The sequence below is a fragment of the Rattus norvegicus genome, chromosome 16, assembly GCF_036323735.1.
Source record: "Rattus norvegicus strain BN/NHsdMcwi chromosome 16, GRCr8, whole genome shotgun sequence".
Lineage (NCBI taxonomy): Eukaryota > Metazoa > Chordata > Mammalia > Rodentia > Muridae > Rattus > Rattus norvegicus.
In genome coordinates this window covers 1,391,540-1,534,229 of record NC_086034.1, presented here as the reverse complement: position 1 = coordinate 1,534,229, position 142,690 = coordinate 1,391,540, and the positions used below count along the sequence as shown (strand labels likewise).

Genomic DNA, 142,690 nt, shown 5'->3' with positions numbered 1-142,690 from the left:
ATGATAATTCACTATTAGCTATTTACCTAGAAAGTCAACCTTTAAAGGGAGAATGAGTAAAAGATGGAGATAGTGTTTTTTATTTGGGTAGTTTTTTGATTTGTGTTTTTTTTTTTAATATTCATTCAATCATTCATTCATTTTGAAACAGAGTTTTTCTCTTTGTGTAGCCCTAACTGTCCTGGAACTCACTCTGTAGACCGGGTTGGCCTCAAATTTACAGAGATCCTCCTGCCTGTGCCTCCCCAGTACTAGGAGTAAAGGTATGTACCAGCACTGACTGACAGGGAAAAAAAAATGTTTTTCTGTATTTTTTTTTTTTTTTTTTTTTTTTTTTTGGAGCTGGGGACGGAACCCAGGGCCTTGCTCTTGCTAGGCAAGCGCTCCACCACTGAGCTAAATCCCCAACCCCAAAAAAACGTTTTTAACTGAGCAAGTTAACGACAGGAGTCCAAGCAAAGGATCAAGGTCAGACTGGAGTTCATAGGTTCTGGCTCGATTCCAGGATAGATTATGTTCAGTAGTCATAATGAAGCAGAGGTTCAAGGACATACATGTGGACAAATGAAGTCCTGGGCAGCCCCGCTCACGAGCTATGGCTGGAGTGGCCCTACACTGTCTGCTTGAGGACCTCAACCATTCTGGGGTAATACCATGTTCTCTAGGGTAAGAGTGATGCTTGAAGGGGTTGGGGATTTAGCTCAGTGGTAGAGCGATTACTTAGCAAGCGCAAGGCCCTGGGTTCGGTCCCCAGCTCCGGAAAAAAAGAAAGAAAAAAAAAAAAAAAGTGATGCTTGAAATTCACTGAGCAAGCAAAACAAGCCAAAGGAAGCACCTGGGAAAAACCTCCTCTGCCTTGTTCTCGGGTTGCTGCCTGTTTGCGGCATCGGTGTCCTCGTCCAGTGAGAGCACAGGCTTTGATTGGCTCTCACAGCTTTATCTCCAGTCTCTGCAAACATTAGTTCTTTTTAACCCACTGGCAGGCCCACCACATCAGATAAGGCCCCCGACACCCCGCCAGTCCTCTAGATCACCACCAAAAGCTTACAGGAGAGAAGGCAGAACTGGAAGAGAGTTGTCCGGGGCGGGGGGTGGGGGTGGGGTGTTTGGAGACGTCCCAGCTGGCATAGATGAAAGGGATGAGGCCAAGAAATAGAAACCCACAATAACCAGACAGTAAGAAAGAAAAAGCTAAAAGTAAAGTGGGGGAGGGGCTGGAGAAGTGACTCTGTGGATAGAGTACTTGTGTAAGATGAGCAAAGCCACGGGTTCAATCCCCAGCACCACCAGAAAGTGGATGTGTGTGTGTGGGGGGGGGGGGGGCACAGCGGTATTTCCAGCACTCAGGGAATGAGAGCAAGAAGATCAAGGTCAACAGGAACTACAGAAAGTAAGACTGCTCAAAAAGCAAAAGAAAAAGAAGATGGTCAATCTAGCCCTCTCCACCTCCACCCCAGCTTTCCATCTTGGAGCCAATGGTTGATCACCTTGGCCCATGCATGATCACCAATGAGTTTAACTCTCCACGATGTGCAAAGCACGCTCCCACCCTAGGCAACCAAAATGCATGAACTTGTAGTAAAGGCGGAAAGTAACACAAGTCGCTTGCTTCTCTACTTTCTTTTGAGCTAGAAAGTGTATGTACCATGCCTGGTTCAGGCCTTCAGACCTTGGGTCAGGCCAGTCCTAGACACTGGGCTCTACATCATCTTTAAGGACTGTTTGGTGAGTATTTGGAACAGTGTATCTGACAACAAGGATTTGTTGCTTCATTTTGGTTTTGTTGTTTGTTTTTTCTGACAGTGAGACCTGTACCACAGCGAGTCTTGACTGTCATCAAGACTAAATCAACGGGCCCAAAAAAGACGCAGTGCATATAGCTGGTGGATTTGGCAGACTTGGTGGTTTGGCAGAATGGCGTTCTTCTAAGATGTATTTTATTTGTACTATGTCTGTGTGTCTGTGGGTGGATACACAAGTCAGTACAGGTACGCTCCAAGGCCAGAGCTATCAGATCGTCTGTGGCTGGTTGTGAGACTACTGACTGGGTGCTGGGAGTCAGACCCAGGTCCCCTGTAAGAGCATTTGATTCTCACTACTGAGCCTGCTCTGTGGCCCCAGATGCTCCCCCAGCCCCCCAGAGTTTGGCAAGAACATTTTATGTCAATTGCCCATTGAGTCTGTGATTTCTCTAAAATAAATTTTAGCCATGTGCTTCTTTCTCACGCAGTACAGTCATGTAAGTACAGAACAGCAAGGGTGCAGCTCATGCTGCCTGACTTTTCATTCCCCAAGCAGGTTTTAAAAAAAACAAATGTCCTCTAGGCCAACATTCTTTACCACGTTTGGCAACTTGTTTGTGCAAGACCTTGGGTTCAATTTCCCAAACAAATTTGAATTAAAAAAAAAAATCCCCCACAAAACCTAATTATCATAACTGATCATTATTCAGATTTGAAGGGTTTGTTTTCCTCACCACACCTAGCTCCACACCCTGTGGATTTCTCTGGTCTTTCATTAATCAAGTGGCCCCAGGATGCTTCTGTTCACAATTCCTGAAACACAGCCTTCCATTATTATGCAAAATGGGGGCTGGAAGTGAAGCTCAAAGTGTGGTAGCCTAGCTTGTAGGAAGCCCTCAGTTTGATCTTTGTTCCCTAATGCCACATAAGGGCACAGAGTAGCTGGTGGCTTGTACCTGCAATCCCAGCACCCAGGTAGAAATGAGAGAACTAGAAGTTCAAGGTCATCCTCAGATTATGTTGTGAATTTAAGACCACCCTGGGCAACGTGAACTCCAGCCCCCCACTCCCACCCCAAAGGCATAAAATAGAGCTAGGGATGGTAACTCATAGCTGTAATCCCAGCACTTGGGAACCTGAGGCAGGAGGATTACTGTAAACTCCATGGCACTCGCCCTTGAATGCAAAAGAATATAAAATGGGTACTTCTCTTCTAGGATACCACAATCCTGTCTCTAACAAACTCCTAGAATCCTAATAAGACTAACTGGAGAACCTGACTAGGCCTGTCTTGTTCACAGGTGCTGGTACTACACCTTACATTGAATGGCTCCTATTCCAAAATAACAAGGACTACGCCAGCCTCGTGCTAGCCTCTACTCCTTCCCGTCCGTCAGTTTCCTTTAACCTCACCCAGTGCACCCCACACAATTTTTTTTAAAAGATCTATTATTTTATTTTAATTGTGTGTATATGTTGGGAGGTGCTGGGGACAACATACGATGACAGGAACTGCCAGCAGCAGGCCAGGATGGAGACATCTCGGAAGCCTGCAGCAGCTCCTTGTAAAGTAGGGTAGCCTCTGGGACACTGAGAAGCAGGAGACACATCCCTCCAGGGGACCCGCCATCTGAAATAAGAGGCTGCCTGCAGTAGGCCGGGATGGAGACATCTCAGTAGCCCGCAGCAGCTTTGTAAAAACTGGTTGTTCCCATTTCACCTACCCTTAGCCCTGGACAACGGCTGCATAGATTTCATTTCTGTGTGGCTGCCTTTCAGACGGCCTTGGTGTGCATAATTATTCTATTATATCTGACTTTCCTATTTCTTTCTCCTTCTGCTCTGGTGGATTCTGAGAAACTAGATGTTCCTTGATGTAATGATTCTTAAACAATTGGAAATTGAGGCACAGGGGCACAGCACAGCACAGCCCTAATGGCCCAGGTGCATGCTGTGTGCTCTCATCTTGGAAACAATGTAATGACTGCACAATAATAGTTCCAGAATAATGCTTGACTTGCAAAGAAAGTTTAAAGAAATTATTAGAAAATGAATTAGAGCCAACGTTGGGACCCTAAGAAAGGAAAAAGTTATTGAAGTTAGGAAATAAGTTTTATATAACATTTGAGAGTGGTTCCTGGATCAGGAAGTATAGAATATATAAAATTGTATACTAGTAAACTAAGTCAAAATACTGGGACTCTTACGAGAGTCAATGTGTGCAAGGAACAGAACGCTAGCAGAACTACTGAGTTCAGGGTTAACTTGATTCTTTCTGGCCATTGCCTGGCAGCTTTGCCTATGTCATTTATCATTAGAGCTTCCCAGGGGAATGTAAGCAGCTGACCTCGGAGCTTTGAGGTGAAAAAGTTAAAAGTTAAAGTTTAAATAATGATAAGATTACAATTATTATTATTTTGGCCACGGCCCTGGGAATAGGGGAAACTTGAAGCTTTGAAGAACAATTGTAATTCATTTATTATATACAAGTACACTGTAGCTGTCTTCAGACACACCAGAAGAGGGCATCAGATCTCATTACAGATGGTTGTAAGCCACCATGTGGTTGCTGGGAATTGAACTCAGGACCTCTGGAAGAGCAGTCAGTGCTCTTAACCACTGAGCCATCTCTCTGGTCCACAATTGTAATTCTTAGTTCTTTGCGGGATGTGGTTATTTTTTTGAATTTGATTTGGCAATGATTATACAATGTTTTCTTTCTACTTGCTTTTGGATTATCAATAAAAGACTGGGGCAAGAGAAAGGCTGGAGAGCATGAGAGAGAATGTGGAGAGTGAATGAGAGAGGGTATGAGGGAGTGAATGAGAGAGTAAATGAGAAAGCAAATGTGAGAGCATGTAAAGCGTGAGTGAAGAGATTGTGAGGTGTGTATGCAGATTGTGTGTGTGTGTGAGAGAGAGATATGTGTGAGGTGTGTATGAAGAGTGTGTGAGAATGAAAGGGTAATGAAGAGAGGTGTGCATGAGTGTGGGAGTTCAAGAAAAGAAAACCACAATAAAAAAAAGCAGGGTGCACAAAAGAATGCAGAGTGTGTGCAGCCTCAAGCTGTGTGTGTGTGTGTGTGTGTGTGTGTGTGTGTGTGTGTGTGAGCAGGGAGGGGGACTGTGAGCTTGAATGCAGATACCCATGGATGCCAGAGGTGTCAGACTCTGCAGCTGGAGTTACAGGCAGTAATGAGCTGTCCAATGTGGGTTCTGGAAATCGAACTCAGGTCCTCTGCAAAAGCAGCAAGTGCTCTTAACTGCTGAGCTACCTCTCCAGCCCTGTCTACAGCACACATTTTTAATCCCCAGTGAAAATTTAAAAAACAGACAAACACACCATCAATAACTCACCTCAACTAAGGGACCCAAAAGCCCCCAGTCTACTATCAACCCCATTCTTGGTCAAGGTCCTCTTAGTGGAGTGGGAATCAAAAACAGAACACCAAGAGAAGAGTTTGCACACAGAACCCAGGTTCTTCACAGGGCGAGCTCAGGTTCTCTGGATAAACCACACCTGTATCCATTGAAGGCTCTGCAGTTCCATTTGAATTTCATCGTTGTGGAGATTTGGCCTGCTACAGAGGGAGAGCCCAAATCATCTTGGGTCATTTTTACTCATTAGCAGCCATTTACATTGAGTGTGGTGTTGCATGGCATCCTGGAGGTCGCAGCAGGTGCGTGACTGCGAGTTCAAAGTCAGCCAAGCCTATGTAGTAAGACACTGTCTCAAAACAAAACAAACAAACAAACAAAAAAAATCATTGTAGCCACTTAGTACTGACTCCAGACCTGACCTAATACCTATTTGGTGTAAGACTTCCAGAATGCATTTTTAAAAAATGTTCTTTAGATTTATTTCTAGTGCTTTGCCTGAGTGTGTGTCTGCACACCATAAACATGTCTGGTGCCCTCCAAGACCAGAAGAGGCAACTGGAAGTCCTGGATCTGAAATTGCAGATGGTCGTAAGCTGTCCTAATGTTGCAAATGGAGCCAGGATCCTCTGGAAGAGTGCTGAGTGCTCTTGGCCGCTGAAGCATTTCTCTAGCACCTACCCACAATGTCATGTTAAACTTAACAGACATCTAGGTTCTATGAACCCTAGAGCTAAGTCATAATATCTGAAACCCAAAGGAGAGGTTTCCCTGAACAAAAAGAAGAAATAGAAAGGAAAGGATATGACTGCTCCTAGGTAGGGCAGATAAGAAAATTTATTATAGATGAAAAGGTATAACCAGAGGCAGACTTCTGGGAGAGTCCAGAGAGGCCATGACCAGACTGTGCTGGGCCATGTAGGGAGATGGGAGGCAGAGTGGAGAGAGGAGAACCAGATGCAGCAGCCAGGAGGCCAAAGGTACAAAAGAGAACAGGTAACCAAAATGTCTCAATTATATATGAAAGAGCAGCCCAGTCTCTGGGCCAGGTTGTTCAGGGTAGAGGGCTGGGTATGCCAGCCCTACCCTACCATAACAGGTAGGGACTAAGGGATATGGGGAGAACCTGGAGCCTGGGTCCACTTTGATGTGTTTAAGTAGGCACCTCAATTGCCCAGGTTAAAATTTAACATTCCCTACCTTCCTGTTGCAACCTTCCTTCCTGATGTCCCCACCAATATATTGGGTAAGTATGTTGATTTGCGAGTTTCTTTTGTTCTGTGACTATAAAACCACACATCTCCCTTGCTGGAACATGATATTCATGGTAGCCTAAATCTGTGCTCTCAGGTTGTGATCATTCCTATTTGGCTCTTGTTTCCTTTGTCCCTCCTGTAAAATATAAGTCATTATGGTTCATTTTTAGCATGGGGTATGCTTGGAGAGAGAGCTCATGAAAGAGTCACAGATCAGCAAGAGGCAGGAGGCCCCTCCCCTCCCCTAGCAGGAAGCCAGTGAGAGTTCATTTTCTCAGAACTTTGGAAGTTAGAACATTGTAGGGAGTCAGCTAACTGTGCACCATCAAAAACAAATGTCCTTAGCTGGACAGTGGTGGTGCAGCATTTAATCCCAGCACTTGGGAGGCAGAGGCAGTCAGGCCAGTGAGTTCGAAGCCAGCCTGGTCTACAGAGAGAGTTCTAGAACAGCCAGAGCTACACAGAGAAACACGGCTTCACCGGGAGCAGGGCTTTCCTGAATTAATAGGAGGGGGACTTGGGAAGGAAGCTTGTGGGACATAAAACCTTGTCAGGACGTTTGGTAAGGCAGAGCAGGCTGAGACCCGGAGACCCAGATGGGCACACACCTAAGGCTTAGGTGACTCCCAGCTCCCTGCCAGACTCCTGACTTGGAACATGCGCAATGTTTCTCACATAAAAGAAACATAACCTGTTGTCACAGGCTCAAGACTCCATGCTAATGAGTTACTTAGCCCTGAGGGCTTAGCCCGTAAGCTTCCCTCCAGACATTCCTCCCTGCGAAAGATACTAATCTCAGGCCCACCCTGAAAGGGGGTATGGTTTTAAGCATGTACTTTCCATCATGACAATAAACTGTTTAGAACCATAGACCATCTCTTCATTGAGATCTGCCATGGGGAGCCAAAGGAGGCCTTCGCCTGGAGCCGCTGCCTAATCTCCCATAGAAGGCCTCTCTGTGCTCCCAGCCACAACTACCAGCAAGCCTGCATCCACCAAGCCAAGGACTATCCCCACTGGGACAAGCTGGAGCCCTCCTTTCCCCCACTGGCACGGGACTAAACAGTCCCCAGCCCAAGGGCCCTGACTCTGTTCTCTGCTCTTCAACTCCTAGCGGAGCCTAGATGTCCAAGAGCCTGAGAATCCCACAGCCCCAGCCTTGTTGCAGGCTGGGGGACCCTAAGCCAGTTCCTGAGTCTCAGACTGTGCTTTCCCACCTCTGGGGTGGTGTCTCGGTGTTTTCCTAGGGCCCAGCACCTGCCCCTACGGGGAGTGGAACAAGAACAGTCAAACTCCCCGCATCCTGCTGTCGGCGCCAGCACCAACCTGGTACCAAGAATTGGGAGAAAGCCTGCGGGATGAAAGAAGCACACACACGGGTTATTCGTGTCAAGCCAGGAGAGGAAGCCAGAGAGAGCCCCTCCAGTAGCTTTATTCACCACTTATATACCCAAGTTCCCCAGGTAGAAAATATCTGGGAAGCACAGTGGGAAACCCTGGCTCGTGACTTCAGTAACAAAAGACTGACTAGGAGACCTGAATTAATTAGGGAGAAATCCCAGAAGACCAGCCTAAATCTCAAGGATAAAGGGTGAGGAAGCAAAAGGCAGAAATAAATTGACCACCACCCAGGTGTGGTCCAGGTGTGTCAGTTCCACATGCATCAGCCCGGCTCAGCAGAGGTCATGCAGTGGAGACACGGAGTGTTTACTACTTGGTCTTGGTCTTTTCTTCCTGTGCCGTAAATACATGGGAGAAGCTCTCCTGGAGTATGTGTGGCCAAGAGTCACGTAGCCACTTTGAGCTATCCAGGCCCAAATCCAATATGGCTCACTACATCTACCCCATTATTTATTTATAAAAGACCATTAGGTGGAAGTAGTGGTCTGAGAGAGATCAGACATGCCTCACAGAGTGCCCAGCTCGGCCATGGCGAGCCACTCTTGCAGTTAGGACTGCACCCCAATGGCTAAGAATGAATGCTGTAACACACCGTTCTGGGCTATACGTGTGTGTTTATTGGGGGAGAAACTGGGCAGAGGAGCATTTGACCGACCCGCACGTTTAAACAGGGGTGTAGCCACTTCTGTCTTAGGATCGACCTCTCAAACCCTAGCCTTATCCGTCATAGGATTACCTTGTCGCCCTCAAGGCTCCATGTCTAGATTGGTCAAGGGTCAGAGGAAGTTGCCCGTCACTGAATATGACTACTTCAGGTCATCTTCTCATTCCTCTTATTTGAGCCCAGAGGCGAAAGAGTAGAAACCAGATGGCATTAATTTAAGAGACTGTGGAAGTTGAGCCTCTCCCAATAAGTAGTGGGCACCTCATCTGGTTCTCCTCAGCTGCTACGGCCATACCACCAAGGGCCGTAGTCAAGCCGCTCCTGTAATAAAATTTAGAATTCCCAATTGTTAGCAACTACTCCAGAAAGTTCACCCACTGTGCTTGCCTAACAATAGGTTGGGGGAGGATAACTCCAGACACTGCAGACACAATGGCTGCAGCAGTAATGGCTGCTACAACAGCAGCAAAAATGCCAAGGTCTTTCCCAGGACAGTTCAGGATCACTGGAACAATCAGCCGGACAATGGAACCATGTCTGAGATCTGCAGAACCAGGGCAGAGTTCCCCAGTCCACAGCAGCTTCACGCAGATGGCATTCCTGTGAAGCTACAGACTGCAAAATGACAACACCAGTTAAGGGAGCAAGAGTCACCAGGGGAATGAGGGGGGCAGGGGTAACAGCTGGAGTCCAGTCTTCTCCAGCAAGCAGCAGTGCACAGAGGGTTGGAGCGCAGGCTGCAGTGGGATGGGACACACGCAGTGGTAACACTGTAGCAAAACACTGACTGTAGCAACGCCAAAATCTGTGATGACAAAAGATGAGGGGGAATCCTCTATCTTCCTCTAAGGGCACAGGAATGACTCCAGGGACCCGAACCAGGAGAGCTGAATCTTGTTGTCAGAAGGCAGGGCAGCTGCTTTTTCTGGCGTCCTATTGGTGGACATCGCTGCTGACTGGAGTGTGCTCCTTATTCCCACTGGTATCAGGATCACGGTCTCCATCGGTACCGGATTCCGTGGAGACAGGACGAACAACGTTCAGGAATCCAAATGGGTGCTTCAGCATCGCTAGGAAAAACACAAGCAGAACCCCTAACCCTAAAAGACAGGGTCAGGTCCCTTCCATACTCCTGAGGCCAAATCTTTCCAACGGACCATACCTTCCTTATGTCTTTTTCCTTTCCAAGTCTATCTGCTGCTGGAAGTTATTCTTATCTACTAACAAAAAATTTAAAATATAGGTAATAAAGACAAGTTTAGCAGGTGGGGAATTCTGGTCCAGTGTTTTAGTTTTTTCAAGATAATTCTTAAGTGTCAAGTGAGTTCTTTCTACTATAGCTTGTCCTTGAGGATTATAAGGAATGCCAGTCTTATGTACAATATCATAATCCTCACAAAATTTTCTAAAAGGCCCACTAGTATATGCTGGACCATTATCAGTTTTTAATTGTCGTGGGACTCCCATAAAGGCAAAGGCCTGTAAGCAGTGACTTTTAACATCTTTAATTTTCTCTCCACTATGAGCAGAGGCAAAGAGCAGGCCAGAATAGGTATCAATAGACACATGGACAAACCGTAGCTTCCCAAACGAAGAAATATGGGTAACATCCATTTGCCAAATATCATTAGGTTGTAACCCTCTTGGGTTAACTCCCAAATTGGGAGAGGAAATAAATGGGGCACACTGGGGACATTGACTGACTATTTGAGCTGCTTGTTCTTTAGTTAGTCCATTGTGAAACCTCAAAGAACTAGCATTAAGATGAAATTTTCTGTGCATTTGTAAAGCTTTATCATAGGCAGTACCATTCATTAACACATAGCAACACGAGGATCGAGTATAAGAATCAGCCAATTCATTGCCTTGTGCCAAGGGGCCAGGTAACATGGAATGACCTCTTATGTGGGCCACAAAAATAGGTTCCGGACACTGCCACAGCAAGGTCTGTACTTGTAATAAGCAGGCACAAATGGATGAAACAGGAGCAAGGAAGGCAGTGGTCTCAAGGGGTGAAACAATCTGAGACACATATACACTATCAGTGTATATACACATATACACTATCTGTATATGTTACAAGGTTCATCAGGAAACATAACCAAAGCTAATTGTAAGGCTTTCAATTTGGCTAACTGTGCAGAACAATTAGGAATTTTTTTAAAAATTTTTTTTAAAGATGTATTTATTTATTATATATGAGTACACTGTAGCTGTCTTCAGACACACCAGAAGAGGGCATCAGATCTTATTACAGATGGTTGTGAGCCACCATGTGGTTGCTGGGAATTGAACTCAGGACCTCTGGAAGAGCAGTCAGTGCTCTTAACCACTGAGCCATCTCTCCAGTCCACAATTAGGAATTTTTATAACCTCTACCTTCCCTCCAGACACTACCGCAGCACTACCATTGGAGGAACCATCAGTAAATACTAAACGAGCCTTTTGTAAAGGAGAACTAACAATGATTCATGGAAAAATTACCGGATGCATTTTGAAAAATTGACAAATCTTACTATCAAGATAATGGTTATCAAATTGACTAACAATTGTGCACATTAAAATAGCCCAATCTGTAAGTCCCTGGGCTAAATGTTGTAGCTGTTCTTTGATATAAGGAGTAATAATAAGATCTGGTTCTTTACCAAAAGTCTGTAAGCTAGTTCTTTGAGCCTTAAACAGTAGTTGAGCAACAGCCTGAGGATAAGCCATCACTATTTTCACAGGTGAAGCTTGTAAATAAACCCACATTAAAGGTCCATCTTGCCAAAAAAGTCCCGTTTCCCGGAAGGTTTAAAGGCTGCCCTTCAACATCTTCCTTAGATCTATACTCACTTCTCCAGTGATGGCCTTTACAGCACCGAGGGCATAATCCAGAGTCTCCTATCTTTTTGTTCTGAGGGCACCCTCTTTTAAAATGACCAGGTTATCCACACCCGAAACAAGTCGTGGTTCCTCCGTTTCCCTTCCGCATGGCTGCAGCGATGACCTGTCCCATTACATAATTCCCATCTATTTCTTTACACAACTTAATATAGTCAATCAGACTCTTATTCTTGTGGGATCTAATAACCTCCTTGCACCATTTATTAGAATTCTCATATGCCAATTGTTTCACTAAAGGCATAGCAGTATCAATGTCTCCAAACAGCCTCCCAGCCAACTGTAATAATCTATCCGCAAATTCCTGGAAAGGTTCCGAGGGTCCTTGTACGACCTTCGATAATTGTTCCCCGGCTGCCTTATTGGGCAGGGCCTTCCAAGCTCTAACTGCCGCTGTGGAAATTTGAGCATAAACGGCAGGATCATATTGAATCTGGGCTGGAAGGGCCGCATATTGTCCTGTTCCTGTCAACATTTCTACATTTCTCTGGGGAAACCCTGCTTGCGCATTAAGTCTAGCTAGTTGCGCACACTGTTCTTGAAATTCTCCCCTCCATAACAGAAAGTCTCCCCCACTCAATGCTGCCCTACAAAACTGTTGCCAATCTCCAGGAGTCAAAGTGGATGCAACATAGGACTCAAAAATGGCAGAAGTAAAGGGAGCGAGGGGACCATAGGCAGAGACTGCCTCTTTCAGGTTTTTCAACTCCTTAAAACTCAGAGGAGCATGCTGTCTGATGGATTGATCCACATTGCTGGGGTCCAGGACCTCAGCAATAGGAAATGCCACCCCCTGTCCAAGGGGAGGCTCAGAGAAAATTACCCCTCTCCTTGTAGCCTTGTCTTCACAACACCACTCCAAGGAGGAATAGGGTTCATAGGCAGGAGGAGCAGTAGCTCCCTCTCCTTTAAAGAAGGGATTTACACTAGGGGGACGAGATCCTGATCTTTCAGTGGCCCTGTGCTTATTAATCTTTCTCTTAGGCACCTCTAAATTCCTCGACTGAGGTCTCTCCTTTTTCCTCCTCTGAGCTAGAATCCTGATCTGGATCAGAGGTTTGTAAGGACCTACGAGAAGCATCATCTTGTGCTGCTCCAAATGTTCTTTCTATCTCTGACCTCCGTCCCCTTATTTTCAAGAGAGCATCCTTGACCAATCTCCACAAAGAAAGTGTGGCGGCAGGAATGCTCTCAGGGCCATATTTCCGCAGCCTTCTTTGCAAATCTCTCATAACCTGTTCCCAATCAGGAATATTAAGTTCTCCTGAATGGGCAAGCCAAGGACTAGTTTTTTTCTAAGGTTTTAATAAATTCTTCAACTGTTTCTTCCTTTACACCAATTCCCTGATGCTCAAGCAAAGTAACTATCTGATCAGCTAGCTGTGAAGTAGAACTCGCAGTTCCCATGGCGCGAAAATTTTCCTTTTCGCTATCTACTCACCCAATCCGTCCCTTCTATGCCGGCCGGGCTCCGGGGACGTCCCGTAGGTACCCCTTTCTTCTCCGATCTCGGTGGAACCTCCAATTGTCAATCGCCAGCACCCGCGAAAGCCTGCGGGATGAAAGAAGCACACACACAGGTTATTCGTGTCAAGCCAGGAGAGGAAGCCAGAGAGAGCCCCTCCAGTAGCTTTATTCACCACTTATATACCCAAGTTCCCCAGGTAGAAAGTATCGGAAGCACAGTGGGAAACCCTGGCTCGTGACTTCAGTAACAAAAGACTGACTAGGAGACCTGAATTAATTAGGGAGAAATCCCAGAAGACCAGCCTAAATCTCAAGGATAAAGGGTGAGGAAGCAAAAGGCAGAAATAAATTGACCACCACCCAGGTGTGGTCCAGGTGTGTCAGTTCCACATGCATCAGCCGGGCTCAGCAGAGGTCATGCAGTGGAGACACGGAGTGTTTACTACTTGGTCTTGGTCTTTTCTTCCTGTGCCGTAAATACATGGGAGAAGCTCTCCTGGAGTATGTGTGGCCAAGAGTCACGTAGCCACTTTGAGCTATCCAGGCCCAAATCCAATATGGCTCACTACATCCTGCCTCCCCAAGCATCTGTGTCTGGTGATGGAGTGGCTGTGATGAAACTGGCCTACAACCCTACTGGGGCTACGCTTCTAACTCAAAGATAGTACCCTCAATGGTATGACAGCCTGTGGGAAAGAGACAGCAGGAATTTCTCACAAGCAGGAACTTAATTTACTTGGTTTGAGGTATATGGGTGTTTTTACCTGCGTGTAAGAATGTGCACCAAAGTACATACCTTGTGCTGAGGCCAGAAGAGGACTTCTGATTGCTTATTTGCCATCATGTGGGTTCTGGGAATTGAATCCAAGTCGTCTGGAAAGCTCTTTCCCACTGAGCCATCTCTCCTGTCCTTGTATTTAGAAATTAAAAAAAAAAAAATTAAAAGGAAAAAGAAAAGAAAAGAAAAGAAAAGAAAAGAACCTTCTGTCTTTAGCCAAATCAGCGTGCCAGCCATTTTTGCCTTGTTTCTGTGTTGGCATCCCCTCCGAGGGTCAACCTGCTAAAAACTGCTTCTCACTGACCAATTCTTAAACTTATTACAACATGAGGGGCTTGTTTCTATGCACCTAGCCGGAACAAGCTGGAAGGGCCCTTGCGGATCATTTAGGAAAGAGGTTCCCAAAAGCTTAGAGCAAGTTATAGATTACCTAGGAGGAAAAGCTGTTCAGAAGGGGAGAAGGCATCCTCACGTGAGTGGTGCTCAGGAGTTCTGACCACACAGGCTCTTATACTTCCCATGTTACAGGCGGCTTCTGCTCTTCCCCTGGGTGATTTTGGTGTCCTAAGGAAGTTCATCTCACAGTCATGCCATGGGTTGCATGGTCCTTAGGGTAGCGTGGGGAACATTATTTCTGAAAACAAGGTTTAAGTAACTAAAGCTTTTAAAAACAATTTATTTGCGGGCTCAGGTATGGAAGGGAATGGGGGACACCTCGTTTTTACAGGCTACTGCAGGGGAGAAGCCTCTGCTTCTCAGTCTGCTGAATGGAAGAAGGCTACATCTGACCATTCCAGCTGCCCCTGTGCTATGCCAATTCCACTGTCCTACCAGGTATCCGTACTCCTGTGGGACGATAGAGGGGAGCTCCATGCCCTATTGATGAAGCCCTGTTTGTGTATTTGGGTTTGGGAGTAGAGTTCCAGATGTTTGCTTTGTTCCTATCCCATCCCAGGAGGTAACTAATTATCCCAAAGTCATCTGATGGCCCGCCCACCCTCCCACCCATCTCATTCCCTCTCTAATCTGAAGTGTTTCCTTCACCGTGGGGTCAAGGCTTGAATACACACAGGTCTATGTCTGGAGTAATTGTTTTCCCATGACCTTTTGGCATGTCAAATACTAAAGGTATTATCTTGGTTTGGGTTTGTGAGGTAAAGTTCACTATATAGCTCAGGGTGACTAAAAATTCCCTTCGTTCCTGTCTTGGCCTCGAGAGAGCAGGTGCTACTGTTCCCAGCTGCCTGTAGATTATTTTTGCTTTATTTGCAGATATTAAGGGGTCCTTACCCTTGGCAATCTGTTCATTTTTCTATCCCAGTCAAATTGTCTGAGGATGCTCAGTGCATGACCTCTGCTCTTTTTCCCACTATGACCATTGAAGACTTCCTTGAAGTCTTTTACTTTATGATTGTCATAAGAATGGATTTTTTTGTTGTTGTTGTTGTTCAAGTGTGGGGAGATCTCTTTTTAAATGTCTATTTATTGTGAACTAAGTAAATGAGGTCAAACTCATTGAGAATTAGTTCACTGCTTCCACTGTATGGCTTTCAGATTTGATATGGCAGCAAGCACCTAGCCTTCTTGATGACCTCCCCCAGGTCGTTTCATTTTGTTTTATCTTGTTTTGTTTTGTTTAGGAGGTGAGTAAGTATTTTGTTTTTCCAAGGCAGGGTTTCTATGAAGCTCTGGCTGTCCTGGAACTCATTCTCTTGACCAGGCTGGCCTCAGAATCAGAGATCCTCCTGCCTCCCCAAGTGCTAGGATTAAAGGTGTGCACCACCACAGCCTGGCTCCTGCACTAGGTTTTTTGAAACAATGGTCATATAACCCAAGCTAGCCCCAAATTTGCTACATAGCTAAGAATGACCTTGAACTCCCGACCCTCACACTTCCACCCCCTAAGCCCTGAGATTATACAATGTGCCACTGTACCTAAAAGTGAATGAAAGTGAGGGCATGACCGCTCCCAATACTGTTGAGAAGGATTTTATTGTAGATATGATATGAGAGTTTAGCCAGCAGCATCTGCCAAGAGTCCAGACTGAACTGAGCCATGAAAAGAGGGGAAGGGGGAGCAGCCAGAGAGGAAGAGAAGAGTAGGGGTGGTACAGGGAGGGAGGGAGCTAAGGACAAAGAGAGCACCTGGCCACTGCAAATTTATATAGGAGGGAGAAGCTGGGAGAAGAGAAGTGAAGCCCCCCTACCCTGACCCTTCCGCAGGCAAGAAAGATTTAGGGGCTGGGTAAGTGCTGGGAGGAGCTACAGGTATGGAGTGAACCTTGTCTCTGGTTTCTTTGAGACCTGACACACTGAGTATGATGTTTTAAATTCTGCTCACTTTATTTTGATCTATGCTGCCCTTTGTTTGTTTTGGGTTTTTGAGACAAGGTTTCTCTGTGTAGCCTTGGCTATCCTGGAACTCTCTCTCTGGAGACCAGGCTGGCCTTGAACTCACAGAGGTCCTCCTGCCTCTGTCTCCCCAGAGCTAGGATCAAAGGCGTGAGCCACTATGTCAGGGTTCCTATGTTGCTTTTTAATATTTGCTAAGAGCTTGTCTTCCTTCCAAGGACTGTGAATCACTCTACTTCCCTGATCAGTTTCCAAGTGCTGGTCATTACCACAACAAAAAAGGAGGAAGTATCCAGGTGTGAGACCCCTGCCAACCTAGAGAAACCAGCAGGCCTTCTCATCAACCAAGTGACTGGATTCTCTGGATGTCCTGTATGTGAAGGCTGTCTCATTCAGATTTCTCCAGCTGTAATAACGACCAAAAGCAACTCAGGGAGGAAAGGATTTATTTCAGATTACAACTTTCAGCCACACACTCCATCACTGAGAAAGCAGACGTCAGAAGTCATGGGGAAATCCGCTTATTAGCCTGCTTCTGGTTTGCTCAGTTTTCTTATACACCCCAGGACCACCTACCCAGGGGTGGGTGGCGTTGCCCACAACTGGCTCAGCTCTCCCGCCTCAGTCACCAGGCAAGAAAATGCCCTACAAAATTGCCAGTCCCACAGAGGCATTTTCTTAAGATTTCGTCTTCTCAGATGACCTTACCTTGTGTGACATTGGCATAAGACTAGCCAGCAACTACCAGATCCTTGGGCTGGGGGCTGTAACCACTCATCCCTCCATGGTCAGGGGTGGGGTTGGGAAACACCAAGCAATTTACCAGGTTGGGGGTTTGGTGAAAGAAGGCATTGAGTTCAAACACTCGGTCCCTAGGTGATAGATAGCTCTGTGCTGGGGAGGTTGTAGAACTGTTAGAATATGTCAGGTAGAGCTTTTAGTGGGAGGGGTGGGGGTGGGGCTATGGAAGTTTAAATATAGCCTGTGGTGATTTGAATAGGAATGACCCCCACAGACTCATGCTTTCGTGCTTGGGCCATAAGGAACGGCACTGCCAGGAGGTGTGGTCTTGTTGGAGAAAGTGGGTTACTTAGGGTGGAGGAGGGCAGGTTTTGAGGTCTCCTATACTCAAGCTATGCCAGTGTGGAACACAATCTTTTTCTGCTGCCTGAAGATCAAGATGTAGAACCCTCAGCTCCTCCAGTGCCACGTCTGGCCACACGCTGCCATGTTTCGCACCACGAAGATAAACTGAACCTCTGAACTGTAAGCCAGCCCCAATTAAGTTTTTCTTCATAAGAGTTGTCATGGTCATGGTGTCTGTTCACAGCAGGAAAACCCTAACACATCCGACTTCTATTTCCAACTCTCTACTTCATATGCTGGAGAAAATTGGCGGCTTCCTGTTCTATGCCTTCCTTGCCATCATGGACTTCCCACATAGAGATGCAAACAGAACGAACTCTTCTTTCCATGCGTGTTGTTATTTTCAAACTGGGTTGTTGTTGCTCTCTTGGTTTTTTAAAACTTTTTTAGACTTACCGTTTTGCCTGTGTCTGTGTGCTACAAACACGCCTGGTGCCTAAAGAGGTCAGAAGAGGGTATCATATCCCCTGGTACAAGAGTTACAGGCAGTTGTGAACCCTCATGGGGGTGCTGGGAATCAAGACCCAGTCCTTGACAAGAGCAACAAGTGCTCTTAACCACTGAGCCAACTCCCTGCCTTGGTCACAGTTTTTATCATAACACAAAAGTAACTAATTCACATGAGTTCCAGGGGCCAAAGTCAGGCTGTTAGACTTTTACTCACCGAGACATCTTCAAAGCTCCAAATATGTATGTGTATGTCTGTCTGTGGGTGCCTATGGTCCAGGGGAGGGTGTCAGATCAGAGTGAACTACATGCATTTGAGCTCCAGGCCTCCTGACTGCACGGCAAGTCCTCTGAACCCCTGAGCCATCTCTCCACCCCCTAGAAACATTAGTTTGGTTTTTGTTTTTGAGACGAGGTTTCTTTGTGTAGCCCTGGCTGTCCTGGAACTCCCTCTGTAGACCACCAGAAGGATCTCAAACTCACTGAGATCCACCTGCCTCTGCCTCCTGAGAGCTGGAATTCCACCCCTGCCCGGCTAGGATATTTGATTTTAAATTGCTGCTCAAATTGCTGACTTGGCTTTCCTTTTACAGACTGTTTAATGGCTTTTGGCTTGAGGTTAGGACAAAGTTCCCAACAGTCTCCGAAATGGCTCTAAACATACTTCTGCCAATCCAGATCACATACAAAGAATACAATGCATGCTTCTCAGCACTGGCTATTATAAAATTAAAATATGGACCAGCTCTGAAAAACATTGAAAACAGTCTCTGTCCTGCAGCACCAAAGACTCAGCCAAGATTCGAGTCAATTTCTAAATAATAATCATTCACTCTATGCATGGTACCTGCCATGTTGCATCCACCGTGTGGGTTTTGAGGATCAAACTTGGCTCACAACACTTAAGAGAAAGCCACCAAGCCATCTTGACAGCCCAGGATTTCTTTATGTAAGTGAATGTGCACATCTATTAGCTGGTACATACATTCGGAAATGCCCTTGGTAAAATGTTAAAATTAGATATATAGCAAAAACTATTGACCTACTTTATGACTTCTTGTCTGTAGTGTTTTGAAGGTTTGTAGGTATATTTTCTATGTCCGTATATACTGGGGGTGGGGGGGAGGGGGACCTACAAACTTCTCAAGTGAAAGACATCGTGAGCAGATGATGTTTAAGCAGTTCTGCCCTAGAGCTGAGTTGATGTGGGGGAAAACAAACGGATCCAAGGTTGGAGGAGAGGGCCATTAACATCAAGAGGGTAAGCTCTTCTCTTGATTTACTCTCTGAGCCATATTCCCAGTCCCTCGGAGGCACTATTATTTTGGCTGGGCTGGGTCTTACCATTCGGTCCACCAAGGGCCCAACCTCATAGCACTCCTCCTCTGCCCTCTGAGTTCTGGGATTACAAACATGGGCTGCCATCAGGTTATTTTAATCCATTGTTTTTAAGTCCCAAGCAAAACTTGCCTTTCTCCAAAGATGCTTAATTAAAAACAGTTAGGTACCCTCTGTCTCCCGCTACATGAGATGTTACTAAGCATGGAGAGGGAGCGAGGGCTAATGCATACACTGCCTAAATTATAATGTTTAACCAGGAAGTAGAGTTAATAGTAACCACTGATAATTAGTAAGTAGTATAGGTTAGAAACTTAATGCTTTCTTTTTTTTTAATTTATTTATTATATTGTATAAGTACACTGTAGCTGTCTTCAGACACACCAGAAGAGGGCATCAGGTCTCATTACAGATGGTTGTGAGCCACCATGTGGTTTCTGGGATTTGAACTCAGAACCTCTGGAAGAGCAGTCAGTGCTCTTAACCACTGGGCCATCTCTCCAGGCCCCATTAATGCTTTCTTTTTAGATAAACCCAAAACCTCGAGCTAGGCTAACACATGGCAGTTTTTTATGGATAGAGTGAAACACACATGGGCTAAGAAACCACAATAAGCTTACAAAAAGCAAGAGCCTGATTCTGTAAGCCATAGCTGTGTATGGCTCCACCCAAATGAGGTGAGGTAGGGACCGCCTCACTCCGTAGGCTAGCGCTGTGAATGGCTCCACCCAAATGGGGTGAGCAAATGGGGCGCAATGCTGCTCACCACGCTCAACTCATTGAAATGGCTCGGAAACTTGACTCGCCGTTATCAAGGAGGCAAGAGAGCGGCTACTATAACTGAAATTGAGAGGTGCCTCCTGCACCGGGAGTACGGAGACTCGGTCCCCAGGTCACTGCAGCCAAAACCTTCCGGGTCTGGTGCACAGGAAGCCGCTCGCCCCTCCCCGGCCACCTTCCACTGGGTGCAAGAGACGGTCCGCTGGGGTCGCTGCAGCGATGGGGACGGCCACAGGCGCTAGCTACTTCCAGAGGGGCAGCTTGTTCTGGTTCACAGTCATCGCCGTCTCCTTCAGCTACTACACGGTAATGCCCGCGAACCGCAGGCAGGCGCCGCGCAAGCGCACTGGCCAGTCAGGGCTAAGCCTGGGGAACCGGCTCGTCAGGCTCTTCCTGCGTGGACCGGGGCGGGAAGCGATTCTGGCCCAACGATTCAGTGTTTAGGTCTCTCGAGATGGTGTTGGCGAAGTCGGAAGCCCGTAGGGACCCCACTGCATACTTCCGTGCAGCCAGACCCTGGCCCTCGCTGATCACCGTCCTGGGGCTGGGCTACTTCGCGGTAGGAGTAGGGGGAGTGCTGGCAGTTCTGGTCCTAGTTTGAGCTGGGGCAACTGGGGCGGGGGGGGGGGGGGAGGCGGGGGGGGGTGGGGGGGACGACACAATTCTGCGCACGCGCACGGCGGTTGTCTAGGTTACTTATGTACACGGAAGTTCGTGGGCTCGGAGGGATTTCTTTTTTTTTTTTTTTTTTTTTTCTATTCTTTTTTTTCGGAGCTGGGGATCGAACCCAGGGCCTTGCGCTTGCTAGGCAAGCGCTCTACCACTGAGCTAAATCCCCAGCCCTCGGAGGGATTTCTAGTTGATAGTTTTCCTGTCCTGGCGTCCTTGGTCATTGAGAGTTAACCAAGTTTTATCCTATAGTGAAGAGAGAAGTGAAATTACTGTATTGCGGTAGATGTAACAACTCAGGATAAGATTAGAAGCAGAGTGCTTGAATAAGTTTGAGTTGCTTGCAAAATGTTAGAGTTTATATTGGTAAGAAGGAAGAAAACAGATACACAGAGGAAGATTTTGTTTAAAGAATAATGGGAAAGATGCTGGGAAATACATTGGGCTCAGCTGGAATAGTTGTGGAGAAACGCTATTTAGATTTTGCAGGACACCCTGGGATTGTCATGTCCACAGTGTTTATTGGAGTCAAGGGTCATCACCCCTATCCTAATTTCACCATATGCAGAGGTATGAATTGAGAATTTTCAAGGCTGCATTTTTGTTCTAAGGTCCCATGTCTCTGATTAGTAGCATATAGAAGGGAGGAAGTTTTTGCTAGTTCAGAGAGATACTGAGGGGGTGACAGGTGAAACCCTTTAGTTCCACGGGTTGGGAAAAAAGCAGTCACAATATAAGCTTCATTAGAACTTTATGAAACATCAGGAGACAGGTACTGCTGCCCTTGACAAAAATGGACAGGCCCAGAAAAGTGTTGGCATGAAATAATTCTCAAGACATGCCAAGCTTGCAGAAACTACAAGACAGAGACCGAGAGGATGCTAATCCAGGTACGGAAACCTTGCGCAAACAAGCGGTTGCGATCAAAACTGCAGAAGGGTGCTTTTCTTCGTTTCCCATGCCTATGCCGAAGGCATCCCCAGTTTTAGGGGTACAAAACGTGGAAGAGAAGCGGTTCTAAATTAAATAGGAGACTGGCTCAAGCTGTAATTTCTGTAGTCTCGCCGAGGCATATACATTCTTTTTTTTTTTAAGATTTATTTATTTAACGTATATGACACTGTCACTATCTTCGGACAACCAGAAGAGGGCATCAGATCTCATTGCAGATGGCTATGAGCTACCATGTGGTTGCTGGGAATTGAACTCAGGACCTCTGGAAGAGCAGTCAGTGCTCTTAACTGCTGAGCCATCTCTCCAGCCCCAGCATATACATTCTTGAAAAGCTAGTTAATAACCTCTATAAAATAACGTTTGTTTAAGAAAAACAGTCACCTCGGACAGTGATTCTGGTATTTCCTCTGCATAAGTCTCACAGTTAAGTTGGCTTGAGAACACAGTTGTTGGGAAAGGGGGGGACTGGATGACTTGTTGAGTTTCTTTGGTGTGTAGTTTCTGTACAGTCAGTATTGTTTCACAGATCCTTTAGAAAAGCAACCATTTGCTGGAACTGTTCTGTGCTTTTGGTTCTCTTGCAGTGGGTTGTCTTCTGGCCTCAGAGTATCCCCTATCAGAGCCTTGGGCCCCTGGGTCCCTTCACAAAGTACTTGGTGGACCACTATCACACGCTCCTGAGGAATGGGTAAGGAAAGCTCGATGCTGGGCAGACACTTCAGCTCCAGGATCTTGGTACCAGGAAGGCTTGCAGTTCTCTTTAGGTAGTGAACAGTAATGCCAGTTTGCCATCGGATGCCTTTCTCTTTAAAGTTTCTGTGACAGAATTGATTAGCAAATAATTATCACCTTAAACTTTAAAAAAAAAAAGTTTTTTCTTTCTTTTTCTGGTTTCAGGTACTGGCTTGCGTGGCTAGTTCATGTGGGAGAGTCCTTGTATGCCTTGGTATTGTGCAGGTAAGCCTTTGTAATAGGAACTTGCCACTTTAATCTTGGTATTGGGTGTAGGTCGTGAGTAGCCATCTCTAAATAATTCATACACCTTCAGGCTGAGAGCATGCTCTATTGCAGCCTGAGTCCCTATACGTAATTCTGAGCCCGGAACAGACTATTCGATATATATTTGATGGGTGAGTGCAGTTTCCTGTGTTGCTAGCTAATGATCTGGTTATTTACCTGGGATTCTGCCTAACCAAGAGGAACAAATGGATAGGAGTCTATCTTCTAGTCGGCAGAAGAGCTGAGCTACTCCTCTAGGCTGGTGATTTTCAATCCAGTTTCAAAAATGGAGTCACATGAGGAGCTGTTTCAAAAACACACAAGCCAGGTTTCCAGACCCAAAGACTGTGATCTGACAGGCTCTGCTTCGGAAATGGGTATATGTCCTTCCTTAAAGTCCTCAAACAATTCCTTGGGTCAATGTAAATTAAAAGCCCCAAATGAGATCCTCATAGATTGGACCTCGGAATTATACAGAGAACTAAAGTAGAAGACAATTGTTCCCTGGAACCAACATTAAAATTCTGTTGTTTACATTTGCTCTCTTTCAGGCGTAAAGGAATCACAGACAGCCAGGCCCAGCTCCTCTGGTTCCTACAGACTTTTCTGTTTGGTGTAGCCTCTCTCTCCATCCTGTTTGCTTACAGACCAAAGCACCAAAAACATAATTAAAGGAGAAAGCGGGGTTTCCTTTCCACTTCTTCAAGCCCTCCTTCAGTGGGTCCTGGTTTCCAGGATGATCTCTCTGTCTTCTAGGTAGTGTTGTCATAGAAACCTGTCTGAGACCCTCTAGTTACTATGATTTTGGTGCTCTGACCAACCTTGGTTAGACCTATTGTTGTCTAACAAAGAAATAAGCAAGGCCCTGCCCTTCCAGCTCTGCAGGCTTCTGGCCTGAAGAAGGCCTCAGGCCACTTTCCTGAGGTCCTTAGCTGAGCCATTTCCCACCCTTTGACTGAGACAAGTAAACTAGATTTGTCTGTGGGTCCACCTTTGCTCCGTGTAGTGTTTTGAATATGCTTGGCCCATGGGAAGTGGCACTATTAGGAGGTGTGGTGTTACTGTGGAGGCCAGGCTTTGAGGTCTCATATATTAGCTCAAGTCTGACCAGTGTGAAACGGTCTCCTCTTGGCTGCCTCAAGATCAAGATGTAGAACTCTCAGCTTTTTTCCCAGCACCATGTCTGCCTGGACACTGCCATGCTTCTCGCCATAATGGACTGAGCCTCTGAAACTGTAAACCAGCCCCATTAAATGTTGTCCTTTGTTAAGAGTTGCCTTGGTCATGTCTCTTTACAACGATGAAACCCTAACTAAGACACTCCCCGTTCTCACTAGCGCCCCCTCCTCTCCTCCCCACCGATATCTTAGCTTCTAACCCCCAATTTTTCCTGGTTCTGGACTAAGATAAATTAAAGCTTCCACATAACATCGGTTCCACATGCATTTATTAGGTACCTCAAGGCAGGAGCTTATCCACCCACACCTAACCCCTCACTTCCATTTCTCCAGCTACAGAGAAAGACAATGAAAACAAGCAAGGACTTGGCATAAAAACCTGAAAGACCTGCTAAGCCCAAGAGGGTAACATGAGGGGTGTTACCTGATGCTGCCAGCCAGAGGTGGTGACCCAGTCCCACTGTGGTCTTGTATTCAGGGAGCCAGTCCCTCTGTTGGGTTGCTCCTTCAGCCCAAGCCATTTCTGCCTTTGTTTCATCTTGGCACTCTGGCTCCAGCTGCACCCCCATCGTGGTAATCCTTCAGGGGTGCTGACCGAAGCTGAAAAGCCCGTCACCTTGTTCCATATGAAACCTTCTCCTGCTCCGTGGGAAAACTGTTGAGCTCCATGGGAAAACTATTGAACCTGTTTCCCGCACCCAGCAACAGAAAAGCACAAGACCACTTATGTCTTCTGTTGGCAGCATCCCCGCTGCGTGGGTCCCCCCTGAGAAACCTGCCTCACACATGCCTGCTCCATCATTCTCTGTCCAGCCCTGGCTTAGTGACACCACCGCTCCTGATCTGGTTATATTAACCCACAGGTTATCCAGCCTGCTACTAGTACCTCCCCATTTACTGTGTATACCTGATTAGTACTCAGTGACGGGGAAGGCTCACTACTCTCTCCCCTAACCCTGGCAGAATGTCCCTGTCGATTCTAGGATTTGACAACCCTTATTAAAAGTAAGTTTAAAAAAAAACAAAAACAAAAAACAAAAACAAATCTAAGCCTACAGGCTGGTCTACGTGGTGAGCTCCAAGACAGCCTTTCTATGTAATAGACCTTCTGGTGGAGGAGTGAGAGGGGGAGGGGAAGAGGAGGAGGAAAAGGAAGAGGAAGAGGAGGAAGAAGAGGAAGAGGAGGAGGAAGAGGAGGAAAAATGCAGGGATTCCTAAAACTAAGGCAGAAATTGGAATTCTTCACCACCTCCCTACTCTGAAGACTTCTAGAACTGGGGACAGATCACTAAAGCATGGAAAACCCAAGCAGAAAAACTTATATAGTACTTTCTAGTCTCCTTCCCTCAAGTTGCCTTAGGATATGATCGTTGTGTCACCCTTTAAACACAGTACAATGGTGTATAACATACTGTTCAAATCATTTAGTCAACAGAACTGAGAAGAAAAGTGGGGTTTTTTTTCTTTGTTTTGTTTGTTTAATCTTTTGAGACAGGGTCTATGTAGCCCTGGCTGTCCTGGGATTCAATATGTAGAACAACCTGACTTTGAACTCACAGACATCCTCCTGCCTCTGCCTCCCTAGTGCTGGGATTAAAGGTGCTTAGCCAGGAAAAGCTCCTTTACAACTCCTGAATCAACAGAGATTTGTAATTCCAGAACACTGCCACGGGGTTCTTCCCCTTGTGGCTCCAATGGAAAACTCTGGTTTCCACATCACTCCGTGAACCCCCTAACTCCATTCAACTTTAGAAGTGTGCTGTGTCCAGTTAGTGCCCCTGCAAACTGCAGCTGCCTTTGCAATCTTCTCGCTTGCATCTGAGTTCTTTTGGTTTCTCCTGAAAGTGCTATTGGTATTGGGGGAGAAGGGTGAGTTCGTTTACTAACTGGAATTGCCTGTTAGGTCTTCTCTCACCTTCCTCTTTCTATAGTGTACCCTTGATATCCATAATGCTGATAAAGCCCCAAAGGTGAAACTACATCAGAAGGTGTACTCAGAGAAATCCAACTTCCCTCCCTACCCCTCTCAGCTCATTCCCACCCCACCCCCATAGTTAAGGGCTCAGCTAAAATGTGTGCAACAGACAGTACCTAAGGAGATGGAAAAGACAAAAGGAAGGCCACTTTTCATAGACAAAGATGGACAGAGGCTGTGTCATAAAACACCCTAGGTGGTGGTGGTGGTGGTGGTGGTGGTGTCCTTCATTGGGAGAATAAAGAATCCCATACACGTTTTCTGTAGAGATGGCTGGTCAAAGTACTGAAGTAAATGACTGTGGAGTGCCTGTCCTTGAATGGGACATCTATATGAACCTCCAAAGCTTGGGGAAAATTAAGGCAGAGGGGACAGAGAGAATGAAAGGGCCATGGATGTGAGGGCAATCTGGTTTTGACATCTCTCACCCCATTGATTGCCAGGGTTTATTCAGCTTTCTATTTCAACACCCATCTATGTCATCACCTCCAACCTTCTGGAATACTAAGCTCCCAGATTAAATGTTGTCTTCTATAAGTTGCCCTGGTCATGGTGTCTTCACAGCAATAGAAAAGAAGCAAAGACCACCGTTGTCCATCAGTCTTCAGTCAAAGGCTACATGAGTAGCCATGTTCCCCTGCTAGAAACTAAACAGTCTGTCAAGACTAGAACATCCAGACTATGGAGAGGATTGTTGTGCAGCACTGTCCCGAGCACATGACATAGCATTGCACTCTCGACTTCATGCCAGCTGCAGTGACCTATACAAGATTGGACCCATCACCTATTTCACCATGCGCCTGGGAGGGGCAAATGATGTTCCACACTCCCCATCTTAATGGAAAGCTAATGAATGCTGTAGAGGGGGCAGCATCTCCTTCAGTGATGTAACCACCCATAACACCTGTATTGAAGCAAATACACCCTCATTGACCCTCCATAACTTGAGTTGCCATAATGCTCAATGGGTCCCACCCTCCCACCCACACTTACAAAGAGGTGGAAATAGGAGATTGCTTAGAAGACAGTTTTCAGTGAGAGGAGGGAGAGACCTAATAAAAGGCTGAATCCAACCAAATATCCATCATGTACATGTGTGAAATTCTCAAATATTTTAATATTTTTGCTAATTCTTTTTTTTTTTTGGTTCTTTTTTTTTTTTTTTTTCCGGAGCTGGGGACCGAACCCAGGGCCTTGCGCTTCCTAGGTAAGTGCTCTACCACTGAGCTAAATCCCCAGCCCCATTTTTGCTAATTCTTTGAGAGTTGTATCTCGAACGCATCCATTCCCTTTCCCCCATGTCTACCCATAACCACCACCTTCACCCTCCCATTCCTTCCCACCCAACTTTGAGTTTTCTTCTCCTCCAACTCCCATCGAACCCCTTTGTTTTGTGCAACATGGTTGTTCAGCCTGCCCTGAAGTGTGTGATCTACCCTCTAGGGGTCATACCAGTAAAGGACACTGCTTCTCCCCGCAGCTACCAAATACCTATCAGCTATCAGCTCCTCATCTGATGGTGGGATTGTGTGCCCACCTAAGCCCCTTTGTGCTGGGGTTCTGTTTTGCTTGAGCTTGTACAGGTGTTGCCCACTGTCACTGTCACCCTGAGTTCATTTGTGGAGATGCCCTTCTGAATCCAACACCTCAAGCTCTGACAACCTCTTCCACCCCTCTTCTAGGAGATTCCCTGAGCCTGGGGGAAGGGGAGCGTGTGTGTGTGTGTGTGTGTGTGTGTGTGTGTGTGTGTGTGTGTGTGTGTGTGATGTGTAAGAGATTAAGAGATGAACACTCCATAGTCTCTTACTTGCTCTTTGTTGACCATTTATTTAAGGGGTTTGAATGAATATGTTTAGATTTTTGTTTTGTTTAAGACAGGGTTTCTCTGTGTGGCCCTGGCTGTCCTGGAGCTCTGTAGTCCAGGCTGGCCTCAAACTCAGAGATCCTCCTTTCTCCACTCCCTAGTGCTGTGGTTAAAGGAATGTGCCACCGCTGCTTGGCTCTGACAATATTTTAAAAGAACCGTATCTTCAAGAACTTCCTGCTTGAACTCCTGAGAGTCCAATACCATTTCATCGGGCCCGGGATCATTTACACCAAGATTATCACAATTCATTTCCTTTCCTTTTGATACTACTGGGACTAAGATGAGCCAATCACAAAGAGGCAGAGCCCATCCCTTCTCCCCCAAAAGGAAGACAGCCACGCATGTGTACTTCCAAGGACAAGGCAGCACACAACAACCCTCTGAGATTCACAGGACACCTTTTTTGTTTAATTCAGTTTTCAGGTTAGCATGCAATGTAATGGCACTTCATACATACGTGTCGTTACACAACGAAACCTAGCTCAGTCTTTTATTACTGCTGCTGTTCTCTCCTGTGAGCAGAAGGCAGTGACTCTGGGTTTACACCTTCAAGTGACAGCTCTGTTCAATTACTCTCCACTTAAGAGTTCTGTCACCCAGGGAGAATTACATCATCTCTTTGTGTCTTCCTACCTTTGTTTTTTCTTTTATCCCCATTCCCTGCTGTCTTCAATCCTGGGCTACAATTCCTATGTGTTAGAGCTGACTGTCATGTAGACATGCATTGTTAGTGTGTGTGTGTGTGTGTGTGTGTGTGTGTGTGTGTGTGTTTAATTGAATTTAAATAAACAGCAATGTGTTTGTAATGGAGAGGCCCTGTTATGTTACAACATGTCAGACACTACTTAGGTTTGCCAACTTAGGAAAGGCTCTTGAGTACTTGTCTGACTTTCATTTAATTCTTGACAGTTTGCCAAGAATAGCTGAGTTGTTCACATCTCTTGCTGCTCCCTTAGGGAGGGGACAATCTGTCTTGAAGACAGCGCAAGAGGCAACTAAGAACTACTTGTGAGGGCTACACAGAAAAACTCTGCTGAGGGGGCAGGGGGAAGGGCCCAAGCTGAGTCATACAGTTCATCATGGAATCAGACACCTCCAAAGTTCATTTTATTTTGAACAATTTAGCTAGAATGGCATCAAACTACATAGTTGAGGGGGTTGGGGAGACTGCTCAGCTCTTGCCACCAAGCCTAATGACCTGAATGTAAGCCCAGAACCCACATGGTGGAAGGAGAACCAACTCCTGCGGGTTGTCCACTGACACTACCTCCACCCCCTACTCCCCACCCCCAACTCCATCCCCCCATCTCCACTCCACCCCACCCCTACCCCCCACCCTCACCCCCACCCCCTAACCCCCAACTCCACCCCCACCCCCTAACCCCCACCTCCACCACCTACCCCCCACCTCCATCCCCACCCCTACCCTTACCCCCCCCACCTCCATCCCCATCCCTACCCCCCACCTCCACCTCCACCTCCACCCCCTACCCTCCACCCCCACCCCCAACCCCACAAAATCCATGGTGCATGCTCCACTCAACATTTCCCCAAGCTGCCTGTCTTTTTTTTTTTTTTTTTTTCGGAGCTGGGGACCGAACCCAGGGCCTTGCGCTTGCTAGGCAAGCACTCTACCACTGAGCTAAATCCCCAACCCAGCTGCCTGTCTTGAATGTGGAGTGAACCATCCAAAGTCATGTTCTCAGCAGTCTGCCTCATGTCCCAAATATTTTGTAAAGAATTTTCCAAGAAAAATACACTGAGAGAATGGTCCCTGTCATTAGCTGCCTTAAATCCCTGCATCCTGTTCATGTTACTGTCACCCGCCTTTGTGTGTATCCATAGCAATGCACAAATAGTGAGAGCCCTCGGCAGGCCCCAGGGTTTAGGAAGCTTTGACATCTGCACAGCCAGCGCTCACAGGCTTATGCTCCAAGTATTAGCCTATTTCCTAGGAAACTGAACATAAACACATCATGACATTTCAGTGATTTATGTGTCACCACTGTTACCGTGGCAGCTTGTCAGGTCTGCATTGAGACATACTATAGGACCCTCCTGGGGTCCCCTACAGTGTTTGACCCCTGCTGAAGCCCTGCTGAAGTTCCTAACAAAGGAACACCCTGGCCCTGAGGCAACACACCTGGGCGTACACCTGGGAGATAATCAGTTCCTGTTTTTTGTTCCTTTGTTCCTGAGGGCATAAGCCGGTTTTCCCCCTGTGCTTCCTGAATTTTCCACCCAGTGTACTTGGGGTATATATTCGGTGAGTAAAGCAAAAGATTTGGCATTTTTGTGACACGAATGACCCGAGTATGTGTTTCTTCATAAACCCACAGACTTATGCCCAGCTCTCCGAACCACGTCAGTGTGGGCACCAACAAATGGAGGTCCCACTGAGATCGGAAAAGTGAGGAAAATTCCTGATGGGAAGCTGGCTGGTGAAGAAAGAGGGACATATTTGTAATTAAGAAAAAAATCAAACGGGTAGAGATTGTTACAGGATTTACAAAGGGTTGATGAGGCTATGGGACTTGTGAGAGCATTACAGCCTGTTTGCTTACTCCAACTGCCATTTCAAGATAGATTTAGAGGATTGGTGCTTTTTTTTTTTTTTTTTAACTTGAGTATTTCTTATTTACATTTCAATTGTTATTCCCTTTCCCGGTTTCCGGGCCAACATCCCCCTAACCCTTCCCCCTTCCCTTCTCTATGGGTGTTCCCCTCCCCATCCTCCCCCCATTACCGCCAACAATCACGTTCACTGGGGGTTCAGTCTTGGCAGGACCAAGGGCTTCCCCTTCCACTGGTGCCCTTACTAGGCTATTCATTGCTACCTATGAGGTTGGAGTCCAGGGTCAGTCCATGTATAGTCTTTGGGTAGTGGCTTAGTCCCTGGAAGCTCTGGTTGGTTGGCATTGTTATTCATATGGGGTCTCGAGCCCCTTCAAGCTCTTCCAGTTCTTTTTCTTTTTTTTTTTTTTTTGGGTTCTTTTTTTTTTTTTTCGGAGCTGGGGACCGAACCCAGGGCCTTGCGCTTCCTAGGCAAGTGCTCTACCACTGAGCTAAATCCCCAACCCCAAATATACTTTTTTTTTGGGGGGGGGTTCTTTTTTTCGGAGCTGGGGACCGAACCCAGGGCCTTGCGCTTCCTAGGCAAGTGCTCTACCACTGAGCTAAATCCCCAACCCCTCAGTTCTTTTTCTGATTCCTTCAACGGGGGTCCTGTTCTCAGTTCAGTGGTTTGCTGCTGGCATTCGCCTCTGTATTTGCTGTATTCTGGCTGTGTCTCTCAGGAGAGATCTATATCCGGCTCCTGTCGGCGTGCACTTCTTTGCTTCATCCATCTTGTCTAATTGGGTGACTATATATGTATGGGCCACATGTGGGGCAGGCTCTGAATGGGTGTTCCTTCAGTCTCTGTTTTAATCTTTGCCTCTCTATTCCCTGCCAAGGGTATTCTTGTTCCCCTTTTAAAGAAGGAGTGAAGCATTTGCATTTTGATCATCCGTCTTGAGTTTCATGTGTTCTGTGCATCTAGGGTAATTCAAGCATTTGGGCTAATAGTGAAGGATTAAAAATTAATAATAAGCCGCCTAGCTACCCAAAAAGAAGAGGTAGGGTCTGTGAGAACATGAACTTTTCGCCCCTCCCTTGCTGTGCAATGGTTCCCGGAACATTCTTGCATGAAAGGTTTCCTGGAACAGCCACAATGACCCATAGCCTCCGGCCACAATGGTCCAATGGCCCTGTAAAATGTCACTACCCCTAATCACAATGTCACAAAGTCCTAAATTGTATGGGCAGTTTATGGTTTTGGAATTCCCCTCCTCCCTCCCTCTTGATCCTCCTGGTTTGTGGTTTTTTCCTTTATAAGCTCTGTGAAAATTCAGGTCGGGGTCGAACTCCTCTACTCCCTGTGTGGTGTATGAGTCTCGACCCCAGCATGCTGGCCTGAGCTCTCGTTTCATCTCGCTCACAATAAATCTTCCTCGTGTGATTACAGCAGGTCGGTGTCTGTGTCCTACTGGGTGCGCGTCTTTCCCGAGACTTGAGTGGGGGGCTCCCTTCGGGGGTCTTTCATTTGGGGGCTCGTCCGGGATCTGCGCGACCACCCAGGGGTCCTAGACCCACTTGGAGGTAAGATTCTCTGTTTTATCTCAGCGCTGTGTCTGGGTCTGTGTCTATGTTCTGTCTGGGAATCTGGTGCGATCGCTGTTTCGGTTTTGCGGACGCTCAGTGAGACCGCGCTCCAGGAAGGAGAGCGGGGTGGATAGGGATAGACGTGTCCAGGTACCCACCGTCCGTTCGCCCTGGGAGACGTCCCAGGAGGACAAGGGGGGACCAGGGACGCCTGGTGAACCCCATCTGATAGGTCCAGAGGAGACTTTACTCCTTGACGACCGGTTTGTTAGGCAAGGTCTGCGACCTGCCGATCAGTTTCAGTGCCTCTGGTCGACACGAAGTCGACGTCGGTTTTTTTTTTTTTTTTTTTTCTCTTTTGTTTGTGCTCGTGTGTGTGAGTGTGTGTGAATTAAGTCCTGTAGTCTGTGTTTTTCGGTACCGGTTTAAGGTCTTAGTGCACTGTCTGGGCAGATGAAGGATTCCTGCCCTGTGCACGAGAGTCTTAGTGCACTGTCTGGGCAGAAGAAGGTTTCCTGCCCTGTGCACGGGTGGAAGAAGGTTCCCCACCCCGAAATGGCGCCTGTGAGTAGATGAAGGATTCCTACTCCGAATAGTCTTTTTCTTTCTTTTTTTTCCTTTTTAGAAAGCGCACCGGGGGCCGCCCCAATCGCGCAGGCTCTGGGACTCGTGAGAGACGTTCCACGAGTCAGCCTTTGTTGGGTCCTGGCTCTGGGACGCGTGAGAAACGTTCCTCGAGCCGAATTTTGTCGGGAGGACCCGGCAACGGACAGTCAAAAAGATCTGACTGTGACTTTGGAGGTCGAGTTCGGCTGCCTATTTAAGTATAGGCACGGACAAGTGTGCTTAGATGTGTTAGTGTTTGTTGTCTGTATTCTGTTTCTGTGTTTGGTATCCCAGAAGCAGCTAAGGTTAAGCTGCAGTTTGGGCCAGGTACTGAAGGTACCAGGCATCTGTGGAAATTGGTTATAGGATGCTTTGTCTTGGTCTTGTTTGTCTGGATTGTTTTCTGTGGTATTGTCCAGTGTTTTTTTGACTTTTGTTTCGTGTTTGAATTTGGACTGACGACCGTGTTTAAAATCTTGGACTGACGACTGTGTTTGAAATCATGAAACTGTTTGCTTTGTTCGTCGAAGAGTTTTACTTGGTCCCCTTAATGCTTAGTAAGAAACTTAATCTTATGGACCCCGCTCTAGTGGCGGTGTGTTGGTTGATAGCCAAAGTTAATTTTTAAAATAGTGTTTTATCTGTGCTTGTGCTCACAGCACACAGTAGAGGGAAGCGAAATTAGCTGCGGAGCTGCTGCAGCGAGCATGGGAACTTCTCAAGTCTCACCCAATTTTTCTGGCTCTTCAGGAGCTGTTTAAAAGGAAAAGGCTTAAGGTAAAAAGAAACACTATAGAGAGATTTCTTAGTGAATTACTACACCTTGGTTCGCGATCTTTGGGAATCTCATGGTGGACAGCTGAGATAAGCTGGAAAAGGATTTAAATTTTGCTTGGGAGCAAAGAATCTTAAAGGTGGAGTTTCAGCCGGTATGACACTTAGTGCGTAGCTGCCTAAAAGATCAGAAATGCTGTTAATAGGCTATAAAAAAAGGGACAGGCTGTGTTAGAAATGCTACAGAAGAATAATCTAAAAAGGCTGAGAGCTAGGTGGGGCTATAAGGAAAACAAGAACAGGAAAGGAATTTCTGACATTTGCTCACAGAAGGAGAGTGCTCATTTAGAGAAGTTCTTTAAGGAAGCCTGCCTTATCTGCTGTCTTTATTCCAAGGGAGGAGTCAGTCTCCAGCACTAAATTACTTGGAGGTAGCCAAGGTCAGGATTAATGTTTTCTTTTCCTTGGCCCCTTTAAACCCAGTGAGACAGTTTGGTAAAGGGCTACTACTGAGGTCCTGATAGCCCCAGGTGAACTGGTTACAATTCTTTTATCAGCCCCCTGGCATCTAGCACCCAGGTTCTAACCATCTCTCCATCCTTTTGTTATTAGTTGTTACTAGAAGCCTAGTGTCATTTGGAGGCTGGTTCTCTTGAGAGGCAAAGCCATGGAGCTGACACTGACAATGGCCTTTTTGTTCCAAGAAAGGCCTCCTGGTTTAGCTGTGTGACTAAATGCTGTTTGCCCTCTTCGGTAGACTCTATTCTCAAGATTCTCTTGTTTTCTCACCATCCCATTTGATATGCTTGTTAGTAACTGTTACAGGTCTTCTTTACCACCGATGAAAGACGGAATCCTACTGGAGACCAGAAAAAAAAGGGTTCCAACACGCATAGAAGGCCCTCACTTCTGCCTGCTCTCTTCATACCCCTGAAGGTAGGGAGTGCTCCAGGTCTGCCCCCAGGCTCCAAGGGTGGGTCTCCTAGGGGCTGGAAAATGCCCCACCAATCTGGCTAAGATAAGGAAAAGATATGAAGAGAAAGTTACAGAAACTTGAAGGGTTAAGCTAAGTCGCTGAGAGAGTTATTGTAAGTTGATGCATGGTTCAGGGTCTGTGCAGAAAAGTGGACAGCACCTAATAGCTGTAGAAGAAGATGCAGAGAGACTGAAAAAAAAGAAAGAAAGAAAGAAGGTAAAAAGAGCAGGAAGCTAGGGAAGAAAAGAGACTAAAAGAAGAGGAAGCTAGAGAGCTAAAGAGAGATAAAAGACAAGAGAGGAACATATACTGGCCACAGTAGTTAGGGAACCTAGGAAGACAGTACCTGGCAACAGAAGAGAATTCCTGGCTAAAGATCAGTGTGCCTAATGCAAAGAAAAAAAAGACACTGGGTCAGGGACTGCCCCAGAAAGAACAAGAGGGGACACTGGAGAGCCTCTTGGTCCTAGAGTGCTGGCTATGTACAGAGATAGAAGGGAAGTGTGGATGCAGGGACCCAATGCTCTGTGCTCCTATGCCCCCCTCCAGTGGGCCAGTATCCAAAGACCTTGGGTACAGGGGCCTACTGGCAACAAACAATACTTATGGACTGCCCGAAGAACAGTGGACCTTGGCGTGGGCCGGGTAACCCACTAGTTCATAGTCATCCCTGACTGCCCCTATCCCTTGCTCATGAGAAAATTGCTCTCCAAAATGGCTTGCGTGGGCTGAAATGGCTGGGTGAGGCCATGTGTATGCATACCTACAGACTGTGTATGCGGAGCTTAAGACCTGTCTCAGTGCACCAGTACCTGATGCTGGGAGACGAATGGCTTAGCGCTGTTCTACTTGGAACATATCACTCCTGCCAGCCGGGCACTAACAATTATCACCCAACCCAGGACTTAAACTGTGATAGAGTGGCTGATGTTCTGCCTTTGAATAGAGTGTCCCAAAAGATGGGACCACTGGTCAGCTGCCATGGACTAGATTCTCCACCGGTTGGGGACAATCTGGTCACCTTGCTGCCCAATCCGGACCTGGAGCCACCACAGCACGAGTGTCAAGTACTGGCAGAAGCCCATGGGTGGAGGAAAGACCTCTGCGACTGGCTGATTGACCCCTGCTGAAAGCCGAGGACCTTGTCCACAGACGGGAACAGTTCTCTTCATGAATGAAGGTCAGAGACAAGTGGGTGCTGCCATGGTGGACAACACAATGTCATCTGGGATGGCTGAACCTCTACCCCCCCAGTACATCAGCACTGCAGATGCCTTTACCATCTCTTGGATGCCCTGGTGAAGCCAACAACTGTGAGTACTATTCATTGCTCAGGATATCAGGAGGGAAGAGATTCAGTGACATGGGGCAATAACGAAGCAGATAAAGTGGCTCGAAAAATGGTTATGCAGGAGCCCATCCTGGTTGCAGGCCTGCAAGAGACAGCCACTGGGAACTGGGATCGGACTAAGGGATGGCCTCACTTAGAAAAGGCCCAAATTGCTTAAAAGATAAAGGACAATGGCACATTGAGGGGAAAGCTATACTTCCCAGAGAACAAAGAAAAGACTCACTTTGCCAAATACAGAAATGGACTCAATTAGGAGATAAAAAGTTTGTCCAAGTAGTTAAGTGTATGTAATAGACTTTAAGATTTTAGCCAGAGAGACAGTAGAAAGTATAAGGTATGTCAATAAGTGAATGCTTAGCAAGCAAACAGGGCAAAGAGATCTAGAGAGTTTGGTGAAAAGTCGAAGTGAACTTCACTGAGATAAAACCAGAAAAATATAATCACAAGTATCTCCTAGTGCTTGTAGATACTTTTTCAGGAATAGATAGAAGCTTTCCTCACCAAACAAGAGACGGCCTCTGCAATCATCAAGAAGATACTGGAAGAAATCTTCCTCCGATTTGGAATGCCCAAGGTAATCTGGTCAGACAACGGCCCTACTTTCGTTGCCAAGGTAAGCCGGGGTGTGGCCAAGTATTTAGAGGTCAATTGGAAATTACATTGTATTTACAGACCTCAAAGTTCAGGACAGGTAGGGTAAATAAATAGAACTCTAAAAGAGACCCTGACCAAATTAACCATGGAGACTGGCACAGACTGGGTGACACTCCTTCCCTCTTGCTCTCTTCAGAGCAAGAAATACCCCTTCCAGATTCAGCCTTACCCCCTTTGCGATCTTATATGGGGCCTCAGCCCCCCTGACTGTATTAGATGATGTTACTGAACCAACATGTCATAGTGCCATAGTAATAATGATTTGTGTGCCAGGCTAAAAGACCTACAGGTGATACAGAAAGAAATCTGCTCACAGCTGAAAGCAGCCTATGCCCCGGAGACCCCTGAGACATCCCATCAGTTCCAGGTTGCAGCTACACTGAGCCCAGACACTCGAGCCTCGCTGGAAAGGACCGTACCTGGTGCTGCTGACCACCCTGACAGCTGTCAATTCTCAGCCCTCACCAGCCGTGTACTAGCTGTTGGGGCTGAGAGCTGGGACCTAGAGGGAAATTCAGTCATGTTTGTCCTGGGTTCTATCAAGATAGGTGTGGGATAGGCTTGATTTCCATTACAAATGATGTAACATTGCATATGTTAGTACTCTTAACACTTCTTGGGACTGTGCCTCAGGGATCACAGTCCGTATAAGCTTAGAAGTTCTAAAAGCTAGTCATGACCTTGGTGGATAGGCTTGGATAGTGTCCAGGTTAGAATCCTCATGTTAAGACTACAATACCAAGCTGTTATGCTAGATGAAGCTGAGTTCTCCATGAAGTTCTAGGATTAGAACTATTAACAAAAAGAAGAAGTGGGGAATGAAGGATTAAAAATTAATAATAAGCCGCCTAGCTACCCAAAAAGAAGAGGTAGGGTCTGTGAGAACATGAACTTTTCGCCCCTCCCTTGCTGTGCAATGGTTCCCGGAACATTCTTGCATGAAAGGTTTCCTGGAACAGCCACAATGACCCATAGCCTCCGGCCACAATGGTCCAATGGCCCTGTAAAATGTCACTACCCCTAATCACAATGTCACAAAGTCCTAAATTGTATGGGCAGTTTATGGTTTTGGAATTCCCCTCCTCCCTCCCTCTTGATCCTCCTGGTTTGTGGTTTTTTCCTTTATAAGCTCTGTGAAAATTCAGGTCGGGGTCGAACTCCTCTACTCCCTGTGTGGTGTATGAGTCTCGACCCCAGCATGCTGGCCTGAGCTCTCGTTTCATCTCGCTCACAATAAATCTTCCTCGTGTGATTACAGCAGGTCGGTGTCTGTGTCCTACTGGGTGCGCGTCTTTCCCGAGACTTGAGTGGGGGGCTCCCTTCGGGGGTCTTTCAATAGCCACTTATCAATGAGTGCATACCATGTGTGTTTTTCTGTGATTGGGTTACCTCACTCAGGATGATATTTTCCAGTTCCATCCATTTGCCTAGAATTTCATAAAGTCATTGTAGAGGATTGTTCTTATGCTGTTGCTTTACATCCTGGTGATTGTGAAAGGTTTTCATTTAGTGAGCTTGCTTATAATTTTACAGAGCCCATGAAGTGACATCATTGAAAAGTTTTAAAAAAAAAAAAATGGCTAACATTATGTAATTTTGTCGCTGATTCAATACAAGAAGTTAGTATTTTGAATCCTTCAATATATATTATTCATTATATAGGCATTTTATTAGCTGACCCTTCTGGAAGAATTTTACTACAAGCCTTTGCTCTTACAACGTGCTTTAAATTTTGGGGAGTAGCTGTTGCTCCAGAAAAGATTCAATATTCCTTTTCAATATTTGAGACATCGGTTATATCCTAAACAAAACAGAAAATTCAAGATAGTTTACTTTAAATAATCTTTAAAAGATTTTTAGGTTTGTTAATTGGCTAAGACCTCACCTTAAGTTCACCACAGGAGGAGTTAAGCCTTCGTTTGATATCCCCAAGGAAGATGCAAATTCTATTCCCCTAGACAGTTAACTGAGGAGTGACTGAATAGCTTTACAGAAAGTAAAGAGAGCTAGATGCAGAATTGTAAGATTGAGTCATGGAAGTATTTTAAAAAAGAACCTGATGAAACATACCTTATTCCAAACAGCAATTAAATTGGTTATCTAATGAAAAGGCAACACGTGTAATTGGATCACGTTCATTCTCTTGACTTTCCCCCCTGCTTCAGCGCAGATTATTGGATTATGTGTTGTAGCTGCTGTTTTTAAAATGTTAAAAAAATCAAATTTCCAATTCGTATACTGATAACCAATGATAGCTTATGATTTGCAATTGATTATTATTTGTGCAAATACAACTGATTTAAGAGAATGTACTATTCCTTTATAGGCCATTTAAGATACCAGGTAAATTATAGGCCTTACATAGGAACAATTAGCCAAACGATCTCATTCTTTATATCATCAAAATAGTTAGAGACAATAATTTGGTATACAAGTCAAATTGTAAATACAAGTCCTCAGTGTCCTCAGTTTCTTCCTGTATCACATAATGGTGATAATCCTCGAGGACGTATACCTTATAAGTTATGGCAAATAGATGTTACCCATATTATTGAGATTCCTTATAATTCTCAAAGACAAGATATTGTAAAACATATATTATAAAACCTAAAACAATATCTTAATAAATAAAAAAGGGGGAATTATTTCCCTGTATGTCATACAATTATTTAAATAATGCTCTTTTTATTTTAAATTTTAAATTTTGGATGCCAAGGAACTCTGCTGAGTGTTTATGGCACCCTACAACTAGGCATACTTCAGTGAAATGGAAGGATCTACTTACTGGCATATAGCATGATCCACGAGACATGCTGATGCTGGGACAAAGGATGATGCTGACCTGTGTGTGAGCTTGCTGAGGGCCCTGACAATGGTGACAGGAAAGCTGTTTTGGGCGTATGTTTCTGACCCATCTTTACTTGCCTATAACCCCGATTGGACAAGCTGCCTTGCCTCAAGCTTTTAGACCTTGTGGGACAGAGAACATGGGGACTATAGAAAATGCCTTCAGAAAATCAAAGAGAAGTTATGACTTTTCTCTTTCCCTTAATGTGACAAGTTATTCTGACTCAATCATAGACTGGTCAACCCAATATTGGAAAGAACAGTTTTCATTTGGAAGATTGATTCTGGACATTTTCAGAGACATTTAAAAGTTCACAACAATTGTCTTGTATGGAGTCACATTGGCAGTGGAAAAAATTGATACAGGATCTAGATTTTAAACAAATGTTAGTACATGTGCTAAAACTCCTAATCTTTTATTTATTGGTCATGTTAAAGTTACTTTTGTTTCTTCTACAATATTTAATGCAAGTTATATTGATTGTACACTCTCTAATGTTGTTACTGTATTGAAATCTGTCATATACCAGCCTTTGTTTTATTTCTTGTGAGTATTATAGGACCTTGATATTCTAAAAGGCTTACAAATATTGGAAGAAGTGAGTCAGGCTTTAAACAGAAGCAATAAGTAAGATAGTGGGTTTGGTTATTTTTGGTTATTGCTGGTATAGTGGTATAGCTATTTAATTAATAACACTATTGCTTCGACCCAAGAAGTTAAGACAGTTACTTTTGTTGATCATTTAGCAAAAACATTAATGTTTTGAGTATTCAAGAAGATTTATACGTTTCGAACAATGGATTGATGGTCTTGGTATTATCCGAATGGTGCTGATGCTGGAGATTCTTTGCAGGAATGCCATCTTTGTGAGGCTGCTGGGGACCAGAGAGCTCTGCTCTGGTTATGCAGATCTCAGGCAAGGTTCTTTTGCCTGTTGGTCATTCTGGAGAGAAAACCAGTTGATGCTGAACCATCATGGGAAAGACTTTGACATCTTTGATGCTATTGTAGCAGCCATTGCTGCTGCAGCCACTGTGGCTGCAGTGTCTGGGATTGCCCTCCCCCAATCCGATGTTAAGGCAAGCACAGTAGTTAAACTCTCAGGAGAAGTTGCTGACAATTCAGAATTCTAAATTTAAATCAACAGTTAGTGCTCTTTTACAGCTTGACAATGGCCGGTGGGGTTATGGCCCTCAGGCGCCCGGGTAGTTGGCCTTGTGCTTCTTATCACATGTGCAAACAGCGCTCCCAGTCACAGGCAGTGACTAAGCAGGTGTTGCTCTCCTTGGCAGGAGACAATCCCTCTGCCCAAATCTGGCTCAGCCTTTACAAGAATTAGCCGAAGACCAACTCTTTGAGAACCAATCCTCACCTAAGACAGAGGGCTCTGAGACTGGCAGAGTTTCTCAGAGATAGGCAAGAGGTTGCACCCCAAAGTGTCCTAAGACAGGTGCTTCTTGATAAAAAAATAAAACTCGTTGGACCCCTGCTGAAGCCCTGCTGATGCATGTAGAAGCCTTTTGTTCCTAAGAAAGGAATGCCCTGGCCCTGAAGCAACATACCTGGGTGTTATACCTAGTTGATAATCAATTCCTGTCTTTTATTCCTCTTTCCTTTGTTCCGGAGGGCATAAGCCATTTTCTCACTGTGCTTCCTGAATTTTCCACCCAGTGTACTTGGGGTATATATTCGGTGACTAAAGCAAAAGATTTTGCATTCTCATGACATAAATGACCCGAGTATGTGTTTTTTCTTAAACCTCAAAGGCCTCCGTCCAGCTCTCAGTACCATGTCAGCTTGGGCACTGACAACATACCTTCCCCAGCGGAGGGCTTCTTATGGGATCCCATCTTGTCTTTGGACTCAGCAGAATCCCACAGAATGGCTTCTATGTTAGTAAGAGCAAATTTGATTGGACACTCACTGTGTGCCAGGTATTGTGCCAGCAACTGTGCCTTCCTCTCGTATGATGAGAATTTGATCCCTAGACATACCCACATCCCTGATGTCTTTATATTTCACCAAGATACCTGTGAGAAATGGTGAATGTTTTGCAAATACTAGATAGGAAACATTACTACTAGCTCAGTTTTTCCAACTTGAAACACTCCAGCACTGGGGAACTAAGAAATAAGAGGATCATAAGATCTGTGGTGGTTTGAATGAAGATGGCCCCCATAGTTCCATAGGAAGTGGCACTATTAGGAGGTGTGGCCTTTTTGGAGAAGTATGTCACTGAGGGGTGGACCTTAAAGGTTTCAGGTGCTCAAGCCAGGCCCAGTGTCTCTTCCTACTACCTACCAATCTAAATGTAAAACCCTCAGCTGCCTCTCCAGCACCATGTCTGGCCACATTCCCCTATGCTTCCTAACATGGATGGTAATAGACTAAACCTTTGAACTGTAAGTCAGCTGCAATGAAATGCTTCCTTATAAGAGTCATTGTGTGTCGTTCACAGCAATAGAAACCCTAAGAGATTATATTAGTGTGGGCTACACATCGAGTTCTGACTAGCCTGGGCTACATAGTTTGAGACCCTTTCTCAAGAAATCAAAACAAAAGCAAGGAAGGCATCAGGAGCTGAATGAATTTGTAGCTTATTTACTATCAGAACCAGCAAGTCAGGAAACCAGGAATCAAGCCTAGACCCTGTGGCTCCACAGCCTAGGTCTGTCACAAGTGTGTCAGGCTGATCACCTGGTAACCATGGCAGCGTCATCCCCAGTGTCCATATATCCACAGTGAAGTGCATTTTCCTGTGGAAGTCATATCTGAAATAGACTCCACTATCCAATTCCTTTTATGAAAATTATTCCATCTCTTAGAATAAAGTGTGGTTCTCCCGGTGCTCATGGACATCAGCTGATCTGATCCAATCCATGCAGGCAAAGGGAGTAGAGATGGGTTGGGGGAGTGAGGGGGTGAGGCGTGAGTATGTATGGTGAGTGACCACACCCAGATGAGTTGGTCAGGAGGTAGACCAACTTTACTTAGGATGATTCAAGGCTTATACAGTTTTGGGGGACTGAGGGTAGAAACATTCAGGAAGGGCAAATGTCATTGGCTGAGGGCTTAAGGTACTAAAGTGACTCATTAGCATGGGGATGTATTTCAGCAATCTCAGGTGCTAGCTGAACAGGTTCTAATCAGGATAAAGGAAATAGATCCTGTAATCTAATTGAGACCATGTGGCATTCATTCCTCTGGTAAAGGCATATGTGCAAGAGTTTTTTTGTTTTGTTTTTTGTTTTTTTTTCTGAGCTGGGGACCGAACCCAGGGCCTTGCCAGGGCCTTGAGCTTGCTAGGCAAGTGCTCTACCACTGAGCTAAATCCCCAACCAAGAGTTTTTTAATTCTCCAGACAAGGTCAGAGAATGAGAAACCCTGCTAATGAAGGGACTCTCCCATTACTTGCCAAGCCACAGACTGCTATCCAATCAATGGTAGACTTTGAACTTAATTAATAGTTTTCCCACAGCAAAGGGCCCTTTGAGATGCCTCTTTGAAATGGGATCCAGCAGGAAAGTAAGTACCTAGCTGACTTGAGTACTGAGTGACCACCGTTCAGTGTCTGCTGGGACCTTGAAGGGGATTCCAATGATGCCTCTGTTTTCTCACATCAGGAGTTAAATCTTCAGGATGAGGAAGAGAGGCTAGGTCAGACATGCAGTTTGCGGTGACTAGGTTGATGTTACTGAGTCTCAGACATCACAAGTTCATGTTAGTAGCTCTGAGACTCCTGGGGTGGAAGTAAGGATGCTCAGGCCTCTCCTCTGGACGATGAACAATATTCTGAACTTCCAGTCCTCACTGTGAGGAGGATGGCCCCAAACAATTCATCTGTAGCTAGCCGCCAGGTACCTTCTGCTGTAAAGGTATCCAGACTAAAAGGAACAGACCAGGAATGCCCACTGCCCTCCAAGGACTGTCAACAGGAGATGACCCATCCTCAATAGGGTCAAGGTGGACAACAAGAGTCCACTTAGCAGGGTTAGGGAGAAGCTGGCTGGAGAGAAATGGCTCGGCGTCACCCAAATTTGGTTACCAGCATCCACATCGGTAGCTTACAGCCCTCTTAACCCCATCTCCATTCTCAACTCTTCCTGGTAATTTTGCTACCAATCATGACACTTGAAGGGATTCTCCCTTTCCCCCTTCCTCCCCCTGGCCCACAAGTTCCAAGGCACGATGTGACTCTAATTCCAGAATCAGTCAGACCTCGGCCAGAAGCCTCAGAACAAGGCCGGAAACTGTTACTGCCATAGATAAATTCCAGCAGAAGGTGAGTTTATTTGGCAGAAGTTGCAGGCTACACAGCCTTCCTTAGAGGAGACTGTAAAAACTAATCAACTTGAGTACTTCAGAAATACCCAAAGGTAGACTCTTTATAAGTCTATCTGGAGAAATCACCATGGTGTGTACCACTGAGAAATGTCAGGAAGAGTCTCTAACATCCTGGGTTTCCTTTCTTTAAAAAAAAAAAAAAGATTCCTTATTTTTATTATTCATATGTATATGTGTGTACCTGTGTGAATTTGTGTCACGGCATGTAGATACCCACCCCCCAGAGACCAGAAAGCATAATATCCCTTGGGATTGGAGCTACAGGCTGTTGTGAGGCTCCTGATAGAACAGGATGTGGATGATAGGAACCACGTTTCTTGCAAGACCAGTAAGTACTCTCTAACTCCTGAGCAATCACTCCAGCCCCACTGGGTTTTCCTGGGAGAGTCAGAAACCTTTCAATGAGACACAAAGATGGGGCTAAAGAGGAAAAGCTGTTCTGTTCTGTTTCTATGGTGCTATTGTTTTAATCACAGGAAGGTTTATGCAGTATATCTACAGCATGTAATGTATAAAACGTGCCCAAATTCCCACTGACATCAGAATAGATAACGGATCATCTATCTTAATTAACAACGTTGTAGACAAAAAGACAAAGAAACTTTCACCAGAATGATGTGTTGTTTAATTTCTATGCTCTGTCATTGGTTCTGGGTATTGTTAAAATGTATGCATACTGTGTTTCCAAACTTAAAAAAAAAAAGCAAACAAACAAACAAATTTCCTGACTCCAAAGCTCTTGTTATTTTAACTCAGTTGTTTCAACATCAGCAGAGTAGAGAAAGGCTAATCTCTAACCTCTGACCTCTGCCTAGCCCCACCCCATCCTTCTCCTCTAGAGTTAAACATTGTATACATCTGATGTTGACCTTCCCAGTTTAGGACTCTTCAACCCACCCTAGGGAGGATGAATTCTTTCACTCTCTCCCAAGTGGAAGGATACAAGAGTGAGGCATGACTTGCCCAGAGCTCCACTGTCCAGGGGGGAAGAAAGTAGAAAGAGCTATTGGAAGTTAACATCACCTAGTGACCATTCAGTTACTGCCTTGCTAGGATTGTCAACCACATAAGGCAGAAAGTTAAACTTACCTGACTGACAGTCCCCTTATTTGTAAACTATCAGCTGCCATTCCATGCACTGGTTAAAAAATAAAAGACTTCTGATTTGGTTTGGTTGGCTGGCTGGCTGGCTGGCTGGTTGGCTGGTTTTTGAGACAGGGTTTCTCTGTGTAACAGCCCTGGCTGTCCTGGAACTCCTTTTGGAGACCAGGTTGGTCTTGAACTCACAGAGATATGCCTGCCTCTGTCTCCCAAGTGCTGGGATTAAAGGTGTGCCCCACCAAGCCCTGCTTGGGCCCCCCCCCCCCCAGCTGGGGACCGAACCCAGGACCTTGCGCTTGCTAGGCAAGCGCTCTACCACTGAGCTAAATCCCCAACACCCCCTGCTTGGTTTTTGACTTGAGAGTTTTGCTAGCTATCCCAGACTGGCCATGAACTTGTGGTCCTGTCCCTTGTGCTTCTCCTGGGTGCTGGTGAGACAGACAAGCATAGGAGACCGTTGAATAATCTTGGATTCCATTTGGTTTGGGGTTATGCACACTCTCCCTTCTCATAATCAGGTACTTGGAAGCTCAGTACCCTCACCACACTGTGGGTGCACACACGCTCTTCAAATCTTCTAAAAAAGTAACTTAAAAACCTGGAAGAGCCTGGTGTGACTATATCTATAGCCCCAGCTATAAGAAAGGCTGTAGCAGAGTGTTCTCTTGAGTGTGTGTGTGTGTGTGTGTGTGTGTGTGTGTGTGTGTGGTCTTAAACTCCCTTTGTAGATAAAGATAATTTTGACCTCCTCCTAAATGCAGAGAGTCCAATATTTTGAGGCCAGCTTAGACAACACAATGGGTCCTCATCTCAAAATCAAAATGTAGACAAAGGAGTTTGCACTGGACATAAGTGCAAACACCTGTAGTCCCAGAACTGGGAGTTGGAGGCAGGAGGATCAAGGTCATAACTGGTTTCAGAGCAAGTTCAAGGCTGGCCTGGGCTTGAAGAGATCCTATCTCAAAACAAACAAAACAAACAGAAAACAAAGGATTGTGAAAGTTCTCGTGGGAAAGAAATGATAAATGTTTTTGCTTAGCTTGCCTGGACTTGAACATTACCCAAAGTCTGCGCACAAACTGATGGCCTGTAAATGTGTGCTGTTGTGTGTTGGCTGGGCGAGCAGACTACATAAGGCTATGGTTCCAGAAGTGTTTGCTGTGACGATGTCCTGGGTCAGTTAAACCCTGCCACACCTCCACTGCCATCACTTTCCATGCCACTTTGCCACTTTGAATGTCCAGGAGATCTGACACTGCTCACACCTTTGTACCCTGAGGAATGTTGAAATTATCAAGGGCCTGACTGAACAGCTGCAGGCTGGGAAAAGCCTGGAAAACAGCTCAGAGAAAAGCAAAGGAATTCTGCTGTGTTTTGAATGTAGCCCAGGCTGGCCTTGAACTGTCAATCCTCCTGTTTCTCCCTAGAGGTCTGGGAACACAAGGAGGTGCCACCACACCCTGTTTTACTTGAGATGTTTTTACTATCTCATTTTCTTTTAGGGTGGATATTGAAGATGCAGGGTTGGGGGTGGAGGCACTGCCTAAGACTACGCTGCCAGTAAACACAATCCCGGGATTTGAACCAACTCCTTGCCTCCATTACTAACAGAAACTAACTCTGAGATTCTTCAAATGGCTATCCCGGCATTGTCTGCAGACAATTTTTATGACAACACCCACCTCCAGGAATCAAAACGAGATAATCTCTCTAGAGACTGAAGCGGAGAACATTCTCTAAGGGCTGGGGGTAGGGATGCCGGCTGCCTCCCGTCTCTACAGGGGATCCTAGAGCATTTAGGAAACTCCATGTTTGTATTGATCAGCTGGATTCAGCTCTGTGAACACACTGTGAGCATCCCTTGTGAACTCCCCAGAGCTCAGCCTGCAGGTACCACACTACTGTTAGCATTCACCCTTTCCCTCACTGTACACTTCTTGTCTCCCGAGATGAACACACGTTTCATCTTCCTTTACCTCCTACCCCTACCCCCCACCCCCCGTAGAATGTTTGGGACCCAGAAACAGCCAGACTGTAGCTCAATAAGTAGAGCCCTTGCTCAGCATTTACAAAATCATGCATCCAACGCCCCCCCCCCCCCCCCCCCGCCCAGCACCAGGCATGTGGAGCACTTCCATAATCCCAGAACCGAATGCAGGAGGATCAGACGTTCCAGATCATTCTTGGCTACATGAGTTCAAGGCCAGCCTGGGCTACATGAAACCCTGTCTCAATAAAGTAAAATAATAAATAAATACTCGTCTTTCTAAAAGCACCAAGTCTCAGTCAGGCATGGTGACACACACACCCTTAACCCCGAGCTTAGGAGGCAGAGACAGGCAGATTGAGATGCCAAATCTCTTAAATTCAGACTCCATTTAGACCTAAGTTTGAACTCAGACAAACTCCCAAGTTTTCCCCCAACAAGACCCAAGCCTAGCTCCAGTCTCTAGGTTAATCCCCAACAAGACCAGCGTTTCCAGGTTACACCCTCAATAAGAGGAGTGACTCCAGGTTATTCCCCCAACAAACCTGCACCCCCAGGTTAAAGCCCACCAATGCAGAGGGGAGTAGAAGTTAAGTTTATGATATGACTCCCAGCACCAGCCAATCATGTTAAAGGCCACGGTAGCTTTCCAATTAGATGCTTGCATAATAATCCCTGCTTGCTGCTTCCTCTAGAGCCTTTCCCTGATGGACATTTGGGCTCCCCCACAACCAAAACTGTCCTACATAACAGTGGTGCATTGGGGGAAAGGGGGGCTAAGCTAGCTTGAATAAAGACCCTGCTGTGAGTTGCATCAGATTGGCTCCTGTTTTTGTTTTTTGTTTTTTGTTTTTTTGGGTTTTTTTTGGGGGGGGGGTCACTAACATTTCCCTGGCACAACGAGATCTCTGTGAGTTTGAGGCCAGTCTGGTCTCCAGAGCTAGTTCCAGGACAGCCAGTCTGAAACCGTGTCTCAAACCAAAACAGCATAATTAACAACAACAGCAACAACACTAACTCTCAACATTTCAAGACTTCTGCCTCACTTCCCAAACCACTGCAGAAGTCCGTGCCAACCTAGGGACACCTTTTCTAAGTGTTAATTCTGTGTGCTTTGGCCAGCAACTGCCATCCTTTTGTGCATAGAGAAGCTAGCTGGACGTGTTCATTCCACCAAGGAGGCTCCTCTAGCCCAGGCCTCCCTGTGGCTTTGGAAGTCCTTGCTTGGTACCAAAAGCCGAGGACAAGAAGGCTTTGTGCATTCCAGACACATACGTCCCCCCACCCCCAACAGCCATCCACTCTCTTCCAGTTGGATAGACCCGGCCACTATGCCCAGAGGTTCAGCCAGCCTCTATTTCCTGCTTCCCTTGGCCCCTTGCCTTTGGCCATGAGCAAGGAGAGCAAGCCCCTGCCAGATTCCCAGACATGTATCCTTCAGCAGCACAGGCTGAGGAGACCCAAAAACAGGCTGTAGCATGCACACGTCCTGAGGTGACACTGGAGCAAACTGCTGGCGTCCCTAGAGGTCCTCTGAGCCCCACATTCCACTCACTCTCTGTGGCTTTCTGCAGCAAGGAAATGGGAGCATCGCAGGATGGGGTAGCTCTCCGAGAAAGAACACTTCCCTCTGTGGGTGGCCATGAGTACCCAGACCGTTCAATACATTTTATCAAATATCAAAACAGGGCTGCAGATCCTACCTGGTTGCTTCACTGTGCTAAGACCTATGTATGCAGCCTTAGCTGAGCACTAGGTTCAGAGAAGAGATTTAGAAAATGACAGCGTAAGAGTGGACATCGTCGGCACTTACTCCCACTGCGTCCAGCCGGTTTGCGCATGCCCGTGATGCCTGGCCGATGCCTGGCCTAACCATCCCTCTAGTTCCTCCCATTGATGCCCACCTCCGAATTCAATGTCAGTGCTCCTTTCTGGGGAGTGCTATAGGAGGCCCTTGAGGTGGGCAGTTGCTATTGTTTTGTAAGCATTCCTTTGAATGTTTGGGGTGACTTCTGCGGTGAGAGAATGTCAACACTGCTGTTCTGCCAGCTTAATGGAGTGATTCCTGACATTCTAGTTCTGCTGGATTTTGTAAGAAAACAAGCACCTCTTCTACCACTAGCAATATTTTGTCTCTTGCCTCTTGTTGGGGCCAGGGGAGATGGCTCGATGATTAGGAGCACGCACTGTTCTTGCAGAAGACTTGGGTCCTAGCATCCACATGTAGTTCCAGGGAATATAATACCCTCTTCTAACCTTCAGGGCCATTGCATGCACAGGCAGTTACACACACACACACACACACACACACACACACACACACACACGTATTATACGATATATATTAATTTAAAGAAATTTGGGCTGAAGAGATAGCTCAGCAGTTAGGAACATACAGTGCTCTTCCAGAGAACCCCGACTCCGCTCCCAGCACCACATACATCATGCTGCTCACAGACACCTACAACTCCCGCTGCAGGGCGATCTGACAGCTCTGCCTCTGAAGGAACCTGCACTCATCTCCACATCTCCAAACACTGACACGTAATTAAAAATAATTTTAAGAATTAAAAATATAATAATAATAAAAAAATGTAAAGAAATTGAAGTTAAAGACCATGCAAGAGTGAGAGAAAAGGTAGGTAGCACACAGAGAAGCATTAGCATACTATCAAGAAGTGTGAAAAGTGGGCTGGAGAGATGGCTCAGCGGTTAGGAGCACTGACTGCTCTCCCAGAGGTCCTGAGTTCAAATCCCAGCAACCACACGGTGGCTCACAACCATCTGTAATGGGATCTGATTCCCTCTTCTGGCCTGCAGGTGTACATATAGATAGAGTTCTCATATACATAAAATAAAATAAATCATAAAAAAGAGAAAAAAAGAAATGTGAAGAAGAAAAGAGAAGTAGGAAAAGGTATTTGAATAGAACAGGATGCTCAGCTATTAGTAAACAGTGTAAATAAAACCCATAGCAGGGTATAATACTCCATCGTCAAACCAGTGCTGGAGAACGCCCCTGGCTGGCCTCAGGGCCCTCCTAAACTGAAGGCTTGTACTGCTGCACCATCCCTACAGAGAGACAAAATGACAGCAACCTACCTCAGTGACAGCTCTTTAAACAACAGCAAACAGGCATAGGGTGGCACACGCCTTTTAGCCGGGCACTTGGGAGGCAGAGGCAGGCGGATCTCTGAGTTCCAGGCCACCTGGAGCTACATAAGTGAGTTCCTGGTCTACATAGAGAGTCCCAGGCCATACTGACAGTATCTCTAAACAAACAAACAAAACGTCTCTGCTCAGACATAACGTATCTGTGAAATATGTATAACACACACACACACACACATACACATCTCTGTCTTGAGAGACTTCAATAGAACAAGGGGGCAAGAAGTTGGTGAGAAGGAAAATGTATGGACATCAGGGCTCAGACAAAACCTACACATCCAACCACTGAAGCAAATGCCTATAAAACCGCTGGAAAGAGCTCCCCCTCTAGTGGAAGGCAAAGAAACTGCTCTTCCTTACTGGCCCGGTACAGTGGTGTCTCTGAGATCTTCTGACATCCGTCAACCTTACAAACGCAGCATACACTCACTCAAAAGTCTCCTACATATAAATAAAAATACACATATACTTTCAAAAATTGGATTTTGTAGTGCGGAAAGCCAATCACTACCTGTCTACAGTTTTGGACTTATTAGTCCATCCGAGATAAACAGTGATGTATCCATGCCTGGGAACTCTGCAACACTTTCTTTACAGTTTTGTTTGTTTGTTTGTGGTTAGTTTAATTTTATTTTCCATGCATGGGTGTTTGGCCTGCACGGGTGCCTATCGCCATGTGCACAGTAACCCCGAGAAGCCATAAGAGGGCATTCCTTGGAAGTAGAGTTACAGACTCTACAGAGCTGTCATGTATACTGGGAATCCAACATCACTGTGGTTAAGCAACTAATCCATCCCTCCTCCTTCTGCTCAGAAGCAGCATCAGACGAATGTAGTTATACTCATTTCTGTGGACTTTTCAAGTTATTAATGGCCTTCTTCCATGATCGGTAGCTATAACTGAGATAAACATAAATGTACAAAGTATCTGTCATTTTAGGTATGTCTGAATAGATATTAAATAGATACAGAGTCTGTGGACAGAGACTAGGGAGAAGGCACCAAGCTTCAGACACTGGGCTAGAGTGATGGAGCCGGGGCAGAGGGGGTTTACACTATATACTTCATCACTTTGCTCTTCATAATCAATTTCTTTGAGACTGAATCTCATTGCGTAGCTCTGGCAGGCTTGCAGCTTGTTATACAGACCGGGCTCACATCGAACTCACAGAGATCCCCCTGCCTCGGCCTTCCAAGTGCTAAGATTATGGGTGTGTGACACCTCACTCACCAAATTGATTTTTTTTTTAAAAAAGATTTATTATTTTTATTTATATGAGTACACTGTAACTGTCTTCAGACACACCAGAAGAGGGCATCAGATCCCATTACAGATGGTTGTGAGCCACCATGCGGTTGCTGGGAATTAAACTCAGGACCTCTGGAAGAGCAGCCAGTGCTCTTAACCACTGAGCCATCTCTCCAGCCCAAATTGATTTATTTTTAATTTAATTACCTTTATTCCTGTAATTTAATTATGTGCATGCATGTGTGTATTCCTCTGTGTGTGTGTGTGTGTGTGTGTGTGTACTACATGGTGCTTATGAAGGGCAAAGCTGTTCCCAACATGGATGCAAACGCAGGTCAGCAGGCATTTTTACCCACTGAGGGTGGGCCATACTTTGTGATTGTTCACTGAAGAATACCCCATTGCACATGTTGCTCATTTTCCTTACTTTATTTAGAGTCAGGATCGCATTATGGAATTAGGTCTGATCCTGATAACTTCCTGCCTATACCTTTTGAGTTCTGGATGACAAATATGTGCCAGCAATGCCAGATTTTGCGTTTTCTTATTTTAAATTCAAGTAATTAAGTCGCTCACTGGCTCTGAGCTGCAAAAATCCTTGTGGGTTTAGGTTTCATTTTGTTCTACAATCTCACGCCCAGCTAAGCTAAATCAGAATGCCCTATCAAGTATAGCCAATTCTTGGCATTACCGAGATAAATCCTTCCCACAAAACCAGCTCATCTGGGCATCCTAATCCTCAAGGGGAGAGGGTGCTTTTTAAGAATTAGATCCAAGTCTTGGTGGCAGACCTGATGGCTCCTAGTTTGAATTTCTGCATCACAGCCTACAGGAGAGGGGGAGATGAAAAGGAAAGACGGCTGGTTAATGCAGGGACTGTGGTGTGTAACAGCCTTTCGGCTGACACAGCATGCTGGTACTGCAGAGACTGGGGAAATGCACTAGCATGCGAGAGGGCTCACTGCATGCTGGAGAGATGGTTCAGTGGTTAAGAGCGCTCACTGCTCTTGTAGAGCACCCAGGTTTGATTTCTAGCACCCGCCTCAAGGGTGATCACAACTGCCTGTACCTTCTTGGTCTTCGAATGGGTCTGAGGATAGGCCCCTTGTGGGATTACCCCTGGGGGTCAGAGGGTATGGCAGATGAGATCCCTGGCTTGGCTCCGGTTTATAGCATAATGACTGCTGGGACTGTGAACTCCTTAACGGTAGACAGCTACACGAATATGTGGTTATTTCCGTTTTCGCCTCTCCTAGAGACTACCAAATGTTAAGTCTCAAACCCTGCGACAAATGTCTGAGGCGCCTATCTAATATCAAACAGGACCTGGCCCCCAGGCTCCCCCAGCATCCCTCAGTCCCTACCTACTACAGGGCGTGGCTGGCATACCCTATCTTCTACCCCCAGCCCCTGATCTCCATCCCGGCTTCCGGCTGCCCTTCCTCCAAAGGCTCTTTTCTATAATCCAGCCATGTCGGTTACTCTTCCCTTTTTGCCTTTTGCCCTCCTGGCTGCTATAACTAGCTTCCTTCCTTCCCCTTTTCCTTCCTTCCCCCACTCCTCAAATGGTTCAGGGTCATGTCCTCTCTCTATTCTCCCAAATGTCTCTGCTTTTGCCTGTTCTCTCTTCTAGCTACAATAGACCCTCACCCCCACTGTTCCTAGGAGTAGTCACAACCTTCCTTTTAATTTTTTTTTTTTTTAACTTACCGAGCACTGGCCAGTGCAGGGCTAGCATATTTGCTAACTTATGCTCTGACTTCCGTTTACTTTTGTCTCTGGGCCATTACTTGCTTTTTTTTTTTTTTTAATTGTTTTGTTTGTTTCATTTTGTTTTGAGACAGGGTCTCCACTGTGTAGCCCTGGCTGTCTGTCCTGGAAGTCAATGTGTAGATCAGCTTGGCCTCAAACTCATAGAGATCCTCCTGCCTCTGCCTTCCAAGTGCTGGGTGTAGAGGCCTGCTCTGTCTCCACCTGGCTACTGTCCCTTGCTTTTAAACTGCTTTGAAGTCGTAACTTGTAAGAAATGGATAAAGGTGCAAGATAACTCTTCTCTCTAGATTTGAAAATTCTGCCTGTGCTAAGTTCACTTACTGCTGGTTTCACTGCTTACTGTTGTGTGGGGAAAGCCAGGTGCCTCCGAAGCCAGGAGCACCAAATGCACAAGCAGGTCGATATCCCAAGTCTAGGCAGCTGCTTGGACAGCGTGTAGCATCTCCCACCTTTGCTCTTTAGGAAGGAGTTAAATGAGTTTTATCGGCGGGTTTCTGCAGAGGGCAGACATTAAGCCCTCCATCCGTTCTCACTAGCCTTCAAAGAACATTTCCAAGATCCTAGGAGTCCGGGACTCAGAACTTGTGCCAGCCTGTGAGGGACACAGAGGAAGGTCTTCAATCTGAGACTCAATTTGACTGACTGTGAAATGGGCTCAGAAGCAGAGCCTGGGGCCTCCATCTCCACTTCGGTGCCTGATCCCCAAGGGCAGGGGTAGGGTGGGAAGCTGGACGGGATGCTCTGATGGAGAGGTTGCCTTTGAGATGGGATCCCGGACTGCGCCTTCTTTCAGGGTATGGTGGGGCTTCTAGAGGGGGCGGGCAGGTTCTCTGGAGCCAGAACCCGGAGCCGCCCAGGAATTTTGGCTCGGACTGCATTTCCTCGGGCCGGGCGGGCGCGATCCCCAGGAGGCGACTACGGACAAACGGCTGCACTCGGTGGCTCCCTACCATGCAGCCGCTGCTCTGCGCGCTGGCCGGGCTCGCCCTGCTCCGTGCCGGGGCGGGCGAATGGAGCCAGGGTCCCAGGGACATCCCCGGACGACGAGGTAGGAATGAGAGAGGAACTGGAGACAGACACCGGGAAAAGCAGAGGGAGGGAACGGAGATGGTGAAAGAAACAGAGATCGAAGGACAGAAAAGGGAGGAGATCAAGGAAAAAGATGAGTAAGAGAGGAGAGTCTGGGAACGAAAGAGGCTTTGGAAATGTATGTGGGTGAGGAGAGCAAGAGACGGGAGTTTGAGAAAAACACAAACAAGAAGGAAAGAAATAGGAATGGCAGGAACAAACGTGGAAAGAAAGATTTGGGGAAAGGAATGTGGCAACCGGATGTCAAGAGAGTTGGAGAAGACTAGCCGGCATGGGCGGAGGTCCAGCTGCAGGGTGTGGCCGCCCTCGGGCCAGAGCATCCAGGGGAAAGTTCCGAAGAGCATCCTGTTGGAAGGGGAGTCTGAAAGGGTCAATGGCCCAGGCAGGGCCAGTACCATCACTGGGGAGACGGATAGAAAAAAAAAAAGGTACAGTCTCACCTGCCTGGAGGCCTGAGGGATCTGTAGTGAGCTGAGGAGGCCATCCTTGAGGTGCCCAGAACGTTCTAAGAACTCTGGCTCATCCTAGCTGTCTAGAGGAGGAGTGAGCTCAGGCTGTGTTAAGGCAGATCCAGCACCAAATCCCAGGCCTCTGGCACCCTCGGTTGTTGTTCAGACAGGCAGAGATGCCCGGCACCGAAACTGAAGCTCTGGTTGCTTTTCAGGGCCCACAGAGAAACGGGAGACTAACCCAGATCATTAAAGGAGTCCCTGTGGGGTGAATCGCTTTTCTTCTCACAGGCTGACTTCAAGGAGTGTAAGAAAGGTCGCGCCCACCAGTGAACACGTAACACTAGCTCTCTCAGATCATCAACGCCTCTAGCCTCAGTTTCCCTATCTATTAAGGAGTGACTGGCAATCTGTCTAGCACAAGGCACCGACCTCCCCTTTCCTTCCCCTTTAGATCCTCTAAGTTCTTCTTGGACTACAGAGGTGGGGACCGGAGCTCAGCTGGAGCCTTCTGGAAGAAGGCGCTGTCAAGTAGTCATGCCCTCCCTGCACCCATTTGTTTGATCCAAGCAAGGTTGCATGCCTGGTTAAATTTGACTGACATGTCTACTGTCTCTTTAAATGTGCAATCTCTCTTCACTCTTCCTTTTTTTCCCCCTCCCGCTTGAAATCAATTGTTGAGAAAAGTTTTGCGGGTGGGCGGTGGTGCTTGCCTTTAATTCTAGCATTTGGGAAAAAGAAGCAGGCAGATCTCTGAGTTTGAGGCCAGCCTGTTGTATAGAGAGAGTTCCAGGACAGACAGGGCTACATAAACTCTGTCTTGAAAAATCAACACGCAAACGCACACGCACATGTACACAGGCACACGGGCACTCACGCACACGTACAAAGTGTGTGTGTGTGTGTGTGTGTGTGTGTGTGTGTGAGAGAGAGAGAGAGAGAGAGAGAGAGAGAGAGAGAGAGATATTGAATTTCTGGGTGTCATTCAACTATTCTCCCTCTGTGTTGTCTATAAAATTGAAGGCTATTTATAGAAGCTTGATCTAATTCCAGTTAGATTTTTCTTTTCGAAGAAACTACTTTCTACATGGTATTTACATATTTGGTATATATTTGGTTTTTCGAAACAGAGTCTCTCAGTGTAGCCTGGCTGTCTTGGAATTCACTGAGCTCTCTGCCTCCCAAATGTCAGGGCCATGCCTGGCTATTTTTAATATATATTTTTTGTAAAGAACAAGGTCTCTTGTAGCACAAGCTGGTGCTAAGCTTACCCTAGTGACTTTGAACTTCTGCTCCTCCTGCCTCTACCTTCCAAGTGTTAGAGAGGTATACTACCGTTTCTGTTTAGGTTGTGCTGAGGGGTAAACCTGGGGCCTCAGAATGTCAAGGCAAGCATTCTACCAACTGAGTCACATCCCCAGGTCATCTTTTATTTTAACGGAATGTCTCTGATTCCTGCTAAGGATAGACTCTTTTCTTCAAGGATGTAGTGGTCCTGCCTGTGACTCTTGTAGACTGTTAAGTCAGTAATTTGTTCAGTATTGTGCGTGGGGTTGCACAGTGTAAGTGAGGAAGTCAGAGGGCAGCTCTGTGGAGTCGGATCTCTCTTTCCACCTTTATGTGTGTTCTGAGGATAAAATTCTGGTCTCTGGGCGGAAGTTGTTACCCATGAATGGTCTTAGCAGCTCCCTTATAGAGACCTTTTCAGAGGCCAACCTCAGCTCAGTTGCTGTTTTGATTGTCAGAAGATTTCTCCATGTCTTCTTCTTCCTTTCTTCGCTCACTCACTCACTCACTTGTGTTTTTTGAGACAGGGTTTCTCTGTGTAGCTTTGGCTTCCTGGAACTGGCTCTGTAGACCAGGTTGGCCTAGAACTCACAAGGATCCACCTGCCTCTGCCTTCCCAGTGCTGTGACCAAAGGTGTGCACCATTACTGTCTGGCTCTTTTACTTTCTATAATTAGAAAATTGTATGTATGTATGCATGTATGTATGCATGTATGTATGCATGTATGTATGCATGCATATATGAATGCATGTATGTATGTATGCATGTATGTATGCATTATGTATGCATGCATGTATGTATGTATGCATGTATGCCTGTGTGAGTTCGTGTGCACCAGGGATTATAGATTATACAGTTATAGATTACTATAATGTAATTATACTATAATTATTAATTCTTAAGTAGTCTCGTTTCATTTATAATTTCACCTCTGCTGTCACCCCTGAATTATTTTAAAGGAAATTCCAAACACTTTATTTTTTTAAGTTCTTATTGTTTAGCTGTCTCATACAAAAAGCAGGTGTTCTTAGAGGCCAGAGGGCATAACATCTCCTGGAACTGGAGATATATTGCTGGGTCCTTCAGAAGACCAATAAAGTTAACAGGTGAGCCTTCTCTTCAGCCCTGTGTCTCTCTTTCATTTCTTAACTTTATTTGATCTACATGGGTGTTTTGCTTGCACGTATGTCTGTGTACCATATACATGCCTGGTGGCCAGAAGAAGACACCTTAGAATTGGAGTCACAGATGGGTGTGAGCCACCATGAGGTGCTCGGTATTGAACCCAGGTCCTCTAGAAGATCCAGAGCTCTTAACCCTTGATCTACCTCTCTCACAAGAGCTGTATCTCTTCTTGCAAGCAGGTATAATCATCCTCACCAACACCTCTGGATTATAGCATTTTTTTTTTACTATGCACACAGCCCCCTTACACACACACACACACACACACACACACACACACACACACACACACACACACACACACACCATGGTTGTGACCAAACCACGAGGACCGAACCAACATAGAAGACAGAGACAGAAACAGAAAGGTATCTTGTTGCCCTCTGTGTTTACCCCCATTTTACAGATGGTATAAGAAAAAGTGCCCCTCACCTCATGGTAAGAGAACTAGGGATGCAGAGAACCAATATCAAGGTAGATTATTTTGATCTTGCAAAGTCAGGTGTCAGGCTACAGAAAAGACAAAAATGGTCGACACGTCAATTTGGCACAAAATAGTGTTTTTGTATGTTCCTAACCACATTTTCCTGCCCATGAATCCCTCATCAGCTAAGTTCTTTAGGGATGTACAGTCTTCCTGGTATCTAATATTACTGCCTCCAAATTCCCCATCCCATTCTTTCAGAATGCAAAGCCTAGCCTTCTCTGATGTTCATAGATAAACCTGGAGTTCAAGATGCCCTCCTTTGCACGGGCTCAGTCACATAACCTATTCTCTGAAACTTTTCAACTCTAAAATAAACTGAAAATCACCCAGGAGGCAGGCACTAGCTGCTAGCTAGGAAAAACAGGGTCATGTGTGTGGGGTGTGTGTGTGTGTGTGTGTGTGTGTGTGTAAGAATGAGGGAGACAGACAGACATAAAGTAAGGGAGAAAGAGAGTGAAAGGCAAGGAGAGAAAGACAAGGAGATACAAAGAGAGGGAAAAGAAAGAGAGAGGAGAGAGGCAGAGAGAGTCTCACTATTGTAGCCCTGGTTGGTCTGAAACGCACTACATAGACTAGGCCGACTTTAAACTCTCAGAGATCTACATGCCTCTGCCTCTCAAGTGCTGGCGTGTGTGTGTGTGTGTGTGTGTGTGTGTGTGTGTGTGTGTTCCATCTAAATTGTGTTTGAATTCTAAATGGCCTGAAAATGAAATATAATGATTTATTTCTTACAAGGGGAAACAGTGGGGACCCCAAGATACAAGAACTTAATTACACAGCCACAATCCTGTCACCTTCCAATCCTGTCACCACCACCTTCTGGCTATGTAATCTTACGTGTATCACTTAAACTTTTGATTTCATAAAACAACAATAATAATAATTTGGGTTTTTGTTATGTTTTTGAAACAACCTGTTTTTTGATTTCTTATTTATCTACCCAACACAGGATTGCTCTGTGTAGCCCTGGCCATCCTGGAACTCGTTATATAGACCAGGCTGGTCTTGAACTCTCAGAGATCCGCCTGCCTCTGCCTCCTGCGTGCTGGGAATAAAGGTGTGTGCCACCATCTCCTGGCTGAGACAAATTCTTGCTGTGTATCCCAGGCTGGCCTTGCACTTGCTATTCCCCTGCCTCTGGTGATGGGGTTACAGGAATGACTCATACTTAGTGTAAAAAGAAAACCTCTTTTTTTTTTTTTTTTTTTGGTTCTTTTTTTCCGGAGCTGGGGACCGAACCCAGGGCCTTGCGCTTCCTAGGCAAGCGATCTACCACTGAGCTAAATCCCCAACCCCTCAAGAAAACCTCTTTTAAGGTAGAGGAATATATAATGCCACACTTGGAAGGCTGAGGCATCAGAGGATTGAGAAGGAAAGGAAAGGAAAGGAAGGAAAGGCGTGACTTCATTTATTTACATGGTCAGCCCTGACAACATACATAGAAATAACGCTGTACAGACTGAGCAGGCTACATTTAGGAGTGTATAAGGATATGCATATATGCATGTAATAAAATTAATGGAAAAAGGCCACGCATTTAAAGGAGATCAAAGAGAAATTTGTGAGAAGGTTTGGAGGGAGGAAAGGGGAAGAAAGTAAAACAGAAAAAGAACTAGAATTCAATGACTGGCACATAGCCACATTCAGCAAGAAACTCATCGAGATAATGGACCTCAAAGCAATAGAACTTAGAAGGCAGACGTAACAAAAGCCAGGACCCAAGAAACGGAATTGGCTTGTAGCAGATAATCCAGTCAGGTCAGGGCTGCCCCAGCATCCTTGCTGAAGAAGTCCCTCTGTAATGTGGCACCTTCTGACTTCCTGCATAGATTTGATCCTAGAGAGATGTCCTTCTATCCTGAGACCTGATCCAAATGATCTCACTGAACTATAGATTCCACGGGAGAGGCAGAGCAAGGGGTTCCCTGACCTACTGGCTCCATCATTCTGAGCCTTTATCTGCTCAATGCCCAATACTTTGTGTCTGTCACTGCAATTTGGGAGGGAAAACCTTTCTTCTTCTTCTTCTTCTTCTTCTTCTTCTTCTTCTTCTTCTTCTTCTTCTTCTTCTTCTTCTTCTTCTTCTTCTTCTTCTTCTTCTTCTTCTTCTTCTTCCTCTCCTCCTCCTCCTCTTCCTTCTCCTCCTCCTCTTCCTCCTCCTCCTTCTCCTCCTCCTCCTCCTTCCAGTTCTTTAAGGGAAGCCAGGATAGGAGTTCAAGGCAGGTACCTGGGGGCAGTAACTGAGGCAGAGGCTGTGAAGAACTACTGTTTACTGGCTTGTTCTCCATGGCTTACTTAGAATTCTCTCTCTCTCTCTCTCTCTCTCTCTCTCTCTCTCTCTCTCTCTCTCCCCTCCCTCCCTTTCTTTTTTTTAAGATTTTATTTATTTGTTTTATGTATGTGAGTACACTATAGTTGTCTTCAGACACATCAGAAGAGGGCATCAGATCCCATTACAGGTGGTTGTGAGCCACCATGTGGTTGCTGGGATTGAACTCAGGACCTCTGGAAGAGCAGTCAGTGCTCTTAACCGCTGAGCCATCTCTCCAGCCCCTAGGATGCTTTCTTATACAACCCAGGACCACCTGCCCAGGGGTGGCACTGCCCATAGAGGGCCAAGCCCTCTCATATTGAGTTCTTAGTCAAGAAAATGTCAGTGGACCTTGCCCACAGGCTGTTCTGAAAGACTCAGTTCCTCAGAAGTTCCTTCTCTTCAGGTGACTAGTTGACAGAGACTAACCACCCTAGCTGCTTTGTGGCATCCACCCTGCAGTTCATAGACAACTCTGGGAGCAGGATCATGGCAGCCCTGCAAAGGAGACAGGGCAGGGCAGACGAATCTCTCAGTCAGCATGAGGAAGTTGAGTGAGAGGCAAAGAACGTCTCATAGATGCCTCTGACTTCAAGTGTATGCTGGTGAGGTTTACCTCGGTGGGTTTGAGGCCTCAACATCCTAGGGTTTGGGAAGGATTAGTTTATTATAACTAGTGGTTTAAAAAAATATGGAGTAGCAAGACAGAACCTGGACTCTAGTCTCAGAGCTGCCTACAGCCTGACCATCGGTCAGTCTAGCTTTCAATGGAGACATGAGAGGGAAATAGACAGGGTGTGGTGATCGATAGAGGCTCTTCCTCATAGCAGCTTAACTTGTATCCTAAGGAAACACTAACTCAACCAAAAGGGGAATCACAGGAAGGACACTTGATACGTTTCTCAGTGGCCCATTAAGATTCTGAACAAGAGCAGGAGATAGACCATGCCTCCTCCCAGCAAAAACAAACACAACCAAAGTTTCTTGGAATGTAGCTCTCTCTTAAAGGCCTCCCGGGCCCTTGGCCAGTTTCAGTCAGAGCAGCATAGTTACTCACACAATCCTTTAAAAATGTGATTCTGCTTCTCTTTAAGAAGACTCAAAATCCTCTGATGGTTTTGAACACATCACAAATATTCATACAAGAACTAGATGTGGTAAAGTTTGTTATTCTATTACATTGAATGTGGTCAAATATCATTAACCCCAAGTGGCTGGGGTTGCTGGTAAAATAGAGTATGGCTTTGATGATTACTTGGGATACTTTCTCACTGTGTGAGTCCCAAGTACATTGGGTTGTCTTGGAAGGTCTGTGAGTGGGCAGGCCACCTAGAGGACAGATTGGTGGCCAAACCTCTTTAGTTAGGTCAGCCAGTCCAGCACCTCTCCTTGTCACTGGACCACCCCATCACAGGATGCTGTTTCACCCAGGGCCACCATCCAGGGTACAAACAAGGTTTCAAGCAGGAGCTCCCATGCCCTAGGAAACCCATTTCCAACTGGCAGAATAGGAAGACCAGAGGGAGGAGTGCCTACAGCCTAGGCTCAAGGTCCTGTGAGTTAACACAGCAATCTTTCGACCTTCCACCCATACTTGATTGATGAGTTTCCCTAGAGCCAGAGTGGGGTGTGTGTATGTGTGCGTGTGTGTGAGTGTGTGTGTGTGTGTGTGAGAGAGAGAGAGAGAGAGACAGAGACAGAGACAGAGACAGAGACAGAGAGACAGAGAGACAGAGGCCAGACAGAAAGACAGTGAGACGGAGACAGCTCAGTTTTTTACTTCTCTGAGGGTTTGTTTGTTTGCATCAAAAGAGACTTGTTGGGGTTGGGGATTTAGCTCAGTGGTAGAGCACTTGCCTAGCAAGCGCAAGGCCCTGGGTTCGGTCCCCAGCTCCAAAAAAAAAAGAAAAGAGAGAGAGAGAGAGAGAGAGAGAGAGAGAGAGAGAGAGAGAGAGAGAGAGACTTGTCTGTTACTATCCCAGTTTTGTCTTCTGAGGCCTCAAGCAAGCCAGTTCTGAAAGACATTTGTACTCCTAAGTGCTATCCTTCTGGGATGCAGACCCTCAGGCTAGCCCCACCCGGTTTGATAGTGTGGGCTACAGAGGCCAGAAAGTTAGCAGTTGAGGGCAGAGGCTGAGGAGGGTCTTCTAGACAGAGCGATGCTGGGATTCTCTGCAATGGGGGAGCTGGGCCTGGAGGACAGTTGTTAGGGTTGTGCTCCAAGCTTTCTGTCAGATGAGTCCTCAGGAGGCCTGGATGAGCTCAGAGCACAGCTCCATCCAGATGTGAGGGATTAGTGTTGATCGAGGGGAGTGAGCTCACCCCAGCCTCTTTCCTGGAGGGCTTCTGGAGCCAAGTTAGATCTCCTCACAGACTCTGGAGAACAGTGGAAGAAGAGCAAAGGCGTGTTGCTCAAGACACCCACAGCTGCTGGCTTCTCCTGGGTAAGGGGACTCAGCAGGGGCAGGTGATCCTCTTAGATCAGTGCTTCCCAACCTTCCTAATGGAGCGGTCTTTTCATACAGTTCCTCATGTTGTGGTGACCCCTGCCATGAAATTATTTCTTTGCTACTTTGTAACTGTAATTTTGCTACTGTTACAAATTGATGTAAATTGCTGATATGCATGGTATCTGGTGTGACCCCCAAAGAACCCACAGGTTGAGAACCACTGTCCTAGAGTAACCTGGCTGAAGGCCTCTAGGCTGGGTATACAGGGAGTGTGTGTTTGCAGACTCCCACCAGGACGCCTTCGTCTTCCCCAAACAGCCCACCCTGGACTAAGAAGAGCTCTTCTTGCCTCCCACAACTCTCCTGGCTGAGCGCCCAGCTTAAGCTGAAACAAATGTGGAGTCCCCTCACCGAGGCTAGTCTGGATCTCTGTCTCTCACAGGCATCTCGGATCACCGAGCACAGCCTTCCAGCAGGAAGGCCTGAGCTGAAGGTCTTTTCTTCATCGTCCTTGGCATTGTGAATCTTCTCACTTAGCCCAATCACGGCTTCTGCTTTTAGCTAACAGTTCCACCAGGCAGAGGACATGGCAGTAGTGAACAGTGTGTACCACTCTTATGAAGGACCCCGCTTCAGTTCCTAGCCCCTACATTGGGTGGCTCACAACTGCCTGTAACTGCAGCTACAGAGGGTCTGGGGCCCTCTTCTGGGCTCTGTGGGCACTTGCACTCACATGCACAAATGCAGACACTATAGAGTTTAAAATAAGTGTCTGGGTGGGAGAGATGGCTCAGCAGTAAAGAGCACTTGCTGCTCATGAAGAAGTCCTGGGTTCAGGTCTCAGCTCCCACAAGGAAACTCACAACCATCCTGTCTGTAACTCCAGTTCCAGAAAAGTTGATGCTCTGTTCTGACCTTCTCAGACCCTGCATGGAAGTACATTCCTTCACGTCTGTTCCCTTTCTGTCCCTATGAGCATGGCTGTGTTTTCCAAAGTCCAGGAAAACACCCAGGACAATAGTACACAATTCTCTGGCCATGGCGAACTGATCTCCCTCCCTCCCTCCCTCCCTCCCTCCCTCCCTCCCTCCTTCCCTCCCTCCCTTCCTCCCTTCCTCTTCTTTCCTTCCTTCCTTCCTCCCTCCCACCCTCCCTCCCTCCCTTCCTTCCTTCCTCCCTCCCTCCCTCCCTCCCTTCCTTTTTTTCCCTCCCTCCCTCCTTCCCTCCCTCCTTCCCTCCCTCCCTTCCTCCCTCTTCCTTCCTCCCTCCCTCCTTCCCTCCCTCCCACCCTCCCTCCCTCCCTTCCTTCCTTCCCTCCCTCCTTCCCTCCCTCCCTCCCTTCCTTTTTTTCCCTCCCTCCCTCCTTCCCTCCCTCCCTTCCTTTTTTTCCCTCCCTCCCTCCTTCCCTCCCTCCCTTCTTCCCTCCCTCTTCTTTCCTCCCTTCCTCCCTCTTCTTTCCTCCCTTCCTTCCCTCCCTCCCTCCTTCCCTCCCTCCTTCCCTCCCTCCCTCTCTCCCTCCTTCCCTCCCTTCCTCCCTCCCTCCCTCCTTCCCTCCCTTCCTCCCTCCCTCCCTCCTTTCCTCCCTCCCTCCGTCCTTCCCTCCCTCCCTCCCTCCCTCCTTCCCTCCCTCCCTTCCTCCCTCCCTCTTCTTTCCTTCCTTCCTTCCTCCCTCCCACCCCCCTCCCTCCCTTCCTCCCTCCCACCCTCCCTCCCTCCCTTCCTTCCTTCCCTCCCTCCCTTCCTTCCTTCCCTCCCTCCCTCCCTCCCTCCCTCCTTCCCTCCCTCCTTCCCTCCCTCCCTTCCTCTTCTTTCCTCCCTTCCTTCCTCCCTCCCTCCCTCCTTCCCTCCCTCCTTCCCTCCCTCCCTCCCTCCCTCCCTCCCTCCCTCCCTCCCTCCCTTCCTTCCAAGCTTCCTGAAGAAATATCTGAGGTTCCAGCTTCTGACCTTTCCTTCCCTTCCTGCACACTATGCACATCCCATAGGGGACCGAGCTAACATTGAGCAGGGACATTCCTGTCTCTCTTTTCCAGTGTTAACCCTTCCTGCCACTTTAGGCTCCTCGCCCTCTCTACAGTCTGAATAATCTCCTCGTCTTCTCACTCCCAGTACAGCACCTGCTTCCAGGAGACAGGCATTTCCTAAGGTCTCGGGCACATCTAATGCCTCAGATAGACCCACTGCAGCCCAAGTTCAGAACCAGGACGCTGGCACTTCTGTGTCAGAGTTGGTGGTGCCAGGTCTAACCTCAGTGAATGAGGAGAATCATGAGTCAAGAGTCGAGGAGGTGTACTAGTTAGGGTTCTCCAGAAGGTGATAGGGACACATGACTAAGAATGAATTGATTGATCTATAGAAGGTGGATTCCTGAGGAGGCTCACAGGCTGTGGTCCAGCTAATCTGACAATGGATGCCTTCCAACAAAAGGTCCAAAACCCAGTAGATGCTTCGTCCATGAATCTGGAATATCCAGCTGGTCTTCAGTTTTTCTGGAATCCCAAAGAAGTAGGCTCTTATGTTGGTGACGGAAAGGGTTTGCCAGTAAGAGCAAGAAAGCGAAGAGAGCAAACTCCTTCCTTTGTCCTTATCTTGTTTTGTTTTGTTTTGTTTTGTTTTGTTTTGTTTTTTGCTGTGTAGCCCTGGCTGTCCTGGAATGCTCTCTGTAGACCAGGCTGACCTCAAACTCAGAGGTCCAACTGACTGCCTCTGCCTCCTAAGCACTGGGATTTAAGGCATGCTCCATCACTGCCTGGCCTTCCATGTCTGCCAACGGAAGGTAGAGCTTGTATTAAAGACAGATTTCCCCACCTTAAAAATCTGTACTAATAAGTAATTAATCCAAATAATTAAGATAAAACCCTCGAAGGTGTGCCCAGCATCTTGGGTCTTAGATAATTCCAGATTTAGTCAAGCAGACCACCAAGGACAGTCAGCATAGTCGGTTTAACTATGATCTCACTAGCAGTGTGGCTCTGGGCGTGGGGAGCGGCAGCTCAGACTAGCTGGTTCCCAGTGCTGCTCAGTTTCCTCCCTGGGTTCTACCCGATACTCTCTGGCTGGTCATTTCTAGCTTAGATTACTGCCGACACTGTCTCCCTCCAAAGTCGCATTCCTCCACATTCTCCAGGTCCCTGGGTCCAAGTGCTGTCCTTGGCTTTGATCCTGAGACCCCTTTCTAGTTGAGACCCATTACTCTGCAGGCGTTCCAACTCCCTGGACAGTTTGTCCAAGGAAGTCATGCTTCTCTCCATGTCTTTGCAAGCAGTCAAAACCTTTCCTGTCTTGGTGCTACACAGCCTAGACACTACCTCCTTGAGAGTGCCCTCCTAGGTCTGGAGACAGGGGAGTATTAGGGTGGTGCCTCATGTCTTCATCCCCTGCATGACCTCATGTCTCATTTCAGAATCCCGCTCCCCTAAGCCTGGTATTTTGCAGAGCCCTCTAGTACCTCAAGGGAACCACTGCCTCCACGGTGACAACACTTGTCTTCCTTACAGCTGCTGAGTCCCCCAGTGGCCCTGGAGAAGATCTAGCTTGGAGCCCAGGCTGTGACAGACACATGGCTGTCCAAGGCCGGTTGAACATTGTGGAAGAGGTAAGGAGGGTATGGGAGGAAGGGATCGTGAAGCTTCACGGCCATCTGCCAGGCTGGAAGCTTTGTGGAGTACAAATGTTCGAAAACCCAGGCTGGTCCCATTCCTCAGAGGCCAGGTTAACAACTCCATGCTCTAACTGGGATGTTCAGTTGGGTAATGTCTTATACACCCTTCCTCCTAGTCCTAGGAGGTATTGCTTGCACACAGCCTGCGATTTTTCCCCTAGTGGGAAGTACTGGTTGGTTTTGTGCATCGATTTGATGTGAGCTGGAGTCATCAGAGAGGAAGGAGCCTCAGTGGAGAAAATGCCTCCATAAGATCCAGCTGTAAGGCATTTCTTTCTTAAGTATCGAGTAATGGGGGAGGGCCCAGCCCACTGTGGGTGGTCCCATTCTTGGGCTGATGGTCCTGGGTTCTATAAGAAAGCAGGCTAAGCAAACCATGAGGAGCAAGCCAGTAAGCAGCACCCCTCCATGGCCTCTGCATCAGCTCCTGCCTCCAGGTTCCTGCTGTGGTTGAGTTCCTGCCCTGACTTCTTTTTGGTGATGAACAGCAGTGTGGAAGTGTAAAAGAATAAACCCTTTCCTCCCCAACTTGCTCTTTTGGTTTCGGTGTTGCAGCAATAGAAACCCTGACCAAGACACCAGGGAAGGGGGGGAGATTCAACCATCAAGTTTTGTGGGGAATCATAACTTAGGGTCCATTGCTGAAAACATCTTTGCTTTGTTTTTGTTTTTGCTTTTTGAGACAGGGATGTTCTGGAACTCACTCTGTAGATCAGGCTGCCCTTGAACTCAGAGAAATCCACCTGCCTCTAACTTCTCGGTGCTGGGATTAAAAGCATGGGCCACCACACTCTTTGTTGCTGTTGGGTTTTATTGGCTTGTTTGCTTTTTGCACAGGGTCTCTCTCCTGCCTCTTGAGTGCTAGGACCACAGGCATGGACAACCCCTACACACACACACACACACACACACACACACACGCACGCAGAGAGAGAGAGAGAGAGAGAGAGAGAGAGAGAGAGAGAGAGAACTTCAGCATGTCATTTACATCTGGTCAAGATGGCAGCAGTCCCTGGGCCCGGTGTTAGATTATGTTATTTAGCAAGTTTAACTACCATTTAATTATATATACTGGTGTATCAACATTTTAATTTGGGGAGCCAAGGAAATAGCTCAGTCTCTAAAATGCTTATCCTGTAAGCATAAGGAGCCAGGTTCCATCCCCAGAGCTCACAAAACAGGCACTGTGGCGTCCTGGCACTGAAGAGGAAGAGACAGGAGGATCCCTGAGGTCACAGCAGTCAGCCTGGCCTAACCATGCAACAGTAAGAGAGCCTGGCTCACAAGCAAGACGAGTCCAGTGAGATGGCTTACCTACTGGGTATCTACGTTCAAGCTTAATGAGTTTGATCCCAGGGACTTACTCCCCCCCCCCCCAGCCCCCTTCTCTCCTTTCTTTCTTTGTTCCCCTTAGACGGGGTTTCTCTGTGTACCTAGCTGTCCTGAACCTCAAGGATCCTCTTCCCTCGGCCTCCCAGGGCTGGGATTAAGGTGTAGACCACCACTGCCAAGCCCCCAGGGCTTTCAAAGTGGGAAGAGAGAAGTGACTCCTGCAGAGGTTCTCTGACCTCTCCACACACACTCCCAGTGGTGTGAGTGTGCATGCCCCGCCCCCACCCTGGACACACACACACACACACACACACACACACACACACACACACACACACGGGCAGCTCCTAAGATTGACTTTTGCCCTTTCTGCCACTTACCCTCAAGACAATTAATAATAATGTAGCTGGTTTTCTTATTTTTCTTTTTTTTTTTTTCCCGGAGCTGGGGACCGAACCCAGGGCCTTGCGCTTCCTAGGTAAGCGCTCTACCACTGAGCTAAATCCCCAGCCCCCTTATTTTTCTATTTTAAGCATGAACGCACTGTTCTGACATGAGGCCTATTGGCTTTATTAGGTTGCCAGGAGCTGTAGCAACACACATCGGTTTCTTTAAAGCAAACCCCTAGAACAAACTTTAAAATCCCAAACCTGTCATTCGATGAATGGGCCACAAGGGGGCGGTGCAGCAAAAGGAATGTGCACTCTTATAGGCTCCTCCCAAACAAAAAGGTGCTTAGTGTCCCTGTGCAAAGCCATGCTGGCACATTTGAGTGTCAGACAGGAGGATCCTTAAAAGGACAAAGGGAGAATGCGGCCTGTGATGTTCTTACCTAGGGAAACTGAGCAGAGATTGGGTGACAGCCAGGACTGGACAGCACCCAGTTCCTTCTCCACGAGCTAAGGTAAAGTTGGCCAACTTCTGTGCTTGACTTTGCCCCACCCTCCCACTCCAGACGGTGGAGAAGACCGTGGAGCACCTGGAGGCAGAAGTGACAGGTCTGCTGGGCCTGCTGGAGGAACTGGCTTCAAACCTACCCCCAGGACCCTTCAGCCCCAAACCTGACCTGCTTGGAGATGGTGAGTGGCTCAGATGTCTGCTGGACCTGACATCTAGGGTCCCTGGCTGCAGGAGGCACGGGGTATGTTATGCAGTCCAGGGCAGAGCACCTCATTCCAAGTATTCCCACTCCTGTGCCCTTCCACCTATTCTCCCCAACCCCTGGGATCCCTGGAAGGGTCCTGTTTCTTTTGTTTTCCACTGCTGTCCCAAGGGACCAGAAAGCTGGAAAGAGGCAGTCACAGTCGATAGGCACAGCAAGGGCAAGGGCATCCTTCAGCCTCCTCTGCTGCTCACTTAGGGCACCCCTTTTCTTGCAGACGGCTTCTGACTACCAGGCATGGTGGAGCCTATCAGCTGAAGTCATCACTCTGAGAACCAAGCTAGGTTTTCCTGCCTTCCTGCCCCACCATGGTGTGAAATAAAAGCTACTATCTGGGACCCCGTTTGCTAGCCGTGACCTCCATTACCACAGCTCCAGCTCCTTCTTATGCCCTGAACCCCACACTGCTGTTCTAACTCTCAGGCCTGGGTAGCCTGTGCAACGGGTCTTCCAACTTTCTTAGAGACAAACCCTGGAAACTGATTCACAGGATGTGAGACACCAGAGGCCTAGAGGGGTAACCGTGCACAGTAGGCCCGTTATGCAGCCTTGCCGCTCAGACCACAAGACAGCCATTGCCACTCAGGAGACTGTCAGGAACACAAGATCCAACTCACCCCCATCAGAATCTCTGCCTTCATGTGATTCCCCACCCTGCCATCCTGGTGGTGAGGAATTGTCCGTACCTCAAGAATCCTGTTCCCTGGTTGTGAATCCAGAGATGAACTTCTTTTATATATATATCACATGTGATATTTCATATATATCAATAATTATATATTATACATGTTGAATTATGAGATAGATTGATATGATTTCAGTAGACAAAGTTCTTACATAAAATTCACTTAGGGGAATGATGCGGCATGTAGACCAATTTAAAGGTATACACCCAGCAAAAATTACCATTTTAACTTAGACAAATTCTGTGGCTTCTCGTGTGTCTGAAGAGTAATCACCATTAATGACGTCCAGGACATTTTCAATACCCCAGAAAGAACTTTGGACCTATACAGGAGTCACTTCCCTTCCACCTCCTCCCATGCTAACACTCTAGCAATCGTGCATTTCCTGGACCTGCCTATTGAGGGCAGCTTCTGTGAATGGAGCCAAGAGTCCTTTTGTATCAGGCTTTTACCGGACAAATTCTCAAAGTTCATCCATGATACAGCGTATCATTCCTTCATCTATGGCAACATATGTTCTATTGTATCACCGCACCCACCTGTTAATGGCTCTTGGGGTCTGTGAACAATATGGCTGCCAGTGTCATCCACAACAGTGGTGTTTAGCGCACAGTTGCTTTATTACTCCTGAGAGTCACCTACCCTACCACTGTTGGGGAAACATGAGGCTGCAGCTCAGCTGAGGCCTCTCTGGGGTTCTGGACTGGACGCAGAGGCTAGAGATAACTTGCTTTTCTAGCATGTCATTATCTCAAGCTATCGCAGGAGAAGTGATGGGAGACCTCCAGCCAGCAAGCCGAGCTCTATGCTCCTGGACATGACAATGAATGCTAGACACTGTCCCTGCAGTTTCCCTCTCCAGACACCAAGGATCAGGGATCCTGCGGGGCTGGAGCGAAGACTGCCCTTCTGATGAGATATCCCAAGGTAGCTGGCTGCTGGAGCACCCCCCGCCCCCCGGTTGTTCCCATCCTCCTGACTAGTCTCCCTGAGAGGCCACCCAAGAAACCACAGGTCCTTTCCCAGGACCTAGGAGACCTCACTCAGGGAACTCTATCACTCTGCATCGGGTCCAGGTCCTGTGCCTCGTCACTACCTGGCCCCCATGTGAATCTGGAGAGCACCCTTTGTATATCCTTAACACACAATCCCTGCCAGGTTAACTTGTGCTTGGGACTGGATTTCCACAGTGTATGATGCATGTTTCTAGTTCGGCAGATCCATTTTCCACTGGCTAACAGGGCCGGGATCTCTGAGTCATAAAGCGGAAGAAAACACGCTGGCAGCAGAAAGACATTTCCAGAATGTTCCAGAATTGGCTGACTTTAATTTGGAAACAGCTTTTGGCTACAGACATTCAGGTTTAAGGCACATTCCAAACTACAAGGATCCCTGCCACTGGCACGGGGCCTGGCTTTAATTCTTGCATGGTTTTACATGGAAAGTGGAACAAATGATTTTCTGGCCTCTTCTAAAAAAGAGTGTGAGTTTGGCAAAAACAAAACTCATGACACATTCTCACCAGACACCACAGTACCGTTACAAGACCTCCCTTTTGTCCTAGGCAAAGACGGGTGGCCCGCTCACCTACCATTCTCTCCAGAAACATGTATACAGTAAGCATGCTTGTATGCGTCTGTCTGGCAGCGATGGTTAAAAAAAGTTTTCAAATAAAAATACAAAAATCACACGTCTATAACAAAGCTAAGAGTCTTAGCCACAAGCAGCGAGGAATGAGTGTAGGAACCAGGAGAGATAAACATCAATTCTGCACAGCAAGGGGCTGTGAGGGCCAGGGAGATGGTCACCTGAGAACCTGGCCCACCTGGGCCCTTCGGCACAATACGTGGATGAGGGGGGACCAGAAGGAAAAGGTCATGGCTTTGGGGATGGGTGGATGGCTGGGGGGTGCACTTGTGGGTACTAGATAGATTGGGGGAAACTGGTGTGCTCTTCGGGACGTTTCCTGGCCACTGCCAGCAGGGGGCCAGCAGGGGGCACAGGTGAGCCACTGCCACCGCTCAGTCGTTGCCACCACAGATCTTCAGCAGGATCTTCCGATAATCCCCAGAAGTGTCTCCCTGGTTGCAGAAACAAGAGCAAGGGTTAAGAGAGGCAAGGCCTCAAGTGTCCTTGTGGGAGGCAGGCCCGCCAGAAGCAAGAGTTCCCATTCAGAGCATGCAGTTCGGACCTCCCTTGTACGAGAGCTGTCCAGCAGCAGCCCCCGGATTCTATGCAAAACAAGAGCCAAGATCCAGGCTGGATGGCATGTGTTTGTAACCCAGCTCTGGGAAGGTGAAGCCAGGCAGATCCCTGGGGCTGAGTCTAGCCTAATCAGTAAGCCTTAGGTCCCAGTGAGAGACTCTTAAAAATCAACATGGATAGCTTCTGAGGAATGATACTCAATGTTGACGCTGGCCTGCACAGGCAGGCGTATGCATACATACATATGTACGTACATACATACATAATACATAATACATAATACATACATACATACATAGTACACACACAGTACACACACATATAATACATACATACTGCATACATACATGACGCATACATACACAATACAGTAGAAGAACCCCCCCACCCAGGCTGACCACCACTACCCTTTACACTGGGTTCTACTGGAAAGCGATGTTGTGTTTTTCCTTGATCGCATCATCTTTGTGGCCACCCATGGAGGACACCATTGCCCCTGCAGTCTTCACTTCTCCACAGATCAATCTGTCTGACACCCCTGTGCTTTCTCGGGGACGACTGCTCAGGCTTAGCTAATTTCAGATCATTTTTCTGACATCCTAAGCTTTTTGGAAGCTCTCTGAAGACAAGATCTGTGGCAGCTTTAGCTGTTACAGAATACTAGTGACCTAGGCCAAACTCTGACAGTAAAGACAGATTCTCTGCCTCATTTTCATGACTTCTCTTCTAAGATGAGCCTGACAATATCAAATGTCAGCTCTGAAATCAGGCCCTGCAGAGCTTGCTGGTGACCTAGTGACAACTTCCTCCAGCCCAGCTCTGGGCACACGGCGTTTCCTCCGGCATTCGAGAAGACCGCCACCACACCTGTGGGGGAACGACTGACTCTCTTCAGAGATGCCGACCAGAGCTTCGGAGGTTTGTGGGACACTGTTCAAGGGTCATGAGGTTACCAAGCAGAAAAACCAGGATCAGACTCCCAGGCTGTGACCCAAGGCTGAGCTGTGGATGCGGTCTCCACTAGAAAGTGAATGTAGAAGCTGGAACTCAGGAAGCAAGAGCCGAGCTCCACAGACCCTGGGGACTCTGAAGGTTAGGGACTCCACAGGGGAAGGTCTGAGAGTTCTTTATACCATTCATTGGAAGACATCCCTGTTAAGTTACAAAGCACTGGGATCCTAGAAGTTAGCAACGTAGGGTCACAGGGTTGTAACCTGCTCCTCAGGATCTTGTGATCAGTTTGGAGGTGAGCAGATGAAGAAGCCCACGTGGTCAAACACAGGGCTATTCTAGAGAGGGAAGGGAGCCGGGGAGGGCCTGGAGGTGTTGGGATGAGGAGAAGGCCTTACTGACCCCTAATCCCTTACCGTGATATCGTGGTACAGTGACTTGCCGTACATCCGCTTATACTCTGCTCGGATATCCAGCAGGTCAAGCTCGCTTCGAGACACCATGATGCGAATCAGGGTCCGGTCTTTTGTTCCTGCTCCCTAAAGAGTCATCCAAAGTCAGTGCATGGGGCTTCCCACCAGCTCCAACCCTCCCCTGCCTTCTATATTCAGCCCACAGTGGACCCCTTAGACACAGGAGGCTTTAAGATGAAATTAAGGAATTAACCCCACTGCACACAAGGACTTCGTACCCTCATAGCCTTGTTGAGCCTTTCGGCAAAGAAGGCAGGGGTGTTCTTGAGGCATTTCACTGCAAGAGAAAAACACAGCATAACGTCTGCAGGACACAGGAGGGCACACACTACCTAAATGTCCTCCTAGGAAGCCTGGACATCAAATCTGCCACCAGCCATCTCCTTCTGCTGCTGACTGTGACGCCATGAATGTGGCTCCGCACACAGTAGGACCACCATCCCAACCATCACTGAGCAAAAAAACCCACCAGGGTTGTGCATAGCTGGAGGTGGGGGTGGGCACGAAGAGGCACCAATTTCATGGGACCCTAGGCATGAGGGATTAAACAGAAAAACCCTCATGGAGAAAAGGTCAAGGGGGTGCAGTACTATTCTCGGGGCAGGCAAGGAAATCTATTACCTGTTCTAGCCAGAAAAATCTACAAAAAAAAACCCCGATAAGAAATGGGCAAACAGTCCCTCAGCAAGTACAAAGGGAGGGGGCAGGGACGCAGGGCAAGAACCAGCTCCATATCAGGAGGAGTTCCTAGAGCTGCCAAGACTTGCTGCAGAAGGCACACTCCCCATGCTGGAAGTTCAGCCAGCGCTCTCTAGAATGGGCCTGTTTTGCTGTTGCAAGTAAAAATCCCTCCATGTGTTTCCATCACAGACAGCTGACAATTGCCCACAGGGATGTATTTTTAGAGGAAATTTGGCAGGATGTGAGTCACCTTCCTTTAGGAGAGAAGCTGGACGGGCTCCCACTAACGCCCAGATCCCAGCTCCTTTCTGCAGAGCTGCTCTGCAGACACACAGCACAGGAGCCACGGAGCCCACCAGCCAGATGGTCCAGATTAGCAAGCCCAGACCCTGTGGTTCTCTCACTACAGCACCTTCAACCGCAGGACACTGAGCACCCAGCTTGCAACCCACACTGCCCAGTGGGTGGGCAGGCAGGCAAGGCGAGCCCCAGTCAGACGCCTACCCACAGCCAGCATGCCCTGCTCCAGGTCCCCAGACATCTCCCGGCAGATGCTCTTCTCGATGTCTCGGCCTGTCATCCTCTGATACTCGTTGAAAACTAGCAAGAAAATAGAAGGGGCACAGGTCATAGCCTTAATCGTGTTCTCGCAAATCTCCACGGTGTAGTCCTGACCTCCAGCAACTTGGAATATGTATTACAATAATGCCACAATGGTGGGTCCTGAGCCAGCAAGCTAACCGGTGACACCTACAGTCAGGAGGTCAGGACACATGTGTGCGGACGGACAAATCTTGGCCTGCAATGGGTGGCTGTAGGGTCTTTTGTCTTGCTTTTCACACACAAGCACAGCTCTTTCCTAAGCCCCACTATGTATTCAGCACTTTATATCAGCAGGGCCCTCCTGTTTGTCAGGGTTGAGTCTCTAAGTCACACTGGGCTGAACTAGGCAGAATAAATGCATCTTGTTTTGTTCCTTCTGGCATGTAATGGCGACACATCCTCCAACCCTCTAGCTTCCATGGACCACAGCCTCTCATGCAGCCAGACTGCAGGTGTGTGTCATTCCCTAGATTTAAGTGTATTTCTGACTTAATTCTGGCAAGCTTATGAGTGTCCAAAACTCTTAAGAAAACACATTCCTGCTGCGTAAGCCCAGCCCACGAGAGGAGACACACCCCAAGAGTACCAACTCTTCTCCACTCTGCCCTGCACAGCCTGAGAGCTCTCATGAAGGTCACGGCTCTCTGCTCTGAGTCCCGTGTGCTGCCCGCTGGCCTGCAGTCAGATGATCCCTTTATCAGAGCAGTCTGCTGACTGATCTCAGCCCACACTCCACAGTGTCCTCACATCTCCACACTCCCAGCCCTCGTCCCTCTTATTTCACGCAGCAGGCTAGTCTTGCTCTACCCCACTCTGAGCCACGTGAGCTCTAACCCACTCAGACACAACCCACCCTGTTCCGCTGTGCTGAAAGCTTTTAATTATAAACCCAGGAGCTGCCGAGTGTTGCAGAACGAGCTGTTGGCTCTTATGAGAAGGAACCATGCTAGAGTCCAGGAACCTGAGGCTAGTGCTACCATCAACATCGAGTTCTCTTCCTATCCCTGCCTCATTTTCAACCAATCATTTCCAGATTGGTGTTCTCTTCATACCAGAGCTATGGTGTCTGCTTATCTGATGTTTTCTGAAATTCTCTTCATTTTTCTCCCATGTCATAACACTCTGAAACCTGACAGTGACCCAATGATCTATACTCATTAAACAGACAAAGATTAATCCACATCACAAGTGCACAGCATGTGTTGACTATGAGACTGTCGTGCTCAGTCCTTGGGGGGGGGGGTAATCTGTATCATACCCCTCCTCCCCAGTCTCGGGGATCACTTCAGGAAAGAAGGCAGAAGAGCTGTAAGAGCCAACATGGTGGATGACTGCAGCGAATATTACCAGGTACAACAGGGCCACTGTACAGACAAACTCACAGTGGCTGTGCCTGCATGCACAAGGTCAAGCCAAAAAGCCTAGCACAGACAGAGAGGACAGAGAGGGGCTCATGAAACCCCACCCCTAGGGAGGAGCCATTAGCAAGTGATGGATGGATGCTAGAGGCCGCTTTCTTTAAGAACGTGGTCCCTGAGAATCCACTCATGTTTCAGTAGCTGGCACTACATCAGTGTATGTACTGGTAACAATAAGTGGATCCAGTCATTGGTGAGGGAGGGGGAGGGGAAGGGAGAGGGGAAGAGAGAGAAGGGGGAGAGAGAGAGAGACAGACAGACAGACAGCTGGATATGATAGCATATGCCTTTAATCTCAGTCCACAAGAAGTAGAGGCAGGCAGAGTTTGAGGCTAGCCTGTTCTACATAGCCAGTTATAGCACAAAAGTTACCTAGTAGGACCCTGTCTCAAAAGGCAAACATATAAAACAACAACAAAAAAGGACATTTATTTGGGGAAAAAAAGTGGAGAGTATGGGGATGGGTGGATGAAGGGGGTCAACTAGACATGAAATTCTCAAACAGTAAAAAAAAAAAAATGACGTTTTTTAACCTCTTGACTGCTGGGACAGAATGCACATGCCCTGGGGAACTCCCTCGCCTCACTCCTACCCTGTTGCGCCCCAAGCTGTCTACACTGTTCTGGTCTCTCCCGTCTGCCTACATGGCCTTCGGACACAGGTGGCCATGGCTTCTTGTTCTCTGGGCCCTCCCATCTAACTGTCTGCTCTGTGTGTTCCTACAGTAGTTCAGGGTCCCACCTTCAAACTGCTGCTCTCTTTCTGGTCCCCTCGCAGACCTCTTACAGTCTGAAGACCTCAGATACCTGATCCCTCACAGCTCCCAACCTGACAAACCCCAAATCTCTCGGACACCCCACCCACCCACCCCCGCCCCACCTGGGCTCGCCAGCACAGTTACCGTTCCGATGCCCTCTGCTCCTGATGTCCAGTCCATCCAAAGCTCCTAAGCTCAGTTGAGAGCCACTGCTTTTCCACACCCTTGGCTGATGGAACTCCTCCTAGGCCTTCTCACCCCAGCTTCTCAGCAAGCAGACAAGATTCTGGTCCCTTTTCCTCAGCTCCCCCTAGGTCACTGCATGGCTTTCTGCCTGATCAACTCAACCTTGGCCTCCCAGCATCACACCCGGGGCCCAGGTGCCCTGGGGAATCTGGGCGTCGTGTTGCTCTGCAAGCTGAAGGAAAGAGGTCTACCCCACTGAGGGCCCTCCTGCCGCTTCTGACTTCTCTCTCGGGATGGACACCTAACTCCCTCCACTGCAGGCCCCACCTCTGACCCCATCCCTTGCTGCCGCATCTCTATCTGCTCCAGATACCCACATCCCCATGGCTACGCCTGGGCTATGCTGGAAGTCCAGCAGGGCCTTTGCACCTGCCCTTTTAGGGCTTTCGATCACACAGCCTTCACCACACGACTGCCCCCAGCCCCTCCCGCAACTCAGTTCCATCACCTTCTACTCATTTTCCAGTCCATTCTACACATTCACCACCAGCTCCAGATGGTCCTGAGTAGCCATCTCCTGACATGAAACTGAACCCCATGAAAACAGATCACACCTCGCCACCCTCTAACAGACAGAAACCCACGCTCATGTATTCAATATTTGTTGTTACTGGGCATGCCACGTGTGTGGCGGTCAGGGGCTGACTGTGTTTTTGCCTGCTGGGCCATTGCTCCCCAATCCATTTCCTTGCCTTTCCCTTTAAGACACCACCAGGGGGCGCTCGAGGAAGTGAAGGGCCATGCAGAGAACATCAGTCAAATATTCTGCAGGCCTGTCTGCTCTCATCTAACCCACCCAGGACAGTCTCACCTGCCACGAGGTGGGCCCGGCTCCGGGAGCACAGAATTGCGTTGAACTTGGATTCATCTGTTCCCAGGCGGTTCTCCCCAGCTGCGTACAGCTCCTAGATGAGGAAGAAGACGATTGTGTCCAGAAAGCATCATCCAGGTCCCAGGCTCAGATCACCCAGGCAGCATCTAGCTCTGTAAAGCCCCCGGGGGAGGAGCAGGGCCCTGGCAGTGCCAGTTTGCTGGACCCTGTCGGCCCTGCTGACAGCAGACTCAGACCCCAGCAATCCACGTCCCCTCATCTGTCTGTGCATAGCACAGAGTATTCAGCCAGCATCCAGCACCACAGAGGAGGAAAGAGAAGCCCAGTTCAGGTCCTGGCTCTGAAGCAGCTTGTGGTGGGATGCTGGGCAGGGTTCTTGCTCCTGAACCTCAATCTCCTCATATAAAAACAAATATAAGGATTAGATCTGACTTGATATCAGGGGCAGTGCTTCTCAGTGACGGGACAGAGGAACACAGGTCCTCGGCTGACAGACCCACATCTCGATTGCGGGACTGAAGCCAGCTGCCAGATCCCTATGTGACATTTCCTGATCACGGAAAGCAGCTTCACTGTCTGTAAGAAGCATGTGTGACAAGGACTGTGGCACTTAATCAGTTATGGGGACAAAGCGATGACTGGGCACCAGGCTCACACACGGTTCACAGACATGCACACAGGCAAAACACTCAGACGCATAAAATAAAAACAAAACTTGAAAAAGCTGATAGGCATAATGGCTTGTTAAAACCTAGGAAGGTTTGCCAATCTGCAACCTTGCCCCGACCTCTAAGATGACTCCTGGGTCTCAGAGAGTCATAGAAATTAAGGGTTACTAGGACACTCTCAGGTTGAGATTCCTCAGGTCGAGGTGAGGCGGAGCAGGTCAGGAAGGGAAGAGGGGACAGAGCCAAAATCTGCCTTTCCTGGAAGACTTGCTGTGTGTGTGTTTGTGTGTGTGTGTGTGTGTGTGTGTGTGTGTGTGTGTGTGTGTGTGTGTGGCCATCACACTAAGAAGGTAGGACAGGCTCAACTAGCCAGCAGGCAACACAAACTTAGACAGCTAGTTCAGATGCGGATTCCCTCCCTCTCTGCAGTTCATAGGGTGACAAGGGCAGAAACTTTAGGATGCAGGGCTAAGGACGGCTCATTTCTAGGCCCACAACTCAGAAGCTGGATAGACAGGTACCTTCGTGGGAAAGCACCAAGTCACATGAAGTCCCATGTCCTCGAGATCTTTAACAGCTGCAGCATTAATTACCCAAGTCCCTCTCACAGGTGGGAAACCCAGAAAACTAGGATCCCTGCTCAATGTCAAGTCCCCGGGCACCTCAGAAACCCGCAGCACCCGGAACCCACCAGTATCCACCGCTCATTCCATTCCCAGGCACCTGGCCACGAAGCAGGAAGTGTGAGCCCGCACTGGTTCAGCTAGCCCAGACTGGCACCTCGCCAGCCACCAGACTCACCTGGACATCTCTCTGGACAAGGGACATGTCCACGTTTGTGCTTTCATCACGGTTTCCCTGAAAGGAAGCGGGATGCTGAGGCCAAGACACTCTTTGGTAGACTGTCCCCTCCCCCTCCTCACACATTTGCCAGTGCTTGGCTTTCCCTGCCCCTGCCCAGCTCCCACTCTGATATCCTGTGCTGAAGAAGGTACCTGAGAGAGAGAGATGAGGAGTCTCTGGAAGTGTCCTGATGTGTCACTTCGAATGGCCTCCTCCAAAGTCTTTTTGAACTCTGAGAAGACAGACACCAGGTCTATCCTACAAGCCTGCTACCTCTAAAGACATAGTTCGTAGGGGGCATTGGCATGACAAGGGTCCTGGGGACTGAGACTGGAGGTGACAGGTGACCCATCTAACCTTCCGGGCTCATACAAGCTGTGACTTCAGGGTGACCTGACCTATGGTCAGACCTGGCCCAAATCCACTCAAGATTCTCTCAGCTCCTTCCAACCACAGGCACCTGCCCTGTGTGTAAACAGCAGGCAGGGCTGGGCCTTGGGTCAAAGCCCTGAGAGTTGGGCATGACAGGAAACAGGGGACAAGGAGGCCAAGGACAAGAGGGTGCTGCCAGGGAGCCTCAGACCTGTTTTGTAGGCTCTGTTTAGCTCCCGGATGTGCTCGTTACTTCGGGAAGCCAGGATCTCAATCAGGCAGGCTTCATCAGTACCAGCCCCCTGTGAGAGCAGAGGAAGAACACAGTGGCCTCATGCTGGTGACCAGGCTCTCACTGGAGCCCAGAAAGGCCAGCAGGTGCCACACACACACACACACACACACACACACACACACACACACACACACATACACACCCCTCACTCATGCCTCAAAAGCCGGCTCCTCTCCTAGTCCCAGACAATGAGATAAGGACAAGGATAATGAGTGGGTATCACATGAGGGTTACACCACAGACAGGAAACTGAATGTGGTATGTCGTGTGGTGTGTGGTGTGCGTGTGCTTGTATGTGCAGTGACTGTCTAATGGCCTCAGCATGCTGGGTCAGGCTGAGGTGCAGTCTGTTTCTTCCATGTCCACGTTCTCAGTGAGATAACAAAAACGTGGGCAGTGGGAAAGTCCAAAAGCTCAATCATAACTGATATAAAAAGGAAGAGTCCCAAGTGAACTGTCTGAAGATATCTAGGAAGAGAACAACGGAGTGGCTGTGCCTGGGACAGCAGGAAGGTAGAAAGCAGGGCCAGAGGCCTGGCTTTTATATCAGTCTGCATCTTGGCTCTGCAGCTTACTGTGTGACCTCAGGCCAAGTTCCTTGGCTATAAAGGGAATGAATGCATACCTACTTCCTAAGGAGTCCTCGATGGGACTAAGTGGGCTAATTTGTGCAGACCGTCTAGCTGACACGGCATTTTCATGCTTACCACTGCCTGCATGCTACTGGCGGCTCACTGGGACTTACAAGGATGTGCATGTTAGCAGCCTCCCCGAAACTCCCTGCATGTCCTGAAAGAACACTCACTCCTCACTCACTCTTAGTCCCGTACAGGACAGCCCCTTGCCTGATTGAGCATTCCACCAACCTCTCATAACGGTACTGGAGGTGGGTGCGACCCACTCCTGGGCTAGGTCATTGCCACCTCACCCCCACCCCCTCACCACCCTCAGACTCTAACAGCAGCTGGGTCTCAGCCAGTCTCCTTTCCCTTCCAGACCACGCACAAAACTCTCGGCCTCCAGTGGAGGTAGAATCTGTGCCCAGCGAGCCTGAGTGAGCAGTTCTTTCGGGTGCCTGCCTAGAGAGGGACCCTCTACTCACAGGACACACACAGCCGCATGGCTGTAGAGCCCAGACAGGACTTGCCTCGTGGTCGAAACCAACTAGACCTAGGAAGAGAGGGAGCCCTAGCTAAGCTTCGGGATTTGGCCCTGTGTGGAATTCAGTTCTTCCAGAGCTGGGGTGTACACAGAAGTGGGGCAGACATCTCTAGATAGTGTAGGACAGACACGGCAGACAGGACTGAGGTGAGTACTCAGGAACTGGTAAGGCTTCACTGTCTTCGTTTTAGACCTACCTCCTCCCACCCTTGCCTGGGTTCCTGCCTCTGCTGCTTGGGCTCCTCAGACATGTTGCTATTCACTAATGGGGGTCCTGCAACAGCCTGGGGCCCCTTCTCGTTATCACCAATGTCCTCCACAACCTATCTCGAGATAGAGACAGAGATATTTCCTGTGAGGAAATGGCATGTTACTTGCATCTTGGAAAAAGTACCAGTTGCTCCTTCTAACACTCATGGGCTGTAGCCAGGAAGACACGGAAGTCAGGCTAGGTAACAACTGGTGAGTAGGTAACACGTGCCCCAGCCCTCTCCCGCCTGGGCTGTGGCTATGCATCTATGTGAAGGCAGGCTCTCACACAAGCACAATGACACACCTTGATAGCTTCCTTTATCTCATAGACATCAAACAGGACCGGGGTCTTCATCAGGGCCAGGATAGTCTTCTCGAAGTTTCCTGACAGCTCTGACTTTAGGTCTTTGATCAGATCCTGATTGGATAGTTAAACAAACAAACTCGGTTTGAAAGTCCAGAGGCGAAGAGTGCTGCAGATAGAGCTGGTGGCATCAAGAGGAGCCATGGGGAGGAGCCATGGGAGAAGCCATGGGGAGGAGCCATGGGGAGGAGCCGTGGGAGGAGCCATGGGGAGGAGCAGAGCCAGAGCACTAACATATCCCATATTTATGGACACTTTACCTAAGATTCAAACCCGGAGGCTCAAAGCAGAGTCCCCTTAAGCCTTTCCCACGAAAGCACTACATCAACTAAAACTCCCAGGATCGATAGAATGCGAACCAAGTCTAACTGAGCTCCTGTCCATCCTGGAGATCCAGCCTTATGAGGTCCCAGTTTATAGAAAAGCAGGGAATGGTCTCCCTACCTTCCCTCTCTGCACCTCACCTTGCCATAGGCCGTCTTGAAGGACAGCAGGATCTGCTGCCGCTGCTTGTTGGACCGGCTCCCTAGGCAGTCGATAATGGCCTGTTCATCCGTTCCTAGGGAAGAGGAAGGCGTAGGTGCACCGTGGGTTACAAGGATGCTCTGTGGCTTTGGACTCTCCCCGCCTAGGGCCTCCCATTCATTCTCCCCGGGCATCTAACACAGCTCCTCCTCCATCTCCCCAGGGCCAGGCTTGCTGCCCCTTCTACACAGTGAGCTGCACAGGGAAGTAGGGGCAAGGGTGGGATTGGAGTCAGTCTGCTCTCTTACCGAAGCCCTTCATAGCCTTCCGCAGGACCTCAGCATCTCGCAAGGGGTCAAATCCAGAAGCATCGGTGATGGTGCCTCTGTTTCCAAACTACTCAGACAAAAAGCCACAGACAGGTAAGATGACCCACCCATGCCGCCCTAAGGGGTAGGACTCTCCCACCTCCTCCTATCCCCCAAATACCTACAGCTCTAAAGGAGCTGGACACGCACAGCCTCACGCTCATGTGCTAATGGTGGTGTTTAGGAAGTAGCCTCTGAAGAGATATTAGGTCACTAGAGGCAGAGCAGGTCCTTGAGGGGGATATCGGGGTCCATGCCACCCCCCGTTATTTGTTTCCTGTCTGCTATACAGTAGACAGCTTTGGTCCACCAAGGCTCCCTGTCACAAAGTCCTGCCCTACCACAGGCCCAGTCATGAGACCAAGAACCATCCATAGAAACCATGAGCCCTAATCAACCTTCCTCCCTTCTAAGGTGCGTTCCCCTTAGGTGTTTACAAGCAGGCTTACTGTAGCCTAGTGGGTGACCTTTCTAGCGTTGGTTATCAGGGCATTAAGGAGCATACTCAGAGAGGAGATGGGCAGCCACTCAGGGCGGGGAAGAGCGGGTAGCAGGGCAGGGGGATGAAACCAAGGAGGTGATGGACCTTCTGCTATAGTCTAAACGTAGCCAGCCAGCGAATACCTAGCCTAGTGCTTGGCAGGTTCGGCTGTGTAACCATGACAATGAATGCTAGGCATTGCAAACATGAACCAAACTCCAGAATGAGCCAAAAATAAACCCTGGAGGAGCTGCCACTTTCCCTATCCAGAGAGGATTCTGAGAATCCTTTACGTTTGTCTAGGAAGGCACATAAGGGGCCTACTGGGCATGCGGCCATGTGAAAAGCAGATACCAGGCCAGGACAGTGCTACCAGACCTTTTGGAGTATGACCTAGGTTGGGGCACACAAGAGAAATCAGAGCCTTTTTGCTACAACAGTATGTTGTAGCTGGAGGCCTGAGTCCTCCCTGTTCCCTCAATCCCCTAAGGCCTTGTTGGTCGGGTCAGAGGCCTGTCTTTGAATGCAGTTTGGACTAGCACTCACCTGAGCTGGAGGCACAGCCGGGGTGATGGTACTGGATCCTGAGTATCCTGGGTAACTTGGCACTGGCTGCTGCCCAGGGGGTGGCATTGGTGACTGCCCAGGATAGGTCATTGGAGGCTGTCCAGGATAGGCTCCTGGGGGCTGCTGCCCAGGGGGTGGCATAGGCTGGCCTGGCACCGGGGCCCCTGGGTATGCTGGGTATGAGGGCATCCCAGGAGGTGGGTTTCCTCCTGGCGGTGGATACATTCCATAAGGAGGGACAGGCTGCTGGGCAGGAGGGGGCTGCCCAAAGCCACCAGGAGGGACTGGAGGATAGCCACCTCCAGGAGCCCCAGGATACATGTTTGGCACGTTGGCTCCTCCGAATGTTCCAGACATGTTGGCTGCCTGCCAAGTACACAAAGCGTGGCCTGAGACACATAGGCCCAGAAAGACCAGCACCCTGTCTGTCTACCCTCCCCTTGTGGAGTTCTGCAATGGCTTTAGGTAAGGAGCCTCCTGCAGAACCACTCCCCTACCCTCAGTACTAAGTATGCAGGTACCCCATGCTAGGCTCAGCACCCCAATGCTAGGTCAGCACCCCAATGCTAGGCTCAGCACTGCCTCCACCCCACTACAGGACAAGCAGGAGAATCTGACCATGGATGAGGGAACACTTGCTCAGGGTGAGCAGGGCAGCTGGGCTCTGACACGGGCTCTGTATGTGAACCTCTATTTATCCCTTCTGCAAGAAGCATGGAAACCTGAAAGAGGAGGCTACTTCCTCCAACCAAGACCTGCTAACCAGGTAGAGCTAACCACTCAAAGACCCAGAAAGTGCAGGGGTTCCTTCTGCAGATATGAGGTGGCTTGTCGCACAAGTCCGCTGACAAGTCAGTTGAAGTAGGTGAGGCCCCGGCGGGGTTTGCACATGCCCAGAACAAAAACCTGAATCCTCACCTCAGCTTCTTACGCCCAATGAGAAATGGGTCCTAATATCTGTATCTTCCCTCACTTCCCCACTTCAACCACCAAGGCCTCCTTACTGTCCCCAAGGTCATCAGGCCCACAGGCACTTTAAGGACTGGCTGTCCCTAGAAATTTGCACAGCACATTTCTCTACTGTGTCAGATCTTTGTTTAAGCCCTCCCCCTCCTCCTCCATGACTTTCTGTGATGAGACAGGGTTTCTCTGTGTAGCCCTGGCTGTTCTGAAACTTGCTCTGTAGACCAGGCTGCCCTTGAACTCCCAAGTGCTAGAATTAAAAGGTGTGCACCACTACCGCCTGGCTCAGGGTCCCTTTCTAATCCCCACCTTAAGGTTCTCAGTCTACATCGCCCCACCAGCACCTCTGAACCTTCCTGTGTTACTGCGATCCAGTCCATCCCCTCCGCCCTGTGCTGGGGCTTGAGTGTATGGCCTTACACTCTAGGCAAGCATTCTACTACTGACCAGAACATCCCGCTCTCTTTCTGCTTCCTTCTTTCCTTTCCTTTTCTACTCCTTATTTTGAGACAATGTCTAAGTTGCCCAGGCAGACCCTGAACCCACATCATAGCCCAAATAGGTCATGAACCTGGCATCCTCTTGCTCGGATTTCCAAGAAGCCATGGTCAGAGGCCTATGCCACCAGGGCCATGTATCTACTTTCCAATCTTCTTGCTCTCCTCTCCCTCTCTCATCCACCCCTGCCCTTCCTTTGATTCTTCTGTTTTCACCTGTCTCTCTATGCTGCCCAGTCTGAGCTGGAATTCTTCAGTCCTCATGAACTCATCTACCAAACGCTAGTTTGCCTCAGTGCCCAGAAGTGCCTGCCCCTGTTCCACATTGCCATCTGGTAGCTTCCACTATTTCCTGTCTCCTTGCTGCAGATGCTAAGTGTGCCTGGACTGAGATGTGTGTGTGTGTGTGTGTGTGTGCGTGTGCGCGCGCGCGCGCAGATACACATGGAGGCAGAAGTCCACCTCTGTGGGCACAGCATGTGTCACTGGCCCTGGGATCCCATGTAGGCTAGATTGGCTAGTCAGCAAGTCCAATGGATCTGCCAGTCTCTGCCTCCCTAGCACTAGATTACAAGGAGCACATCCGGCACTGTATGCATGGGTCCTGGGAACTGCACTCTGGGCCTAATGCTGGCTTTACAAGCACTTTAGCCCCTGGGCTATCTCTCCAGCCCAGAGGTTTTGCTTACTGCATTCACATATTTCAGGCACCTAGAACGGAACACTGGCATAAGTTTGGGCCTCTACTAGTTGATTGCAGTGTTCCCCTAAACACATATTTGCTTTCAGATTACAAGATAACATCCTTTTAAAAAGCGAAACAACAAATAAAACCAAGTACACCCTAACCTACCTGCTACAGGCCACCAAGTACCAACCAGAACAGCTTTGTTCACCCCAACAGCCCTCCACCCATACACTCACCTCCTTGCAGGTTTCGCGCTCAGCTCATGAGAAATTCTCAATAAATTCTCAATAAATTCCCTGCAGGTACCAGCCTAACCCAATCCCCTCGGGCTACAAGGACCTAAGAGACCATCATTGACAAGAATCTCTACCCCTAATATAGATGGGGACAGGAGGGCCCAGAGCAGGGTGGGTGTTAAGTGACGACCCTCATATTCTAAGTTGCTGCTCAGGATTCTATGCCACAGAAACAGGTGTGAGGTCTCGCTGGGGGCTTGGGATAAGCAGCCTTGATCCCTAGAGCTTTGCAGCTACCAGCCCAGGGGTACCAGGGCTGACTTACCATGCCCGAGAGGTAGTCCTGGTTGAACTGCCCTGCATAGTTGGCCACGTTATCCAGCCCGATAGGGGGCATGCTGGGAGGAGGGTAGCTAGCACCTCCCCAGGGAGCACCACCTGAAAGCAACACCAAGCCATCCTCAGCTCTGCATTCCCGCCCCAGTGACAGGGCAGAAGGGCAGAAAAGAGGGCTGCAGAGGGGCTGCCTCGAAAACCAAGCAGAGCATCAAACCAATGTTATAAAGACCCAGAAAGACTTGAAGAAGAGGGTCAGGGGAAGCAGCAGAGGCTTTCCCTTATTCCGGGGAAGGAGGCAGCTTCCTCCCTGGTGGGGATTCAGCCATGCTTTGTCCTCACAAACCCAGCATCAAGGGCTGAGAGAACAGATCCATCCTTAGGCTCTGTGCTGAGCTGAGCACATGAGCTATGCACTCCATGTGCTAAGGATTCTCAGATGGAGGGAAATGGAGCCATATCAGAGGACGGGGACACCATAAAGGACAGTACCAAGGAGCAACCACATGGCTGGCTGCGTGTCCTGGGGCAAGGCTCTCTCTAAACTACTTTCACTCATGTCTGCAGAAGTGTGACCTCAAGCTGTGAAGGTAAGGGCTGAGGAGGAGTCTGTGACATGGTGTCACAGACACAGAGTTTCTGCTGGAGAGGGGACTGATGTCACTGCGGCCAGATCGGAGAAAGGTCCAGCTTGGCTCGATGTACCCTGTGACAATGGCTGAGGTACTTAACTTCCCTGCTCCGTTTGGTCATTTCTGCTGAGTTCTCTCAACAGTAACTATCCTTGCAGCAGCCCTTGTCTCCTTACCCAGAAGCCTTCACGGTTCCCTCACTACTGTGGAAGCCAAATGTTTTCAGGAAACATTTCAGGGCAGGGCAGGGCAGGGCAGGGCAGGGCAGGGCAGGGGAGTCTTCAGAAGGAAGATTAGCTGAGCCACTGCCTCAGATGGGTGGTCTCACCCTATGACCAGGGGATCCTGGAAGCCATAGGGAAGAGGTTACAGAAAAGAATAGCAACCCTTGGTATTGGCCTCAGTGGGAGACCCTGATGCTGCAAAAGTCAAAATCTTATTCCTTGAAACAGTGCGCTAGTAGCAATACTTTGGAAGACACTTCCTGTAGGTTGTCACTCCCTGTCTCTCCCCCTGGGAATAGCCAGGGGAGGGAAAGAATCTTGAAGCTTTTTTGCCAATGAGAAAGAGTCTTAGAGTATAGCAGGCCTTTGCCCACTTGTAGGTTACTAAAGGCCCTCCCAGAGTCAGCCAAATCTAGGCCTCTCCAGCCCCCAGTCCTTTTACACAAAGGGTCTCCCTGGGTCCCCTTACCTGGTGCACCTGGAGGGTAGCCACCAGCAGGTGGTGGGTAGCCTGGGTAGCTCATGGGTAAAGCTGGAAAAGAAGAGAGAGTGCATTCAGATTATGTTGAGGGAGCTTCCGACCAGGTCCACTGACGTCTGCTTCTTGGGATCAGAGTCCAAGGCTAGGCCCCTACAGAAGGGATTAGTCCCCCCCCTCCCCAGTCCACACCTCCCTGCTGGGCCTCCAGGTAGGTCAGGCCCACCCCAAGGCTACAGGAGGGTGCAATACCACAAGCCAGCTAGCTGCCCGATTCCTTGATATCTGCTTCCCCAGGCCTGGTTTCTGTCTCCACCGACAAGAGTGCAAAGTGGCTGGGGTCTGGTCTGCTCTCTGACATCATATTCTAGGTAGAGCATCACCCAAGACTCAGAGTCTACTTGGGCTTTATCCTGCCAAGGACCATGTTAGGACCCTGTTTCCCTGCATCCCACCCACAACCCTCAAGCTTGCCAGAATGCTATCCCACGTCCCCTCAGGTCAGACCCAAGCTGCAAGCATAGACTAGCTGTCACAGTCTTAAACGGCAGGTCTGTGTCTCTCCTGGGCACTCCCCTGACATAAAATAACATGATTATTGTGGGAGTCATCATTCTTAGAAACAAGAGATGCCGTCAGAAGGGCCTGGCTGCTATAGAGCCCTGAATCAGGGCAGGTACCAAAGCCTGAAGAAAGGAAGAGTTACCTGGAAATGGGGCTGTAAGGGAGAGAAATAGCCTAGGGAGGCAGATAGGACACCTGCTCTCACCGTACTCTGTACACAACTCTTCAACAATGTCCTATGTCAATTAAAATGCCCCAGAAGAACAAAGACCAGTCACTGCCCTGCAACCCACCTGCTCGCGCCACATAACAGCTGAGGCTGCTGCCGCCACTGCAATAAGCACAAAGGTTCAGGCCATGACGAGAAATGCATGGTCTCAACAGTCATGCCCACAGGTTCTAGAACAGCCACTCTGTTTCATACGTGGGCATTACTTATACCAGGGGACTGTTAAAACATCAAGGGCTCCACCTTTGTTTGGTTGCTATTCTGAACAAGTTCCCAGGTGACGGTATTGGGTGTGGGGGTCCCCATTTTAATAACTACTGTCTAGACAGTATCCATTTAAATATTCTAGTAGCCCATCGTGTTAACCCTGAAGAACTGAGAATGCTGTCCTTAGGAAGCTGCAGAATTTCCTTAAGGTATCACTGGACCCACAAAGGGGACCTGACTTTCACCCTACTTTTTGTCCCCCAAGTCCAGAGAGGACAGTGAGCAATACAATAGGAATTGGAGAGAGGGAGATCTGGTAGCGTACAGACCCTTTACACAGCTGTCTTCCAGAACTCCTAAGAATGTGTAGTTCCTAACGTGTATATCCATTCACAACTCCCGGTAACTCCGGCTCCAGAGGGATCCTGACACCTTTCGGTCTCTGTGGACACATGCATGCACACTCACACACAAATAAAAACAAATCTCTCCTGTTTTTAAAGAAAGAAGGCAGAAACACACAAATTAAGAGGTGTTATACACATGCGCAGACCACCCTTGGCATTGTGCACAAGTTACTGGGTAACACCAGTTGCCTCTGGAAGGAAAACAGGGTGGAGTGAAGCTCACTTTCCATGCACAGACACGACATGTTCCGTGACTGTCTAGTAAAAGCAATTTTAAGAAAAGGTCCAATTCAGACAGGCACTTGTAACCACACACGAAGCTACCCCTTTCCATCCCACACAGCTTTGGTGGACCTTCCAAAATAAAAATAACACACACAGGGCTCATTCAACTCAGACAGCCAGGACACTGAGGATAGTCCTCCCTCCTGGTAGAGCTGTGGTGGAGTTTCCTGGCTAAAGTAGCTTCTAGCCCCTGGAAAGAGCCAAGGCCACTCCGCTTCTGGCTCATCCTGCAGTGACCTTGGGTCCTTCCTCCCACTAGACTCTGCTTCCAGTCTCACTCTCTCATTCATTTTCACACTAATATCCACCTGGAATTGTTGGGAGTCTGTTCCCTCTTCTCCTTCCCTTTGAGGCCTGTCAGGACCCAAAGCATACAGAGGCTAGCCCAGAGATCACAGGCCAGGATGGTCACTTCTCTCCTCCCTCAAATGGAGCTTCCTCCTCCACTGCATGGGAACTTGGTTTTCTGGGTGATGGAGCGGACTGGATACGGACTCTTGTAAAATCTCTCTTGTAGGTGTGACTGCCCAATTTTCCATCCCTCCTCAGTCTCTGGCTGTGGTGCCTCACTGGGACCCTCTTAGCTCTCTCAGCTGTTCCACAACCATCAATTTGGGATTGATGTTCTTCTTCCAAGTAGCTGATATGAATCAGAATTGTCCCCTTCATAATTTGAACACCTGTTCTCAAGACAGGGTGACATTCTAGAAGGCTGCAGACTCGGGAGGCTGAAGGTTGTAAGCCAATAGGAGTGACCCTTAGAAGGTTTGCTCCATGAAGGCTCGCCCTTTCCTGCTTTTTCCACTACCTAGCCATAGGGATGTGAAGACTCTCAGCATCCGATGCCAATATTGCCATGCCTTCTCCACTGTGAAAGCCTACACATCCCCTCTCTTAAATCCTCTGTCAGATATTGTACTCACTGGGATCCAGAAGTAATTAACCCACATGTGCAATACCCTGCAGCAAACCACCTACAACTCTCAGGGCAAGAATCACCAGCTGAGCATTCAGACCTTTGGGTTCTTGTCAGCTCCCAAGGGGACTGAAGGAGAACATCTAGGGACCTTCCCAGTTCTCGAATTCCATGCGTGACGAATGGGACAATGTACTGAGCTACTACCCAATAGACCCACTTGCTACCTTCTACCTGACCAAAACCTTTCTTCTACTTTATCCTTCAACAGAGAAGAAAGGTACATGGGTGAGAGATACTTCCCAGGCTAATGTGATTCGGACAGCCAGCGTATCCTGTCCCACATGCCTCCTTCTTGAATTCAAACATGGAACCTCATGGGGAGTCCACCTGCACAGGACAGACATCTGGCTCTAATTCTGATAACCCTACCTCTAGAGAACTTCTAGCTTCTGGCACTGACTCTCTTAGGAATACTATAGCACAAACATCACCCTTGGTTCCTCACTGGGACCATGCAAACGCCACTGTACAGATTCAAACAGCTGCGGCTCTCTCCAGCTTAACTATATGTATCTTAGGGTTCCTAATGCTGTAACAAAACATGACCAAAAGCAACTTGGGGAGGAAAGGAGTTTATTTCAGCTTACACTTCTGTATCACACACAATCCATCATCAAAGGACAGGGACTCAGGTAGGGCAGGCACCTGGAGGCAGGAGCTGATGCAGAAGCTGTGGAGGGGTGCTGCTTACTGGCTTGCTTCTCATGGCTTGCTCAGCCTGCTTTCTTGGAGAACCCAGGACCACAAGCCCAGGACAGCACCACCCACAATGGATTAAGCCTTCCCACATCAGTCCCACAGGCTTGCCTACAGTTCAGTCTTATGGAAGCATTTCTCAACTGAGGTTCCCTCCTCTCTGATGATTCTAGCTTGTGTCAAGCTGAAGTAAAACTAGTCAGGACAAAGTGCTTCTATAAAAGTCCCCTGTGGAGAATGTTAAAACCCAGGCGCTGTGCCTTGATGAGTGTGAGACTGCTCCTCCATTGAGAGCACCACATGGAGACCATGAATCCTGGTATCCCAGCATCCTTTAGAACTAAGCCTCAGGGTATCCAGTCCATACAGAACCCACCTGGGGGGCTTCTTTTGGAATATGAAAGGGCTTGTGTTGTCAGGGACTTTGGGGAGTCTCCGGGGTTCAATAATAAAGACACAGGACATCTGCATATTAAGACTGTTAGCCTGTTGCAGGGGCAGTCTCTTCAGGGTCCCTAGAAATGGGAGGGTGTGAACAGACTAATTTTGCTGCAGGCTGGAGACCATCTCCACCTCTTCCTACTAGGGTGGAAGCACAAGGCTTTTGACAGGTAGGGGATGGCTGAGTCTGGGGAGAGGAATTCTATTCTGGAAGCTTTTCCCCTTGTTTGATCTCTAGATTTCTGCCAATGTGGTAGGAACCCTTGAAATTTAAGGTTCACTGGGTTTTAGGGAACAAGCCCGTTGGGGTAACCTACCCCATACATTGTATCAACTGACTATGAAAGTCTGTGACCCTGTATTCTCAATTGAATCTGTACTGAACTTTTTTTTTTTTTTTTTTTTTTTTGAGACAGGGTTTCTCTGTGTAGCCCTGGTTGTCCTGGACCTCTGCCTCCCAAGTGCAGGAACTGAAGGGGTGTGGCACCGAGCCCTGCCCAGCCTCATCCCTGTTTCCTTAATTGTTAATTGCTTAATTGCTAAGGGCAACGCCAGGTGCGGTACAGTATGTAAATGTTTGTCACTTCCTCACCTGCCCAAAGAGAGGATTCTCTGTGATCATCATGTTAATAAGTAAGCTGCCATTCCCGATGCTGATTGGCTCAGAGTGAGTAAACTATAGAACCTCACCCATTTCGCAGGGTTCATTTGGTTTTTGTTTTTGTTTGTTTGTTTGTTTGTTTGTTTGGTGTGAGAAAGGATCTTGACCTTTGATAGTTGAAGAGCTGACAGCTGGCTCTGGGGAAGAACAACCTGGCCTTTCTGCAAAGGGAAGGAAGCTGGGAGGAGCTAGATGGGTGGCTGACGTACCAGGTCTGAAGTACAGGTTCAAAAGGAGCCTCACCCGGCTAGTGCTGACCGGCAGAGAGAACCACTCCAGGGCCCGAAGCCGCTTGGCCCTCAAGCCAACAAATCAGGCCTTCAGTTTTTCATGGGAGGTCTACCACTCTGCTTTCCCAGGCTGCTGGCCATAAAGTGTCACTTGCTCTCATCCAACACATATACCACACAGCGCTGACAATCCTTGCTGATATACTTTTCTTCCTAAGTAAATGAAAGAAAGCCAGCCATGGTGATATATCATGCAATTTCAACTGTCAGGAAGCTGAGGCAGGAGGATGGATCCCTTATGGCTAAGAATTTGAGGCCCAGCCTACGCAAAATAACAAGAGCTCGTTTCAAAATAAACCCACAAGACTACACAATGGCTGGATGCATTCCTAAAGATAGATCTGATAGAGTGATAAAGAGACTCACAGGATATAGGAGAGAGACTGGAGAAGGCTGCTCACTGGAGGGTAAGCAGATATGATGGGACATGGAGAGGCCCCTGTTATCAACAAGAACAGAGTGCACAGCTATGAGAATGTCCATGCCCAGAACAGAGACCCAGCGAATACTGGGGGTGTGGACAACACGGCTATATGTGACGCTGAATGTCACAACACTTTGGGAAGAGATTTTTTTGCACTTTCTCACAAAACTAAACCTATTTTATGAAACCAGCAACCAGCATGATCTTGGTATTGGGTCAAGTGAGAGAAAAACTTATAGGATGACTGTGTGAGTCAGCCTTTTGTCACTGTAACAAAATGCCGGAGATAAACAACTTGGAAGGAAGAAAGGTTCATTTTAAGACATGGTTTCAGAAGTTCCAATAGGGAGGTGGAGAGGGAGAAAAGGAAGGGTTAGAATCCCAATACAGTCCTCAAGGGCAACCTCCCAGTATAGACTCCATCCACGTCCTACAAACAAGCCTTTGGGGTTGTAGCTCAGATCCAAATGTAGCAAATGTAGCAGTGTTACAACTGCCCACCAGCGGATGATGGGTAAACTACAGTTGCATCTCTAGGAAACTAAGTATTATTTGACAGCAAACCAGCAGTGCTTCTAGTGACTCAGTGATGCCCTGGGCTGGATCCTCAGCCCTGCACAAATTGGGCACGCTGGCGCACACCAGTAATCCCACCACTTGGCAAAAGTAGGGATGTTGTGGGAGGAGGACCATGAGTTTAAGGCCAACCTGGACTAAACAGGAAGAAGCTGTTTTTTAAAAATAAAAAATCCATAGAAACTCAAAGTAGACAGACAGAAGGACAGTATCCCCTCTTTGAGAGGCAACCACTAAGCCTTCAAACCTATAATTTAACACACATGCATGCATATATTTACAAAGTATTTGCGTATATAAAAACATACACAGATGTATTTGGTTCACTGTTTTTGAAAACAGGTAAGTTTTTTCTTTCATACTCTCTCTCTGTCACACACACACACACACACACACACACACACACACACACACACGCAGTGTTGATATGCAGCCCAGATTGGTTTTGAACATTTTCCCTTTCTTTCTTTTTTAGTTGTGTGTGTGTTTGTTTGTTTACTAATTTGTGTGTATGTGTCTACCCTGGAACTTATTTATCTGTCCTAGGTCACTAGGCAAGATGGAGGCACTGGTTTGGAGACTTTTCTAGCTTCTACTGCCCTTGGTTTTGTGACTAGAGCATATCAGATCACCAAGGAGCCAGGATGTGGTAGATCGTGATCTGGGTAGTAATGAGAAAAGCTGCCCTCTTCCCAAACAGGACTGAGTCCCCACACGGGTAACAACCACTGGGCTCATTTGTCAGATGGCCCCAGGAGGCTTTGCTATTAGTGACCAGCTTTAAGGCCCTCCTTCCAAGGACAGGAGAGACCGTATAGGGAACAGGCTTTGAACTGAAGATTCCTGGAACTTTTAGTTCCGAAACCACAGAACTTCCTTCCCTCTATGGATTCCAGCTATGATCAAAGATGTTGGCTTTGAAGAAGCTGGCAGCCAGACCCGCCTAGTCCCTACCATTCGCACACTCAGTCATCAGAGCTGGCCTCACACACCACATAGGCAGCAGTGGCTTGCAGTTCCACGGAATGACTCATGTGATAGAGGCTCCGATGAGCAATGCTTGACACGCAGACTGTATATAAGCAGAATAGGGCAATAGATGCTCAACCTTCAGGGATCACTAAGGGTGGCTTAGCGGTTAAGAGCACCAATTGCTCTTCCAGAGGCCCTGGGTTCAATTCCCAGCATCTACATGGCAACTCACGACTGTCTATAAGTAACTACAGTCCAGGGCTTCTGACACCCTCACACAGATAGACATACAAGCAAAACACCAATGTACATAAGATATATTAAAAGAACTAAAGTTAAAAAAAAACAAACAAAAAACATTGCTTCAAGGCCATTATCTTGATTCATCTAGACCAGTGGTTCTCAACCTGTGGGTCATGACCCCTTTGGGTGCATATCAGATGTTTAGATTATGATTTATAACAGTAGTAAAATTATAGTTACGAAGTAGTAACAAAAATGATTTTATAGTTGGGAGGTCACTACAACATGAGGAACTGTATCAAAGGGTCGCAGCATTGGGATGGTTGAGAACCATGCTCTGGACCCTATCTATTGCCCTGCTTGTTTAAGAAAACTCCAAGCACTGTAAACTATTTCCTGGGTAATTTCTCATGTCTCTAAGTACTATCAACTTTAGAGGGTATGTATTCTCCCCCATCTCCCTCTCAATCTGCGTGTTAATCCTGAGCTCCTATGCCAGTCAACACACAGGACTCAGGTGCTGGATCATCCTATGGGAAGTGGGAGTACGGAACACTTGAAGGTGCCTGTCCGGACGAGGGGACCAGAGCCCCAACCTACCAAGGACCAGGACCAGGAAGTCTAGCAAGCCTCAATGGTCCCAGCCATCTGTGATGACTATTCCCCATGGCTCTGGTCTAACACGAAGGCCAGCAACCTTGTCCCCATGATCAACGTAAACACAGCTTGACTGAGTGAAAAGAAAGAAGGCTTGGGGCCAGGTCTCTGCCTTGCTGGTTAGTAGCTGAGTGAGGTTGGCCATGTCACTTCATGTCATTAACTCTTTTAAACATTCACCTCTCACTTGGTCTGACAACCATTTTACAGCACCTCTCAACCTGTGGGTGACAACCATTGGAAAACACAGATTTCTGATGGTCTTAGGAACCTTCAACCACACATTTATTTTCGTTGCTATTTCATAACTGTAGTTCTGCTACTGAGCAGTGTCTCAGTTCCTAAGACCATCGGAAATAGGTATTTTCCCAATCGATAGTCTTGACCCACAGTTGGAAAACTGCTGACCCATAGGAGCAAGTGATGTTTGGCCTGCACATAGTAGGTGAGGGCCAGTCCTGGCTCCTGGGAGAACAATAAGGCCCCAGCTATGTATTTTTTCATACCACATTATATAGCAGGACACCCATCACCTCTGGGGGCAGCCACACACAGTCATAGGAAGCTAGAAAAACATGGGATCCAAGTCTCCCTCACAAGAACCAGCCTGTCCAATTTCACTATTGTCTCTACTCTTGGGTGTCTGTCCTCCACTGTCCCCTACAGTCCTAGTTAGGCTTAACCTGAACCCCAACATGGCTGGGGTCACCAGGCAGAAGCAAGCAGCACAATGTACACACAGTTCAGTGCTGCCTGCACTGTGGTCACCAACTCCCAACGGCACTGTACACACTGCCAAGGTAGTCAGAGAGAGAACAGAGAGACATCTACAATTTTTTTTTTTTGTTCTTTTTTTCGGAGCTGGGGACCGAACCCAAGGCCTTGTGCTTCCTAGGCAAGCGCTCTACCACTGAGCTAAATCCCCAACCCCGACATCTACAAATCTTACAAAATAGGACATATGGTTAAGTGTTCTCTCTGATGTCTCCCAGCTCAGGAAAGCACAGAAAAGCCATGTCACAAAGAAGCCCTTGTTTAACTCTACCCTCAAATCAACTCTACTTATTGGGCCAAGCTAACCGTCACCATTTATCAACAACAACCCTAACACAAGCCTAAAACCAACAGCCTTTGAACAGCATGAGACATGAGGTAGGTGCAGCAGTGAACGGTGGAGGCGGGACTCAAACCCTGGCCTTCTGGCTTGGAATCCCAGGACTTTCGTCACAACACCATACTTCTAGGCAGAACCTACTGACTTGGTAACAGTATCTCAGAGGCTGAGCTTCACATGGTCCTGTGACAGAATAGCACGGAGTCAGGAATTGGCACACACCTCTGGTTTCTACATCCAGCGAACACCAAGCAAGCTCCTTCTTCCTTTTTTGTCTTGGTTTATAGGTTTTTTGTTTTGTTTTGTTTTGAAATATGAGTACACTGTAGCTGTCTTCAAACACACCAGAAGAGGGCATCAGATCCCATTACAGATGGTTGTGAGCCACCATGTGGTTGCTGGGAATTGAACTCAGGACCTCTGGAAGAGCAGTCAGTGCTCTTAACCCTGAGCCATCTCTCCTGCCTCTTCCTTTTTTGTTTTGTTTTTTCAAGATAGGGTTTCTCTGTGTAGCCCTAGCTGTCCTGAAATTCACTTTGTAGACCAGCCAGGCTGGCCTCAAACTCCCAGAGATCCACCTGCCTCTGCCTCCCAAATGCTGGGACTGAAAGCATGGGCCACCACACCCAGCTAAGCTCCATTTTCTTAATGGCAACGTAGGACAGCAGGATGAACACAAACTTGGAAGGCAGACTGCTCAAGTTCAAATCCAAGCGGGGTTTGTTCCTACTCCCTGGGTGGTCCCAGACAGGTTATTTAACCTTTCTGTGCCTCAGTTTCCCACCTCTATTAAACAGTATGCTCTCATCATATCATTTTACCCTTCATTTGTTGGGTTGTCCCAATATAAAACAGCAAACTGAGTCGGGGAGGTCCCAGAGGACCCTGGGGCATTTGGTAAATGAGACCTGAGGGGGCTGGGAGGAACCAGTCAGAGAATGGCCTGACAAGGCAAAGGGGTAGGGGTGAGGTTGGGATAGTGTGAAAGAGAGACTAGCAAGGGCAGTGCTATCTATGGGTCTAAAAGGCTCTCAAAGGCCCGTGCTGTTGGAGGCTGAGTCCCAAGCCCCTGGGGCATTACTGGTAGGCAGTGGAACCTTTGGGGATGGGGGTCAGCTTGCAGGTCCTAGGCCACCAGATAAACGTCCATGAAGGAGACACTAGGAAGTGAGCCTTTCCTCTTTGCACCTTGGCTACCATGGGGTAAGCAAGCTGCAACCACACAGGGCAGTGCACTGTGATGAGCAACCTAACCACAAGCACAAAACGGCAGCCCATGCAGGAGCCTCTGAAGCCATCCTTCCGGTCTTTTTAGCTGACTGCCTCAGGCAGCAGCAGAATGCACCTGTCTCCCAGATGGACCCCATTATAATCCCAAGCCCCAGTGAGAACAGTTAGAAGGCAGGGCACTGCGGTGGCTGCGTCACAGTAGTAGAGCTCTCATGAACAGAAAGAAACCACTACATAAGCATACAGTGAGAAGTGGCTACAATGCCAGAACTGGCCCCTTAGCAGACACTGACACCTGATGTGTGCCTTCCAGCTTCTAGAACTGTGAGCAACACACTTCTGCTGTCTAAGCCTCTCCCGTTCATAAGGTTCCATTACAACTGTTCAAACAGACCGAGGCAATCTTACAGAGACACATATGTGAGGCTGGAAGGACAGCTCAAGCAGTTAAGAGCACTGGAACCAGCTAGTTAGAGCTCCAGCAGGTAGGTCTGACACTAGCCTCTGGCCTTACCAAGAGAGAAAGAGAGGGAAAGGGAGAGGGAGAGGGAGAGGGACAGGGACAGGGACGGGGGAGAGGGAGAGATTAGGTTGTGGTTTTGAGTACAATCATGGGAGTGCAGGTCTGTTCTTTTGTGTCACCATTCTCCAAGTCTGAAACAGTGTCTACTAGGACCATCTACAGAGCACAGTCAAAGGGTCATGGGCTCAGCATTGTGGACCAACAGCAATATCTAAAAGCCCCTCAACATGTCTGGTCTCTCCAGCCCTGGTATGGCCCAACTGGGTTTTTCCCAATTCCCTTTGGGCTTGAGATGCTCTAAGTCCTGCCATGCCCACTTACTGCCTCTGTGCCATGTCATCCTTCCAATAACTCAAGAGAGACAGAACTAAGGGGAGCTGTGTTTGACCCCTTGCTCCAGTGGGAGCCAAGCTGAATAGGCTAAGACCACCAACTCCCTTAGTCCAAGTAGCCACAGAAGACAGGCTATGACAGACAGACAAGGAGTAAAAGGATTAAAATTCTTGAGCTCATCAAACTTGTGTGTGCACCTGATTACCAAGAGCTGACCCATATGGTGGTGAGAGGGCTGATTGGCCATCAGGGATCAAAGGACATTAGAACACCATCGGTCAATCAAAGGAGTGGGAGAAAAGGGTACTCCAAAGACTGAGACAAGGTAGTTATCCAAAGCTATCCTAGATACAGTCTTCAGCTCCAATGCTCCAGAGCCCGAGAATGTTGCCTCCTATGGCAAAGAGCCAGTCCAATGTGACAAACACTACACGAACATGGTGTGATTCTGGATTACCCACGTGAGACCAATCCAACTGCAGGCACCCTTGAAAGTGAAAACTCTTTCCCTCTGTGGAAAAGTAAAATCGCCAGTGAAGGAAACAGTGTCTCCACCCACAGAGAAATGGGCCACAGAGACTGGGAGGGCCGCCAGCACCAGAGACACCAAGCAAACAGATCACCTCCCCCCCCCCCCCCAGCCCCAGTTAAGGCACAGCCCTGTAAACACCTTGGGAGTTCCTCCTTGACAGTTATAAGACTAGACTGTGAAATTAAACTGCTAGACAAGCTATGAGGTGATAAGGCCAGCTACTGTAGAGAACAGCAAAGGCTCCTAAAAAGCAAACCAAACACAGAACGGCCACAGGGCCCAGCAAGCAAAAGCAAGACCTCTCTCAGCTAGCAGCATGATCCGCAAGGCCAAGTCCAAAGGGAACAACTCAAGTGTGTGTCACAGATAAAGAAATCCAGCCGCTCACTCTGAAAACGGGGCATCCTGACGTTGTGCTACGTCATGCACAATGAACCCAGCATGTTAAGTGAAATAAGGCAGTCACAGAATGGTTAATGCTGCCTGATTCCACCCTAAGACAGAAAGGCATAGCTGCCTCAGAGGCTAGGGCAGGAGGGAAATGAGAAGATGGGTTAAATAGGCATAGTAAACTTGGAATGACGAGAAAAGTTCAGATGAACCTACACGGCAGCCACCTCTCCCTTCCTCCAGACCCCTTCTTGGCGGAGGTCGACCACCACCAGCCCATATAGTCTAGCCAGCCTCTTTGACAAGAGAAACACCAAATCCCTGACACCACAACAAATCATTTCTACAATGAAAACCAAAGGGCACTGCCCCCTGCCCTGGAGAAGGAGCTCAGATAAGGCTTGCTCACTTGTATTATAGGTCAACACAGTCACCATGGTCACCATGAGTCACCACAGTAAGAGCTGGGTTCTCGGTGGCCAGGCAACACACCCAGCCAGCAGTGCAAACTGCTTTGGGGAGGGGAGCTAAGCACCTGGTTGATGCGTGCAGGTAACAGAGCATGCTGCCCAGCTGGTAAGCCAAGGGCAGCCCTAAGAGTTGTGAACCGGTTTACTCCTCCTATCCAGCACACCTCTCCTTCCCGCTTACGTATGGAGAAACTGACAACCGAGGAGGAAGTGGCTTGCCACCATGACACAGCAAGGGACCAGCCCCGGACTTCTTGCCTCCTTACCAAGTACTATGAAGCAAAGGGCGTGGCGCCAGCACAGGTTCCCGGCTCCCGAGGGACCCGCTTCACCTGGACGCTTCCTTTTATCAAAGGCTGTAAAAGAGTAAGAGTTCGGGAGGGAGAAAATAAAAAAAAAAAAAAAAAAAAAAAAAGAGTAAGAGTTCGAGGGAGGCTCAATGCCTGAGCCAAAGGCAGATGCGGTGCAGAAGACCGGCGAGACAGAGGATGATTTTTGCCCAGGGAAAAGAAGTGGTGTAGAGCCATGCCCGACACCCAAGCCACGCCCGACACCCAAGCCACGCCCAAGGACTCAGCACTGTTTGTTAAACAGACAACACGGGACCACAGCACACTAAAAACATCTCCAATAAGAACAGGAGAAACTAAAAGGAGGCTCTGAGGGGAGAGAGCCATTGATGAGAAGCAGCGGGGGGAATACAACCAATACGGTCAGAGACACAGAGAAAATCTATTCATAAGTCAAACCGGAAGAGAAACACTGCACACACGGGACAATCACAAAGCAGTGAAGTGTCTTAGAAACTGGGAAAGGGAAGACGTGTGTGTGTGTGTGTGTGTGTGTGTGTGTGTGTGTGTGTGTGTGTGTGTGTGTGAATAGATCAGCAGCAAATGAAATGTGTGTGTTAAGGGACTGAAAAACAGACAACCCTATCATCCAACAGAAAAGTTAGACAAGTGAGCCAAGGAAAAAACCTTGAGAAAAAAGAGGCACAAAAGCTGGGGGTTGTGAGCCCCGCCTGTAATCCCAGCACCCAGTAGCAGAGGCAGGGGGTCTAGGGCCCCCTGGAGGTCAAGGGCCTAGGTTAATAACGAGTCTGAGGCCAGCCTTTGCTACGTAAGATCTTACCTGAAAATACAAGCAAGCAAAGAGAGAGCAGCTAGAGAGAGGCTTTAGCCAACGGAGTGCTTATGCGGAAGCATGAAGACCAGTGTTTAATCCCCAGCACTAACATTTAAAGCCAGGTGTAGTGGAATATGCTCAGTTTGAGTGCTGGGGAGGCAGGTGGATCCCTGGAGATTCCTCAAGGGACCAGGAAGAGAGTGATGGAGGAGGACACTCAGTATCCTCTTCTGGCTTCTGTACACACATAGGCACATGCACACTTGTACACCACACAACCCCAGATGAGGATGAGGATGACAATGATGACAAACAAGAAGGAGGAGGAGGAGGAAGAGAAGGAGGAGGAAGAGGAGGATGAGGAAGAGGAGGAGAAGGAGAAGAAGGAGGAGAAGAATGAGGAGGAGGAGGAGGAGAAGAAGAAGGAGAAGAATGAGGAGGAGGAGGAGGAGGAGGAGGAGGAGGAGGAGGAGGAGAAGAAGAAGAAGAAGAAGAAGAAGAAGAAGAAGAAGAAGAAGAAGAAGAAGAAGAAGAAGAAGAAGAAGAAGAAGAAGAAGAAGAAGAAATAATAACGCTAACATCTGAGCAGACAGCATGAGCTGAAAGGACCACCTATTGGCAATCTGAAGCCTGAAAAGACACCATCAGCAAAGTTCACCCACCAGACACTTGACATCTCAGGGGCAGAGAGACAATACTACAGGCTTTGAGGAAAAGAAAGGAGTCAAGGTTCTTCAGGGGAGGATGGCATGACACTGGACTCCTCAACTCCTGCTGGGAACCAGAAGACAACAGCTCCTCCCTTCGACCAGGAGAAACTTGTTTTCAACTTTTCATTCCTAAGGCCAGCTAAATCAACCACCTATCAACTGGATACCACAGACTTCCACAAAAAACAAAAAACATCCTACCTCCCCTAAACGCAAAGGGAATCTAACACAAACTTTTAGAAGGAAGTCCCAAGATAATAACCGAGTGACAGACTTGGAGAACAACTTGTCCAGCTCAGAGCAATCGTACGGGAAAAACTCAAGGCCAAGGGAGGAATGACTCACCAAAGAACAGGAAGTCACCTGGTAGGCCTGCACGTGTAACCATATGGGTCACCTGGGGCAGGACTGAGCAGCACCTGTTACAGTCGTAGTTTTGCAAGAATTAAATACTGATAAGTGATGTGTATGGATTCCTTATCTGTCCAAGCAGCATGTCAGTAAATAATGTCTCAAATAATTGACAAATTAACAAACAGAACTGTAAACCTATCATTTAAATAAAGATATTAAAGACAGTCACCTGTACAGACAAAGGGGAGGGTGTGTGGGGAAAACAGCTGGTTTCATTACAAGCCCTTCAGATCAATAAGGTTGATCTTCCCCAATTTGGTAAACTATGTGTTTTATAATGCGGCTACGCAAAGTGCTACTACATAGGGCAGGGACCCTGACACCTAACTAAAAAATGAAAGATTATCAGCACAATCGAGCTGCAGTACTCAACTAATCTCTGAAAGAGAAACACTTCTTAGCTAAAAGCTGAAGCACCATTTGTTCGTTCTCTCTCTCTCTCTCTCTCTCTCTCTCTCTCTCTCTCTCTCTCCTGTCCCTGAGTTTTTTGTTTATCAACATTTACAGGCATAGACAGAAGTTTGTGGAGCATGAAGTGTACAGGATTGTAGGAGTCCGCTTAAGGAAAGAACATAAAACATCTTACTTTATGCCAATGTTATCATGCAATATGGCTTCCGGGAGCACCACCCCACCCCACCCCCAGCCCACAAGGGTCCATGGAGGTGAAAGCAGGGATTAGTTACATCTGCTTCTGCCCTACTGCAAATGGAAGAGGATGTCCATTAGGGCTAGACTCCCCACAACAGGAGGCAGGACACAGACTCCCTGGGGTTCCTCAACCCCACCTCTCCAGGAAGCCTGGGCTTCATGAAGTATTGCTGCCACCATCAGGAAGATTCTGAGTTCAAAATTAATTCCCTGGAGAAACAGAAGGGGTGCAGAGGGAATCTAGGACCTCAACCTTCTCAGGAATGGAACAAGAGGGGCTGAGCCCTCTGCTAAGTTCTTAGAGACCATATCTCTCCTCTGGAAGGCACCTCTACACCCTCTTGCCCCAGCAAAGAAGACAGCTCAGGAGGCTGAGATCAAGGCCTAAGGCAGCAGGGGCCCTGATCCAATCACTGTTGGGTGTTCATCAGCCATTTATCTGCGCTGGATGTTCAGTGCCTTCTGACCTGGAAAACACCAAGGTCCAGCCCAACCTAGCAGCCTTGGGGTTTGAATATCCCTTAGCAGTTGAGTCTTCTGTAGTGCTAAGGACAGTTGCCCTGCCAGAAACGAAAAGGACGTCCCTGGAGGACACACAGCTCCACCAAGAGTAAGATTCTCTATCAGGTCCTGGCCCTCTGAGGCTGGCATTCTGGACTCAGGGATTACACTGAGCCACTGAGGAACAGCACAAGGACAGGAGGTCCAAAGGACACCCCCAGGTATGCGTGTCACAGGAAGAAGCCAGGAAATGTTATGTCCTTCGTTCATCCAAACTTGACAATTTCCATCTTAGACAAATGGCCAGACAACTTCCTGGGGCCACATGAGGCCCTGCCCCTTTCATGGGTGTCCTTCCTACTCATAGTGATGGCTCCTTCTGGAACTCTCCCAGCTCTCAGCCTAGAATGCTCTATGTCCAACCCTTTCTTCTAGTTCCTCGGATAGGCATTTCCTCACTGAACAGCTCACCAACCTCCCCAGCGACCTCATGGATGCATAGCACACTACCACCCCCTGTTTTATACACCAGGGAACGGGGCTCAGAGGTCAAGGGGCTGTGCCAGGAGCACTTGCACTGGCTCTCCAGACCATCAGATAGCCTCTCCTCCTTGCCGCTTCCCACCAGGGCACAGCAGAGTTGGCACTGGGATATTCGACACAACTGCATCCTGCTTGGACCAAAAGTTCCTGACTCATCTCTCCTCACCCTGGCTGGCAGACTCCAGAATTTGGGGGACAAGCAGTACCCATCTAGAAGGTTCCCTTCTCCCTTCCATCATAAGCGGGACCCTAAATGGTACAAGAGGATGTACGGACATCTTGGCTCTCCCACACCCAGCGATCACGGGCACTAACCTTCCCTAAGTGGGTCATGGGGGCCATTCAATGACTGACACAAGCCAGAGAGCCCTGGGGGCAGCAGTCACCAACCCTGACTCCATTTTCTCATACACTACACAAAAGCCCACTGAAGGTGGAGGCAGGCATTTGGCTCCCCACCCGCCCACCAGGATTAAAAATAGCAGAGTCGACATCAGTCATTCTCCAGGCAGCGTGGCTGACGCCACCATCTGAGACGGTCTCCGGGGCAGCCCAACCTAGAGAAATCCTGGGCAAAGCTGGCAGGAGTGCAGCCACATCAATCCCTAGAGCCTCACCGAGGTGTGGAGCCTGAGGGAACAAGCCCCAAAGAGCCTTCTTAGAAATAAAAAGCCAAGCCCCAGTGGCATTTGGGTTGCTCCAGACTTGCGCCATTCCTGAGATCATTTGAGTCAGCGGCCCAGGGAGCAGGAGAGACCAGCCTGAGTTCTCAAGGCTGGCCCTGGACAGGTCAAGGCCCGAAGCCGTATCTCCTGACTTCTTGTCCAGTGCATCTCAGCCTGAGCTGGCACTGGGCACTCCGACTCCATCGCATTCACATCAGGCTGGAGGTGATGCTGAGAGACGTGAGCCTGAGAAGACCAATCTGAGATGCTGATGGTGACCTTCCCAACAACTCCCACGTAAACTGAGTCATACCCAGAGCATCATCTGTTCCAGGGAGCTAAGAATGACAGCACAGAGGCCAGAGTGGGTAGCCACAGATCTCATCCCTTGTGAACGTGAGAATCGAGAGGAACCATCGGCCTCAGCTCAGCCCCATACAGGGCTGTTGCTATGACAAGAGTGCCCTACATGTCATATTTAGGGTTAAAGAAAGCAACTTGGGAGAAGGTGACAGCAAGGACTCTCCATCCCAAAGCTGGGTCTTGGGAGCCACTTGGTGGGTTGCATGGGGGCTGGAAGATCTCATGGTGGGTCTCAGCATGAGTTAACAAGCTAGGGCTCTAAGAAGGGGATGAAGGAGTAGAGGCCTGCCAGCATGTTCCCCAACCCCCAGGGAGAGAGATGCCCTACTGTATGCCCTGATGGCTTCTGGCAGCTATTACATATGGCTCAGTTCCCACTCCCCAACCTGTGAAATGCCAGCTCAGACAACGGCAGGAGGAGAAACATCTTAATTTTCAACTAAGGAGAGAAGTGGGTGGTGTTCCCAAACCTTCCGACTGTTACCCCCCCGAACCATCTGTCCTGTCTTGCTTTTAGGAACAGAACACTCACTATAACCCGGCACATGGCCACCCCAAGAACCATGTTCCAAGCCTCTCCATCAGTTCAGCACTGCCTGCCAGTGAGGACTGCACTAGGCTCATCTGGACCACAGGGGTGAAGGAAGCACAGAGAGCATCACCCACGTGTGACCCTGTGACTAGATCCTTAGCACATCCTGGCCACCTGCCAAAATTAAAACACACACACACACACACACACACACACACACACACACACACACACACAGACGCACAGACACAATGCACACACAGATACACACACACACACAGACGCACAGATGCACACACACACACAGACGCACAGACACACAGACACAATGCACACACAGATACACACACACACAGAGATGCACAGACACAATGCACACACAGATGCACACACACACACATACACACAGATGCACACACACAATGCACACACACACACAGACGCACAGACACAATGCACACACAGATCCACAGATACACACACACACACACAGAGATGCAGACACAATGCACACACAGATCCACAGACACACACACACAGAGATGCACAGACACAATGCACACACAGATCCACAGACACACACACACACACACACACACACACACACACACGCTCTGGTCAGCACCTATGGTCGAGAACTGTGGCTCAGCAAGCCTTACACATGTCCAGGTGTGAAAAACACAGCCTTAAAAAAATACCTTAAGTGAGGGGCTGGGGATTTAGCTCAGTGGTAGAGCGCTTACCTAGGAAGTGCAAGGCCCTGGGTTCGGTCCCCAGCTCCGGGAAAAAAAAAAAAATACCTTAAGTGATGTAATGTTAGGAGTCTGGTGCCTGGACTACCCATGGTAAAAACTTAGCTTCTGATGTCTGAAAGAGAGGCAAAGGTAAGTTCTCCTTGATAAAGGAATGAGCCCAAATCCTAACAGCAGGGACAGGGTGGTGATGAGACACTAAATGGATCTAGCAAGAAACAAAAAGACAACCTCCATGTGTAACAAACAGCCAAGACAACACAACAGATAAAGGGCTTTGCTTTGTGAGCACGAGGACCTGAGTTCAAATCCCCAGCACCCACGTAAAATGCCAGGTGTGGTGGGACATGACAACAATCCTAGCACTTGGAGAGTGGTGGAGACCCTAGGATCACTGGGGTTTGGGTCATTCAGTCTAGACACACTGCGAAGTTCCAGAGGCAGTGAGAGACACTGTCTCCAAGACAAAGTAGAGTGGCAGAGGACAAATCTGACGTCACCCTTTAAATCTCCAGCTGAGCATGGCACAGATACACACACACACACACACACACACACACACACACACACACACACACCCACCAACAACCTTGAAGACTTTTTCATAATCCTGCCCCAGCAAACCAAGAACTTTCCAGCTATCTGTTCAGTTGTTTGTCTCTGGCTGAAAACACAGGCCTTAGAAACAGTAAGAGCAAGCAAGCCAGGCTCCAGCCCAGTGCAGTGCAGTGCAGTGCAGTGCAGTGCAGTGCAGTGCCGAGAAAGAAAAGAGCACAAAGACTCCACAGCAGTCTTCTGCCCACCTGTCCCTCTATGCTCTCATGTATTAACTGCGCTGACAACTCCAAAGGACGGAGAAAACCCACCTTGTTGTCTCAGATGAGAAAGGAGATGTGTCCAGGAAAGTCAGAGCTGGCCACATATCCCTGGACCCATAGGAAGGGGACCCAAGCTCTGTGTGTGTGTGTGTGTGTGTGTGTGTGTGTGTGTGTGTGTGTGTATCTGTGTGTGTGTGTGTGTATCTGTGTGTGTGTGTGTATCTGTGTGTGTGTATCTGTGTGTGTGTATCTGTGTGTGTGTGTATCTGTGTGTGTGTGTGTATCTGTGTGTGTGTGTGTGTGTGTGTGTGTGTGTGTGTGTGTATCTGTGTGTGTTGGGGGGGGATTTCCTGCCATGGTGCTGGTACAGGTCTGCTATGGTTTGTCTCCTAAAGGCCCACTTGGAGGAAGCCTGACGCTTTGAGCAGTGGCACTGAGAAGTGACAGAGCTTTAGGAAGTGGGAGATGTGGAAACTGGTTATTAAAACATCAGCGGCCTCGTCCTTACTTCCTTCTCCTTCCTAGTCTGCCATACTGTAATGCAGCCAACAGCTGCCAGCCACCGAGCTGAATCGACTTTTTTTTTTTTTTTTTTGGTTCTTCCCCCCCCCCCCCCCCCCCCCGGAGCTGGGGACCGAACCCAGGGCCTTGCGCTTCCTAGGCAAGCGCTTTATCACTGAGCTAAATCCCCAACCCCTCGACTTCTCTTTATTTGCTACCTAGCTTCAGACTAAGACCCCCAAGTCCCTATAGTTTACAGGTAAGTCTTGTTTTACCTACTTTTCCCAAAAGCCTGGCTGTCATAAGGACAAGGACCACTGGGACACTGGGGTAGGGGCAACCACAGCCATCAGCAGGCTGAGAAGCAAGACCCTACTGTCCCACCAATGGCTAGCTTGAAGGGCACAGGGTGAAGTCTGTCAGAGGACAATGCCTCTAAACGTCTGGGTCCTGCTGTTTTGTAAAATGTGTTTTTTATAAATTTTAGGACTGTAAGAAAAGACATTATCCCACCTCTTGGTTATTTCTAAAACATAGTAATATAGACCTGAACACCAAAGATCACACAATACAATCCACAAAGCAGGCCTGAAAAACCTGTTAACTCAAAACATGTACACCAAGTTCATAAAAGCCAGAACCATTGCCAAGGACAAATGGAGCTTGACTTAGATAAACTACAGTGAGAATTATGTGGTCTGTTGCTTTTTTTTTTTTTTTTTTTTTAAATAAGGACTCACGATATAACCTAGGCTTCACATACAGTCCACGTTGGTCCTGAACTCATGAACCTCCTGCCTCAGCCTCCAGAACACTGCGATTACTGGTCCATGGCACCAGAATCAGTTTTACAGATTCGATACATCTCTCTGGGATAAGAAGAAGTCATATTGAATTTGAAGGTACACTTTTAACACTGTGCAGCCAGCCACGAGGAGGACCTCATGCAGTCTGAGACGTCTGCTGTCTTTTGCAAAGCCCTCTAAAACCAGGACCCAGCTTGAAGCAGTCAACCTCTCGTGACACTACCAACTTGGAAACTCAGGATGGTTTTCCTAAATAGTCCCTGGATCAGAGCAGCCCCAATCAAATCCTTTCCTTTGTAAGAGTTGCCATGGTCGTGGTGTCTCTTCACAGCACCAAACGGTAACTAAGACAGTGTGGAAACCCATCCGATCGCATTATATCCAAAGTCAACAGTGACTGAGGCAGGGTTTTTAAAGACAGAGCTCAGAGTGAACTAAAAGTGAGAAGGAATAGATAAAAGTTAAAATTAATGCCCCCTGAACAAATTCAAACACACACACACACACACACACACACACACACACACACACACACACACTACTGAAGAAAGCGGCTAGAATCCTATTTCTTGATTTAGAGAACTTAAAAGCATTAAAAACATCAACACTTCCTAAATAAATACATTCTGGAGCATTCAAAGGAGACAGTTTCTTTGCCACAACTCTGCTTTAAGTCAATAAAAACAGGAAAAGAACTCATTACCCAGGAGTGAGGAAAAGACTGAATAAATTATGGTAATTATGCACTGAGAACATTCCACAGCTGCTGACCTGGAAAACAAGTCATACATAGAAGTTGCAGGATGAGGTACAGAGGCTGTGGCCATCAGCACCCACTCTGTGCAGGTGGCAGAGGGGGAGCCAAGGAAACAGGGCCTGCGCTCGCTATCTCAGCCTGCCTTCCTTTCAGTTGCTCTCTTGAGGTTTTTTTCCAGATGTCCCTTGCTGTCGAAACAACGCTGTGAGGGCTCCTCTAGTGTACTGCAGCAAGATGACCCTGGCCCCTGTGACTATCTCCTGCCTGCCTGTCTGTCGGTCATCTATCTATCACCCATCGGTCGGTCTGTCTGTCTTCTATCTATCTATTATCTATCTATCTATCTATCTATCTATCTATCTATCTATCTATCTATCTATCATCACCCATTGTTCTGTCTGTCTGTCTATCAATCACCCATTAGTCTATCTATCAATCACCCATTAGTCTGTCTATCACCCATTAGTCTGTCTATCTGTCTGTCTATCTATTTATTTATCACCCATTGGTCTGTCTATCTGTATGTCTATGTATGTATGTATATATGTATGTATGTATCTATCTATCTATCACCCATCGATCAGGCTATCTACCACCCATCGGTCTGTCTGTCTGTCTATCTATCTATCTATCTATCTATCTATCAATCACACATCGGTCGGGCTATCTATCTATCTCCCATTGGTCGGTCGGTCTATGTATGTATGTATGTATCTATCTATCTATCTATCTATCTATCTATCTATCTATCTATCTTCTCTTCTACTGCTCACTTTCCTTTACTCAGCTATTCCAGAGAGTTCTTTAAATCACCATGCCCTTGACTTCAACTATAAATACAGCCTAGACAAAATTGCCTGTCTAGCCCAGACGATTCCTCAGTCCTGCCTGACTCCGCCCCACTTAGTCTCCAACGAACAACTCCTGAAATGAAACAAGAGGGTAAACAAAGTTCATGACCTTCTCCACGTTCCAAACTGGGTCCTCATCCAGTCTCATGGGACACACACAGGGTAAAGCTAGTGTCTGGTGGGCTTGGAGTCCACTGCAGATGGCTATCAGGGCTCTGGGGGGGAGCCTGTTAAGGAAAAGCTCTCCCTCAGGTCATGGCTCTGGGCAGACACATGACATTTAGATCTGCTCCAAAGATTAGAATCCTGCATACTACAGGTTCCTCTCTAAGAGTTAAATGAGCTGGGCCTGTCAGTCACCTGGCCAAGAGGCCACACCTGCAGAATGTTAATTAACCTTGTCATGATTAGGAGATTGGAGGAATTCCCTTAGTGGAATGGCATCCTTAGTCCCATGCAGTCCCTCAGAGCTTCCAGCCTGTAACAAAGTGACAGCCTATTTTTCTGCATTACTCAGGGAAACACAACTTCCCCTCCCCACCCCCGCCCACCCAGTCTCCTTTTCTTTCAGATATTACACAAAGCCTGGGCATGCTCTTCCAGACACTCTGGGCTGCCTCACCCTTTTCCTCTCCCCTTCGGCCATGTGGCTGCCTGTCCGCCATGGAGCTATTTGCTGACCCCTATTACTAAGCCTACCTGCTGGTTTCCTTTTTTCCTTTCCTTTTTCTCTCTTTCTGTCTGTCTACCTGTCTTTCTTTTGTTCATTCTTCCTCTTTCATTTTGTTTCATTTGTTTCCAAACAGGGTTTTTTTGTGTAGCCCTGGCTATCCTAGAACTTGCTCTGTAGACCACAGGCTGGCCTCACACTCACAGCGATCCTCGGCCTCAGTCTCCTGAGTGCTGGGATTAAGGATGTAGCCACCACCAGGCTTGAACCAGCCTGCTTAAAGCACGCATGCCCTCCCTCTTCCTCTCCTCCATCTCCTTCCTCTTGGCAACTACTGTGATTCAGTTTGCCTGCGTTTTTCTTCCCAAACCTAACAAAACTGTCCTTGAACATTCTTCCAAGTCCCTTCCTAAATTCTCTTACTAACAAGACTGAGAACACAAAGAGGGGGCGGCCCTTGCTATCCCCGGGAACACTGGGTCTCCTTTTGTCCATATGGAACTGGCTGGACAAGCAGTGGGCAGTCACTAAAGACCTCAACAGAAACATGCCTTGTCACCTAGTTACTAAAAATACCTGTGCCCTTTGTGGTGGACACAGACAGCAAGCTCTCGTTCATTAACACTGCCCAGTTACACACCCTGTTCCCCCTAAGATGTTTTGAACACCAGGCTTCATGTTCTCCCTGTAAACAACGTCCAGTTTCTTCTCTCCCACACTCTGAGTTCTTACCCCTCTTGCAAGCCAGCCTCCACTGAAGGGCTCAGGTCCCTGAGTCCTCCAACTCTCATCTTTGCTGCTAAGACAGTGGGACCTTCAGGAGCACAATCTCCAAAAAGCCAACACTAATAATCACAGAGCCAGCCTTGACCATGGTATGCTCCAACCTTAAGCTTTCTTCTTCCTTAGTAACAACAAACCCACGATATTGAGATCGTCACCACTCCCTCAATAATCTCAAAACCCCTTCCACAAACATAGTCAACTCTGCTGGAGGCATCCATTTATCATTCAGAAAACTGGAACCATGTGGCGATATGGTTTGTCTCGGATCAGACGGAAGATGAAAACTGTCCTCTAATTCTCTAATTCTTTTTTATTACTTTATGGGTGCTACACCTGCATCTACCTATGAACACACTTATATGACTGGGGCCCTTCAAGATCGGAAGAGATGTCAGATCCCCTGAATGCTACAAACGATGGTGAGTGGCCACGCGGGTGCTAGAATCAAACCTGGGTGCTCTGTGAGAGCAACAAGTGCTCTGTGGTGATTTGAATGGAGACCAGTCCTCACAAGCTCATACATTTGAACAGCTGATTTCCAGTTGGTGGCTGCTGGGAAGGATTAGGTGTGGCCTTGCTGGTGAAGTGTGTCACTAGAGGAAGGTTTTGAGGGTTCAGAAGACCCATAGTTAGTTCTCTCAGCTGTTTCTGCTGCTGTGTGGCTTTGCTCCACCATTGTGGACTCTAACCCTCTGAAAGAATAAGGCCTAGCAAACGCTTGGCCATGGTGTTTTGTCACAGCAGCAGCAAAGTAACTGATACCTGCTCTTAACCACTGAACCAACTCTCCAGCCCCAGTCCCCTAACTGTTCAGCTGCCCTATTCTGTTTTTAAGGATTATTTATTTATGCATTTTATGTACTAGTACTTTGTCTGCATGTCAATCTGTACAGCAGAAGGTGGCACCGGACAGCGGTGAGCTGCCATGTGGGCGCTGGGATTTGAACTCAGGACCTTCAGAAGAGCAGTGAATGCTCCTAATCACTGAGCCATCTCTCCAGACCCCTGGGGCTCCATTCTTTCTCCTATCAGTGTAGGCTGACCATTTCACTGCATAGCTGCTCTTCTCCCCCATAACAACCAGCCAAGTGACCCTGGGACCTTTTGTGAGTTACGGTCAACATGTCTGATGTTGACCAACTGGTTTCAGAGGTTATTAGACAGTTCCATTCCAAACAGAGTTCAACAACTGTTCTTATGAATGCCAACTGCCACCAAGGAAACCAGATTCCATTTAGTCTCGGAGCTGTCCTATCTAGGGACCTCACAAATTCTTGATGTTCTGGATGGGATGAGCTCAGCGGGTATCAAGAAGGTTAATACAAACTGGCGTCCGTTCCCTTGGCTATGCCTGTGAAGTATAGCTACACCCAGACTCTCCTAACCCCATGGGACCAAATGCTAGAAACGGCTTTGGGCTCAAGAGGGAGAAAAGCATCTAGGAAGGTTAGAAGAGATCATCTCAGGCCTTCCGGAAACAAAAAAGCTGCAATCCCACTTATCTCTGTGAGTTTGAGGCTAGACTGGTCTATAGAGAGAGTTCCAGTTCAACCAGAGCTACAGTGAAACCATCTTGAACCCACGACCACCATCACCACCAAAAAGAGGACCCACATAGGCACCTAAAAAGATTCAGAAAGTCTCCATCCCCCAAAGGCACAAAGACTAGATATGTGGTCATACAAATCCTTCTAAGGCCTCTCCGGAAAACTGGGCCAATGACAGAGAGGTTAAAGAGGGCATATCTGGCCCTCCTACCAGAGAGCAGAACACCAGAATGGTTTGTAAATAAGGACAAAACAGGGGAAAGAGGGAAGAGAGGTGTGTGCGGGGCAGTTCAAGCCAGCTGCACCCCATGCTCTTGCTCTTGCTGTATTACCTACTAGCAGTTGGGTTTTTTGATTACTTAGACACCAGGCCTCACCTTGTGTGCTTTATGGCTAACCCGAGCATCATCCGTTCATCAGTCATGCACAGGTGCAGTCAGCAGTTGCCACCAGTCTAACTGCTCGGTACCTGAGCATGGCAGAGACACTAAAAACATCAACTTGTGCCAGGCGGCAATGGCCAACCTGTACCATGCAATGGTGGCACACACCCTTGATCCCAGCCAGCATTTGGGAGTTAAGGCAGGCAGATCTCTGTGCACTCAAGGCCTACCTGGTCTCACAGTGAATTCCAGAACAGCCAGGGCTACACAGAGAAACTCTGTCTCAAAAATAAATAAGTAAACAAATAAGTAGGAATGCTGGGTAAGGCGGTGCATGCTTTTGATGCCAGCACTCAGGAGGAAGAGGCGGGTGGATCTCTATGAGCTCAAGGACAGCCTGGCCTACAAATCGAGTTCTAGAACACTCAGATCGACACTGAGAGACTCTGTCTTATATGAAAAAAAAAGAAAAAGGAAAGAAGAAAAGAAAAGCAGCTCAAGGTTTGAGTGATGGCTCAGCAGTTAAAAGCACTTGTACCTAACTATATGGCGGTTCACAACTGTCTGCAACTCTGGTTCAAGGGTATCCAGTGCCCTCTTTGTCTTCCAAGGGCACCAGGAACCCACATGGTATACAGACATGCACGAAGACAAAAACCACTTATAAACAGAAAATTTGTTTAAAAGGCAGTCAGATCTTTGAGTTCGAGGCCAATAGAATCTTAAAGAGTTCCAGAACACCTAGGGCTACACACACACACACACACACACACACACACACAAAACAAACAAACAAACAAACAAAAAAGGTAAAAATAGATGAACTCATAGGACTGGAAAGATAACTCAGTGGATAAGAGTGAAGACTGCAGCGCTTACCTAGGAAGCGCAAGGCCCTGGGTTCGGTCCCCAGCTCCGAAAAAAAGAACCAAAAAAAAAAAAAAAAAAAGAGTGAAGACTGCTCTTGCCGACAACCAGATTTCAGACTCAGAAAGCTCACAACTTGTAAGTCCAGCTCCAGGGAATTTGAATACACACACACTTAATTAAAAATAATATAAATGCTTTTTAAAAAATCAGCTTGCTGAGCGAGTGGCACAAACCTTTAATCCCAGCATTCAGGAGGCCGAGGTCTGTAAGAGTCTGAGATTGGAGTTTGAGACCAGACAAAGCAAGTTCCAGGACAGCCAATGCTAAATAGGTAACCTTGTTTCAAAACAAACAAACAAACAAACAAACAACAAACTCCCCCAAAATTAACTAACAATAGCAACAACAAGCAAAACAGAACAAAAAATTAACTCGCAGAATCCTCACAATGTCTATGAAATAGGAACTATAAGTGCCCTCATTTTATGGAGAAGAAAAATCGAGATTCAGAAATCAGGAGAGATGGAGAAATCCAAAGTGGGCGAGTGTGCTAGAGAAACAGACTGCGGGAGAGCTCACCTGGCTTCCGGAGCTAGAGAATACCAAGCACAGACAAGGCCTAGAAGAACCAGCCCTGTTAATCCTCCTGGAATTCCCAACAACTGGCTGAAGCAAGGAAATAATAAAGGAACATAATGGGAGCAAGCCGAGGGTGAGCAAGACACCTGGCCCTTCCCTGCAAGGCTCCAGTTTCAGGAATAGTCATCATTTTGACAATGACACACACACACTGTCATCTGCAAAATTTACACTAGAGAACAGCCCAACCCAGGGCCGCATTTGTAGCCTTTTTTTCCTCAATAAGGCTGCCTCGGGGCAAGCTTTATAGTACGGGCAGGACCGAGCGCGGAGCAAGCTAGATGAGTCCAGTGAACGGATCAGACAGGTAGGCTGACACTCTAGGTGTAGGGTCCGTGAAACCCAATCTCCAAGGACACCTACTGTTTAGCGAGCGGAAAGAGAAATCTCCTGAGAGAATGTGCCCAACTTGAGTTTAACTATTCTCCCCCAGAACTGTTTGCCACCTTCTACGACTTTAGGAGGCTGGCCTGAGCCGACGGGAAGTCGGGGAGCCAAGCCCAAGCAAGAGTTCTTTAGGTCTCTGGAACGAGAAGCGGGGGCAGGGGCAGAGAGATCGTAGCTGGATAAGCCGTAAGGAAGGCAGGCAACACGGCAACTGGCACAATCGCGCATTCTCTGGACCGCTTGGGAGCCTGCCTTATATAAACCCAGGGTGGCAGGTCCAGGAACCCGCGCCCTGCAGTTCCGGAGCAAAGTTCCCCAAGACAGCGTTCTCGGCCGGCTGGGCTCCGCTCAAGCTTCTCCCGGAAACGCACTGAGATAAGACCTTGACCAACCCCAAGTTCGCACATCATGGGACCACAGGATCCCAGGCTCACCTGCCCTGATCCCGTTCAACTCCGGGCCTGGTCATCCGGAGGAACATTACACCCCACGCCACACGCGAATACCCCTCAAGTACAGACCGCCCGACGGGACCCTCACGCACCTGGCACCAGGGACCGGGACACTGAGCTCGGATAGCAGCTACCTCCAAGTCTCGCTTTCCGGATCTCGACCCGAGAGTGTCTGCGCACGGTCGGAGGAGGAGCCCGCAGGGCGGAAAACTCTCCGGGCGCGGCCGCCTTACTCTCCCCGGGGCGGAGCCACAGGAGCGGAGCGGGGCGGGGTCTCTCTGGAGGGGCGGGGTGCGTGTGGCCACGCCCACAGGTGAGAGCCGCGCTCTTGGTAGTGACTTCTTGTAGGAAGCCCTGGGCTTTCCCAGTGGAGCAGAGCCGCGCTCCAGACTGTGGGGTGAGAGAACATCTTTCGGGTGTTTATTTTCAGAGGTATGACCGTGAAGAAAATTTAAAACGGCCACTGTGTACGGCAGGTGGAAACTTCACAGTGGAAAAAATTACCATTTCAGCCAGTGATCAGGGCCAACATCAGCAGTGGTGATTTATATTGATCTTCTGTCGTGTGATGTCTTCCTCCCTATGACACATGACCCCATAGTAATCGTGCAAAAAATATCAGACAAGCCCCAGTTGAGGAACTCAGGACTGTCCAAAACTCTCAAGGTTGTCAAAATAAGGGAAGTCTAAGAAGCTGTCACGTAGAGATACGAAAACTAAGTAATGTGTCTTCTTAGATGGGATCCTGGGAAAAGGACATTAGGTTGAAAACTAATGACATCTGAACAGTATATAGATTTTAATAACAATGCATCAGTATTGGTTTATTCATTGTAGCAAAAATACTAGTATATTAATTGCAGGGGAAAATCATGTTGTTTGCTTGTTTAGAAAAAGGTAGTACAATAAATATGGTTGTGTAACATTTAAAAATAAAAGTTAAGGGGAGGGGGGATAGGATAGGGAGTTTATGGACGGGAAACCGGGAAAGGGGATAACATTTGAAATGTAAATAAATAAAAAAAATCAAATAAAAAAGGAAAAATAATAAAAATTAAGAGTCTTACTCTCCCCAGGTCACGTTTAGGCACCTCATTTCAGTTGTCCAACACACTTCTACATGTGCATGGCTTAGGACGCTTAAGCAAACGTATTTGTTTATAAAACAGGATTGCAGTATTCTTTTTCCTCACTTTATCTTGGTGCCTTTCAATTGGTGCCCTGGAGTCAACTAGGTTCTTCCTAAGGACTCTATAGGATCCACCACCACCCCACCTCCCATCCCCCTTTAAGGATTGCTGTTCCTCACAATCTAGCTCTCACCTGGAGGGCACTTCTTTCACCGCCCACTTTTGATTTGCAAACAAGCCATTCGTCATTTGCATTTCAGGAGCCTCTTGAAGGATCCTGGTTGGTAGGTATGGTCTGCCTTGCCCCAAGAGGGGTCCGTGTGCAGGCGGGAATGAGCAGGACAGTCTGGCTATTGCCACGCAGGTGGGCGACTCTCTAGGAAGGCCATCACAAATCGGGCTTAAGGTTTTAGAGTGAATAATAAAACAAAACAAACAAACAAAGAGGAAAGGAGAATGATTACTCCTAGGTACGGTGGAGAAGGTTTTTTGTTTTTTAAAGATTTATTTATTATATTTAAGTAGCTGTCTTCAGACACACCAGAAGAGAGCATCAGATCTCATTACAGATGGTTGTGAGCCACCATGTGGATGCTGAGATTTGAACTCAGGACCTCTGGAAGAGCAATCAGTTCTCTTAACCACTGAGCCACCTCTCCAGTCTGAGAAGGTTTATTGTAGAGAAAAAGGAGACATAGTCAAAGGCAAACACATCTGGGAGAATCCAGAGTGGTCATGAGCCCGAGCCTTGTGAGGAGAGTGGGGAGGAGAAAGGAGATGGGGTAGACAGGAGAACCAGGTGCAGCAGCTAGGAGGCTAAAGATACAAAAGGGGGTGGGGTGGGATAGAAGTAACGAAAATCATTATATTTTGTAGGGAAAGGGAGCCCAGAGCAGTGGCCTGGAGGGTTCAGGGTAGAGGGCAAGGTATGCCAGCCACACCCAGTAACAGGTTAGGACTGAAGGATTCTGGGAGAACTGGGTGGGGGGGCAGGTCCGCTTTGATATGTTAAACATGTACCTGAGCTATTTGTCCGAAACAGCAGGTAGAAAACAGTCCCCAAAACAGCAACGAAAGGTGGAGGGGGTTGGGGGTAGAAAGAACCGGAACTTGTGTGGATGTGGGACTCACCGGAAGTCGGCCACCAAACCAGCTCCAAGCCTTTCTGGACTCCAGGGAGCTACTGTCCTCCAGCACTCTCTCTGGGACAATGGGATTCTCCAAGGAATGTCCCCTGGCTGCGACCCAACTCCTCCATCCCACTCCCGCGCAGTGCTGCTGGTCCGCCCACCACGGCAACAAAGGCGGGCTTCTGATGGCCCACTTTTCTCTGAAGTGGAGCCAGTGCTTCTTGGAATATGACATGTAAAAATAAATCATTTAGGGCAACGTTTCTCCAACCTGCACGTGACTTTCACAGAGGTCGCCTAGGACGATCTGCATATCAGATATTTATGTTACGATTCAGAAGAGTAGCGAAATTACAGCTTTGAAGTAACAATGAAGATAATGTTACGGTTCGGGTCACCACCACATGAGGAACTGTGTTAAAGGGTCGGTTGCAGCATAAGGAAGAATGAGGACCAATAGTTAGGGAGACTCCTCTCTGTGACACAGGCCTTTCTACCTCAGAGCTCTTTAATGGGAGAATGAGCCAGCCTTTATAATTTTGATCTCTCTTTTTTTTTTTTTTTTTTGACAAGAGTCTCAGGTATCACCAGCTGACATGGAGCTAGTTAGGCAGATGGGAACAGAAATTCCTAAAAAGGTACTGTCTGGCTGTGAACAACAACAACAAAAACAAACAATTTCTGGAATGAGTGTCTGCAGAGACTGATGGGCCAGCTGACATTTCAATACTGTGGAAAATTTGGAATTTCGCAGGTTCAGAGCCTAACTATTTTATCTTAGACTTCCAGAACCCCACTCTGCATGTGAACTAACACTTCACGATAATAAATAAAAACCTCTCAGAAACTATTAATTTAGAATGAGCATCTTGTGATAATAACTAAAAACCTTAGAGGCTATCAACTTTGCAGTACACTAGCAAGCTTCCACCAATCCAGGAGCTAAGAATGTCATCAGATAGCATTAAGGGCCTATGGACTAGCTCCCTATCTGTTGCTTCAGTTAACCCCAAAGATGTGGGAAAGACCACCTACCCAGATCATCATGGCCAAATTAATTAAAATAAGCAATTAATTAAAGTGAGCTTTATTATTATTATTATTATTATTATGATGATGATGATGATGATGATGATGATGCACTGTGGCCTGCCTCTAAGTTGGGGTTCAAGAGGTCAGCCTTGGATTTGGGGAAGACACAGATTTTTATAGCTCAGGGGTCGATAGGGTTCCAAATTTGGGATTCGGCAGGCAGAGGGGCAGGGTTACAGGAGCAGAACATAAATGTAACAAGTTGGTCACCCTGACCTCCGGAAACAAAGGCATGATAGCAAGGCAGTCAGTCAGTAACAACATATGGTCACGAAACCACTGTTTCCCCGAACAGGCAATATGCAACCATTTGTAGTTAACATTAAAAGTGGGGCATAGCCAAATCCTTGGGAAACAGAGATTTCACTATAAACAGTAGCAAGTCTAGTTTGTCTTTACTATAAGGTGGCTTTCAAGCTTAAACTGGAGGCTGGCTGGTGTATTGCTGCCTCGCTGGTGAATGTTAAACTTGTCTTTATGACTTTCTTGGTCCTATAAAACTACAAACTTCATGAAACTGCTTCCATGTTGGAACATGGGACTCGGCGTAATCTCTGTTCCTAAGTCGTGGTCACTCAAAATGGCTCCAGAATAAGCCATTTCTTATTCCTTAAAACGAGAGCTGTGGCCTTTACATCGACACAGGTGAGGAAGACCTCAAATGCCTGAATCTCCTCTCTCCATCACCCAAGTACTGAAGTTACAGATTTGAGCACCATGCCTGGGTCTTCTCACATGCTGAATGAGTACTTTACAAACTGAGCTATATTTCCAGCCTCAACCTTTTATCTCCATCAAACATGTTGGAGCCCAACAGTCGGTGAGGTGCTATGGGGAAGGTGGTGCTACAGAGTCCCCCACCTCCACCCCAAGGGCAGTGGCAGGAGCCACGCAGGCAATACTGGGTGAAGCGAAAGTTCTGGAACTTGGTTTTTGAATCTCATTCTGACATTTACTAGTAATGCTGTCTTAGTTTGGGCTTTATTGCTGTGAAGGGATACCATGCCTACAGCAACTCTTAGTTGGGGCTGCCTTACTGTTTCAAGGGTTTACTCCAATATTATCTTGGCAGGAAGATGGTAGCATGCAGACATAGTGGAGAAGGAATTTGAGAGTTCTACACTTAGCTCCAAAGGCAGCAGGAAGAGAGAGGACGCCTTTGGGCCTGGATTGGGCATTTGAAACCCCAAATCCCACCCCACAGTGACACACTTCTTTTAATAAGGCATCCTACTCTGAGAAGACCACACCTCTTAATGCCATTCCCTCAGCATTCAAATATGAGTCTATAGAGGGATATTCTTATTCAAACTACTAGTTAGCTTTCACTTTCTTCCCTATACAGTCTTCTTTTATAGGATGACCCAGCTTCCCTGTGTTCAGGGATGATACAGGCACAAGAGAAAGTAAAATGTCTTAATAAAGAAAGGTCCCGAGGCTGGAGAGATGGCTCAGAAGCTAAGAGCACTGACTGCTCTTCCAGAGGTCCTGAGTTCAATTCCCAGCAACTACATGATGGCTCATAACCATTTGTAATGGGATCTAATGCCTCCTTCTGGTATGTCTGAAAACAGATACAGGGTACACACATTCATAAAATAAATAAAATCTTTAAAAAAAGAAAGAAAGAAAGAAAGGAAGGAAGGAAGGAAGAAAGAAAGAAAGAAAGAAAGAAGCTCAGGTATAGAACTCAGGAGTAGCATGGTATTATCTATTTGTTTTCTTACATCAAGCTACTCAATACATAATAGTTGAGTACAGCTGAGGAGACTTTCCCAGGGTTTGGGGGCCCAGGGCCCAGGTATCATTGAAAGTTCCTGTAAGAAAAATGAGGCAGAGCTGGTAGATCTGTGAGTTCAAGGTCAGCCTAGACTATAGAGTGAGCTCCAGGACAGCTAGGGCTGTTTCCTGTCTGGAAAAACAAAACAAAGAAAGAAATAAAAGGAAAGAAAAAGAAAGAGACAAAGACAGACAAGGCAGAGAAGAAGATAACAGGCTGAGACTGCTTTATTAGAACAGGGGCCTCAACCTTTCTGCAGGATGAAGGCTGTGCCTGCTTAGAGGGGCTAGGGGACCTGTGTACACACACACACACACACACACACACACACACTCACTCACATACACACTCACACACATACACACACTCACACTCACACACACTCACACACATACACACTCACACACTCATACACATACACACACAACTCACACACACATACACACACTCACACACACTCATACACACACACTCATACACACATACACTCACACACACATACACTCACACACATACACACACTCACACACTCATACACTCACACACACACTCACACACATACACACACTCACACACACATACACACACACTCATACACACATACACACACATACACTCACACACTCACACACACATACACACACTCACACACACATACACACACACTCACACACACATACACACACACACACACACACACACACACACGCACGCACACAAAGGTAGCTGACTGGAAGTTGCAGCTATTCTTTTAAGGTTTGACTGGAAGCAGGGTGGATTGTTTTCGATACCCGGGCATATTGTTTTTGATACCCAGACATATTGCTTTTGCAGGTGGATCGAAACAGTTGGGCTGGAGCTCAGTCGTTCTTTATGGCTAGGGGCTGTTGCCCAGGACATCCTGACTCAATCCCCATGACCCAAGGCTATCACCCAAGAGTTCCTATGGCTGGGTATGCTGGCACTTGGCTACTCTGCCTGCACTCTGGAAGTTGACACAAGGGAACTGGTGATGCAGTGAGGAGACAGTTGAGACTACACAGTAATTTCCAGTGGAGAGGAGGGGAGCTCCTACATTCTTAGGACAGGTCTGTCTAATGGAGAAGCAGATGCATCATAGATGCCACTTGTAATAAAGATCTTCAGGAAGAAACCCTACCGGTAAGTGATGTGTATCCAGAAAGCCTTCTGAGTCTGCTCACACAGCACCCACATCAAGTTGGACACAGCACCAGAGGTGGTGGTGGGGTGGATGGGTGGGGGTGCATGTCTTTAATCACAGCACTCAGGAGACAGAGGCAGGTGGATCTCGCAGTTCAAGACCAGAAACCCTGCCCAGGGGGAAAAAAGTTGGACGAAGCATCACAGTTGTGTCCACAGAGAGGCTGGGGACAGACAGATTCCTGAGGCTCACTGGCCAGCCACTGTAGCCAAGCTCTAGGCACAGTGAGAAAGACCTTGTCTCCAGCAATGCGGTAGAAAGTGACTGAGGAAGAGACTCCCAATGCTGACCTCTGACCTCCACATGAACACTCGTACACTGCACATACATCACCTTTTGGCCTTTGGGATTGGTTTTGTTTCCGCCATGATTTCTGCTTTTATCTTTGGGGTTGTTTTAGGCTCACACTGACCGTCTGGTTTGTAGAGCTCAACATCGAGACGGGATGTTTGCACAGTCTCTGGCTGTTTTCTAGTAAATGTGTTCATTACAAACCTTCCTCTAAATCCTGCTTTAGCTTCTTGCCAAGTTTAGACACTCGACACTTTTATCGCCTCTCAGTTATAAACAGATACTCGGGGGACATTGTTAGAATTTCAGCCTCAATCTATGGGTTACAAGTCCATGTCCAATTTTTATTTTAAAATTTATGCTTTTTTTTTTAAAAAGAAACCAGTTCTTCCCGTCATTTATTTCTCCCTTTAATGCTCGCTGATGAGAAAATGTACTCCCTTTAGGAGGCCATCTTCCTCGGTGGCCTTATTTTTGACTGTTCCACTTTTTTTTTTTAAGATTTATTTATTTTTATGTATATGAGTACACTGTCACTGTCCTCAGACACACCAGAAGAGGGCATCGGATCCCATTACACATGGTTGTGAGCCACCATGTGGTTACTGGGAATTGAACTCAGGACCTCAGGAAGAGCAGTCAGTGCTCTTAACCACTGAGCCATCTCTCCAGCCCTGTTCCAGTTTTTATAACGTTGCTTTAGAGTACATGCAAAAGTCCACTTCTAAATCGCTCTGCGAGCGTGCTGGGCAGGCTGTTCAGGCCTCTCGGCTGTCCTTTTCTCTTGCTTCCTGTCCCACCTATTAATGTCTAATGAGGCGGACTGATGTTTCCCCTATCTATGACCACCCAACAGCAGTGCTCGCCTAGATTTTATTCTCTCACCTCCCAGCTCTGCAGTCTTGGCTGCTTCTTGGAGAGAACATCACTTTCCATAAGGTTTTAAGAATCCATCCAAGTATAGTAGCTCACTTAACCACATCATATTGATAACAATGCACACAATGTTTGGGCTCATTTCTGCCTTCTATGTAAGAGCTACCATATGCTCACCCAGAACTCATTGTGCCCTGAGAATTATCACAGGCTGGAATTCTCTCATCCTGACTGGTAGACAGCTATTGCCTTAAAATCTTCACCCCCTTCATCCCCATCACTAGACTTCTCCTGACTTGGCAAAGGAAGAGTCAGAGCATGGGGTCCAGGGCAGCAAATACAAGTCACAAGGCTTGACAGTATCCCTTACCCCCTGAGCCATCTCATTGGCCCTAAAAATATAGTTGCTAATGTTAGAATTCACATATTTGAAAAAAGCCTCAGCTATAAATGGCTTCATGAAGCCAGGCTAAAAACATTTTTGTAAAAACAGAGTTGTATTTGTTTAGCTGCTCATGAGGCTTTCAGTATCTGAAAGTTCATTAATATCTCACTTTAATTAGTGTTTTGTTAAATAGACATTGCTTTCAGAAAACACATACAGTGTTGTTTAAGACTTCCTTAATGGGGTTGGGGATTTAGCTCAGTGGTAGAGCGCTTGCCTAGGAAGCGCAAGGCCCTGGGTTCGGTCCCCAGCTCCGGGAAAAAAAAAAAAAAAAAAAAGACTTCCTTAATGATATGTAATTTTTTTAAAGATTTATTTACATATTATGTATACAGCATTCTGCCTGCATGTATGCCTGTAGGCCAGAAGAGGGCACCAGATATCATTGTAAATGGTTATGAGTCACCATGTGGTTGCTGGGGACCCTGAAAGAGCAGCCAGTCAGTGCTCTTAACCACTGAGCCATCTCTCCAAACCCTCTGTATTTTTTTAAAATTACATTTATCTGCTTATTGTGCGTGCGTTATCATATGTCTGCACTCATGTGGAGGTCAGAGAACTACTGTTTTTTTTTTTCCCTCCACCACTTGAGGCCCTTGGATCAAACTCAAGTCATCAGGTTTGGTAGCAAGTTGCCTTTACCTGCTGAGCCATCTCATTGGTCCAACTATCTGCACTTAGTCATAGACTAAGCACAGGGAGCAGAGTAGGCAGAGCCAGGCTATCTCAAGAAAGGGGAGACGAGCAGAGGGTAAAGAATGAAGAAAACACACTGAGAGAAACAGGAGCAGAGCAGAGAGCGGGGGAGGGAGGGAGAGATGGAGGGAGGGAGACAGAGGAAACATAGCAAAACCAGAAAAATAGCAGGGTTACAGGGAGAAGGTAGCCAGTGAGCTGGAGGGAAGGAGTTTAGGGTGGGGAAGGAGATGGGGAGGGCTGGGATGCTAGCATGGACTCCGAAGTGTGTGTGATACTAGTGATACTGAGGGAGCCTGTCGGCCAGCATATGCTTTGGTGCGCTCATAGGCACCAATGTGCCCTTTCTGTCAGAGGCAGGGAAAACGACTCCTTTTGGGAGAGGGAAAACAGTTTCACACGTTCCTGAGGGATGAGGCTTGTGTCCAAAACCAGAAGTCCTCCTAGAGTTCGGTTGCACTCCTTTCTGGATATCTGGAGTTTGGAGAGTTGGAGCTTCCTTTGAATCTGACAATAAGAAATTATGGGGCTGGAGAGATGGCTCAGCGGCTAAGAGCACTGACTGCTCTTTCAGAGGTCCTGGGTTCAATTCCCAGCAACCACATGGTGGCTCACAACCATCTGTAACAGATTCTGGTGTATCTCAAGACAGCTACAATGTACTCATATACATTAAATAAATAAAATATTTTTAAAAATAAAAAAAAAAAGAAATTGTACTGCTTCCGTTTTGATTAGTCTGGATGTTCTTGGCCCTGAAATAAATCTTGACTAAATGAAAATAAATACATAAATAAATTCTTGGAGCAGGTTACCCAGCTCAGTAGATAGAATGCTTACCTTCTGTATGAAGCCCTTGTTCAATCCCCAGGTCTTCATAAGCCAGGCATAGTGACACACACTTGTAACCCCAACACCTGGGAAGGGAAGGCAGGAGAATCAGTGACAGAATCTAATTTGTCACATCAGAAAACAAAGTTGCCATCTCTCCTTGGTTCTGAATCCCTGGGGTATACCACTTCCCACCATGTCAACCCAGCCAGCAGTTTGATAGCAACTGGAGTTCCCTTACCAGAATCACTTCTCATGACTTCTCAATGGGGATAGGTTTATCTAGACGCTGCAGGACCCCTTCCTTGATGAATTCTTTACAAGGTAATGGAGGGAGAGGCTCAACCCTACTTAAACCTTGTCTTACTTTACTATAGAGTTTTTCTCTTTTAACTGTCTCATGTTCAAGTGGTTAAGGTGGCTGGATCTCCTACCCTTGCTTCCTCTGGATCTGACTTCTCATACCCCTGAAGTTGAAGTATTCATAGGAGATCTGGTCAGAGATAGGAAGTGATGGTAGCATTTATAGTCAGTTAGATGAGTAGCTGCTATATATCCCCGCCTTGTGTAGGACTGAGTCCCAGGAATGCTAGCTACTCTGACTCAGCCACAGATCCAGAGGTGGCATCTCAGCAGCAAATGTGCGACAGCACCTTTACTCAGGAATGCATCTGCACAGAGGAGGAACAGGTTCTGACATACATGGAACCAGGAACTAAGCCATGGAAACTCTTCCCGCCACCCTGTGTATAAAGTCGTAAGCATACGACACCATGTTTCGTCACTATTTAAAATGGGAATTCTCTCGACAGGGATTGCTCTCAGCAAAGAAACATCTACAGTTATGTCGAATAAATTTAAATACTTTTTAAAAGCAAATTCAGTAAATGTGTCTTATTAGAATTTCTCCACCATAAGCCACAAACTATAAAAGCGCTGTGAACAGAAGCATGCTTGTGTGTAAAATAGAATCTTACGCTTCTTCCTGTTGTGTTCCTGGGGATATAGAAACTAAAAAGTAATGGTCATCCCAGATGGGGCACCAATAACAAATCAAAGAAATGATTCCACACAAGTCCAACTTAGTGAAGGGTGAGTTGATTTGGGGTTCCCTACCAGAGTGTGGGTGAGGGGTGACTTTCAGGAATGAATCAAAGACAGCAGTATCAGCACAGAGACTCATGAAAGCTGGAGCAGGGCCAGTCGAAGCGTCTCCTCTACCCCTGAAATTTTTTCTGGTTATAGAACCTTGGAAAGGGGGCAAGTGTGAATCTTGTAATTTCAGGACTTTCCTGAGGCTTCTGAGTTTCTTTTACTTTCTGAGCTTGTAAATTAAAATTACTTCCTGAGTCTTACCTGGCATTTAGGAGGAAAGGTTTTAATTAGAGAAAAGAGCTACATCATATTGCCATCTTAACTAAATCTTGGTTTATAGGTTCTACTTTTTCCTGATGTCCTACATTTACTAAAAAAGATTACACTTAATAACAGCATAAAATGTATCTACAAGGATAACAAAGACCTTGACCCAACACTACAGTAAGAACATGCAGTAAGTACAAGAGTAGACATTGAGAAGGAAAAAACATCGATGTCCTGTGATACTGGGCTGATGCATGAAACGGTATAGAAATAATACCAACCCTGACAGCTGTCATTCAAATTTTCATGTGAAGAACCACATTGGGTGGTCCATACCTGTAATACCAACGATCTCAAGAAGGTGAGGCAGGCAAGAAAGCAAGAGTTCGAAGCCACCATGAACTCTGTAGAGATCCTTTTTAAAACATGAGAAAAAAAAAACCATGTATTTTCAGTAAAAATAGCAAACTTTTTTTTTGCAAGATATGGTATAGTTGATGTCTATATGCAGGTGAGGGCAGGCACAAGATAAGGCAAGGCCTGTAAGGCGGGCATTGAGTTTTGAGGAGAGGAGGGAGAGAGGAGAAAGAAGAGGAAGAATCAAGATGAAGGAGGAGAAGGGTGATCCAGATCTGTGTGGCCTTAAGAGGCCACAGGTAGTTATGGATATTTCATAAGGGATGGAATTTTATAGGACAGTTTGTCTTATCTAGGTGGGCAGCTTCTATCACTATCGATTGGTGGTGAGTTTATTGTGCGGATGTTTTGTGGAATGAGAAGATATAAATCTGATGCTAAATTACAAGCTTATTGAGTTTTGACTGGAGTTGTGACTATAACCACGGGGAGGGGGGTTGGGGAGGGGATGCTGGGAACGTGAACAGAGTCCGCAGCAAGAGAGTTACAAGAGGGAGGCCGCTGCTGGGCTCTGAGAGTAGCCAGCAGCAGTGTGCGATGGGTTGGGAGCTTAGTGGTTGAGACGTTTTGTTGATTGAGATGAAAATACCGGACAGATGCCATGTGGCCCTACAGTACCAGCACTATCGTGGGTTGGCGTATCTTTTTAAAAAATATTTACTGCTACAATGTTGTTTCATACATCTGTAATCCCAGCACTAGAAAAGATGGGACAGGAGAACCCTGAGTTTAAGGCCCACCCATGTTACCTGAAAGCTGAAGGCTAGCCTGGACTGTATAATGAGGCCTTATCTCAACAAAATAAAACCAAGGAGCTGGGACGCAGCTCAGTGAGAGAGCTTAGCATGTGTAAGTTCTGGATTCAATCCCCAGTACTAAAAGGAAGGAGGGAAGAAGGAACAAGGGAAAGAAATGAACCATGTGATCATCCTGAGAAAACTGAAGAGTCTTTCTTATCAGATTTCCTGGAAGCCTCTTACTGTTAGGAAACTGTCAGGAAAGCCTCCTCAGCTATAAACTTTGTTTCCTGAATATTTGTTGACTCTAAGTCCTCTTCTCCCTCCATTCCCTAGATACTACAATCCTGAGCTGCAGGTCCTCCTGGTCTAGACTGGCCTCTGCTAAGCTGGCCTGCCCTAGGGCCTTCATACTGGTAGGTCTTCCTGAATCCCACCTCTCTCAAATCTCCCCTCCAAGGTGAGCAAGATGTAGATCTAACTTTGTCACTGTCTAGAAACTTCTGCAGATTCTCCAGGAACAAAACAAATTCAGTCCTTAACCTGATGTTAACTCTACAGAAGAGATGGCTCAGTGGTTAAGAGAGCCGACTGCTCATCCAGAGGTCCTGAGTTCAATTCCCAGCAACCACATGGTGGCTCACAGCCATCTATTCTGGTGTGTCTGGAGACAGCTACAGTGTATTGGTATCAGAAAATAAATAAATAAATCTTTTTAAAAAATCTGCTTTCAATAAACCTCCTAAAGCTGAAGATGATCCTGAGAGAAAGGGAGAGACAGTGTGAGCACGGGATGGAGAAGGACACAGTGGAATTCAGGGAGGACACTGCAGGGCACCTGGCTGCTGAGTCAGAGTTAGGTAGAGGCAGTCAAGTGAGAAAGCAGCCATTTTGTTCCCAGGAGCCACTTCCAGTCCATAGCCAAGCTAAGTTTCTGTTTCTCCAAGCTGGGCTGCACCCACACAGTACCATAGAGTATACCAAAAACAGACCCCCATCCCTGGCCACTTGCTTGGAAATGTTCCCTATCCCTTGTTCCATGGCCCACTTTCATTAACTGCCTGGTCTTCTGTCTGTTAACTTTTGTAACAGACTTACATGTGAAGTCCTCCACTCTGTGGTTTTTGCCTATTTAAGAAGGGCTTGAAAAAAATTGGCTTCTGTGCTGGTCTGGTGAATCTCACAGTAGAGGGAGACAGCCACCATTCAGCTCTGATGGGTTGATGGTCTTTCTCCTCACTTCTGTAGAATTTTTTTTAAAGATTTATTTATTTTTATTTATATGAGTACACTATCGCTGTCTTCAGACACACCAGAAGAGGGCATCAGATTCCATTACAGATGGTTGTGAGCCCCCATGTGATTGCTGGGAATTGAACTCAGGACCTCTGGAAGAGCAGTCACTGCTCTTAACCGCTGAGCCATCTCTCCAGTCCAGAAAGCAGATTCTTTAATAAGATTTATTTATATACTTTATGTATATGGGTGTTTTGTCTGCACGAATATGTGCACACTGAAAGAGGGCATCAGATCCATGGTACTACAGTTATAAGCTTGTGAGCCAGCACTTTGTGGGTGCTGAGAATTGAACTCAGGACCTCTGGAAGAGCAACCAGCATCCTTGACCACTGAGCTATCCCTCCAGTCCCAGAAAGCACATTATAACAAACAGTAAATAAAGCATCCTGTGAGATACTTTATATATGATTTTCCCAGCCAGTTTAGCCAGGAGGATCTGTTGTGGTGTAGGGCATGAAGAAAACGGGCCATGTGGCTACATACACACTTTTCAATTTCTCCAAGGGGATTTGTATTGCTAATGTAATGATGACCCGTTCATCATATGCTGAAGGACTTTAGAGTCCTCCTGCAGAGAAGCGCGTCTCTGCCTGTAAGAGCATCCTTGACGTTCTCTCAGCCGCATGCTCTCCCGGATGCTTGAGTTTTCACGGGTGTCTAAGTGAAGTCTCAGCTCAACTTATTTTTAAAGTATGAGTCATCCCGTAACTGGCAGCAGAAAGTATCACTCTGAAGAGAATCTCAGCCTCACAGGCACACCATGCCTTTGCAAAACCGGGTATGAAAAAATTCTCTTAGCGGTTAAGTGCCTTCAGAGAGCACAGCCTGTCTCCAGGTGTGTGCTCGGAAATACAGGGTGGGGTTTATCAGTACAGCGGAGCTGTGTGCTTGCCTGCCCCCTATCGAGTCCTCGAGGAATTGCTTTAACACTTTGCGGGTTGGCAGCTCTCAGCCCACGTGGAGCAGCGCTAAATAAACAAATACAAATACAAATATGGGTTTTGAACTTGAGTCCCCTCTCTGTTGTAGCGGTGCTGCTGAGGGTGAGAAGCCTCTACAAGACTTCAGAATTCGCTTGTTCATCTCAGCAGGTGAAGCAGATAGCCTGCAAAAATACTAAGCACCCTGCAGTGGGTCCTATTTCTCTCTCCCCTTCAGCTCCTGGGAGCTAAGCTGGAAATGATGAGAGACCATAGAAACGGGGCTAACCACTCAGGTCTTAACAGTTGGGAGTACAGACTCAAGTATGTGTTATTGGCAAGATATTCTACAGCGGTGGTTCTCAATAAAAATCATAAAATCATCTTGTCGCTACTTCGTAAGTGTAATTTTGCTACTATTATGGATATCATCACAGCCCACAGATTGAGAAACACCACTCTAAAGGCTTAGCTTGCTACAGGCAGAGTTCTAGGGAATCTTCTCTGTGGGTCAGAGTTGGGTATAAGGAGATCCTGCAAACCAGTCTTGTGCAGGAGACTGAAGGTCAGTCCTCCACGATGGAAAGGGGGGAACCTTTAAGAGGAGGAGCAGCCTAGTGTGGTGTATTGTCTCCTGGTGTGGGTGCTGCATCCTCTGTCGGTTCCTGAGATGGTGAATTGTTACAAATGGACAAGACAGGAGCTTCTGTCTTTGGCTTCTTGTCCCATTATGTAATCTCTCATTCTTTTTTGTATTCCTACAGTGATGCTACTTACCACCTAGTGGTAAAGGCAGGAAGTTCTTGGCAGAGATACAGCAGTGTGGTTTGAATTCTTGGCTCACAAGCGGTGAGCTAAATAAGCCTCTTTTCTTGCCAGGCACCTAGCCTTAGGAACTTTGTTATAGCAGCAGAACCCAGACTGACAACAGAATCCTGAAGAAAAGCATGGCCTCTCCCTTGTTTCTTTTTCTCACTAGTTCACTTTACTGTCAACACACATGGACCACATCCCGGGGAGCATCAGGGACTGGTGTTTCCACCAGTGTATCCATCAGATACTATATGTTTCCGATTGTTTCACTCCTGGTCTCCAGGTCTAGGCTCATTCTCACCCTAAAGTTCATTAGTATTGTGTAAGCCAAGGAATTTAAAGTGGAAAAAATTTAAGTGGACTCCAGTCAGCTGTTTGCCAGCTGAGTGGCTGTGGGTAAAATATTTAGTCATTACCTGTACAACAGAAACAAAAAACTCTGCTTTTCACACAGAACAGTTCCACAGACTCTTTCTGTAGAGATTGCTGCAGTCATCGACAGTTTCTGGCTAGAAACACCACGGTGGCTGAGAATCTGGCTTTGAGGGCAAGGCGTGTTACTCCTGTGATCCTGTTGAAGGGCCCTAGTTCTTACTGAAGTGTAAGAGTTATTAAGAAACTTGGCCTGGTAGAAAATAGACAGGTTATGGGGTTCCTGTGAAGGACCCTAGGGGTATTTGCCAGCCTTACACCTACCGCCTCAGATCAATCTTCCCGCCTTAGGTCAAAGCTAGGCCAAATTTCATTCTCCACCCACAGTTCTTAGGAAGAGCAGGGACATTCTTGAAAAACTACAGAATGTGCTGACTGATAGTCACCTGACCCTCTGGTCCCAGAAAGAGTTCGAATGCTTGTCATATGCTTGCTAGCCAATAGATTCAAAGGTTAATATGTTAAGCCAATAAGTTTAAGCTACAACCTTGCTGATATAACCTGTACCCCTAAAAAAGTATAAAAACTGCTTGCTATAGCCATTCGGGGTCGTCTTTTAGTCACTTGCCACAAGGGGCTGATTGAAGGTCGGCCCCAATGCACTGGGAAAATAAACCTCTTGCATTTGCATTGAACTCCGTTCTTGTGTCTCAGTTGGAGGGGGGTGGGGTGGGGTGTCTTCCGATAGTTAAGACTCACTTCAAACCTTACACTGAGGCAAAGCACCTGCTCAGCTACGCTTGCAGTTTGTAGCCTAGCATAACTGTTGCCTGAGTGGCTTCATACAGCAGTAAATGAATGCAGATGTGGAGACCCACATTCAAACATCAGGCAGAGCTTGGGGCATCTTAAGGAAGAGTGGGAGATAGACATGAATAGGGCGTCAAGGACACCACAAGTGTCAGACCCTCCTGGTGGTCGTGTCCCCTGGTGAACTTGGGGTATATATTCTGTGAACCTCAGTGAAAGCTTTGGCATTTTTTTTTTATTCTTTTTTTTCGGAGCTGGGGACCGAACCCAGGGCCTTGCGCTTGCTAGGCAAGCGCTCTACCACTGAGCTAAATCCCGAACCCCTTTGGCATTCTTTTTTAACATGAACGACCCGAGTGTGTGTGTGTTGCTTTTAAACTCCATGGGCCTATGCTCGGTTCTTGGTACTGTGATGGTGTGGGAGCCAACAAGTGGAGGTCCCACCAAGATCGGGTAGAGAGGAGTCCCTGATGGGGTTATTCCACAAAGCCGGCCAGCGAAGAAAAAGGAATGTATTAGGTGAGTGCACAGTGAAGAAAAGTTTTCACACCATGGGAACCTCGAGTTCTACTTTACAGCTAATGGATGAGATAGTTGCTCTATTCAAACAACGGGGAACGGGGTAAAGGTAAGAACAGCTAAAGAATTTATTAAAACTTTAGAAAAGACTAGTCCCTGGTTTGTTCATTGAGGAGGACTTAGTATTCCTGATTGGGAACAGGTTAAGACAGATTTGCAAAGAACGATGTGGAGAGATGGCCCTGAGAGTATTCCTGTTGCCACGTTCTCTTTGTGGAGATTGGTCAAGGATGCTCTATTGAGAACTAATGCTAAAATAAGGGGGCAAATGTCAGAAATAGAAAGAACATTTGGAGCGGCACAGGATGATGCCTCTCGTAAGTCTTTACAAACCTCTGATTCAGATCAGGATTCTAGCTCAGAAAAGGATGCAAAAGAGACAGCAGAAGAAGAAATAGAGGTGCCTAAGAGGAAGATTAATAAGTGCAGGGTTGCTAAAAAATCAGAATCTTGTCCTCCTAGTGAAAATCCCTTCTTTAAAGGAGAGGGAGCCACTGATCCTCCCACCTATGAACCCTATCCTTCCTTGGAGTGGTGTTGTGAAGACAAGGCTCCAAGGAGAGGGGTAATTTCTCCTGAGCCTCCCCCTGGACAGGGAGTGACGTTTCCTGTTGTTGAGGTCCTGGACCCCAGCAATGCAGGTCAATCCATCAGACAGCATGTTCCTCTGAGTTTTCAGGAGTTGAAAAACCTGAAAGAAGCAGTCTGTGCTTATGGTTCCCTTGTTCCCTCTATTTCTACTACTTTTTGAATCTTGTGTTATGTCTAATCTGACTCCTGGAGATTGGCAGCAATTATGTAGGGCAGTATTGAATGGGGGAGATCACTAAGGAGGGGAGAATATCAAGAACAATGTGCGCAACTAGCTAGACTTAATGCACAAGCAGGTTTTCCCCAAAGAAATCTAGAAATGCTGACAGAAGCAGGACAATATGCAGCCCTTCCAACCCAGATTCAATATGATCCTGCCATTTATGCTCAAATCTCCTCAGCGGCAGTTAGAGATTGGAAGGCCTTGCCTAATAAGGCAGCGGGAAAACAATTATCCAAGATGACACAAGGACCGTCGGAGCCTTTTCAGGAATTTGTGGATAGATTATTACAGTTGGCTGGGAGGCTGTTTGGAGATGTTGATACCGCTATGTCCACAGTAAAACAATCAGCGTATGAGAATTCTAATAAATGGTGCAAGGAAGCTATTAGACCTCATAAGAGTAGGAGTATAATTAACTATATTAAATTGTGCAAAGAGATAAATGGGAATTATGTGATGGGACAAGTCTTAGCTGCAGCCATGCAGAAGGGAGGGAAATGGAGGGACAAAAACATGTTTTGGGCATGAACAACCTGGACATTTTAAAAGAGAGTGTCCTCAGAACAAAAATACAGGAGGCCCTGGATTATGCCCTCAGTGCTGTAAAGGCTATCATTGGAGAAATGAGTGCAGATCTAAGCAAGATGTTGAGGGACAGCCTTTACACCTTCCTGGAAACAGGAGATGAGGCCCACTCCAGGGCCTTCAAACCATAGTGTACAGAGCTATGAAAACTTCTATGAACCTACCCCAATTCAGTTTATCCCTCAAACCAACTCCTTCATGCCAAAGACCTTGTCAGAGATAACCCAGGAAGCACAGGGCTGGACCTCTGCTCCTCCACCAAGCAGTATTAACAGATCAAATGGGCCTCCAGACACTTGGCACTGGGGTACATGGGCCCTTAACCCCTGGGAGTATAGGCCTTTTACTAAGTTGCAGCAGTGCCTTGATGAAAGAAATAAGAATTTTCCCTGGAATGATCAACTCTGTTTTTACTGGAGAAATTAAAATGGTTTCTGTAAAAAAAGGAGCTGTAGTTACTCAAGGGAATAGGATAGCTCAGTTGGTTCTTTTGCCCCGGTTTTATCCTAACAATCCTGTGTTTAAATCCGCCCATGGAAATCAAGGTTTCGGGTCCACTGGGCCCAGAGCACATTTTGGGTGTCCTCCTTAGAGAAGCGTCCCACACTCACTCTGTGGGTTGAAGGAAAGCCCCTGCATGGGCTCCTAGATACCGGAGCTGATACCACTGTGATAGCTTAAGCCTTCCGGCCAAAGTCCTGGTCCTTACAGATATCTCACTCCACCTTACAAGGAGTGGGGACAGCCACAGCTCCTCAAACAAGCAGCAAGATTCTTAAATGGAGAGACGAGGAAGGGCATGAGCCTTTTGTTTTAGAGCAGATACCTATCAACTTGTGGGGACGAGATGTGCTCAATGATATGGGGGCTGTGCTGACAACTCAGCCTGTATGAAACGTGATGAGGAAACAAGGCCTCGTTCCAGGGAGAGGATTGGGCAAGAATTTACAAGACAAACCTTATAGTGTAAGTGAAGAGCTAAAAATAACTCATGATAAAACAGGCTTGGGTGGGACTGGTGGGCGGAATGTCCCAAGCTGGTACTGGTGCGTGGTAATGCGGGGCAAGAAGACTCTGCTGCTGCCGGCCAGTTCAGCTTCAGCCTGGAGCCCACGCTTGAGGACATCTGACGCCTCCATGCAGAATTTGCTGCTGAGCGAGACTGGGAGCAGTTCCACCAGCCTCGGAACCTGCTCCTAACTTTGGTGGGAGAAGTGGGCAAGCTGGCAGAACTCTTTCAGTGGAAGTCTGACGAAGAGCCTGGTCCTCAGGCGTGGCAGCCAAAGGAGAGAGCAGCCCTTCAGAAGGAGCTTAGTGATGTCCTCATTTACCTGGTGGCATTAGCAGCCCGTTGCCATGTGGACTTACCTCGAGCAGTAATTTCCAAAATGGACACCAACCGCCAACGTTACCCAGTCCATCTGTCCCGAGGTTCTGCCTGCAAGTACACAGACTTGCCCCGTGGGACCCTCTCTGAAAACAAGGCTGTGGGATCTGGAGGCCCTGCCTCTGAGTTGAGAAACCAGGCTTCCACCTAGAAACACAGTGCTAGTCTGGTCTTTTTTAAGTCATAGACCTGGGCCTGGTGTTTTCTCTCTCAATAAAATGACGTAAGGAAAAAAAAAAAAAACAAACCAGGCTTGGGAAATTTATCCTAAGGGTCACTGTTAATAAGCCTCCTTATGTTAAACCTTTGCCCATCACCTGGAAGTCAAATGATCCGGTGTGGATTCCACAGTGGCCCCTGTCCAAGGAAAAATTGGAGGCAGCTCATCAATTAGCACAGAAACAGTTACAAGCTGGTCATGTTATTCCTTCCACTTCTCCTTGAAATACACCCATCTTTGTGATTAAGAAAAAGTCTGGGAAGTGGAGATTATTACAATACTTAAGGGAAATTGATAAAATTATGATACCTATGGGACCTACTCAGCCTGGTCTCCCTTCTCCTGTAGCTATAACAAAAGATTGGCATATGATAGTTATTGATTTAAAGGATTGTTTCTTTACTGTTCCACTAGATCCTAAAGACTGTGAGAGATTTGCTTTTAGCATTCCTTCCAAAAATTTTCAGGAGCCTTTTCATCACTATCATTGGGTCGTGTTACCTCAGGGGATGGCCAATAGTCCTACTATGCGTCAGGTGTATGAAGCCTCTGCCCTAAAGCCTTTGAGGTGGAAGTATTCACATATATATATTGTCCATCCCATGGATGACATTTTAATGGCGGATCTAGATGAAAAGGCATTGCTGACAGCATATGCGGACTTACAAGATGATTTGGGTGCTTCTGGATTAGTAATTGCCCCTGAGAAGGTTCAAAAGAACTTCCCATATCAATATTTAGGACATGAATTATTACAAAAAGGAAGTTGCCCACAAAAACTTAAAATTAGATTAGATACACTAAAGACCTTAAATGACTTTCAAAAGTTATTAGGGGATATAAATTGGCTTTGACCAACATTAAAATTAACCATGGGACAATTGAAGCCATTATTTGATGTTTTAAAAGGTAATTCCTCTCCGAATTCACCTGGACAATTAACTCCAGAAGCTCGTGAATGCTTAAATCTAGTACAACAGGCTTTGAAAGAGGCTCACCTTAATTATATTGATTATGCTAAGCCTCTTTCATTTTTGATTTTTGTATCTGCTCATTTTCCTACTGGGCTTTTTTGACAAAATGGCCCTTTAATGTGGGTTTGTTTACAAGCTTCACCTGTAAAAATAGTGATGGCTTATCCTCGGGCTGTTGCTAAATTAGCATTCAAAGCACAAAGTATTAGCTTACAGACCTTTGGCAAGGAACCAGATCTTATTATTACTCCATATACCAAGGAGCAGTTACAATATTTAGCCCAGGGATTTAAAGATCGGGCTATTTTTAATATGTGCTGTTGTTAGTCAGTTTGAAAACCATTATCCTGATAGTAAGATTTGCCAGTTTTTAAAAAATGCATCCAGTAATTTTTCAAGAAATTATTTCTGGTTCCCCTTTGCAAAAGGCTCATTTAGTATTTACTGATGGTTCCTCCAAGGGATGTGCTGCAGTAGTGTCTGGAGGGAAGGTAGAGGTTATAAAAATTCCTAATTGTTCTGCACAGCTAGCAGAATTGAACACTTTACAACTAGCTTTGGTTACATTTCCGATGAGCCTTGTAACATATACAGATAGTGTATCTGTGTATATACACTGATAGTGTATATGTGTCTCAGATTGTTTCACCCCTTGAGACCGCTGCCTTTGTTGTTCCTGTTTCATCCATTTGTGCCTGCTTATTACAAGTACAGGCTTTGCTATGGCAGTGTCAGGAACCTATTTTGTGGGCCATGTAAGAGGACATTCTATGTTACTCTGCCCCTTAGCACAAGGCAATGAATTGGCTGATTCTTATACTCAGTCTTCATGTTATTATATGATAATGAATTGTACTGCCTATGATAAAGCTTTACAAATGCACAAAAAAATCTCATCTTAATGCTAATTCTTTGAGGGTTCACAATGGAGTAACTAAAGAACAAGCAGCCCAAAAGTCAGTCAATGTCCCCTGTGTGCCCCATTTATTTTCTCTCCCAATTTGGGAGTTAACCCAAGAGGGTTACGGTCTAATGATATTTGGCAAATGGATGTTACCCATATTGCTTCCTTTGGGAAATTACCGTTTGTCCATGTGTCTATTGATACCTATTCTTTGCCTCTGCACATAGTGGAGAGAAAATTAAAGATGTTAAAAGTCACTGCTTACAGGCCTTTGCCTTTAAGGGAGTCCCACGACAATTAAAATCTGATAATGGCCCAGCATATACTAGTGGGCCTTTTAAGAAATGTTGTGAGGATTATGATATTGTACATAAAACTGGCTTTCCTTATAATCTTCAAGGACAAGCCATAGTAAAAAGAGCTCATTTAACACTTAAGAATTATCTTGAAAAAAAAACAAAAACAGGGGACCAGATTTCCCCACCTGCTAGACTTTCCTTAATAATAAACTTTTCCATATTTTAAGTTTTTGTTAGTAGATAAGAATAATTGTTCGGCAGCAGATAGACATTGGAAAGGAATGAGATGTAAGGAAGGTCTGGTCCGTTGGAAAGATTTGCGCTCAGGATTGTGGAAGGGACCTGACTCTGTGTAAGTTAGGGTTACGGGTTCTGCTTGTGTTTTTCCTACAGATTCTGAAGCACCCATTTGGGTTCCTGAGCACTGTGTACGTCTTGTCGCCACCAATAGGACCACAGGAAAAGCAGCTGTTCTGTTTGTTGACTAATTGCTGGGAACACGCAGGTTCAGCTCTTGTGGTTCAGGTCCCTGGAATCCTTCCTATGCCCTTGGATGAAGATGGAGCATTTCCCCTCACTTTATATTGTCACAAAAGAGATTTTGGCTGCAGTCATTGTTACCGCTGCTGTGCGTCCTCCCACCATCAGTGCTCTTAATGGTGCTCCTTGCTGCGGCCATTGCTGCACGTCCCGTCCCACCTCGGCCTGTGCTCCCAACCCTCTGTGCACCGCTGCATGCCAGAGGAGGAGGCCGAACTCCAGCCGTTAACCCTCCCCCTCCCCATTCCCTGTTGCCGCCATGGCTGGTGTTGCCATTTTGCAGTCTGTGGCCTCTGCTCACACACTGGATAAACTGTCTGGAGACGTCTGCAGCTTTAACCGTTCAGTATGGTTTGAATAACGGTCGGGTTTGCTGTGGGATGCTCATGTGCCTTCTTGCTTATACTGTTTTTGTTGCTGAGTGGTGCTATGTTGGGAATAGTGTTGACTATTTCTTCACAGGAATGCCTTCGGCGTGAAGCTGCTGAGGACCAGGGAACTCTCCAGGGTCGGCTGATCCTGAACCATCATGGGAAAGACTTTGGCATCTTCACTGCTATTGTAGCAGCCATTGCTGCTGCAACCACTGGGTCTGCAGTGTCTGGAATTGTCCTCCCCAATCTGATGTTAAGGCAAGCACAGTGGGTAAACTTTCTCGAGTAGTTGCTGACAATTAGGAATTCTAAATTTAAATCAACAGTTAGTGCTTTTACAGGAACAGCTTGATCTCTTATTTTCACATATGTTTGTGTAAAACCTTACAATGGCCCTTGGTGTTATGTCCCTCGGTGTTATGGCCCTCGGGTGCCGCAGTTGTTGGCCTTGTGCTTCTTATCACATGGGCGGACAACATTTCCAGTCCCAGGCAGCAACGAAGCAAGTGTTGCTCTCCTTGTCGGAAGACAATCCCTCTGCCCAAATCTGGCTCAGCCAGAAGTAGTTAGCCCAAGACAGGTAACTCTTTAGGACTGATACCCACCTAAGACAAGGGCTCTGGACCGTCAGAGATTCCCAGAGACAGACAAGGGGTTGGCTCCCCAAAGTGTCCTGAGACAGGCACTACTTAAAAAAATAAAAAAAGGGGGACTTGTCAGACCCTCCTGGGCCCCATCAGTGTTTGACCCCTGCTGAGCCTTGTTGATACATGTGGAAGCCTTTTGTTCCTAACAAAGGAACATCCTGACCTTTCCGTTTGCCCTGGGCGGGTACACCTGGGTGGTACACCTGGGTGGTAACACTGTTAAATCAGTTCCTGTTTTTCCGTTCCTGCTTCTTTGTTCCTGAGGGCCTAAGTCTGTTTTTCCACTGTGCTTCCTGGACTTCTCCACCCGGTGAACTTGGGTATATATTCTGTAAGAGCTTTGGCATTCTTTTTCTTAACACGAATGACCCGAATCTGTGTGTTGTTTTTAAACCCTGCAGGCCTACACTCAGTTCTCGGTACCATGATGTGCAGGCGCCGACAAGAAGAAGACTGTAGGTCAACTAACCTGGGCCCAGTGGGACTCACAGAGACTTGTGAGGAGCATGCAGCGGCTGGAGCTAGGACCCCTACATATTTGTAGCAGATATGCAGTTTGGGCTTCATGTGGGTCCCCTAGTTACTGGAGCGGGGACAGTCTGACTCTGTTAGCTGTCATTGGATGCCCTTCATCTTCCTCTTTGGACCTCTGCAAGAAAGGATGAGCCTAGTCCTGCTGGCACTAGGTGTCCCAGGGTGTGGTGGTACGCAAGGGGGCTCCCCCTTCTCCTCAGAAAAGGGGAGGAGGTGATGAAAGGAGGGATTTGTAAGGGTGGGACTGGGAGGAGGAGGGCTGCAATCAGGATGTAAAGTGAATAAAAATAAATAAATTATTGAAGAAAAAGGAGTTATGGGTTTGGCTGCATTTGAATTCTAACTCTCCTAAGTTCAGCTGCAGAAGTCTTGTGTCTTCATCCGCATGTGCAAAACAGGGCTGCTCCTACGAACTCAAGCACACATGCGTCGATAACATCTCTCGCTGCTAGTTATCTTGAAGCTAATGAGGACGGGAGCTAGAAAACATCCCTGGAGGGCAGAAGTTCCCCCAGCAATTCCAGTAAAGGGATCAGGTTTCTGTTTCCTCTCTGAAATAAGCTCCTCCCTGTACACCCATTCTCAACCTCCCTGATGCTGTGACCCTTTAATTCGTGTGCTGACGACTCCAAACATAAAACCATTTCTGTTGCTACTTCTTAACTGTAATTTTGCTAGTTATGGATCGAACTATCTGATATGCAGAATATCTGATATGGGACCCCCCAAAAGGGTGGCAACCCACAGATTTAGAACCACTGTTCTAAAGACTCCCTCTACAAGACCACACACTCCAAAGAGTGAAAGGAGGCACCCAGACCTGTACCACCTGGGCTGGCCAGATCATTACTCTCCTCACAGTTTTTCCACAAATCCTTAACAACCCAAGAATTGTTGCTTGGTGACACCCACTCCCCAGAGCTCCACTAGCCACGGAGATACTCACTCAGCTTTCTCTTCCTCTTAAGACTCTTTCACCCCTTCAGTCTGTGACTCTAAGTTCTTCAAATCTGAAAGACTGTCATGTTAAAACAAACAAAAACAAACCAACAACCGAAGCAAATGACTGTTTTGTCTATTAACATACCAAATCGAAGGCTGGCCTGCAGGTGCTCTCAGCTTCGCAAATGCCTGTAACAGAGTCCACATCGGCATCATGGCTCTTCTCAGCTCTTCTCACCACACCCCCTGCCGCAAACTTCTCCAGCATCTGGACCTCCCTATCCCAGCTTCTCATTCCCATATAACTTTGCCATTTGGGCCATGCTTGTACTCTCTCTCTCTCTCTCTCTCTCTCTCTCTCTCTCTCTCACACACACACACACACACACACACACACACACACACACACACACGTCTTCCTTTTTGCCCCCCTTACCCTTCTTTCTCAGTCTCCTTTGCTCACCCTCCCTTTGTCTTCCTCTCTTGCTCCCCTGCCTCCTTTCCATGCCCCATTCCAGTATGTCAGCCATATGCAATCTACTCCTTTTTCTTCCTGCTCCAGACTCTTCCAGATACCTCTGGCTGTACTTTCCCTCATACCTGCAATAAAAACCTTCCCCTCAACCATACCTTGATGTGCTCATGTCCTCAGTTTATACAGAGACAAGAACCCAAAAGCCACAGGTCTTGTGTTGAGTTTCTGAGACCCTAGCCTCTCAAGCCAACAACATCTCTCTCAGAGACTCCACTCTGGTACTCCTAAGTCAACCCAGCTCTGTGAACAGAGCCACACCTTGGATGAGCCCGTGTCTTTGTCTGCAGCCGGCAGCAGGAACAAAACTGCTTAAATTTGTCATTTGCCACCTTAATAGACTATAAGCTAAGTGATTTCATTTTACATTTTACCTAGGACTCTTAATATCTGTCATCTACAAGATTTTTTGTTGTGTTTCTTTCATTTTGGGTCCAATGATGAGAGAAGCAAGATCATAGAAATTTCAACTTTCCTTTTAATGTATTTTGTGTGCATGTGTGTGTAGGCAAACACACTGTGTGCCTGGAGGTCAGACCATAACTTACAGAAGTCCAGTCTTCCCTTGTAGCATGTAAATTCTCAGAGCTGAGCTCAGACTGTTGGGATTAACAACAGGCACCTTTACCGGCTGAGCCCCAGGAATGATTGCACTCTGACAAAAGTCTACACGCATTCTGTACAGAGACCCCTATAGGACTGTCCTCCCACACCTGGAGATGGAGCCTCCTTCCCCAGGCTGAGCAAAGCATCACTGAAACACCTAAGAGGCAGAGAAAGAAAGGTGCTGGGATGCTTGGACTAAGCTGCTCTGCATCGCTGGCCAAACTGGAAACAAGCCTTCAGGGCCCACTGCAGCCATGGCTGCAGGAAAAGTGCATGGTCATGTGTAAAGAATCACATCTCTGGTAAGGACCAGAGGCCTGATGCACACAGTGGCTGGATATTGGCAGTAGTCAGAGACTCCTGACGAATGTTAGAGAGTCTCTCAAGTGTTCATCAAACAGACAACTCAAGAACAGAGGTTCTCAGTCTCCATCTCACATGTGCCACATAAGGAGAGGGGCCCAGAAGTGGGGTGTTTTTGGCAGAGAAGAGGCCTTTGGGGTGTCATGTGTTCTTGGCAAGGCTCTCCCTTCCATCACACCACTCAATCACATCATCATTGTTCTTTTAAAAAATTTTTTTTAATTTTAACTATTTCATTTATGTATTTTGTGTGTGTGTGTGTGTGTGTGTGTGTGTGTGTGTGTGTGTGAGAGAGAGAGAGAGAGAGAGAGAGAGAGAGAGAGAGAGAGAGAGATAGAGATAGATTGTGGAAATGTATACATGTGAATGTGGGTGTTCATGGAATCTCTAAAAGAGGGTACCCTATCCCTTGTAGCTGAATTTTCAAGAGGTCACAAGACACCCAATGTTGCTGGGATCCAAACTTGGGGTCCTCTACAAGAGAAGCAAGGACACTAAACTTCCCAGCCATATCTCCAGGCCACCTACCTCTGAAAGACCCACCCCATGAGTCTTAACTCAGAGCTGCAACAGGCTTGAACGAGCCCAGGCACGCCCAGATACCTAGGGCCGAGTCACCGTTAAAACTAACAGACCATAAAAGGAAAGGAATACAGAACAGACTAGGAGTACCGGATCTGGCAGGAAGGGATAAGTCCCTAGCCCCCCGACATTCAGGACGTCCCAGCCCGCACGTACTCTTACCATGTTACAACCTCATTCGAATATGATTCAAACCTGCCAATTGTGTAGCTATACCTTATTACCTCATCTTGTGAAATAACCAATCATATGTGAACATGTCTATATGCCTCGTTTAAATCCACCAATCCCCGTAACTATGCATCTGCTTCTGTACGCCCGCTTCTGCTTCCCCAAACCCTATAAAAGCCCCATGCTGGAGCTGCTGGGCACGCAAGTCCTCCGAAGAGACTGTGTGCCCGCAGGTACCTGTGTTTTCCAATAAACCCTCTTGCTGATTGCATCCGAGTGGCCTTGGCTCGGTCATTGGGCACTTGGGGGTCTCCTCCTGAGGGAAAGGTCCTCTCGGAGGTCTTTTCACCTCATCACCACTGATTTTAGAACTCATGCCATTAGGACTTTTATCCCTGTTTGTATCTATCACTTCAGGAATCTCAGGGCCACGAGTCATCCCTTATCTCCCAGTCTTGCATTCTATACATCCTTGTGTGGTTCCCTCCATAGCTTCTGTCTTTCTTCATAGCCCATAACTTAACCAAGACACAATACTGTAAAGGTAACTGGATTTTTGCCAGATGTGATTGTCATCTCAGAGGCTTGCTGCTGAATAAACTCACCCTTTCTAGCTCATTCCGAACTCTGACTGGCTGGTTCAACTCAGCTGTTCTGGCCCAAACTCCTCTCCAAGCTGACTAACTCAATATGGCTTCGCTAGGCTTCTGACTGAGTTGCTCTGCTTGGCCTCAAAGTAATTCTGGCAATCTGTTCTAATCTTCTGGCTCCTTCTCATTCTCTGATTCAGTCTCTCTTCACCTGCAACCTATCTTTGTAAAAAACTGTCTCAGATGGTCTGCACGGGACTGTATGAACTCACAAATGAACTCAACTCCACTGCACTGACTGGATGGAACTCAGCTGTACTCCCAAAGAACCCAAATAATTCCAAGCATTGGTCTGCTGCCCCCATTTTACTGCATACCCTCTAGCCCTACATTCTTTTCAGCTTCAGTAAAACCCCCTGGCCTGTGTTAGCCCCATAAAAGTTGAGATTAGACTGCTGCCTTATTAAAATAGCCT

The 142,690-nt window shown here is 47.3% G+C and overlaps 3 protein-coding genes, 1 long non-coding RNA gene and 1 pseudogene across 9 annotated transcripts; 4 read left to right on the top strand and 1 right to left on the bottom strand.

Moving 5' to 3' along the window:
• The first annotated feature begins 19,638 nt into the window (after positions 1-19,638).
• Positions 19,639-23,525, top strand: Tmem254 (transmembrane protein 254). 3 transcript variants are annotated; one of them, XM_039094246.2, is made up of 5 exons: positions 20,078-20,190; positions 21,066-21,190; positions 21,839-21,942; positions 22,152-22,211; positions 22,805-23,525. In XM_039094246.2, the coding sequence occupies exons 2-5, from the start codon at positions 21,179-21,181 to the stop codon at positions 22,923-22,925; spliced, it is 297 nt and encodes a 98-aa protein (XP_038950174.1). In that variant the 5' UTR covers positions 20,078-20,190; positions 21,066-21,178; the 3' UTR covers positions 22,926-23,525. The 3 variants fall into 3 exon arrangements, with proteins under 3 accessions (NP_001008298.1, XP_006252635.1, XP_038950174.1); NM_001008297.1 differs by lacking the exons at positions 20,078-20,190; positions 21,066-21,190 and adding an exon at positions 19,639-19,937; XM_006252573.4 differs by lacking the exon at positions 21,066-21,190 and having other exon boundaries at positions 19,905-20,190.
• A 6,947-nt stretch (positions 23,526-30,472) lies between these two features.
• LOC134482312 (uncharacterized) lies at positions 30,473-36,625 on the top strand. The gene is made up of 2 exons (XR_010058346.1): positions 30,473-34,952; positions 35,027-36,625. It is a non-coding gene; the product is annotated as an uncharacterized LOC134482312 (long non-coding RNA).
• Positions 36,626-53,169: 16,544 nt separating this feature from the next.
• On the top strand, positions 53,170-67,999 carry Plac9 (placenta associated 9). Of its 2 annotated transcripts, none has more exons than XM_039094614.2 (4): positions 53,170-53,767; positions 65,004-65,101; positions 67,455-67,578; positions 67,879-67,999. In XM_039094614.2, exons 1-4 carry the CDS (start codon positions 53,611-53,613, stop codon positions 67,887-67,889), a joined length of 390 nt encoding a protein of 129 aa, XP_038950542.1. In that variant the 5' UTR covers positions 53,170-53,610; the 3' UTR covers positions 67,890-67,999. The 2 variants fall into 2 exon arrangements, with proteins under 2 accessions (XP_038950542.1, NP_001101865.2); NM_001108395.2 differs by having other exon boundaries at positions 53,178-53,298.
• A 1,640-nt stretch (positions 68,000-69,639) lies between these two features.
• On the bottom strand, positions 69,640-114,603 carry Anxa11 (annexin A11). 3 transcript variants are annotated; one of them, XM_017600010.3, is made up of 15 exons: positions 98,893-99,182; positions 86,395-86,457; positions 85,059-85,171; positions 82,329-82,715; positions 81,242-81,329; positions 80,933-81,027; positions 80,409-80,522; positions 78,608-78,698; positions 78,177-78,256; positions 77,983-78,039; positions 76,493-76,586; positions 73,162-73,257; positions 72,195-72,253; positions 71,920-72,042; positions 69,640-70,428 (listed from the first exon to the last, which is right to left on the bottom strand). In XM_017600010.3, exons 2-15 carry the CDS (start codon positions 86,447-86,449, stop codon positions 70,369-70,371), a joined length of 1,512 nt encoding a protein of 503 aa, XP_017455499.1. In that variant the 5' UTR covers positions 86,450-86,457; positions 98,893-99,182; the 3' UTR covers positions 69,640-70,368. The 3 variants fall into 3 exon arrangements, with proteins under 3 accessions (XP_017455499.1, NP_001011918.1, XP_038950173.1); NM_001011918.1 differs by lacking the exon at positions 98,893-99,182 and adding an exon at positions 114,442-114,496 and having other exon boundaries at positions 69,655-70,428; XM_039094245.2 differs by lacking the exons at positions 69,640-70,428; positions 71,920-72,042; positions 72,195-72,253; ... (3 more) ...; positions 78,177-78,256; positions 98,893-99,182 and adding an exon at positions 114,442-114,603 and having other exon boundaries at positions 78,608-80,175.
• An 18,974-nt stretch (positions 114,604-133,577) lies between these two features.
• Positions 133,578-134,088, top strand: Dctpp1-ps2 (dCTP pyrophosphatase 1, pseudogene 2; annotated as a pseudogene).
• Positions 134,089-142,690: the final 8,602 nt, after the last annotated feature.

Coding starts and splice junctions, on each gene's coding strand:
- Tmem254 (XM_006252573.4), top strand. CDS start 20,086: ATGGTGTTGGCGAAGTCGGAAGCCCGTAGGGACCCCACTGCATACTTC. Junction 20,191..21,838: donor TGGGGCTGGGCTACTTCGCG/GTAGGAGTAGGG, acceptor GTTCTCTTGCAG/TGGGTTGTCTTCTGGCCTCA. Junction 21,943..22,151: donor CACACGCTCCTGAGGAATGG/GTAAGGAAAGCT, acceptor TTCTGGTTTCAG/GTACTGGCTTGCGTGGCTAG.
- Plac9 (XM_039094614.2), top strand. CDS start 53,611: ATGGGCGGAGGTCCAGCTGCAGGGTGTGGCCGCCCTCGGGCCAGAGCA. Junction 53,768..65,003: donor ACGGATAGAAAAAAAAAAAG/GTACAGTCTCAC, acceptor TCTTCCTTACAG/CTGCTGAGTCCCCCAGTGGC. Junction 65,102..67,454: donor GGTTGAACATTGTGGAAGAG/GTAAGGAGGGTA, acceptor CTCCCACTCCAG/ACGGTGGAGAAGACCGTGGA.
- Anxa11 (NM_001011918.1), bottom strand. CDS start 86,449: ATGAGCTACCCAGGCTACCCACCACCTGCTGGTGGCTACCCTCCAGGT. Junction 85,172..86,394: donor CTACCCTCCAGGTGCACCAG/GTAAGGGGACCC, acceptor TGTTGCTTTCAG/GTGGTGCTCCCTGGGGAGGT. Junction 72,043..72,194: donor GGCTCAACAAGGCTATGAGG/GTACGAAGTCCT, acceptor ATGACTCTTTAG/GGAGCAGGAACAAAAGACCG.